The sequence below is a fragment of the Gopherus flavomarginatus genome, chromosome 2, assembly GCF_025201925.1.
Source record: "Gopherus flavomarginatus isolate rGopFla2 chromosome 2, rGopFla2.mat.asm, whole genome shotgun sequence".
Taxonomy (NCBI): Eukaryota; Metazoa; Chordata; order Testudines; family Testudinidae; genus Gopherus; species Gopherus flavomarginatus.
Window position 1 is genome coordinate 160,832,023 of NC_066618.1, and position 143,669 is coordinate 160,975,691.

The 143,669-nt window shown below is 44.0% G+C and overlaps 4 protein-coding genes and 2 long non-coding RNA genes across 12 annotated transcripts in view; 3 read left to right on the plus strand and 3 right to left on the minus strand.

Moving 5' to 3' along the window:
* Positions 1-1,402: 1,402 nt before the first annotated feature.
* On the minus strand, positions 1,403-33,506 carry SLC25A37 (solute carrier family 25 member 37). Of its 5 annotated transcripts, XM_050940222.1 has the most exons (6): positions 33,308-33,404; positions 9,723-9,821; positions 9,099-9,225; positions 8,320-8,548; positions 5,707-5,763; positions 1,403-3,945 (listed from the first exon to the last, which is right to left on the minus strand). In XM_050940222.1, the coding sequence occupies exons 3-6, from the start codon at positions 9,111-9,113 to the stop codon at positions 3,425-3,427; spliced, it is 822 nt and encodes a 273-aa protein (XP_050796179.1). In that variant the 5' UTR covers positions 9,114-9,225; positions 9,723-9,821; positions 33,308-33,404; the 3' UTR covers positions 1,403-3,424. The 5 variants fall into 5 exon arrangements, with proteins under 5 accessions (XP_050796179.1, XP_050796184.1, XP_050796178.1 ...); XM_050940227.1 differs by lacking the exons at positions 9,099-9,225; positions 9,723-9,821 and adding an exon at positions 32,432-32,479 and having other exon boundaries at positions 33,308-33,384; XM_050940221.1 differs by lacking the exons at positions 9,099-9,225; positions 9,723-9,821 and having other exon boundaries at positions 33,308-33,506.
* A 3,644-nt stretch (positions 33,507-37,150) lies between these two features.
* On the minus strand, positions 37,151-42,817 carry LOC127045035 (uncharacterized). Its single transcript, XR_007772603.1, has 3 exons — positions 42,723-42,817; positions 41,977-42,098; positions 37,151-37,268 (listed from the first exon to the last, which is right to left on the minus strand). It is a non-coding gene; the product is annotated as an uncharacterized LOC127045035 (long non-coding RNA).
* Positions 42,818-50,895: 8,078 nt separating this feature from the next.
* LOC127044957 (uncharacterized) lies at positions 50,896-52,685 on the plus strand. Its single transcript, XM_050940291.1, has 2 exons — positions 50,896-51,173; positions 52,104-52,685. Exons 1-2 carry the CDS (start codon positions 50,981-50,983, stop codon positions 52,631-52,633), a joined length of 723 nt encoding a protein of 240 aa, XP_050796248.1. The 5' UTR covers positions 50,896-50,980; the 3' UTR covers positions 52,634-52,685.
* An 11,633-nt stretch (positions 52,686-64,318) lies between these two features.
* Positions 64,319-67,559, minus strand: LOC127045029 (uncharacterized). Its single transcript, XR_007772597.1, has 3 exons — positions 67,266-67,559; positions 66,018-66,085; positions 64,319-65,184 (listed from the first exon to the last, which is right to left on the minus strand). It is a non-coding gene; the product is annotated as an uncharacterized LOC127045029 (long non-coding RNA).
* A 12,695-nt stretch (positions 67,560-80,254) lies between these two features.
* Positions 80,255-100,612, plus strand: ENTPD4 (ectonucleoside triphosphate diphosphohydrolase 4). Of its 3 annotated transcripts, none has more exons than XM_050940013.1 (14): positions 80,255-80,371; positions 83,094-83,204; positions 83,701-83,823; positions 85,742-85,936; positions 87,491-87,696; positions 89,766-89,916; positions 90,006-90,109; positions 91,490-91,549; positions 93,574-93,728; positions 95,514-95,680; positions 97,137-97,461; positions 97,978-98,063; positions 98,914-99,075; positions 99,456-100,612. In XM_050940013.1, the coding sequence occupies exons 3-14, from the start codon at positions 83,816-83,818 to the stop codon at positions 99,682-99,684; spliced, it is 1,848 nt and encodes a 615-aa protein (XP_050795970.1). In that variant the 5' UTR covers positions 80,255-80,371; positions 83,094-83,204; positions 83,701-83,815; the 3' UTR covers positions 99,685-100,612. The 3 variants fall into 3 exon arrangements, with proteins under 3 accessions (XP_050795970.1, XP_050795972.1, XP_050795971.1); XM_050940015.1 differs by having other exon boundaries at positions 93,574-93,704; XM_050940014.1 differs by having other exon boundaries at positions 83,120-83,204.
* Positions 100,613-121,200: 20,588 nt separating this feature from the next.
* The window catches only part of LOXL2 (lysyl oxidase like 2), an 88,450-nt gene continuing 65,981 nt past the window's right edge, over positions 121,201-143,669 (plus strand). Inside the window, exons 1-3 of the mRNA XM_050939955.1 lie at positions 121,201-121,341; positions 136,159-136,603; positions 142,449-142,624. Of these exons, the coding sequence (XP_050795912.1) occupies positions 136,240-136,603; positions 142,449-142,624 (540 nt within the window). The 5' untranslated portion in view covers positions 121,201-121,341; positions 136,159-136,239. The remainder of the gene's footprint in view (positions 121,342-136,158; positions 136,604-142,448; positions 142,625-143,669) is intronic.

The following is a 143,669-nucleotide window of genomic DNA, read 5'->3' on the forward strand; positions in this document are numbered from 1 at the left end:
TGTGATACATGAGCCAGGAGCAAATCCCAGCTCACTCTCACATCACTATATCCTCTCTGCAACAACAGTAGTGAAAATTTTACCAAATAACTGAATAGGTGCAAATCCTCCCTTATTCTGTTGAACAAGATGGTGATACTTGGAAATTTTTAAAGGGGCCTGAAAAGCGACGTACCCACCTCCATTTGAATCTGGACACCCAAGCATCATCAACATCCCCCTCACTACAGAGATTACTTTTTTTGCAGCTGGATGATATGGAGAGGAAAGTCCGTGGACTATAAAGTTTACTTGTTATTATACCATCACTGAAATACTGCTATCTAAATGTTTACTAGTTTCTAAATACCGCACACACTCACCAATGACTTTCAAGTGCTAAGAAATGAGGAATACTTCTTGAATGTTGCTTGTCCATTAAACGGTCACCTATCAAATACATACAAAAAGTCTTCTCATTGAAGTCTGATCTAACCAAGCTTAAAAGCCTTCACGGAAGACTGAGGCCTACATTTCAGAAAGTTTACCTCGCCTGCATTTTGGCTGGTTTGTGTCAAACCAATACCTGATTTGTATTCAGCATATTCTTAACAAGATTCTTCCGTACACTGAGCATGTCCCCAGCTCCACTCACTTTTCATTAAAAGGGATGAGATTTTTTCAAAGTAATCTATCCTTTGAAAACCTCAGGCTAAAAACCCTGCCAAGCTTGCATCTGCTTTCACACCAAGCTCATGGTACAAAGATGAGCATGAAAGTTTTCTAGTGTCAACACCATGCTTACAATAGGCTGAGGTTACAAATTCTGCACTTTGAAAAGCTAAATAAAAATCAAGCTTATTAAAAAAAGGGGGAATAGTTAATTGAATGTAAGGGATAGCAAACAGACATGAAAAGAACGTTTCACAATTCCTTATCATTTGTAAAGAAAAATTTACACAAGTTGCATGTACATTCACTAGAGAAGTATTTCCTGTAGTGATTTACCTTCCCCAAATAAATACTGGTCAACCAAACTTAGTGTAATGCAAGAGTAAGATCACATGAAAGCCACCATACAGAGAAGGACCTGACTGCCAGTTTGTCTCACTCAAGCCTTAATAAAATTCCTCAATTTGATGGTGACTTTTCATTATTAGATAGATACAGACTAAGCTGTACTTGAAATGAAAAACTCCATGTTAAAAAATTAAATGCAAATGTTAGACATGGTAAAGCTTTTTCACCTCATTCAGGTGAGCAGAAAAATGTAAGTCACTGGTACAAGGTGCACAATCAAGACTTAATTTGGGGTTAGAAGAATGCCAACTTCAAATCTAGTCAACTTGAAAAGGTAGCTTCAGGTCCTATATGTTCTCCCAGGTCCTCAGCCAGCTTTTGGATCATAGTTTTCCTTTAAAAAGGGTTCTTCCACATTGTCTGGGTTTTTTTGTATGGGTTTTTCACATAGCAAACAAACAAAAAAAACAGGAGAAACAGCAAAAATGATCTTATTCAAAGTTGTCAAATGCAAAAAACAAGCAAATAGAGAAATACTGTCTGCTGCAGTATCAGTTTTAGGAATGTTTAAATGTTTGTTGTTTGACTAGTAGGTGAACAGTTCTCAGGTAGAATCAACCTTTCCACACTGATTGCCCTTCAAAGGGGATGGGATTATTATTCACTTACATTTCTAAAACCAGAAAAATCCTGCTAGGTTTTTCATTGATTGTAATGTTAGCCACCTAGTCCCAACAGGTGGGCAACTGGCTATTAGTTAATAAATTCAGCATCTATAGTTCAGCAACAAGTTCAGCTTTTGCTCTTTAGACCAACAAAAGCTTTTCAATCTTCTACAATATTACTGCACCTAAAGTAGATAATTTGGACCAAATATTAGACATTTAAAATTCAGACCCTGTATTTGCGACAGTGGTTGGATTAATTTGGGGAGAACAGTCAAAGGTTTTCCTTGCCTCAAACCCAGTACCTCTACTTTGTAAACATTGGATTCAACATCACATTGTAAGAAGAAGAGATATAAAGGCTAAGCGGAGCCATCCACAAACCTAGCTTGCAAAAAAAAAAAAAGCCCACAAAAAAAGAACTGAAGGTCAGATGTGCTTTTTTGAACGCACGGAGATCTTTTCTACAGAAGCACAAAATAAAGCATAGGATTTCATAGCAGCAAACAAAGTCCCCAAAGGACTAAAATCCACTCAACTTTAGGTTTTAGGACACTTCATTTATACATACCAATTGGACAACAAACAGCTGCTGTTTGTTGGCTTTGCTTTACAAAAAGGTTTTGATTCTGCTGTTCTCCTGTTTAAGGTTTCACTTTCCAAGGGCTTATTTTGCACTGTGATTGACAGTTTCCTTGTGGTCAGAATGCAACTCTTACAATTCAAGATGAGTTGTCTTACAGAACTGTAAACCGATACTCTGCTCCTGCACACTTTTATGCACAAGAGTAACGTTCTGCATGTAAGCGAGCATGAGTCCTGCACAGTTACTCATGTGTAAGCAGGAGCGAGGAGTTAGTGGAAAATAAGATTATGAATAAATAAGAGCAATGAAACCTATTCTCTATTAAAACACCACAAAAACGTACCTTTAAAATAAGTTTGCCAAAAATGCTCATCTTTCAAGTACAATCATAAGTCAGCTATGGGAGTAACAATTAAACTAAGGTTTTTCAAGAGCAACCACCGATTTTCGCTGCCCAACTTGAGACCCCTTAAACAGACCATTTTCAGAAGGCATATGCTCAACACTTTCTAAAAGTTGGGCCCTTTTAAGGTGTCAAGTGGATGCCATAAAACTGGAGGAAGCTTATCTATGTACAAATGAAAATCCTGGCCACTGTTTTGGGTTAAATGCTATGATTAAAGCCATTCTGGCTAAACAAAAATAAATGCTTTGGTTCTTACGTGTCATGATGGAAGAATTCAGTTTGTTTGTTTTTTTTAAACAGCTCAACTTCCAGCTGTAATAGTATTAAAACAAAATTCCTACATAGAAAAATAAAGGATAAACATTATCCATCTATTTTATATTATGTCAAATATAAAAGTTTGTTCAGCGACAGGATATTTAATTTCTTTGCTATAAAATATCTCACAATACCATTTTTCCCCCCCGGTGCAGTCTAAGTTTTCTGGTGAAGTGGTAACACTACATCTTAGAGCTTATCCAGAGGAAAAAAAATATCAGTAATTTCACTTCTCTAAAGCTATAAATATTTTTTTTAAAGTCTTCAGATTCTAGCAAAGAGGGTGCCAAATTTCTCCAATGACCACTTAATTCCCCTCGCCCCCAATGACAGAAAAGTGAAATTCAATTGTGAATCCACAAGAAATCTTGCATGTTTCACAACACGAGCGAATCCCTCAGAGTCTATACAAATGTCATCTGAACCTTAGGCTCGCTCTAGTCAAGTCTTTCAATAAGGAGCTCTTTTTTCCAGCTTGTGCTTCGTAAGGAAGTACTTAAAGAATTCATACACTGACCACGCGATGGCAGTCGAAGGCATCTGGTAAATGACACGAGCCTGCACCCCTCGGAAATACCCGGGGATACCACCCAGCTGATAAACTGTCCTGAAAGCATTGGCCATTCCTGAGAGATGCCCACTGATGTTCACCGAACTCAAGGCCATGTTTTCCTGAGTGTTGAGCAACGTCTTGCAGACATCAAGGGGTGTGGTGGCAGCGGCAGCCACAGCTCCCGCGATGGCACCAGAGAGGATGTGCGAGCGGGGGTTGTATTCCCGGCGTGGGTTGATTTGCTCCTGCATGAACTCATATGTGATGAAGTGAATGGCTTGGAAGGGGACGTTCATGGTGAGCTGCGTGGTATAACTCCGGTAGAAGGCACCCAGTCCTTCAGTCCGATGCACTGTCCGTATGCACTCCAGGACTGTTTTGTAGGGGGAGTTGTACATCTGCATCCGCTGCTTCACCACTGATTCAGTAGTGGCCGCGGCAGGTCACGTGGCACCAGATGGAATGGATAGGCAGCCAATGGGATAAAAGATAAACAAGTTAGACAAATTCTTTTGTAATTAACATCCCAACCTTGAGCTATACTCTCAATTCATGTACACTGCAAACCCTCCCTACACCAGTGGGGAGCACCTTAGGTGGATAATGCTGTATATACAAGATACAGATACTTCTAAATCTTTAAATAATACTATAGCTACACACTTCACCCTTTCATAGAGCTTTCCCACACCAGATAGAACTCTCAATTCCTCAGTAAGGCAAGAGATGACGGAGATAAATTATGAGGCTGATCCTGCTTCTTTAGAAGTCAGTTGCAAAACTCACCATAGCACCACCTCTGTTACAGCTATGGAAGCACAATTGTGTTAAGTGACTTGGTCCAAGGCTGTAGAGACTCAGTGGAAGAGCTAGGAGCGCAACTGACAAGCGCTTGGCTTGTGGTCCCATGCTCTAATTAGCCACTATGATGTTGCCTCTTCAAAGAATGTTTTGAACCAACAACAAAGCAGATTGAAAACTAGACATTCCAAACATTTCTATTTTGGGGGGAAGGGTGAAGAAAAAAAGAAAATTTGTGAGTTTTTGCAACAACAACAAATTCTCCAGTTACAATAAATATAGTGAAATCTGATACTATAAATATTTTTCCCTTAAGGAAAAAAGTTTTCCTTAAAGTGTACATTAAGAACCCTCCCATCATTTTCCACAAAGCACTTAGATATCTAACACATGAAGGCCATAGCATACCAAGAAAATACACTTCAGCAGCTGATAAACATGCAATAGTGAATGTTAAGCCACACAGAGTGAAATAAGGAGTGCTGGGACACTTTAGGTAGATAATGTCTGTTTGCTTGCAAATCCAAGAGTGCATTTTGCATGCAACACTACAAGTTATGGGCTCTGGCCAGTAGTTACTCTACAAGTCATCTATTGTGCAGGTGAGAAACTCAAAAGACTCTGGAACTCTGGAGTGACATCATGGCCCCACTGACTCCAACGGAGCTAGAATTTCACCCCAGAAGTCTTCCCATCAGTTTAAAAAGGATGCACAGTGAGGATCACCATGCAGAAACCAACAGGTGTTCTACCCAAGTATATACATAGCGTGCTCAGCACCATAGCATGAGGGCTTTAAATATCAAGTACCATGCTTAGAAAATGAATAATTACCAATAACTTTCTTAGAATTTCCCCAAGATGATATTCTGCCTTCAGAATGGTACCAACCCAGCTAACCCAATGAATGCTGCTCATGGGTATAATTTCCACCTAAGCCTGGATGACATATTTGCAGCACACATTGGTTTTTATTTTTCTGATCTCTGGCTACAGTTTTTTTTAAACTAATAAGAGGCTATAGATTTAGGGAGGCTTTTAAAAACAAAACAAAACACACCAACAACAGCCAGAATGTTTTGCTCTTCAATAGTTGGCTTAGAGAAGCAGATAAAAATGTCAACAGTCAAATGCAGGATCTATTTTATTCCTCAGTATATGTGAGAAGAAAATGTGCTCAGAATCCACGCAACTGAGAAGTTCTATCAATTTCAACTGAAGTGATCAGAGTTTCCTTGCACAAGCTTATCGTAGCCCTTAGCCCACAGTCACTGGAAAAAAGAGTAGTTGTTACATACTACTCAACTGGTGCATTTCCAAGCAGCTTACTTTCTTTCCCCAATACAACTCCACTTCCACATACAGTAAAGGACATTACCTTCAGCTGGATTCATTACTGCATCATGGAGCAATGTGGCCATGCTCCCAGCTATCCCTGCAAAACAGAAGAGTTCCCTTCACAATACAATTCTGGACAGCTTCTGTAGGTTAACCTAGACCAGTGTTAAGTCACAATTCTTGACAGGCAGTGCATAAAGTTATGCAACAGCCTCAGCTCCCACAGTATATTCTCAAATTAACAGTCCTGAGCTCTTCATGGAAACATGAGAAAATCCATCTGTAGAATGGGCTGGAAGGGACATCCGCTACAACTTAATGTCCTTGTGACTGGAGTTGGGTCAATATGATAAGTCACGTAGTCGATCCTGTTTCCCTATGACAGAAGGATGCAGGCTTCGCTTATGCTAGCAAACTACACCATTTAACTAGATCAGTGTAAAAATATCCAAGCTACACTGATATAAGCAAGGTTAACACTGGTTTAAATGTGTTTTTAACCAGGAGTTTGCATCAACTTACCTAGATTGATTTTTAAAAAGTTAACTTAATTTAATGTAATCTCTGGTGTATTTAAGGCCTTACAGATTCCTTAATTAGCACTGGTAGATGAGCTTCACTTCAAGCCTAGCTAGATTTCCAGAGCCTTCCTGAGCCAATTTCTCCATTGCCTGAATGCCTTTTCTAGTCAGTTCTCCTTGTCCTCACTATTTAACTTAAATTTCCACTGCTGCTACTGAAAGCTTGTACAGTTTTGGCAAATAAATGTCAGAAATAAGAGCACATGACTTTAAAGGTGTAGTTAAGGAAAATAAACTTTTAAGTCCCAGCCTATACCTAAGTGTTAATGGCATGGCAATGTCTGTTAAGGGGGGCGGGGGGGGGGGGGGAACAAACAAAAAACCACACTCCTAAAGAACATAGGTATGCCAATAGAACCCTCTAGTGTGGACACAGCTATACCAGTACAGTTTATGATGGTCACGGGAACCTGCATAAGCTATTCTGGTATAAGCATTTTTATACTAATAAGCATCCAAATTAGATGGTTTTGTTAATATAGCTAAATTGGCAAAACCCTCTGTGTAGAGAAGGCCTTTTGTCAAGCAATTTAATGAAAGATCTAGAGCAGATCTGCTCTGCTGCATGAAGTTTAAACAGAAATGACAGATGCAACTGGCAATCAGTGACTGCTTTGAGTACTGCATGGAAACCCAAGAAACCCTATGTCAGCACAGTAAGATCAAAGCCCTGAGTTTTTTAAACTACGAAGGCATTCACCACGCTGCTAGAGTGTTGGGTATTTAAGTGTTACAAGCGTCCGTCACAGCTGAACGTTGGTCCATCTGGAAATGTAACGTTCGACATAGTGTTCAGTTTCAAGACCATCTCAAAATTAATTACATGTTATGACAATAGGTTGGGACTCAAGCTCTCACAGGTTAAGGCCAGGAGGGACTATCATGGTCCTCTAGTCTGACCTGCGTAACAGGCCACAGGGTTTCACCAAGCGATTCCTGCATCCAGTCTGTAACTTCTGATGGAGACAGAGCATTCTTCCCATGGTTTGCAGTGTGGCAGAAATTATTTTTGGTAGAAGGAAGATGACATTCTGGTGGCCAGCAGTACCTCAGCCAGAGACACTGTCTGACAAAGTAAACTGCTGTGCATTAACATGGGAAACTATTATGTTCTGAATACTGCAACTGGGCGGTACTTAAAAAAAATTAAAAAAAACAACAAACACACACGCACACACAAGCATCCCCTTTTAAGAAGTCGCTTCCCATATAAGTTCTAATAAGCCATTTCTGTTTCTCTTACCCAGTAGGAGAAAGATGAAACCCATTCAAAGCAGAAGCTTACAACAGGAAAGCTTGTTTCAAAAAGTCAATCTGTTTTCTATGGGAACGTCTAAACAGCTGAGAGATGTAATTCCGAACTCAGGTATACAGACGTGCCTGTGCCGCTCCAGCTAGTGCACTATAAATTGTGTATGGCTGTGATGGCACAGGTGGCGATTGGGGCTAGCTGAGCAAGTAGGCACTAGAGCCTTGGATGGGGTTGTATTCAGGTGGCTAGCTTGAGTCGCCATCCAAGCCACTGCTACCACACTACTATTTTTGGTGCACTAGCTCAATCAGAGATAGCATGTGTAATGTCAACCTGAGTTGGGAATCTCACCGTCCAGCTGCAGTGCAGATATAACCTATGTTGCAATTCTTGAGTGTTATGTTCGGTGAGCCTTAACACAGCAAAGTCCCACAGTACCAACTAACATTCTCTAGAGACCGGATATTCTGAGCAGCTTAGTGACTACATAAAGCACCAAAGGAAGGGGCCAGCTTTTCGAGAAGAGCTTGGCATGGTGGATGCAGAGCATTTTTGGATGCCTGGCTGTAAATGTCCTAATGGAACCTGCTGACTGCCGAGCACTTGAAAACTTGGAAGTAGGTTTTGCATCTCATATTTCTACACTGCCCTCAAATACATGTACACTTCAAGAGTCTGTGCGAGACCAGGCTGAATGCAACAAATCAAAGCCACTGTCAAGTTCTTCCCAAAGCACCAGAGTAGACAAGGATGCCAGGCCACTTTAAGAGCAGGAAGCAGGCAAGAGACAGGCTATTAATTGCAAACAACTGCAAAATACCATTGGCCAGGTGGCTATTTCCTCCATGGTGAATAATGTCACTTAAAGTCCTTTTCATTTTTTCATAGCAGGCAAAATACATTGCATGGGCAGGGCCAGCCCCCAGCATGGTGACGTTAATTCCTCGTAAAGGCCTCCAGAAGCCTTCAGTGTGAATAATCTTCTTCAGGGCCCCATACACACTCCCATACTGGGCTTTGGGATCTGGCTGCAAACTCTGCATTCGGGTCTGTAAGAAGAGGAAGAGGACTTTAATTAGCGGTCTTCAAAAGCACAAGTTGTAACAATTGTGCTAAAGTGCTGCAAAGCCCCTGTGAGCCAGTGTATGCTTTCCTGGTTAGAGATGTGAACAATTCTGTTCGGCGGAGCTCTGACATCTCCAAAGTGTGCCATATTAATCCTTAGCCTGCAGTACGAAGAAAATCTAAAAACAAATATTCAGCAAGTGCCAAAGACGCGCTCAGTGCCATACAGAAGCTGTGAAGCCCAGTTTAGAAACTCAGAAGGCACACGCTCTAGTCTGCGTCACACAATCCATCACAAACATTTAAAAATTCCAGAAGACATCATGATGCCTTTGCTTATACTAACATCCAGACAAGGACTTCTCTGTTAAGTCCTTAGCAGCTGCAGCTTGTTAAAGAACTGCAGTCCCCGAGGGTAACAGACACACATCTTCCCCATCTCCACCTTTCCTTCCCTCTGTGGTAGGGAACTCAAGCAGGCAGCAGATTTCTTCTGATGAAGGGCACCCAAGAAACAATTTGTGCAATGCATACCAATACTGCAGACATTCCATCGTCATGCCAGCAGGGGCTGCTACAGCCTAAGCCCTTGGGGCTCTTTCACAAAAGAGAAGTGCACCTCTGTTGGCACAGAGCCCAGGAACCAGTCTCTTCCCAAGTTCTAGGACAATGGAACATATTCACTCTATTAGGCCAGCTAGACTATATTGCATTATGTATAAGACTCCATAGTGACCAAGTATTTAAAATATGCTCAGCATGACGAGGTTGGGAGGTTATAATTCAGTGGTCATATAGTCAAAGCATGAACATACAAGTGGGGTGAGTTAGCACACAGCAAGTTTGCCAGTTTCCCCACTAAGGGAGTTCGGGTTGAGCAAGGCATGAAGGATTGAAATGCCTTTAATTTGTTCTCGTTATAACCCATACGCCATTTCGCCATTCCACCTCTCAGCCTGGTTTTACTGATTGTTTGGTCATTTCCTGGCAGATGCTGTTTATCAAGGCAATTAAAACTGATCTAGAGAGTCACGTGTAGCAGAAATTACTGAAAAGTAAATTCTCCAACAGGGTTGGGGAAAACAGAGTTTGTGCAACTCTTTAAGCAGAGTGTGTGTGTGTGTGTGTGTGTGTGTACATATCGTATTGCCTGCTTACCGGAATCTGCAAAAACTTCCATATTTTCCTCTCCTCTTCTGCAGGGTGAGGACTCTCCTACATAAATGCTCACAGAATTATTTCAACCTCTACTTCCACCTACAACAGGACAGAGCGCTTTGTAATTAGGGACAAGCGTGTAACATACCATGCCTCTAAAACACAGTCACATTTTTGTCAGCCCCCAAAAAATGTAATTTGAGAATGTTGTCAAAAGGTGAGGCCACCTGGAAGAAGAGCAAAGAGGCTTTCCATTTTGTAAGCAAGAAAAGTAGATCTCTAGAGAAGCCTAGTTTATCTAGATGAGAAGTGACTGGTAAGCAGTGCTACACAGGCGCAGCAGACAGAACTGTGGCCCTGCAGGATCCATTTTTTCACCACTTAATGAGAAGGTTCTACAGAAGTTCCATGGAAAGTTTATCCACATTTCTAACAGACAGCAGACTTCATATCTCCTTAATCTCACAAGCAGAGTTTTCCAGTGCTTTCCCCTGACAGGCCATTTAATAGGACAAGATACCACGGTGTCTGTTTTGACCAGAGGACACGAGATCTGGATGTTGAGGAACGCCTTTGATTCAGAACACTCAAAGGAAAGTATTATAGCTATAGGGTAAGTGCTTGGCAACTCAATGAAGTCATTATTTAAGCTTTTGAAGAAAAAAAAAAAAAACAGAACACTTTCTCTCACATCCCCAAGACTTTAGGGCCTCAGCTCTGCAAACACTTTAGTATCTGAGGCTGTGTCTACACTGCCAATTGAACAACAAAACTTTTGTCGTTCATGGGTGCTTAAAAAAGCCCCCCCTCCCCCCGAAAGACAAAAGCTTTGTTGTGGCAAGTGGCAGTGTAAGTGTGTAAATGGCTCATTGTTGGCAGGAGCGCTCTCCTGTCAACCCTGCTCGGAGGGGCTGGAAGTATTTTGTTGGCGAAAGTGCCAACAAACAGCGTTTACACTGCCCAACTTTTAGCGACATGGCCATGTCGCTAAAAGCTGTGTGGTGTAGACAAAGCTCGAGTAACTAGGAATAAAACTTTGAAAAGGTGTTATAAAAAAAAAAAAAAAAAAGATTAAATTTGTATTACCCCACCTTTGTCCAGCTCAGCTCTCGTAGACACAGAAGATAACCATTAAAAAGGTCAGAAAAGGTCTAACAGCCTTCATTCACTGTAATACCAAGTAAGTTTATAACTTGCTTTGGTAGATGTAGGGATCTGAAAAGTATTTTAGTGCATTCTGCTTGAGACACAATCAGACCACACAGTATCATCACAGACTAATACTACATCTTCTGTGCTACAAAGACTGCATAAGACATACCCTGATGTGAGCACTCCTGTACTCATTTTAACCTCCCTCCAAATATGAAACTGCTCACTTGCACAAAGCTAGGCCTGATCTGCACCTAAAACTTAGGTCAGCCAACTATGCAGAGGTCAGGGCATGAAAAATTCACCCCTGAGAGACATAATAAAGCCAACCTAGGTCCCAGAATAGATACCTCTAGGTTGATAGATGGAAGAATTCTTCTATCAACCTAGCTACTGCTTCTCGAGGGGGCAGATTGACTATAGTGATGGAAAAAACCCTCAGTCGTGGTAGCAAGTGCCTACACTACAGCAGCATAGCTGCAGGGCTGCATTGTAGCGCTGACAGTAGAGACACAGCCTACCTCACATACGTGTTTGCAAGCTCAGGGCCTTGGACAATACCTGCATTAAGAAATATGGTACTGGTACTGTAAAGTACCAAGGCAATATCTACGATTGGCACAGAAGTGTAACAATATTACATCCATCTTTGAATTCACGGTTTTAAAACACAGCTATTTTACAAGCGAGACTAAACTGAGGCGTAAGAGCTACACTCATCAGGGAATGGTTCATAAGGTCAGAGTAAAGGCGAAGTTGTAGTATTAGTCTGAAAATAGAAGAGTTTCTATTGTACCTAAAGCAGAATGCATTGCAAGTGTACTTACAAGATGCTCATAGCCCTGCAAATCAAGAGGTCAAAGCTTTCCTGCTCAAAATGCATAGATATTAACAGCCTGGAAGCCAGTGATAAGCAGAAAATGATTATTAAAAAAAGTTTCCATCTACTATATCCATTAGATCCAGAAAAAGCAGCTATTAGCATAGACATTTTCAACCACTAAGCACTCCTTTGCCACATTTTACTCCTGGACGTGAATGCTTTACTAATACCTGAGAACATCAGTTTACCTACCTCACAGATGACTCAATGTAAACTGTCCACACTGTCAAAGCAACTGAGTGGGAAAGAAAACCCAGGCATCCCAATTCTCAGTCCCCTACTCTAACCACTAAAGAACACTACTTCAATTCCACTGGCCAGAGCCATCAAGGGCAGTATCAGGGATTATTTAGCAATTTAAATGCATCTCCTGGCCTGGCATTACACCTAGGTACTAAGTGTTAGACTGCATGAGCCAGCTCATGTCCCTGCTTGCCCACATAATACCCAAATCGAATTGCAGGCTGTAAATCTGTTTTTTGCCAACCCTGTACAGTAAACCCAACTTAGACAGAACCACCAATTAAAGAAAGGTACAAGGCACAAGAAGCGAGTTCCCTGCACATTGTTTAAATTTGCATCAACTCCCCCCCTTAAAAAAAACAAAACCCACCACCACCACATACATTTGTTAATGGACAGAGGCTAATTTACACCTTGCAGTTTTAGTCAATGTCCTTCCACAACATTCTCCTTTCTGCACACCATCAAGAAGATGGTGTATCTAAGTATATCTATAGCCCCTAGGGCTGCAGAATCCAAGGCCTGGTCTACACTACGCGTTTAAAATGATTTTAGCAGCGTTAAACCGATTTAACCCTGCACCTGTCCACACAACGAGGCCCTTTATATCGATATAAAGGGCTCTTTAAATCGGTTTCTGTACTCTTCCCCGAGAGGAGTAGCACTGAAATCTGTATTACCATATTGGATTAGGGTTTGTGTGGCCACAAATCAACGGTATTGGCCTCCAGGCGGTATCCCACAGTGCACCATTGTGACCGCTCTGGACAGCGATCTCAACTCAGATGCACTGGTCAGGTAGACAGGAAAAGCCTCGCAAACTTTTGAATTTCATTTCCTTTTTGCCCAGCGTGGAGCTCTGATCAGCACGGGTGGCGATGCAGTCCCAAATCCAAAAGGAGCTCCAGCATGGACCGTACGGGAGATACTGGATCTGACCGCTGTATGGGGAGACAAATCTGTTCTATCAGAGCTCCGTTACAGAAGACGAAATGCAAAGCATTTGAAAAAAATCTCCAGGCTCTGATACAGAGTCCACAGCACAGTGCTGTGTGACAAGCGTAACGGAAAGCCAAAGAACCAAATGGACGCTCATGGAGGGAAGGAGGGGGTAGCGAGGACTCCAGCTATCCCACAGTCCCCAGCATTCTCCGAAAAGTATTTGCATTCTTGGCTGAGCTCCCAATGCCTGTAGAGTCAAACTCATTGTCCAGGGTGGTTCAGGGTATAGCTCGTTAATTTACCCCCCCCTCCCATCCCCATGAAAGAAAAGGGAAAAAAATCGTTTCTTGACCTTTTTATATGTCACTCTATGTCTACTGCATGCTGCTGGTAGACGCGATGCTGCGGCAGTGAACAGCAGTATCCTCTCCCCTCCCCTTCCCGGTGGCAGACGGTACAATATGACTGCTATCCGTCGTCATCATCAGCCCGCGAGTGCTCCCGGCTGGCCTCAGGTGAGGTCGGCCGGGGGCACCTGGGTAAAAATAGGAATGACTCCCAGTCATTCCCAGTCGATGGTACAGAACGGCTGGTAACCGTCTTCATCATAGTAACTGGGGGCTGAGCTCCATCAGCCCCCTCCCTTTCATGTGTAAAGAAAAGATTCTGTCCTGCCTGGACTATCATAGCAGCTGGAGGCTGCCTCCCCCTCATTTTATCTCACTAACAAGTCAGTGTTTCTTATTCCTGCATTCTTTATTACTTCATCACACAAATGGGGGGACACTGCAACAGTAGCCCAGGAGGGTTGGGGGAGCAGGGAAGCAACCGGTTGGGTTGTTGCAGGGGCACCCCCTAGAATGGCATGTAGCTCATCATTTCTGTGGGATCTGATACGGAGCAGCTGTGCTCTCTGGTTCTCTGATACACTGGTTCTCTAGTACACTTGCACCATATTCTAGGCAGGACTGACTATTTTTAGATACCATGAAGGAGGGATTGACTCGGGGAGTCATTCCCATTTTTGTCTTTGCGCCCCCGGCTGACCTCAGCCAGGGGCACCCATGACAGCAGCAGACGGTACAGAATGACTGATAACTGTCATCTCATTGCCAATTTACAATGGCATGGCAGACGGTACAGAACAACTGATAACCGTCTCTGCTATCTTGCAAAGACAAATGAATGCTGCTGTGTAGCGCTGCAGTACCGTCTCTGTTAGCAACATCCAGTAGACATATGGTGACAGTAAAAAAAGCTGAATGGGCTCCATGGTTGCAGTGCTACAGCATCTGCCAGGGCAATCCAGGGAAAAAGGGCGCGAAATGATTGTCTGCCGTTGCTTTCACAGAGGAAGGAATGAGTGACGACATTTGCCCAGACAAATCTCGCGACACTTTTTCCACCATCGTAAATTGGGGTCTCAACCCAGAATTCCAATGAGCGGGGGAGACTGCGGGAACTATGGGATAGCTACCCACAGTGCAACGCTCCAGAAATCGACGCTAGCCTCGGACCATGGACACACCACCGAATTAATGTGCTTTGTGTGGCTGCGTGCACTCGACTTTATACAATCTGTTTTACAAAACCGGTTTATGTAAAATCGGAATAATCTCGTAGTGTAGACATACCTCAAGTGTCTCAATCATTGAAGTGTTTGTCCTCACCATCTCAGCAGACAGGGAAGTGTTAGCCCCATTTTACCGACAGGGAACCAGAGCAGGAAAAAACTAAATGTCTTGTGCAAGGCCGGGCTGAGGCCACAGCAGAGCCAGGAATTAAATCCAGATCTCTCAAGTGCCTTAACCACAAGACTATACTTCCTCCCTGGCCATGTGTCGTCATATGCTCTAAAGCAGTCACACTGAGAACAGACTACCTAATTTAAAAAAAGTCAGAGATTAGGCAGCAAGCCTTTAATGATACTATAAAACACGCCTTTATTATATAAGCCAACACTTCGCACCATGCTCAGTCGAATCCAAAGGTAAAGAAAAAAAGGGCTTACGCATCTAGTTACAAAGCATGTCAGAACTTCCCCTGCTTACTGCAAAAGCATCTAAAATTCAGCTAGCCTTTTGCCCGTTATAAAACAATGGTTACTTTGACCCTCCCTAAGACTCGCTGGGCACAGGAGGGTGCTAATTCTGTCAAGTGGAAAACCTGAATTCCTGAATTAACGCCAAAAAACAGAGGAAGTTCGGCTAAAGTCCAAATAAATAAATAAAAACCTACTACCACCCATAGGTGGTAATTTATGACTCAGGTGCAGGATCATAAACCAAAGCACAGTAAGCGTTACACAAGTTTCCCCTCCCCAGACTGTTTCTGAAGTTTAATCAGGTTCCTTCAACAACCCCATACCAAACTGTATTCACTGCTCTAATTGAAAGCGCTGGGGTTTTTTTTATTTATTTAAAAAGGTGGGGGATGGAGAAATCAAACAAAAAAATCAAAAAGAACAAAGAGTACTTGTGGCACCTTAGACACTAACAAATTTATTTGAGCATAAATGTGTTAGTCTCTAAAGTGCCACAAGTACTCGTTCTTTTTTGCTGATGCAGACTAACACGGCTACCACTCTGGAAAAAAAACAGACAACCTAAAGATTTAATGGGGAAAGTAAAGTAAATTAACCAGTGTCTTAATGAGGCTGGGGGGGGGGGGGAAGGGAGTATCATGATTTCTGTCAAAGAGGCTTCACGCCACCATTGACTTGACACTAGGAATAGCCACCCTCCAGTCTATTTTGGAATCATGTTAGTTGATTTTAAACATCTGCCCTGACAAGTCATAAAAGGCCATCTATGTAAGGGACACTAGGTGCCAGTTGCTCTAATTGTAAACACAGGACTGGGCTCAAGATTCCTGGATTATGCTCCCAAGCTCAACGGGCAACCTTGGGAACGCAATTTTCCCTTCCCTGTGCCTCAGTTTTCAAATACCCATCTTACAATATGTTTAGTTGCCTTTGTAGAGTGCTTTGAGAGCTATTTAAATACAAGTAATAACTATGTTCCAAGAGAAAATTCACAGAATCTAATCTTCTATTTATAGAAATTCTTTAAAAATAATCAAAATTACTATTAAAAAACAAAACAAACAAAAAAACACCTTTCCCTGACGGTTATGCAACCCAAACATTGCTCCATTGGGCTAGCATATTACTGTCACTATCCATGTAATATGACACATTTTCACTTTCTCTTCCTGTCATTTCTTCAGCATCTAAGCAAGTTCAAAAGGAAAGTCAGAAGCCAAGTTGATGAGACTCTCTTTAAAAAAAGTAGTTTTAATGACTAGGGACTTAACAGGCACAGTAATTTATTCAAAATGGCCAATGGCTTTACCCTGCCCCATCTCAGAGTTTTAATTGCTATGATTGTCAGTGCATACGAATGCCACTTGAGGCCCCAGATCCTGCAAACACACGTGCTTAGCTTGACTCAGGCTAGGTCTACGCTTAAATTTCAGCAGTAGTGTCTGTTAGGAGTGTGATTTTTGTGACACTTTTATAGCAGCAAAGCCCTAGTGCAGCCACTTATACCAGGCGGGAAAAAGCACTTTTCCAGCTTATTTTGTTCAGGGAACTGATGCCAGCAAGGGTTCTTTTGCAGGTATAGCTTAAAAACTGTGTCACACTGTTCCATCAACACCAGCAAACCTTTTCTAGTGCAGACCAGGCCTCACATGCAGTCCTGAAAGTTGCCTACTTGGGAAAACCGACCAGAACACCTAATGCAGAATAGACTGTTCCAGAATAGTTTCCCATGTAGACACTATTCCAGAACCAAGGTGATTTTATTGCAGAACAACTATTCTGCTTTGTGAGTGAGTCAATTATTCTAGAATAAAAGTCCATTTAGGGGAGCTATTGTGGAATATTTATTCTGCAATAATTTATTCCACAACAGCTCTTCTGGTCAATTTCCTCATTCAGACACGTCCTCAATAAAGTCAGTGGGAGTAATGACTATTTAAAGTGAAGTATGCACACAAACGTTGCTGGATCAGGGCCTTAGACCACAGCTATTACTGACATCCAGGCTCAGTTGCTTTGATATTCACTGGGCCAGATTTGTTTTATAAATTTTAGATCACTCAAACAATACATCCAGAGTCTTGGCTGAAAACCAGGGAAGCTTGATTAGTTAAACCCCATGCCAAACAAAAGCATGAAAAGACAACTCAGTTTTCAAAGGTAACCAATCATCAGCACTAATGAAAACATGTGACTGCATGCAAAGCACTAAAGGAATTTTGAAATACCTCTGTGCCACACCCTCTGTAGTCTCACAGGTTCACAAGCATGCAGCTCCTGTCCGCTCTTTTTGCACAGGCTAGAACACATTCTTTGTCCAATCCAGAATTTTAAAAGGAATTAATGTTTACTCACGAACAAAACAATGTTATCAGTAAAAAGCAACAGAAAGTCCTGTGCAGGGGCAGCTCCAGGCCCCAGCACGCCAAGCGTATGCTTGGAGCAGCATGCCGTGGGGGGCGCTCTGCCCGTTGCCGAGAGGGCAGCAGACAGGCAGCCCTCGGCGGCATGCCTGCGAAGGATCCGCTGGTCCTGCGGCTTCGGTGGAACCGCAGGACCAGCGGACCCTCCGCAGGCACGCCTGCGGGAGGTTCACTGCAGCCGCGGGACCAGCGACCGGCAGAGCGCCCCCTGCGGCATGCCGCCGTGCTTGGGGCGGCGAAATGTCTAGAGCCGCCCCTGGTCCTGTGGCACTTTTAAGACTAACAGATGTATTGGAGCATAAGCTTTCGTGGGTGAATACCCACTTTGTCAGACGCATGTTATCAGTGATGCTCTGTGTTCTATCCTGTCCAAAGCAGGAAGTGTCAAACAATGCAAAAAAAGTGTATCATTAAAACAGAGCTTGACCCTGTGAGATGCCAAGCACCTTACCTCCTTCTGATTGGTTTATGCTAAGAGCAGCCAGGAATAAGTTTATATGAGATGGACAGTGCACTGGATTAGGACTCTGGAGACCTGGGTTCTATTCTCAGCTCTGCCACTGACCTATTGGGTGATCAAGGGCAAGTTACCTGCCTCTGTGCCTCAGTTTCCCCATTTGCAATGGGGGGAGAATGATACTTATCTTCTTACATAGCTCTTTGTAAGATGCTTTGAGATCTTATGAAGACCTATGCAAGAGCTAGATATTGTTCTTAATGAAGTTTTAATTGCAGTGAACCTAAACAGTTGTTTTCTCTTTAAGTGTCACCTTAACTTGGAAGTCGACATGCAGGCACATACCTGAGAAGTCTTCTTTAATCTGAAAGGAGTTAAGTTTCCCCATCCCACAAAGTGTCCTTCACTGTTTTGGAGCAAAGAGGACTGGCACGTTAATTCACTCTCAGTTTATTTGATTTACAGTAACAGCTGAAGTCTCCAATCACGTTCAGGAATCACTGCGCTAGGTGCTGTACATACAGTAAGCTTCTCTGTGCAGGAGTTCTGTTATAATCTGAAGAGACGAGACAAGGAACGGGAGAAAAGCAGTAGCATCCCCATTTTACAGATGAATAAACTGAGGTACAATGAGATTAAGGATGTGTCTACATAGCAAAAAGAGACCCACAGCAGTGAGTCTAAGAGCTTAAGTCAACTGATTCAGGCTCACACTGCAGGACTTCTTCTGTGACCATACACACAAGTGACTTAGGTTATGTCTACATAGCAAAAACAGCTGGGCAGCTGAGAGTCTCAGAGACTGGGTCAAGGGACAAAGGTTCATCCTGCAGGGCATAAAAAATAGGCATCTAGATGCTCCCACTCGGGCTGGAACCCGAGTTCTAAAAGCTGGTGTGGGAAGAGTCTTTCAACCTAGACTCCAGCCCAAGCAGAAGAAGTCTGCACCGCTATCTTTAGCTCTGCAGTTGCAAGCCCAAGTCAGCTGGCCCAAGCTCTGAGACCCACAGCTGTATGGGTTTTTTTCCCCTCCCTTTGCTGTGTCCATGTAATCTAAGCAACTTGCCAGAGATCACAGAGGAAGCCTATAACAAAGCCAGGGATGTGAGCCCAGGTTCCAGGAGAGCAAGACATGTACTGAACTGTCAAAGCAACCTTGTGCCCTGGTAACTATAATCCTTGTTCCCTCTCTCCTCCTGTCCCCTTCTCCCCCCAAGAACCAGATGTCTACAATCAAGACTTTTAGACCTAAAATTCTTCAGAGTAGGGGCCATATTGGATTTCACACTTGCAGCACCGGATAAGTAATTACTGTTTTGACATCAACTCTGCAGAGCTGTGTGGAAAACAGTTTGCTGTACATTCTTCTGCACTGAGCCTTCCTGTAAGCGCTAAGATACACCTGAACATTCTTCTACATTTAGAAAGCTGCAGTAGTGGCTATATAGTTGCCGACTAATGTACATCTCAGTCATGAGGTTAGGACTCAGAGTGGTGGGGGAGACTAACAGGTGTACATTTCCCTAGCCAAGATGTTTCTTTTTGCATTTTTGCACCTGTCGTGATTTCTTGCAATATTAATTCCTTGTATTAGAGTGATCGGATCCATCCGAAGTGCGCAGTAGCTCAACTAGCAGTACCTCAAGAGACAGGAATTGTGCAGCAGTTATCTTATGCATTCAGAACCTCTCAAATCTAATATGTGGAAACTACCATAAGCTGCAATTTGCATAGGCCACATCTACACCAGGAACTAGGCATTAACAGTGTGCTATACCAGGAAAGCTGCACTTGCACGAGTATAGTTCATGTCTCACACACCCTCCACACACACCCTACGCCTGCACACACTTCCCCCAAGTCAAACAAGCTATTCCAAGAGAAGTGTGGCTTTGTCAATGTAACTGCATCTAATACTAGGGGCTTTTCCAAGCACAGCTGTGTCCGTTAGGGACCACAGCTCTTCCTATCCCTGTCAACACAGCAGCTATGGGTATGGCTACATTTGGAATTTCAAAGCGCTGCCCCGGCAGCGCTGCCCCGGCAGCGCTTTGAAGTGTGAGTGTAGTCAGAGAGGTCTCCCAGTGCTGCATGTAAACCACATCCCTTACGGGTGTAGCGTGCAGCGCTGGGAGCCACGCTCCCAGCGCTGCTGCCCTGATTACACTGACACTTTACAGCACTGTATCTTGCAGCGCTCAGGGGGGTGTTTTTTCACACCCCAGTTGCAGTGCTGTAAAGTGTGAGTGTAGCCAAGGCCTATATCAGCAGAAGTCTGGAGCACAGAGAGACAGCCTCAGACACTGCAACTTGGTGCTGAGGTTGGCTGCTCCACCTTTTCAGATGCCTGTGTGAAGTCAGCAAAAGATTCTTTAAAAACTTCACATCCTTATTACTTAGGTGATCAAGAAAGAGTTTTACTCCTGGCCACTTAAAATAATCCTCATTGCATAAGCAGCAAAAACCTATAGAACAATTAAGATTATCCAGTTAAGCTGGTTTAAGTTTACTTAAAGGATGCAATGCTGAAAACAAGCCACTGAAATCCTTGCAGAAAAAGACACGAACAATGTACATGACTGGCTGGATTATCTAACACCCTTCATGTACCAAGATACATTCAACCTGTTATAAGGACGCACTATATATCCATTTGATGAGTGCATTTAATGCCTGATCCAAAGTTCACTGAAGTCAATGGGAGTCGGATAAATCTCTTAGGCAACACCATACAGTGGTACCCACAATTATTTGTTTGGTCTGGGCAGGCAACTGAAAGAAGACAAATTCAAATTTTTATTTTAATTTCCCTCCCCCCACGCCCCATCCCCAAGAAATTCTAGACATTGCTGATCATTTAAGATCTTTACTCATTTAAGAAAGAGTTTTGAAGTTCTCCTTTGAGCCAGATATGACCTCCCTAGCGCTGTTAGTCAGCATGTGGCTATTACAAGAGATTTGGCTCCTGGACTTCCTACCACATTCTGGATTAGTCCTGCCCTAAGCATTGCATTAGTTCAGTTCCTGTTTCATGACCCAGGCCTTCAAACAAAGGAGGAAGCTTTCATCTGCAATGTAGATTTTATTTAACCCTTTCTGATACTTATGAAAAGCTGCAAAGCAGAGCCATAGTAACTATTTATTAAAGAAAAAAAAAAGGCAATTCAATGCTGCATACACCAGTTTAACCCCCAAGTTTTACTTTCAGGCTAGTTCAGTATTGAATTTCTACTTACTAGCCCCTTCACAAGATTCTTACTCCCTAGCTCAGAGCTACCACTGCTACCCTTTTCAGTCAATATAGGAATAGAGCAGTGGTTCTGAATCTGTGTTGCAAATGCTTCTCAAAGACAGGAAGGTACAGAATCAGGATTGGGAAGGGTAGCAGATAGGAGGATCAGTATACTAGAAGATTTGAGAAACCGTCGTGATACACCAATTTCTTCACTGCGGTCCTCAATTGATGTATGCCATTGCCATGTGCTGATCAAAGCAGCACAGCAGTTTAAGCAGGTGACACATTACAGTAGTGGCTTTTGAGCAGTGGATTCCCTAGTGTGGTCTGCAGAGCACTTTGCACATGGGTCACAAGTTGCCCCCTCATTTCCAATTGAGAAACTGCATTAAAAGAGTTAAAGATACATTATCCTCCTAAAACATGTTCATGAAAACAATTGTTATATCTGTCACTGGAATACTGTTCAGGCACCAGTGGGAAGAGGTGAGGTTCACACGACAAAAAAGTTTGAGAAACTCTAAAGTCATTGTGAGATCTGTGGGAAATCGGATTTACTTTAGCATGTGGAGGAGAGAGGTGCTAGCCAGGAATAGGTAGCGGTGGTAGAGGAATGCGGTGGGGTGGTTACTCTGTGCTATCTTGTCCCTGGGTTATTTGACCTGAGCTGGGGTAAGTAATACCTCTGTTTATTTGTTAGTGTATTTCTTAAAGATTTTCAAGGGGACCAAGAACATTGACAGACACTTCTTGTAGAGCAATAAAAATCCAAACAAGTACGTAATTTTCTACCTAAAAATAACAACAACAACACAGAAGAATCAGAGCTTAATTTACTTCAATAAATTGCATGTCAAATTAAGGACCTCTTAATACAAAGTAAGAGAACTCCAAATAAACACACACACACACACACACTCACTCCTGTCCGGACATTTTGTTAGTTTATAAGGTATTTTCCTGGAAGTTGCACAAAGTTAATCCCTATATTTCACCACTAGCATTACGTAAGTATAAACAGAAATTAATCAGTCTTCTTGTAAGTAATGTTCAGTGAATTTTTTTCAGAAGATGGAAATTTAGCGTCACAACCAACATATTTTATTACAAGCGATCTGCTGGAAAATCTGTCTCTCTAAGGACCTAATCACATTAACCAAGCCATCGGGCTCGTTCACCTGCACTTCTACCAATGTGATATATGCCCCTCTGCCATGTACATTGGCCAAACTGGACAGTCTCTACTCAAAAGAATAAATGGTCACAAATCTGAAATCAGGAAACATAACTTTCAAAAACCAGTGGGAGAACACTTCAACCTCTCTAACTACTCAGTGACAGACCTGAATGTGGCAATTTTGCAACAAAACACACTTCAAAAACAGACTCCAAAGAGAGACTGCTGAACTCGAATTAATATACAAATTAGATACAATTAACTTAGGTTTAAACAGAAACTGGGAATGGCTGGGTCATTACACTAACTGAATCTATTTCCCTATGTTAAGCTCTTCTCACACCTTCTATGGGTTATCTCGATTATCACTTCAAAGGTTAGTTGTTGCTTTTTTTTCCTCCTGCTGATAATAGCTCATCTTAATTGATTGGACTCTTTACAGTTGGTATGCATACTTCCACCTTTTGATGTTCTCGGTATGTATAAATATCTTCTGTGTGTGTTCCATTCTATGCATCCGAAGAAGTGAGCTGTAGCCCACGAAAGCTTATGCTGAAATAAATTTGTTGTTCTCTAAGGTGCCACAAGTACTCTTGTCCTTTTTGTGTCTCTAAGATTATTGCTGTGACTCTGACCATTTCTATTACCAATAGACAGTCACTATAAGTCAAGTTTTTCAACAGTCCAAGACATGGAATACATACTCAGCCAGACTGTAGCCGTGTCAAATGCTCTTAATGTAACCTATCAACTCCAGCCACATGATTTCCTTGGTATAAAATGCCTATACGTACTTGGAAAGCGCCTGCTTTTAACAGGCAACTGTACTAATATACTAGTTTCAATGTCACTGCAGGGGATGAGAAGATCACCCAACATAATCCGTACTAAAGGAAGAGGTTCTCAGAACAAGATGAAAGCTTTGGCTTACCCTGTCAAACATGAACTTTCCCAAACTGTATCAGACCACAGTACTGAGACACAAACTCTTGATTTCTAATTCTAGCTCTGACAGACTTGCTTTGAGGCCTTTGGCAAGCTAATCAAACTCTGTGTCAGTTTCTTCATTGGAGAGAAAGGGATAATGCTTACCCAGTGCACTTGAAAAGTCAGATTCCAAGTGCTTTATTAGTAATATAGTATTACCTAGAGGCCCCCACTGAGACCCAAGATCAATTGCGTTAGGCCACATACAAATACATGGCACCTAATGCTCCCCACCTTAAAAAGAGTTTATGATCAAAGTACACAAGAGAAGGATTATCCTCACTTTATAGACTGCAAAACAGACACCAACAAAGTGACTTGTCCAAGGGCACACAGGGAGTTTATGGCAGAGTCAGGAATTAAACTCAGATCTCCAAAGTCCCAGTGCATTGCCTTAACCACAGAATCACCCTTCCATTTGGTGCTAAGTATAGTACTGGACAGAAGTGTGGCCAGTCTGTGGGGTCAGATGCAGAATGATAGAACAGAGACAGTCGTCTAGTGGATAGAGCACTGAAACAGGACTCAAGAGACCTATTTTTACTCCTGGCTCTGGGTGTCCAGTCTGCTGGGTGTCCTTGCGCAAGTTACTTCCCCTCTTTGGAATGATACAGACCTCCTCCTTTGTAAAAAGCTCCAAGACCTACAGATGGAAGCAATGTTTTACCACCCTGCTCCTACAGAGCACTTTTCATTTTTTGCAGTTTGCTGTAGCGCAGCTGTTGCTACTGAAGTCAGCACAGAACACCTGGCTATCTGAAACAACCTTTACGAGAGGAAGCTTTGAATTAAGCTATTAAAAAGGACACCCTTAGCAATGAAAATTATGATCAGAGATATAACAAGAGTTCATAGCAGCTGGGAACTTCCAGAAAATAGATGGTAGGGAAAGTCCTTGGCATCGTCACTGCTATCATTTCTTCATATATTGTTGCTGAAATGGGCTCCGCTCCTTTCGTTTTACCTGGCACAGGAGCAGCAATGAGACACCAATAAACTCCAGCGAAGTGTCCTGCAGTTTCTTTGTGGCATCATAAACCTTTAGGAAAGAAACTGTACACAGCATCTTGAACTTCCAAATTCTGCTGTACAAGCAAGCATGGTGGCTCAACCTAACACCTAGCTTTTACGTAAAGCTTTTCAAGAGTAGCTCTCAAAGCACTTTATAAGGGAGGTAAGGATCATTATCCCCATTTTAGATGGGGAAACTGAGATACAAAAGGGCTAGCAGCCCAGGGTCACTCAGAGCCAGGAATAGAACCTATGTCTCCTGACCCACCAGTCCAGTGTTCTAGCCACTGGGCAACACTGTCTAAGAGCAGCCTACAGAAACTGAGTTTTGCCATTACACCTGTGCAATCCCAAATGGGATATATGATGGCAGAATCTGGCCATGTAAGTGGTATGGCCTACCTATTTTCTGCCTATTGAGCAACTGCAGCTTCCAACAGTGCTGCAAGAGGGTGAGGATCACAGTTTGTTGCGTTACGCTCCACAAGTGGCTGCACTTCAGTGCTGGGCAAGTGACCTCTACATGTATATAATTTGCCGTGTAACAGATTGGCAATGTCTGACGATGAAAAGGGAACATGCAAATAGAATTAGGTGTATGTGATTAAGAGAGAAATCAAATCGCTTAAAATAAAAAAAATTTTGCTAGAGAAAAAGGGTTTTTTTTGGCAATTCATTGTTGTCAGTTTTCATTCTTAACACACCAGGGTTTGAGAAATGAGATACTAGATAATACTGCCTTCCACTGTAAGCAGAGCACAAAACCAGGAACCTGAATGTCTGAATTCTATTCCCAGCAGTGGCACTGTGAGACTTTGGGCTATTTGCTTATGTTCTGTGCCTCAGTTTCAGTATATACCTTAAAGTGCTTTGAGATCTTCTGATGGAGAGTGCCATCTAAGTGTGAAGTATTACAATCAAGTTGTCACCCCATCCATCAGAGAAAACTTTACACTCTTAGTAATTAGACTGTGAAGCAATTTAGGACTGTCACTCCACTTCACCATGACACAGATCTCAGGCCTGGTCTACACTACGCATTTCTACTGAATTTAGCAGCGTTAAACCGATTTAACCTTGCATCCGTCCACACAACGAAACCCTTTATATCGATATAAAGGGCTCTTAAAACCGATTTCTGTACTCCTCCGCAACAAGCGGAGTTGCGCTGAAATCGGTATTGTCATGTCGGATTAGGGTTAGCGTGGCCGCAAATCGACGGTATTGGCCTCCCGTCAGTATCCCATAGTGCACCATTGTGACCGCTCTGGAAAGCAATCTGAACTCGGATGCACTGGCCAGGTAGACAGGAGAAGCCCTGCGAACTTTTGAATTTCATTTCCTGCTTGCCTAGCATGGAGCACTGATCAGCACAGGTGGCCATACAGCCCCAAATCCAAAAAGAGCTCCAGCATGGACCGTACGGGAGATACTGGATCTGATGGCTGTATGGGGAGACAAATCTGTTCTATCAGAGCTCCGTTCCAGAAGACAAAATGCCAAAGCATTTGAAAAAGTCTCCAGACTGATAGACAGAGGCCACAGCAGGGCAGGGACTCAACACAGTGCTGTGTGACAACCGTAACGGAAAGCCAAAGAATCAAATGGACACTCACGGAGGGAGGGAGGGGGGACTGAGGACTCGAGCTATCCCACAGTTCCTGCAGTCTCCGAAAAGCATTTGCATTCTTGGCTGAGCTCCCAATGCCTGAAGGGTCAAAAACATTGTCACCAGTGGTTCAAGGAATATGTTGTCAATTGACCTCCCCTCCTCCCCTCAAAGAAAAGGGGAAAAAATTGTTTCTTGCCTCTTTTCAACGTCACCGCACGTCTACTGCAGGGGTCGGCAACCTATGGCACGCAAGTCAATTTTTAATGGCACGCAGCTGCCTGCTGGGACTCCGCATGCCATTAAAAATCCTGCCGATGGGGCAAGCCGCGGGGTCCGCAGTCCCGGACCGGAGCGCCAGCCGAGCACAGCAAGCCGTTGACCCCTCCCCTGCCTTCTCCCAGAGCCCTGCCGCCGTGCGTGCAGCACTCTGGGGGCTGGGGCTGCACGCTCCCGCGGGGCAGCGTTTGGCTCCATGGCGAGGTAAAAACGCTCCCTGCTCATCCAGAGCCCTGCTGTTGCGTGCACAATGCTCTGAGGGGCGGCGGCAGGGCTCCAGATGAGTGGGGAGCCTCATAGTAAGGGGGCCGGGGGGGGCTGGGTAAGGGGTGGGGGCAGTCAAGGGACAAGGAGCAGGGTGGGTTGGATAGGGGGTGGGTTCCCGGGGGGGTGGTTAGTGGCGGGGGCTCTGGAAGGGGCAGTCAGGGAGTCGGGGGGGGGTTGGAAGGGGGCACGGGAGTCCCGGGGTCTGTTTGGGGGGTGGATAGGGAGCAAAGAGGGTCCTGGGGGAGCAGTTAGGGTGAGGGGGATCTCCAGAGAGGGTGGTCAGGGGACAAGGAGCTGGGGGGGGGGGGGTTGGATAAATCGGGAGTTCTGGGGGGATTGTCAGGAGGTAGGGGTGTGGAGAGGGGTTGGGGCAGGCAGGGAGCAGGTAGGGGGGTTGTATGGGTCCAGAGTTCTGGGGATCCTGTCAGGGGGCGGGGAGCGATTAGATAGGCACGGGAGTCCAGGGGGTCTATCTGGATGTGGGGGTGTGCATAAGGCTTGGGGCAGTCAGGGGACAGGTAGGGAGTAGGGTCCTAGGGGGGCAGTCAGGGGACAAGGGGCAGAGAGGCTTAGATAGGGGTTGGGGTCCCAGGAGGAGGTAGTCGGGACAAGGAGCGGTGGGAGGTTGAGGGTTTGGGGGAGGGCAGTCACCCAGCCCTCTGCCCTGATGACCCCATACACACACACACACACACACACACACACTCCTCTGCCCTGAGCCCTGTACCACCGAGCTCTCTGTTGACTCCTTCACCCCCACACATACCCAGCCTGCCTACCCTGACACCTGTACCCCCTCACATGCCCCCAGCCCTCTGCCCTGACTCTTGCACCCTCCACATCCCCAGCCCCGCCACATCCCATGCACCCCGCACATCCCAACCCCTACCCTGAGCGCCAAATGGGGGTCACATTCCCACCTGCACCCCTCACACCAAATGGGAGCTGCCCAGGTAAGTGACCCCACACCAAAACCTCCTGCCCCAACCCTGAGTCCCCTCCTTCATTTTAGCTCCTGGCCAGACCCTTCTCCCCCAGCCCTGTGCTCGCTCCACTCCCACCCTCAGCTCTGCGCAGAGAGAGAAAGAGAATGGGCCAGAACCAGGGAGAAGGTAGGTACCTACTGTGCGTGGGCAGGGCCGGGACCCCAGACTGGCAGCGGGCTGAGCGGGTCCGGCAGCCGGGATCCCAGCTGGCAGGATCTGGAGGATGAAACCCCTGAGCAGCAGTGGGCTGAGCCGCTCAGCCCACAACCGGTCTGGGGTCCCTGCTGTCGGCCCCGCACAGCCCGCTGCCCGTCTGGGCTTCTGGCTGCCAGACCCTTCCCAGCTGAAGGTCCCGGCCGCAGGCTCCACTCAGCCCACTGCCGGCCTAGGTGAACAGAACCCTAGACCAGCAGTGGGCTGAGCGGGCTGGGGGCGTACGCAGGGCCGTCCTTAGGCATAGGCAACATAGGCAGCTGCATAGGGCACCTGAAAATTTGGGGCACCACTGGGTCTTAGTGTCCACCCTCTTGTTTTCCTATCCCTGTTTTGACCCTTCCTGCAGGCTCCCACAGATGGCTGCTCTAGCCTAGTGAGTCTTCCTTGGGAGGGAATCTAGTAGTTAAAAGTGAAAAAACCTCCAGCCTGCCAGACCTATGAGCACAACATTGAAACTGTTAAAGAGACATTCAAGGGGTAATAAAGCCATTTAACAGGCATTTGCCAACCCCAAGGTATATACTGACAGGTTTCAGAGTGGTAGTCCTGTTAGTCTGTATCAGCAAAAACAAGGACGAGTCCTTGTGTCACCTCAAAGACTAACAAATTATTTGGGTATAAGCTTTTGTGGACTAGAACCCATTTCATCCGATGTCCATGAAAGCTTATGCCCAAACAAATTTTTATACTGTCAGTTTCTGACTTTACTGACAAAAACAGTTGTGCATTAATGTAATATTTACACAGAACATGTCAGTCTACAGGACCTTAGTTTAAAATTTGCTTTAAAAATATTTCATTAGTGAGCTGGTGAAGATTATAAAATCACATTTCTAAAAAATGCTTGCATAGAGTTTTAGATGCACAATCATCTTTAGCCTTAAATGCGTGGATCTTCAGACATACAGTTTTTTAAATAAATCCTTCAAAAGACCTCCCTTGTCTAAAATACACATTTCAATTACTATAGTTAAAAAAAAAAAAAGGGCTTCCAAGTCTTCCTGTCCTTTCTGTCCATCACTTCACCACCTCTCCCCCCACTGAAGAGAGCCCTTAAAGAGACAACAGTCCTTCCCTTCCAGATAGCTGGACAAAGAGTTTCCCTTTCTTTACTTCTGACTATCCGACGAACTAGTTTTAAAAGAACCCTCCAGCAAAATCAGTACCTTAGTAAGACAAAATCCTTGTTATACCTAAAATCTTTGGAAACATATTTTTTTAAAGTTGGTGAAGTTTCATAACCATGTCTCTTGTTATGATCACACAAAGTGAATTACTGTTCCCTTTTTCTAAAAAGCAATGAACATTGTTATGAACACACTAAACCTCTCTGATTAATTTAAAAGAATGTCTTTGTTTCAGTGAGTTAAATATGTAATAATCTGGAATGCTGGCTTAAGATTTGAGTACATTTAAAATATAAATTCAACTTAGAAATACTGAATAAGAAAATGTAAAACAGAGAAGAGCTGCATCATGTATTCCATTATATGTAATGTTGTATTCAGCAGGACAGCTGACTCACCCTTACTATGAAGTTTTTGCAAATAAATCTCTGACAAACTTCAGGGCATATCAAAAAACCTGTGACTGACATTTTTTATTCCCAAATTTTAGTGCTTTTAATTAGGTACTTTCTTCATGTCCATTCTGCATGAGGGAAAGGGCATGGAAGTCTCTGCGGGGAACTGTGACTCTCCGCCACCATGAGGCAGGCCGGGCATCTCATTATCCTTTGCTGTCAAGTCCCTCCTCCCCCTCCCCCACCAGGCTGTGAGCTTGGGCTGCCATCCGGCACAGGGGCACCAGTTTAATAATACTGCGTAGGGCCCCATAAATCCTAAGGACGGCCCTGGGCGTACGATCAGCATTTTAATTTAATTTTAAATGAAGCTTCTTAAACATTTGAAAACCTTGTTTATTTTACAATACAACACTAGTTTGTTATATTATATATAGACTTGTAGAGAGAGACCTTCTAAAAACCATTAAAATGTATTACCGACACGTGAAACCTTAAATTAGAGTGAATAAATGAAGGCTCGGCACACCACTTCTGAAAGGTTGCCGACCCCTGGCCTACTGGATGCTGCTGGTAGACAGAGTGCTGAAGCGCTAAACAGCAGCATCCTCTCCCCTCCCATCCCCGGTGGCAGACAGTACGGTACAAAATGACTGATAGCCGTCCTCGTCATCATCCTGTGAGTGCTCCTGGCTGGCCTCGGTGAGGTCGGCTGGGGGCACCTGGGCAAAAATGGGAATGTCTCCTGGTCATTCCCTTTTTTAAGCTTTGTGTCCTGGAGATTCAGTCCTGGCAGATGGTGCAATAGGGCTGGTAACCGTTATCATAGCAGCTGGAAGCTGTGATCCTCTTTCCCTCCATCCTTTAATGAGTAATGGAGATGTCCTGCCTGGAATATCATAGCAGCTAAAGGCTGCCTCCCCCTCATTTTTTCTCACTAAAAAGTCAGTGTTTCTTATTCCAGCATTCTTTATTGCTTCATCACACAAATGGGGGGACACTGCCATGGTAGCCCAGGAGGGTTGGGGGAGGAGGGAAGCAACGAGTGGGGTTGTTGCAGTGGCACCCCCTAGAATGGCATGCAGCTCATCATTTCTGCGGGATCTCTGGGGCTCTGATCAGGAGCGGCTGTGCTCTCTGGTTCTCTAGTAGACTTGCCCCATGTTCTAGGCAGGACTGACTATTTTTAGACAAAACATAAAGAAGGTAATGACCCGGGGAGTCACCCGCATTTTTGTCCATGCGCCCCCGGCCGACCTCAGCGAGGCCAGTCAGGAGCACCCATGACAGCAGCAGACGGTACAATATGACTGGTACCCGTCATCGCCAATTTCCAAAGCAGCAGACGGTGCAATAGGGCTGGTAAACGTCTCTGCTACCTTGCAAAGGCAAATGAATGCTGCTGTGTAGCACTGCAGTATGATGTCTGTCAGCAACATCCAGTACACATACAGTGACGGTGAAAAATGGCTAAACGGGCTCCATGGTTACCATGCTAGGGCATCTGCCAGGGCAATCTAGAGAAAAAGGGTGCAAAATGATTGTCTGCCGTTGCTTTCACGGAGGAAGGATTGAGTGATGACATTTACCCAGAATCATCTGCAACACTGTTTTTGCTCCATCATGCATTGTGATCTCAACCCAGAATTCCAATGGGTGGGGGAGACTGCGGGAACTATGGGATAGCTACCCACAGTGCAACGCTCTAGAAAGTGAAGCTAGCCTCGGTACATGGACGCACACCGCCAAATTAATGTGCTTAGTGTGGCAGCGCGCACTCAACTTTATACAATCTGTTTTACAAAACCGGTTTATGTAAAATCAGAATAATCCCGTAGTGTAGACATACCCTCAGTGTATTTAACCTTGCTACAGAGAAGCTCTACTTAAAAGAAAACAGACATTACTTTCATTTACTCCCTCTCCCTACCAATTTCCCAGTAGAGGAAATGCCCTCTTGAATAACACCGGAAAGTCCTGAGTGGTGACGTGCAACTAACCGTGACTTGGCAAAATACAGTAAGCTCATTATACCTGCCTATTGATCATTAGTCCCAGGCCTGTGTTGTAAGCAAACTGAGCCTCCCAATTAAATTTTTTACTTTTGCACTGGACTTGTCTGATGTCATACACAGAGCAGTTGGACACATCTGAGTCTATTTACAACCCACTAATTTCACTGCAGAGTTCTAGGTCACTGCAGAGTTGTCTGGTTTCAGAGGAACACCATATGAAGCTAATCAATTTCACATTTTTTTCCCCACCCAAAAGCCATACACTGGTCCAGCTTTGCAAACCTTCAGCAAACTGGGATTTGCAATGAAATCTGGGGCCAGGAGAATTCTGCCAGCTTTCATTACTCCTGTTTTGTTCCTATTCTTAAGCCTGCCTGCTCCCTAAATCCACTGTGTCAAAATGTTGATGAGGTCTTTGTCATTTACAAATCACACTGTTTGCAGTCTTTATACCTTTTTTGCAGATTTTAAGCTACAGTCTATTTGAGAATGGATATATAATTAAAAAGAAGTCAAGAACAAGTTTTGGAAGTCAAAATAATTACTCCAAGATCCATTCTCTCAGACACCTTTAAAATCTTCCATTCCGTATAGAGGTGTTAATAATAACCTCAGTGTCCTAACATACATGATAACTTCTACTGGAGTAGACTGGAGCACAAACAGGGGGTCTATTTTCCTAACAATATTACTATATTAGCAGCTTGTCAGAAGTCAGCAGCCAGCCTGGATGGGCATATATATGTACAAGTCAGAACTGAATGTATACAACCACAGTGTTAGCTAACAGTTTTATCAGAGAGGACGAGATGGCACTTGGCCACTGAGATCCGTTAATCAAACTCTGCCCTCATGCTGGGCAAAGAGGGTTGCTGCTAGGCTCTATGCACTCATCATTTAAACAAGGATTCTACTCTGGCTCCTTTCTGTTGACCCACCACTTTTGACCCTCACCTGGATCACTCTAACCTGGGCTCCTACGTTAAGCATCCTGGAGAGAGACACTCCTCAGAACCCCTAAACCGAAATCATCAGCTGGTACTACCACCTTCTTTACAAGATTTCTCTGCAAGCAGAGCATGTTAAAATGCCCTTGAAAAGGGATTCAACAGGTTCCAGAGACAGGTTCACAGTTGGTTGCACAACCCAAGTTATTAACATGACACTTGAAAAGGCAAACCAACTCTTCCCTGATGTAAGTGAAGCAGGAACATGACACAATATGGACTTTCACCGCTCCAATGAGCCAAGCTGCACTCACCTGCTCCTCAGACACAGCACTGCGACATCCTTCCCATTATTTGGGCCCCTTCAAAGTCAGTAAGAGAAGAGTAAAATGCAGTTGCAGGATCAACATCCCTTTGCACCTTCTTTCAGGCTGCAGCTGCAGATCATAGCGCAGGAGTTGCAACCCTCCCTTCCTTGCATGCTCTTTTCTAAAGCTCTCACACGTGTTTAGAGCAGCACATACATTAGTCCAAGATACACAGTTCTTCCCAGGCAGGCTGACAGCTTTCTTGAGTTTACTATTAGACGCTGCAGTCACGCCCCAGGCCCACTTCATATTCTATGGCACAGAACCACGAGGGGCCATGATGCCCTATGTGCCCCAGTTTTGCAATAAGACAGAAAGGAAGTGGCGGGGGGGGGGCTGAAAAACTTCTACCTTACCGCAGAATAATACATAGGGAGAAATAACAAACAGATGCCCACCTATTTACAACACAGAAGGGGTTGGGGGGGAGGCACCTCCCTTATGCAAGGACACATAAGAGGAGGAAACACAATGCAGAGGGGAGATGGGGGGGAAGGGCAGCAGCCTCGCGCATTTTCAACTGGAAAGTTGAAAGCACACTTACTCCCCCATAGATGCAACAACCGGCAGGGAAAGGGAGCACTCACACCGAGACAGGAGAAACTGCAATCCACACACAGAGGAAAGAGGGGAATACACTCACCCCAATGCCTGCACTAATACACGTTTCCAGGGACACACACACCCTGTTTGCAACAACGCCGAGAGAAGAGCCACACCATGAGGGCGGGGGAGCAGCAAGCCCCCGCACCAGGGAAGAGCAGCAAGTGGCCCTAGGCCAGCGAGGGGCACCCCCCGCCCGCGCCCTGCAGCGCCGCGCACCTTGACCGAGTCCACGGGGTACATGACCGTGTGCTCCAGGATGCCGGCCACCGCCCCGGCCGTCATGTGGGTGGAGAGGGAGGCGCCGCTGGGCAGGCTCTCGTAGTCCTCGCCCGGGCTCTCGGCCTCCATCCCGGGCAGCGCCGCCGCGGGCCGGCCGCAGCTCAGCTCCATCGGCGCAAACAAACGAGGCGCGAGAGAGTAGGGAGGGGGAGGGGAGATAGTTCACTCACTTCTTAGCGCCGAGCCACGCCCCCAGCTCCTTCCGCCAATGGCAGCCCGGCTTAGAGGCTGAGTTGGGCGCTGATTGGAAAGGGCAGTTCCCCTCCATTCTGATGTCAGCTCCCGGCTGCAATGGCACAAGGAAACCGGGGTGGCTCAGAGGCGCGGCAGCAAATCCCAGGGGAGGGGGCGGGGTCTGTGAGGCAGACTCTCCCCACTCCCCCTCGCCCCTTGGTTGCAGCAGAGTCTGGGTGGAGGCAGTAGGGAAGCAACACGCAGTGGCAAGGGGAAGAACTGGAGGACAGGGATAGGCTAGAACAGGGGTAGGCAACCTATGGCGTGGGTGCCGAAGGTGGCACACGAGCTGATTTTCAGTGGCACTCACTGTGCCTGGGTCCTGGCCACTGATCTGGTGGGGGCTCTGCATCTTATTTAATTTTAAATTAAGCTTTTTAAATATTTTCAAAATCTTATTTACTTTACATACAACAATAGTTTAGTTATAGATTATAGGCTTATAGAAAGAGCCCTTCTAAGAACGTTAAAAGTATTACTGGCACGTGAAACCTTAAATTAGAGTGAATGAAGACTTGGCACACCACTTCTGAAAGGTTGCCAACTCCTGGGCTAGAAGCAGGCTAGTTGCATGCAAGAGCTGAAGAACAAGAGTGGGCTACAAGCAGGAGACCTGCATGTTAGGGTGGCCAAATGTCCTGATTTTATAGGGACAGTCCTGATTTCTGGGTCTTTTTTGTATATAGGCTCTTATTAACCCCCACCCCCTGTCCTGATTTTTCACACTTGCTGTCTGGTCATCCTAGCTGTAATGCATGATCAGGCTCTTCCCTGCAAGAGACTTACATGTTTAGAGACTTCAGGGCATGAGCAAGGGCCTGAAATAGAAGCATCTGCCCTAGGGCAGGTTGCAAACTTTTCCATTGAAACGGTTTTTGGGTGATTGTTTTTTATGACGGAAAATTGAGCTTTCCGCTTCAAGGGATTGTTTTCCCCCATCTGTTTCTCCACTTGTGAGGTACTCCCTTCTCTTGTCATTATATAATGCCTACATCTGTAACTTTCACTCCATGCATCTGAAGAAGTGAGGTCTTTTACCCATGAAAGTTTATGCCCAAATAAATCTGTTAGTCTTTAAGCTGCCACCGGACTCGTTTTTTTTTTTTTAAGTATGTGCTTTTTCTTCCTGTAGAAAATTTTGATAAAATATGTTGGGTTTTGATGTTTTGCTGAAAAGTCTGGGAGAGGCAGGGGGAACTATTTGCCAATCAATTCTAGTCTTCAGTGCATCAGCAGGAGGCCTGAATATATAAGTAATTAATATATTTTGTGTTGTGGTGCAGGACTGAGGAGAAAAGTGGAGATACCACCTAACACAAAATAAACTTCTTAGGAAGGGAAGCCTTCTGGAAGAACAACGTGTGAAAACTATAAATATTTCCTTTAAAAAAAAAAAGATGCTAAGGGACTAGGGGGAGAGGCAGGGAGAAGGACACTTGGCATGTATGCATTTGGCTTCTGCATAAAGCCAAAAAGAGCAGTATTCCATTGAACTTCAACAAAACTGAGTATCTGTGCAAAATTCTCTGCTGTTCTAAATGGGAGCATTTCCACTTACTTCAGTGGAATCTTGCCTAATTACTTAACATACCGTTAATATAAGAATGGCCATCCTGGGTCAGACCAAAGGTCCAACTAGCCCAGTATCCTGTCTTTCAACAGGAGCCAATACCAGGTTTATATGTGGGTTTTATAGTCTTTCCCACTGCATCGGGGAACATTTATAAGGCTAAAGTTACAAGCAATCTGCTACTCTCAGGGTATTCATAGCATTCAGGAACTGAAATGCACAAGAACACTATCTTACACTATTTCATCTTCTAAAGGCCTCCCTAAGCCATGGGGCAGAATGTAAATACTCATATAAACAAATACAAATGCTTGACATACAAATACAGAGCTGGATGATTTAGTGGTCTGGGATTCAGGCTGGCCGGACCCCGGCCCGAGCCACACTTTCAAATCTCTGCAGCATTAACCTAGCAGCTTATCTGAATTCCATGCAGTTTTCTTGACAGGAAGGTTGCCCACAGTGCTGAAGGTAAGAATAATGGCTTGGGCAAAACTTCCCTGGGCAATGCGCCAGGTGACTGTCACCTTCCATCCCAGAAGTGGCTGCACGTCAGCTGTGCATAGTGCCTTGGGATGAAAGTTTCCTTGGTTTTAATGAATGCAGCATTCTTGTGTATATTGAAACCTCTTCGGGGGCCTAATTATGCAGTCCTGACTGTGGCAAAACACCCATTTGATTTCAAGGGTTGTTTTTCTGAATAGAGCCTGCAGCGCTTTGCCCAAGCTGAAGTGATTTCTTTTCACTCCAGGTAAAACTCACCCCAATACAGAGGGCCCACCTCAGGTTGTCCAGACCATTTAAGGCCTTGGTGTATGAATTAAGTGGCTCTGTTGGTTGTGCACAGTCCTTTTGTGCTGGTGTGAGCTTCAGCCTCTAGGCAGTGGTTATATTGCAACCAAGAACTGCAATATTAACATATTAGCAGGGTATTGAAACCATTCATGACTTCTGTTCCACTTTGCTAGAGTTTCCAGTCCACCTCTGTACTTTATCACACTGAAATCTACAGCATCTCTAGTATGGAATTGTATACTGAGCGTGGAATGAGTGCAAATGGCCATGAGTGGGGCAGTCTCTGTAATTCAAGAGTGGAAGCTGAGTTACAATGGTGCAAAACTGGGTAAGTAAGAGGAGAAGCCAAGCCACACATTTAAGTACCACTACTTCCATACCATATTGTATTTTAAAAACCCAAAAGTAAACACGCCAACTCCAGTTTTCTCTTTTCTTCTTCCAGCCATTCCTTGTTCTTCCTCCTCTTTTCTGCTGTATGTCTTCTCTCTTTCTCCTACTTCTTGCCCATCCATTGTCACTCTCTTCTTTTTCAATCCTTTGAGCCCTTCCACAGCTTGATCCTGGTCCAAGTGCTAGAGAGGTCTGATAATCCCATACCAGTAAATCAACCTGGACTAGATTATTATTTATAGAGTATTACACTAGTGCCTAAGGCAGCCAACCAAGATCAGGGTCCCATTAGGCTGGGTCAGTAGTTCTCAGACTTTTGTCCCGGTGACCCCATTCACACAGCAAGCCTCTGAGTGCGACCCCCCTTAGAAATTAAAAACACTTGTTTATATATTTAACACCATTATACATGCTGGATGCAAAGTGGGGTTTGGGGTGGAGCCTGACAGCTTGCAACCCCTCCATGTAATAACTTCATGACCCCTTGAGGGGTCCCAGCCCCCAGTTTGAGAACCCCTGGGCTAGGCACTATTCATACAGGTATGCAATATGTCTCATTAGGCTAAGAGATCACTGCTGCCACACGGAGTTTACATTCTAAAAAGACAAAAGGTGGGAGGGGAAACAGACTTGCTGAAAGTCAGGCTGCAGGCTAGAGGGATGGCACAGATGGAACACAGGTCTTCCAACTCCCTGTCCAGTGCCCCATCCATTAGGCCAAACAAAGATAAACTACTCAGTTTGGAATGGTTGGATGGGTATGAACAGAGCAGACCACGCACCTCAGGAGCAACTGTGGCATTCCTAGGGATTGGAGGATCTACAAGTGCAGTTTGAAGGGAAAGCAGATCAAGCCAGAGACTTCAGAAGAGAACAGCAGCTGTTTTTCCACTGTTTGCAGTGTTCCTGGTTGTGGAGACAGAAAGTACAACATGAGGAGGGAACATTACTAGAACTTGTCTCGTGCTCCGCCCCACCTAGGCTTAGCGAGGAAACTTAGCATGACTTGGTGATTTGCAGAGAATCTTATGTAAACTCCTTAATGTTGAAATTACCATCCCCACCATCAACTGGAAAATTGTAGCATCCTTCTTTCTGCATGCCTCTTCCCTTTCTCTGTAGTGCTTTTTACTGTGGTGTAAGTTGATTGAGCTAGTGGACTTACTCCTGATTTACAGCAGTGTCAATGAAAATTGAATCAGGCACTGTGTGTGTTCTCTCTCTCTCTCATTCTCACACACACACACACACACACCCCAATCCTGTTTTCCTATGCATATTTCAATTACATATACTCCCTTTGCAACACCACAAAATCAATCCAAACCCACTGAGACCATGTGCTGACAACCCTTGGCTACACGCTTGAAAGCTGGAGGCAGAATACTTGGCAAGAGGTTCTCAATTATGAAAGGTGTTCCTTTTGACTTTTTTTTTTTTTTCTGACCCAGCATTGGTCTGACACTTCTGGAGAGGACTTACTTAGGGTAGTCTGGGAGCAGTACAGGAGTGGGGGACTTTCTCTGACCTCTTTTGTGGGTCACACATAATTCAGTGTCTTGCTGTATGTCATGCAGCTAGTTGCGTACTTATATCAAAACAATTTCAATACATGGAAGCCATTGTCACCCTCCTATAAAGGTCTTTGCTGTGTTCTTCAGCCACAGAGAGTGAAGAACGAAAGGATCCCTGTTAAACATGCTTATGAAGATATAAATCACAGAGAAGGTGAAGGAACAGCTTTCAGTTTTGCCACTGAAATCAGAATAAATAAATGTGGCCAATGTTCTCCGAAGTTGCTGCTGATTTTGGGAACCCAGTTTGACCCACGCTGGACCTGATTTTCACAGGTGCTAAGCACCCACTGCTCCACTTAACTGATAGCTGCGAGTGCCCAATGCCTCTGCAAACCAGGCCCAAGGTATCTCAAGTTAGACCCCCAAATATTTTAAGGACCAACATCCGGTGGCCATGTTTGAAAATTTAAGCCTAAACCAAGCCACATTCGAATTACAATTGAGTTAGTTTGAGTCTCAAAGAATGAAACTGAGAAGCATAAATTATTCTAGGTATTTTCTGTCATCACTTTACATTCTGGGAAGTTTACATAACAAAGAGAACTCAGTCACTAAGTTGTGGAGATACCAGGAAAGGAGGAAGCTTTGAAATACCACAGAAGGGAATGTCTTTTCTTGTGCAAAACTGGATTTGAGTTGTGTTGCTAACACCCAAACCCAGATACACACAACCCTCCACTCCCCACTATTAACCTCTTTGCCCCTGAGTTAAATCACAGGGTTATGGTTAGACTGTAAGCTCTTTGAATCAGGGATCATCTTTTTGTTCCTTGTTCGTACAGTGCCTGGCACTATGGGGTCCTGGTCCATAACTGGGGCTTCTAGGCATTACCCAAATACATTACAACAAGATAATGTGTACCACATAAGTGGCTTACTAGTGGGGGAGAAATTAAGCTGATTTTCAGGGTCTGGAGTAGCATCCCTGGGCCAAACCCTCCAGTCCTTGGACAGCATGACGTCCTTAAAAGAATCTGCAAACCAAGTGACTAGGAAGTGGGCTGAGGATTTAGGTGCTTAGTTGTTATTGCAGGGTATGAGTAAAATGTATTGGCAACATGCTTCTACCTCCCTCCCCGTGCACATGTATAGGAGGCATGGACTTATTAGCTATGCCCCTAGCTCACTGCCACTATGCCCGTTCTGTGCCAGTATAAAGCTTGGCACCATGAGGCAAAAAGTATTGCTGGTGCAGCACCTCCATAAACCAATTTGTTCTGCTGCATTATGGGGCTTTCAGGGCCTCCATAATTTCACCCTGAGTGCTCCAGAAACACAGACCGCTTTGATCCAGGTTGAATTTATTTGCTAAAAGGGTCTAAATGTGTGATGTCTCAGCTATCCAAACACCAGAGGCCAGATTCTCTGTCCTGCTCCATCTTCTTTGCATCACTGTGACAGCACAGAGGAAATAGAATCTAATCCTATTTCCCCTGCTGGAGATTCTTCTGACATGGAGTAGGCACAACAACAGGAGCTACCATCCTTGCGGCCTTTGTCATAGGGAACGGAGGGGCATCAGGTACAGGGCGGGGCCATGGTCAGAGTAGACAATCCTCTGGGGACCATTACCAGTTGGCACATGTTAGAGCAACCCCCAGGTTGCTCTAACCTGTTCCAGGACTGGGGTCAGGCACAGAGTCTGACTGGCTTTCTGACAGGTCCCCTTTGTTCCTCCCTTATTCTTCTACACTGGCAGAAACTGTCCCTATGTTTAGAATAGCTAGATTCTATTAAACCACATGTTCAGATCCCAGTTGCTTCAACTTAGACCTTCCAGCCATCCAGGTTATTATGTGTCAAAGCTTTCAGATGAAATCTTGAAAAACAAAGGTGCTCTCTCTGGATATTATGAATCCCCTGACACTTCTATGTCACTGAGAAATGGCTATAACTTAAAAAAATTCTTTAAACAAAACTAAAATAACTTGGCAATTGTTTTATCTTCCTATCAATTTTTTGCTGCATTACAATCCACCATGGAACATGAGATTGTAATAGACTGTTTTTCTCCTATGAGGCTGAACAAAATAGGTGCTGTTTACAGACAATTTTACTTAGTTTCTAAGGTTCAAACAACATTTAAGACCCTGATCCTACAAGAAACTCTGTATGTGTTTATTTTTCATCACATAAGTAGTCCCAAATGAAGTCAATAGAACCTCTTATTTTCACAAAGTTAAACACAGGCATAAGATCCTTTTTTTAAGGCAAAATTAGTCAATGAACAAAACTTGTTGAATTAAAACTCCTTTAAGGAGAACACTTTCATTTATTGCTCCCATTAGTTTATCTCAATTTCTACTCGATAAATGACAGAGTCAATCATAACTAATCTCTTTCCAATTTATTTGGCCTGGCATGACAAGGTGGAGAAATTACAGTGTGTCATTTATCTTAATGAGCCCTTTCTCTCTCAGTCTTACACCTTCTCCCAGAAGAGTAGCTGCATGAACCGATCCAAAATGTATTGTGTTTTCTGTGCAAAAGTTGGTTATAATTTAACCTCAAGCAGTAGATGCAGCAGGAGTCTATTCTGCTGTTGATCAGCCCCACTATCTCTTCTGCTGCACAAGCACAAATGGGGCCTGCTTTGTCAGGAATGTGTATTGGTGCCAGTATACAAGATGGTGTCCAGTTCATCCAGACAAAGATACAAAGGGTGATGATAAATGGACAGAAGACTTTGTCTAGCAATCTTAGAGAGGATTTTAGTGGTCTAAACATCAGGTCTGAAATACCTATGCTCCCTGGAACCATATGCTCATATCCCAGCACAGTTGCCACAGCCTTCATCTGTCTGAAGTTGTGTGGTCAGATTCTCAGTTGATATAAAGCAGGGGTCGGCAACCTTTCAGAAGTGGTGTGCCGAGTCTTCATTTAATCACTCTAATTTAAGGTTTCACGTGCCAGTAATACATTTTAACATTTTTAGAAGGTCTCTTTCTATAAGTCTATAATATATAACTAAACTATTGTTGTATGTAAAGTAAATAAGGTTTTTAATTTTAAATGAAGCTTCTTAAATATTTTAAATTAAAATGCAGAGCCCCCCCGGACCGGTGGCCAGGACCTGGGCAGTGTGAGTGCCACTGAAAATCAGCTTGCCTGCCACCTTCGGCACGTGTGCCATAGGTTGCCTACCCCTGATATAAAGCAACCTGGCTCCATTGACTTCAGTGGAGCTAGAGCAAATGATACCTACTGAAAATCTATCTCCTGCTGTTTACTGTATGAGGTAAGGGTGTCTCCTGGATGACATCTTAAAAACCCGTATTCTGTGCAGCTACTAGCTGATATCAGGGTATTTTTAATAGGGCTTTCCCTGATGTTCTTTGCTAAAATCTCTCCATTAGTGTAGCATGCACTGACTGCTGCCCTCCACCTCATGGGCTGAAGTGATTCCAAACTATCAGACCTTATCTAAGAGTGAGAAAATGAGTTCTGTTCCTGTGGTCCTATTGCTTGTGCCCTTGTGAAGTATGGCTCTGTTCTGAAACTGCCCAAATACATGTGGGACCAAATCATTATTAGTATTTATCTGTAGTATGGCAGTGTCTAGGAGCCCCAGTCAGGGACCAGGACCTCACTGTGCTAGATGCTGTACAAACACAGAAATAGAAGTGTTAATAACCCTTTCTCATAACACAAAAACTAGGGGTCTCTGACTGAAATTAATAGGCAGCTAGTTTAAAACAAAAGGAAGTATTTCTTCCCACAACACACGGTCAATCTGTGGAACTCCTTGCCAGAGCATGTTGTGAAGACCAAGACTATAACAGCGTTCAAAAAAGAACTTGTTAAATTGCTGGAGGACAGGTCCATCAATGGCAATTAGCCAGGAGGGACAGGAATGATGTCCCTTGCCTCTGTTTGCCAGAAGTTGGGAATGAGTGAGAGGGGATGGATCACTTAATGATTACCTGTTCTGTTCATTCCCTCTGGGCCACCTGGCATTGGCCACTGTCAGAAGACAGGACACTGGGCTAGATGGACCTTTGGTCTGACCTTGTATGGCCGTTCTTATGTTCACTTACATCTTTGCTATCCCACTGAAGAATCTGTCCATACTGTGGTTTAGTCAGATCAGAGGTCCTATTCTTAGTATGAAGATGTTTAATCCAATGCCTTTCAGAGGATTCCACGTTCTCTGTGTTGTCTGATTAAAAATAATTAACAACGTAAGAATGAATTAGCATAATGACATGCAGGTATATAATCCCCAGGGCGAATTAGACTATATTTACAAAACATCTTGAAATAACATAGAATCTCATGCAATTTCAGTAAGCAAATTGCTCCTTTTCTTATGAGTGTGAAATATGTTTAAGAGCTTCTTCTTCCAGGTACCTTCACTTCCCTTGGTTTAATAAGTTATTTAGTTGCTCAGATAGAGCCAATAACTTTGAGGTGGTGATGCAAGCCATGCAATCAAAATGGGGGAGGAAAATAGCTCTGGCAGTGTCATAAAGACTTGCCCTGCATCTAATGCAGTCATTTATACCTGTGCAAAGTGAGCATGAAACATTACCAAATTGGAATAATAGTGATTTGCATGAGCATTGCACTAGTGCAAATGACTAAACAACATGCAAGACAGTGATCAGTCAGACCCGTGGGCCTGCAGTGTCACTTATACTAAGGCTACTTTACACCACCAGGGCAATATAACAAGGCCTTTAGATGCATGTAAATGTGACACACTGCCATGCTGATGTAATGTCGCCTTAGTGTAGAGAATCAGGGCAATAATATTGGCCCTTATAAATTCTATTCCACCTACTTGCATTTCATCCACCTACTCAAAATTAAATAGTCTTCTCCTGTCTTGAATGAAACCTCTGTCCAAGAAGGGTGTAATGCATCCTCCAGCATCCCAAGACATCCGCTCAGCCCTTCTCAGCTGATTAGGGAGACTACGTTAGGCTTATCGCAAGTCATATTCTATGAAAAGGAGGTGCGTGAGATACCAGGACCAGCCAAGGGCAGTGCGCACAATAAGATAACGTGGGAGCGTCTGGCTTAGAGCAGGGCAGGAGGACACCCTTCTGAGAACCGAGAACAGTCTTGGTTATCTACAAGATCCAGCAGGATTTTTTTCTTTGTAAGCTACGTACTCTCCAGCCATTCACTAACACACTGTATTGGAGGCTTTCCCTCCTTTTCACAACCAAACTCTCCTCTCAGTTGCATTGTTACAACCTCATTGAAGCAGACAGTGCAGCGTAACTGAGAAGAGGATTTGGACCATTATGTTTAATTGGCATGAGACTAATTGTAAGGCAATCTAGCCTTCAGAAGCATTACATCATCTAATGGCAAGTTACAGGACACATCCTTTGTGTGTATATGTTTTATAGAAGATAATTATATTACATGTCAATGAGTGAAAGACACCCACAGAAGCACTAAGTAAGGTATTGAGGCATTCGCTTCAAAAGGTGGATTCGAACAAATGCACTGCGTGCAGTTTAGGTATGGTCCCAGAGCCTCCAGGATTTAAAGATTCATCTTTAATTAAAGATTACATCATTTGATGAAACCTCCAGGAGTATGTCCAACCAAACTTGGCAGCCCTGCATTTAGGCTATAACACCTTTGAAATCTTAGGTAATTATATAAAGCAGTGAAGCTGAGCTTTGTGTCTGATTCTGATCCCCAAAGCCTCTTCTTGCCAGCCTTGTCCCAGGTTCAGACCATTAAGAAGCAAGGTCAGTAGACAGGATTCTGGGCTGGATGGACCTTTGGTCTGACTCAGTATGGCCGTTCTTATGTTCTAAGGGTTTTCACTCAAGGGCTCCTATTAGTATATTTTGTTCCTTAACACAGCTGGGGCCAGATCCTGTGAGGTGCTGATCTCCGGCAGCCCCCATTGAGTTATACCAGAGATGTATTCGACCTCTTTTTACCAGGTCTGGGTGAAAGATGACTGGTGACGTTTCCAAGCAGTCACGTGATCCTTTTCTTTAGTTTAACCTAATAAAGGTTCATACTCTCTTTGTCTGAACTGCAGGTCTGGACCAAACCCCTACGTGAAGCTCATCAGAAGCCACTAAGCATCACCTGGTTTAAATTGCACAAAGATTGCAAGATCGAGTTGGTTCCTACACCTAAATCCTCCCTATGCTCCCTTTAAACTGCGCTCAGGCTTCCCTGTAAGATGCTTTTGACAAGGCTGTGTTAGGCTTTCAGTTTTTAATGGAACACAAAGCTAGCTGTGATTCACCCAGTTGGAAGCTGAGCTGGGAACATTCTACCTGCCTTTTCTAATGACTAGTTATTATCTGCCCAATAGGCCTCCTCTTCCACGGAGGTCAATTGGGCCCAGATCTTCAAAGACACTTAGGTGCCTAACTCCCAAGGGATTTAGACACCTGAATGTGTTTGAGGATCTGGGCCTAAGAGATTTCAGTGGGAGCTGGACAGCTTTCCAAGAAGTGCTTCTCTCTTCATTTAAACTAAAAAACATGGGTAGCAGCTGAACATTTCCAGGGTCAAAATGGAGTAATGTTCATAAGGTACAACCCCATAGCCTCTGTAGTCTCTGGTACTTCATCTATCAGGAAAGAAAGAAAGTTACCAGCCAGTTATTTATTCTTCTGGTGCAAAGAATCTCCCAAGTAATACAAACTCGTAAGACTTAGTGCTTGCAAGTGCAACTCACTGAGATCAATGAACTTGTATTTGCTAACAGCCAAGTCTGAGGTACACTATAGACTCTTTTTCTCCTTCTCCCCCGACACCTCTAGGTTCTTTTTAAATCCTGCTCCTTCCTCTACATTATGTGCCATGACTACTATGGCTTCCTCCTCTCTGAGCCCCCTGCATCTCCCCTTATCAAAATGCTCCATTTGTGTTCATAGCCCTTCCCACCTCAGCTCTCCTCTTTGAATCCATTCTCTGGCGTCCTCTTTTTTTCAACACTGAACTTCATACCTTCATCTACCTTTGATTCTAACCAAAGTCCTCCGCATGCAGCATCTGACACAGTTGGCAAGGTAAATAACAAACAGGCAATTACAGAAGAAGAAAGACCCTAGGCCAGATCTTGCGAATCTTACTTATGCAATCACTCCTTGCTCATGCTACCAGTTTCCCTTGCTTTTCATGAGTCTGCTCCCAGGAGCAAGGCATACTCATTTGGATAAATCTTGCAGGATCAGGCCTTAGTCCAGGGCCATTTGAGACAAATTTAACTATTATGGCTGATTAACTGGAGAAGAAAAATCAGCAGGGGAGGAAAGTTCACTTGTACAGTCTGTGCCCTATTTCGGTTTCATAATGTTGGCAAATGCCATAAAAACAAACAAAGGCATCTTCTGTTTCTTCAGCACAGCTTAATCCACTAACTCAAATAGCAGCGTAAAATACCTTTGTATTTGTAACCCTTCTCTAAAGTGCTTCCTGCATTCCACAACTTAAGATTGATAACAGAAAAACAGCAATGCAAAACATTAGTTCTCTACAAAGACATAACTGCTGCAGAGAAAAATAGAGTTTTGTCACTCATGTGATTCCCAGGACATGATCCAGATACTGAACTCAGTTACTATAAATCTGGAGTAATTTTGTTGGCTTGACTGACCACTGCATTACTCCAGATTTACCACACAATAATAGGTTTATAGCCTATAAAAAATTCATCACCTAGGTAGTAGGTCTATTACGGAGTAATAGATTTACACCAGAATGCCATGTCTTTGAAATCAATGAACATAAGAACATAAACATGGCCATACTGAGTCAGACCAAAGGTCTATTCAGCCCAGTATTCTGTCTACCGACAGTGACCAATGCCAGGTGTCCCAGTGGGAGTGAACCTAACAGGTAATGATCAAGTGATCTCTCTCCTTCCATCCATCTCCACTTTCTGACAAACAGAGGCTAGGGACACCATTCCTTTCCCATCCTGGCTAATAGCCATTAATGGACTTAACCTCTTTTAATTTATCTAGTTCTCTTTTAAACCCACTTATAGTCCTAGCCCTTCACAACTACCTCAGGCAAGGAGTTCCACAGGTTGACTGTGCGCTGTGTGAAGTAGAACTTCCTTTTATTTGTTTTAAACCTGCTGCCCATTAATTTCATTTGGTGGGCCCTAGTTCTTATATTATGGGAACAAGTAAATAACTTTTCCTTATTCATTTTCTCCACACCACTCATGATTTTATATACCTCTATCATATCCCCCCTTTTCCAAGCTGAAAAGTTACACCAGCACAAAACTGAAGTAACTCAGAGAGAATCAAGTGTTCCTGACTGCTGTAGAGATACTCCACATTTACACCCATGTGTCACGGAGTCAGGGCCCTGCACCCTCCCTTCCTGAGATTCACCATGACTCTCAGCCAGCCAGTAAAATAGAAGGTTTATTAGACAACAGGAACACAGTCCCAAGCAGGGATTGTAGGTACATCCAGGACCCCTCAGCCAGGTCCCTCTAGGGGGAAGGAGCTTAGACCCCAGACTTGAGGTTCCCTGCCTCTTCCCAGCCAGCCCAAAACTGAAAACCCCCCTCCAACCAACTCACTCCCCTCCCCCTGGCTTCTCCTCTTCCTTTGTCCAGTTTCTGGGGCAAAGGTGTCACCTGGCCCCACCCCTCTCCTGGCTCAGGTTACAGGCTCAGGTATTGTCCCTCAAATAAAGTCATCCTCTGCTATCCTATCCCCAATGCGGATGGTCCCAGTAAAACTAGATGACATTCCCAGGTCAATCCACCCCACTCCCTACCGTGTCACACCATGTAACTAAAATCAGAATATGGCCCCCCATGAGTAGAAACCAAAGAGAAAATCTACACAATGCAGCTCCATTAAAGCTATGCAGCAATTGTCAAAGTTAGAATCAGGACTCACAATTTGTCAGACCACTCTGTTTTATTAGCGCAGCGCTCCGCCAATAACACCCAGATAATGTGAGCACCATGCAAGACACAAACTATCTTATTTATATAGATAAAAGGGCAAGCACTTAACAAGAAAACAAAGGAAGCAGAATCTGATAAGTTTACCTGCGCTAGGCATGCATATCTTATTTCCTTACTAACTATTACCGATCCTCTGTTAATGTTTCGCCATTAGCACCCTTGTTTATGCCTAATGTGTCTTTTCCTGGCACCTGTATTTCAACATTTCTTATTTCTGCTTAAAGGTACATAAAACATTTCTTTAATCCATTCTTATTTTTACAATTTAATTCATTCTACTTTCACAATCCCTCCTTTTGGTCAAGCTCACGCCATGACCAAAATTTTACTGGTTCCACAAATCAATCATTCTTTATTTCTTCATCGGTGATATTTAGAATCATCATATTAGCACTCTGGTTTGGGGCAGCTATCTGTGTGGCATGTCTTACACCATTTTGGATGCAACAGGAGATTAACTGAAAGCATACAAAAATCACTAAGGCCACGTCCACACTACGGGGGGGAAATCAATCTTAGATACACAACTTCAGCTACGTGAATAACGTAGCTGAAGTCGAATATCTAAGATCGGATTACTCACCCGTCCACACCGTGCAGGATTGATGTTTGCGGCTCTCCCTGTCGATTCCGGAACTCCGTTGGGGTTGATGGAGTTCCGGAATCGATATAAGCGCCCTCGGGGATCGATATATCGCGTCTAGATTAGACGCGATATATCGATCCCCGAGCAATCGATTTTAACCCGCCGATACGGCGGGTAGTCTGGACGTGGCCCCAGATTCCAAACAGGATAGTTAGGGCTCCCTGAAACAACCAGTTTCCTATGCCAGAGAAATTGAACAGGTTACTTAGCCACTTCCATAAAGAACTCAGCTCTACTTGGGGAAGATATGCAATTTGTTCTAAGTGGCTAGCGCAATCTATTACCTCATTGGTATTGTCAGGTATAAACAGACAACATTGTTTTCCAATGAGAGCACAGGTCCCTCCTTTGGCCGCCAGCACTATGTCCAATGCCTGATGGTTCTGGAGGGCCACCTGTCAGATCGCCCCTGTTTCTTTGGCCAGGGCTCTTAAACTTTCTCTGGTTTTATTTGCCATTATTTTAACTATTGATTGTAACCTTAGGAGCCTTTTTGCTTGGTGTATTGCTCCCCCAAGTGAGATAAAGGAACTGCCAATAGCCTCTTCCCAGGTGTCATTACTGTTCCATATTGTGTTAAACGGACAAGGTCCTCCAGTGAGGTCTGGGGAATTGAGTGGGATAGCCAGGACAGGAACACCAGTTTGAGAGTGGGCTGGGATGTGGCTGCAGACCCAGCATTTAGAAATAATAAGGGTCTGAGCTATCCACACTTGCTGCTGGATAAAAGAATTATCATTGTGGACTCCCCAGACCTTAAGACACCAACAGCCGAGGAACAGGCACCACCAGAGGCGCATGTTGGAGGCAGGGCCCTTCTGGTTCTGACAACCTCAACTGAGGGAACTGCAGTCACAGTTTTATGTCCACCAGGCAGCAGGCGCTAGGCTCACTACTGCTTCTTCTTGGGCCTTGCTTTATGTAGTCGTCTGCTTCCGGCAACCCTTACGAGAGCGTAGATTGTAAAGTATCGCAGGCTGTTCGTCTACGTCTTCTTCTGGAGTCAAAAATTGACTCTGCATGGTCCTGAGGTGATGATTGGTTCACTGGGGGTGGTGCATTCTTACACTGCGAAGCATGTATCCACTCTGAGATGCCAGACAGTTTAACAGCCGTCCCTTGACTCTGGCTGTAACAATGGCCTTCACACCTTATCTTTTCCTGATGCATACATTCCTCATTCACACAAATAGTTTGAGAATACAAACAGTAGTATTTTATATAGAACAAAAAAACATTGCAAATTAAACCTTGCTAAGTTTTACAATTGATAACTAAGACAATTTACATTGAGACCCAGGCCTTCAATGTTTCTCTAATTTACTTAACATAGACACAATAGAGAATCCTGTCTCTTGCTACCTAAATCTTAAAACAAAGAGTTAGAGAGGGCCCAATTTGTAATGCATATGGGAAAACAGAATCTTATAGTCCCAGGGGGTCATTTTTTTCTGCTATTTAAAAAGGGTGGCTAGCAGGATGAAATCAAATTATACTTTAATTCTTATGGGACATTATAAAATCCTGCTCCTACATATCAACCTACATATCCCCCTTTTGACACTAAGATTATTAATCGCCAGTGTCACTTCTTATTTAGTCCACGTAATAGAAAATACTGGGAGGTGATTTGGGCCTGTGGCTTTAGCTTTACATACGTTTGTTTTATCCACCAGCATATTTTAAACATTTCAATTAAACACATACAATTTAAAACCAAAAACAATTAGGGGTAGTTACATTAGTATGCCAGTAGTTGTGGGAGACCATCCAGAAAATATGTTATACCAATGGTAAGCTGTTATGCTTTTCTGCAGTGGCAATTCTTAACATATCCCCATTTGCATGTATAATATGAATAGTCCCGTTTTCCACATTTTTTTTTATTTTTTTTTAGGAATCATGTTACCTTTTTACCTTTTAACAGATGATTTGTAACTGTTTGCCATTCAATGCCAAGATTGATAGAGAACTCAGCTAAATCAGTGCTTACAGTAAGCTGAGACTCTTTTGTTGTTGTTGTTGTTGTGGCAAATAGTAAATGTGATTACTGGTAAACACAGTACTTACATTACATTTACATTTGTCTTCTGGTGGGTTGCTAACACTTTTTAAACACTTTTCCCCAAGAATTAACACATACACATAGCCCATTATACAGTACTTTGGATTATCTGAAAGAGAAAAATAACATTTTTCTATCCCTTTTGGGGTGGCATTGATTAGTACATAAAAGATTCCTTTCCTTTACAAATACCCTTGCTGATTGCAGGCAAAACAGAGGAATTACCCCCATATTTTCTTGTGTGTTTTTTTTCTATAGGCAGGCCAGGTTTTAATGGCTTCTACTTTTTAAGGGTTATGCGGAAATTATTTCACTGTTTAGTTATTAAATTCATGAGGTGGTATACCTCAAGTTTTTCCTCTGATATAGCAGACCAAGTTTGTAATGTTTTTCCTGCTGTGTTAAGCTTTAAGTTTATTCACAGGTAATAGCTGAGAAGCATCATTACCATATTACTTTAAAGGATTTTTCCAAAAATCATACACACTACAAGTTGTTGCAGGGGTACTTACTAACATTAAAGTTATTTTAATGTTCCTTTTATGTAGGCAGTTTGTTTGCTGACCAGGTATGTTCTTTATTTGCAGCTTCTTTTGTGCTGGCAGTTCTCACCTTTCATCAGTTAGGTAATTTGCATCAACACAGGCTTGGCTTTTGGATTCAAAGCCATCAGCAGAGCTCAGGCCATGGCTACACTAGAGAGTTGCAGCGCTGGTGAGGGGGTTACTGCGCTGCAACTTAGGATGTGGCCACACTTGCAAAGCACGGCCAGCGCTGCAACTCCCTGGTTGCAGCGCTGGCTGTACACCCGGTCGAGCCTCGGGTGTAGGGATTCCAGCGCTGGTGATCCAGCGCTGGTCAGCAAGTGTGGATGCCCACCAGCGCTTTTATTGACCTCCGGGGTATAAGGAGGTATCCCAGCATACCTTAGAAGCCTCTCTGGTAATCATGCACACTCCACTGCCCTGGGCTCAGCTGACCCCACCTTTAAATGCCCCGGGAATTTTAAAAATCCCCTTCCTGTTTGCTCAGCCAGGTGTGGAGTGCAATCAATCATTCAATCAATCAGCGACCATGCCTCCACGCCCCAGACGAACCCCAGCATGGAACAATTCCGAGCTGCAGGACCTCATCAGTGTTTGGGGTGAGGAAGCTGTGCAAGCACAGCTGCGCTCCAGCTGGAGAAATTATGATACCTATGGGCAGATATCACAGTCCTTGCTGAGAGGGGCCATGAACGGGACGCGTTGCAGTGCAGGGTCAAAATAAAAGAGCTGAGGAGTGCTTACTGCAAAGCCCGTGAGGGAAATAGGCCGCTCAGGAGCTGCCCCCACAACCTGCCGTTTTTACAAGGAGCTGGATGCCATACTTGGGTGTGACCCCACTGCCAATCCTAGGAGCACGATGGAGAGTTCAGAGCAGGGAGAAGTGGGGGAGAGTGTAGAGGAAGCCGACAGTGAGGCTACTGGCGTGGAGGGAGACACCCCGGAGTCCCAGGAGGCATGCAGCCAGGAGCTCTTCTCAAGCCAGGAGGAGGCTAGCCAGTCGCAGCAGCTGGAAGTTGCTGGTGAGGAAGAAGCTGAGGAGCGTGCTCGGGGTAAGCAGATTTTTATGTTTTGGGAGAGGACAGTTGGGGTTATGGCTGCCTGCATGCATGCCTAAGCGTGGAATAGCCCATTGATTTGCTCTATCACGTCTCTGTAATCTGCCTCGGTAATCTCTTGAAAAGTTGCAGCCAGAGCGTGGGCAATGTGCTTTCGCAAGTTTATAGGGACAGCCACCGTGGTCCTTGTCCCGGTCAGGCTAACTCGTCCAATCCACTGTGCAGCGAGGGGTGGGGGGACCATGGCTGCACACAGGCAAGCTGCATAGGGGCCAGGGCGGAATCCACATTGCTGTAGAAGACCCTCCCTCTCTTCCCAGGTAACACGCAGCAGTGATATATCTGGCAGTAGGAAACCCTGTTGAGAATTTAGGGATACTTGAGTGCAGGGCGCCAGGTTCGCGGTCCCCCCCCCAGCCCTGCGGTGCGTTCCGGTCTCCCCACCCCCTTCCAGCACGTAGCCAGCCCCGTGGTGCGCTCCGGTCTCCCCCTCCTCCTTTCCAGCAGGCAGCCAGCCCCACGGTGCGCTCCGGTCTCTCCCCCTACCTTTCCAGCAGGCAGCCAGACCAGCGGTGCATTTCCCCCCCCTCACCAGCAGGCCGGCAGTTACGCGGACCGCCCCCCCCCCCCCGCCAGCAGCTCGCCACCTTCCTGTTCACTACTGTCCCCTGTGCAGGACACCCGCTACCTCCTGTAACCAGTGCATATAAACCCCAGTGAGCCATCAGTCAGTTCCCTCTCCCAGGTGAAGTCAGGGCAGAAACACTCACCCCATTGCTCGCCATGCCTTCGCTTCCCTGGCCTCTCTGTGTTATGTTAGGTATGTGGGAAGGATGCTACAAAAAGTCTAAAAACTCCTTCACTGTGTGATAATAAACAATGTAGCCTCTGTGTATTACATGTTTCTATCTATGTTTTTTTTAGTGACCTTGACTAATGCAGCCGGATCACCGGCCTCACGTCGCTTGCAGAACTTGAGAAAAAATCCGCGAAAATCAAAAGAAGAATTGATCAAAACAGTTATGATTCACTACAACAGAGAAAGTAGGAAGACGCAGGAATGGAGAGAGAAAATGTATGAGTGGAGGAAAACAGAAAGCAGGAGAAAGGAATTGGCTACCAAAAAAACCTCAAAGCTCCTGATAAGCCTCCTGGCCTGCCAAACTGACTCTTTCGAGTCTCTCGTAGCCATGCAGGCAGATCTGTACCGTGGTAACCCACACCCCTCCCAAAGCTCTCTTTCTTGTTCCCCAGTATTTGCACAAAACACCTTTCTCCAGCAGCCAGTTTCTTATTACCCCCAGCTGCCCCCAACACCTGTACGATCACCTACCAGCCCTGATAACTACAATTCTTACCCTGTGCACTCCACCCCCATTACTCTGCAGCATAGTAATCCTGAAGAGCAGCAGACATTGAACAGTAATCCAAACAGGACATATTCAAACCTCTGAATGTACAGTCCACCACCCTAACCCCCCTGGCCTTTTATGTACTGTACTTTGAATAAAGGATTTTATGACTTTTACAATATGTTTTATTATTGCAGGAAGTGGTAAATATTGTACCCCAGGGTAGAAAGGAGCACAGCAAAGGCACCAAACATTACTGTTGGCTCTCAGCATCAAATTGCTCCCTTAAGGCATCCCTAATCCTTGAAGCCCTTTCCTGGGCCTCTCTAGTAGCTCTGCTCTCTGGCTGTGCAAATTCATCCTCTAGGTGTCGAACCTCGGAGGTCCATTCCTCACTGAATCTTTCACCCTTCCCTTCACAAATATTATGGAGGGTACAGCACGCGGATATAATAGCGGAGATGCTGCTTTCCCCCAAATCTAGCTTCCCATAAAGACACCTCCAGCGCCCTTTCAAACGGCCAAAAGCACACTCCACAGTCATTCTGCACCGGCTCAGCCTGTAGTTGAACCGGTCCTTGCTCCTGTCAAGCTTCCCTGTATGCGGTTTCATGAGCCATGGCATTAAGCGGTAAGCGGGGTCTCCAAGGATCACAGTGGGCATTTCGACGTCCCCTACTGTGATCTTGCGGTCTGGGAAAAAAGTTCCGGCCCTCAGCCTCCTGAACAGGGTACTGTTCCGAAAGATGCGTGCAACATGCACCTTTCCAGGCCATCCTGAGTAAATGTCAGTGAAACGCCCACGGTGATCCACAAGCGCTTGCAGAACCACGGAGAAATACCCCTTGCGATTAACGTACTCTGATGCCAGGTGGGGTGGGGACAGAATAGGAATATGCATCCCATCTATTGCCCCTCCACAGTTAGGGAAACCCATTTGTGCAAAGCCATCCACAATGTCCTGCACGTTCCCCAGAGTCACAGTTCTTCTTAGCAGGGTGCGATTAATGGCTGTGCAAACTTGCATCAGCACCATTCCAACGGTGGACTTTCCCACTCCAAACTGGTTCGCCACCGATCGGTAGCTGTCTGGAGTTGCCAGCTTTCAGATTGCAATAGCCACCCGCTTCTTCACTGGCAGGGCAGCTCTCAATCTCGTGTCCCTGCGCCACAGGGTAGGGGCGAGCTCAGCACACAGTCCCATGAAAGTGGCTTTTTCTCATCCGAAAGTTCTGCAGCCACTGCTCGTCATCCCATGCTTGCAGGACGATGTGATCCCACCACTGAGTGCTGGTTTCCCGAGCTCAAAGGCGCCGTTCCACAGTGCTAAGCATGTCTGTTACTGCCACAAGCAATTGAGTGTCTTGAGCGTCAGGTGTTTCAATATCATCGTCTGACTCCTCACTGTCACTTTGCAGCTGAAGGAATAGCTCCACTGCCATGCGAGATGTGCTGGCAACATTCATCAGCAAGGTCCTCAGCAGCTCAGGCTCCATTTGTAACAGAAATCTCAGAAATCGCGCTGCAGACTCACAATGCCGCCAAACTGCTCGGAATGTGCAGCAAAGCACCACGGGGCGTTGGAACAGGAAGCGGAAAGACCTGCACACTTTCTTCCCCTTCCCACAAGCCACAGCGCCAAAATGGGACGAGGTGCTCTGTGGGATAGCTGCCCACAATGCACCACTCCCAACAGCGCTGCAAGTGCTGCAAATGTGGCCACACTGCAGCGCTGGTAGCTGTCAGTGTGGCCACACTGCAGCGCTGGCCCTACACAGCTGTACGAACACAGCTGTAACTACCAGCGCTGCAAAACTGTAAGTGTAGACATGGCCTCAGAGACTCTGTCTTAACACACAGGGATCTGAAAAAGAAAACACAGCCTATTGCGGCTCTTCTTGAAGCCCTAATAGGATTTTAATTCAGCAGCATGTTTCATTTGCATTTTTTTTTACATCCCTTTCTACAATATACACTGCACAGTCCTAGGGAAAATGCACATTCTTTCTATACTATAACTTTTCAAAAACATTAGTCATATTAATTTTTACATAAGGTGTAACTGTTTGTTTTGTTCTTACAGAGTTTTCATGTACTCTTATCAAAGTGACAGTCTGATTACACAGAGTCATTTTAAGGCTCAGTGTTTTTAACATTGCTTCTTTTTGTTTTGTGCACTTTACCTCTGCTGTTGCTTCAGAGGGTCACTGTTAATTTCTTATTCTTTCATTACAGCTTTTATCTGCTATTGTTACAAAAAAACAAACCAAACAAACAAAAAGACTCCAGAATCTCTACCTATTCTCCTGATTTTGACTGCCCTATTGCAGCCATGACTTGGTCTTTATTAAAAAACATTTTAATTTTTGTAAAGAATCAAGTTACCCCTTAAGGGTTAAATGCTAAATCCCAAAGCCAAACAATACTAATTACCTGTGTCTTGCAAAAAGGTCTGTCAGTTTTGCAACTTTGAATTAAAGAGTCAAATGAATTTTTAGTGGCATTAAAAACAAAAACAAAATCAATTTATCTTACACCTACAGAACAGGAGTTTTACAAAGCAGATATGTTGGTTTAAATTCTTAGAACTTTACATATTTTCACAGACAAATAGATATATACACATTTTCTTTTCCTTAACATTTTTTTACACTGCTTTGTTTTTGCATAGCTGTGTATATATATGGATTATTTATAGGCACTCTTCTGGAAAAGGGCCCATTTTCCCTTCAGAATGGCTGCAAAGAAACCAAGAATTCTCTCTCTTTAACATGGTCCTTTCTAACATTTTCCACAAAGTTTAACTGCTTAATTCTCTTCAGCCTCTGTAGAGTTAACTTTTCATTCTCTTTTCTTAAATCACTCGTTTATGTCCCAAAATGACACCTTTATCACCTCAGATTTCACCATTTTAAGTATTGTTCCAGAGGTTCATGCCTGCACTTACTGCTTTTCTTACGCCTGACACTATTCCCTTAGGGCTTTCAACCTGTTTCTTTATCTGTTGCTTGCCTGCTTGTCTGGGCCCGATCCTGCTTTTTCCAATGAACCGTTTGCGAGTGATATTGTGGTCATTTCACAATTTTGAAAGAAATGTTCAAGGAAAGGGACCAGGAAGGGTGGGGGCTAATTGAGGAGCCCACCCTCCTTGCTGAATTGGTAGTGGAACACTAAAGAATCAGTTTCTGAGGCAGACAACAAAGGGGAACAGAACAAGGGGCTTTTTGTCCTTTTTACAATGAGATGGGAGTATGAAGGGGGTTGGATCGATCCGGGGTTTGGAGAATGGGGTAAAGGGGAGCGCTCAGTCTGGTAGTGGGAGAGGAGGCTTTTAATAAAGCTTTTAACTTATTATTTGAATAATTGAGAGGTGAGTTTTGATTTTGTCCACCTATGATTTGCCTCTTGCCACCACTGCACAAAACAATTAACCTCTCCTAGCCAATTTAGTTTTAGGTTGGCTGAGTTTGTTCTTTAAGACGTCCACTCAGTCTTTGTTCCAAGATTTTAACAGTGGCCACTGAGTTTTGGGATCCCCCTGAGTTAGCCTAGACCATTTTTCCAGAAATTTACAGGAGTCTGGACCCTTTTTTTTTTACAGGAGTCCGGACCCATCCTAAATACATAAAATGAGCTGACGTTCATTTAGGGAACTATCCCGACTTAGACGTCTGGTTACCATACAAGAGGACTTCACACACCAATCACACAAGAAGGAAATTCGGGTTCGTCAGAGCGATGCCCTGTGCAACACACAAAAGGAGCCCACAGGCTACTGCCTCAATCGCCCTTGCTTTCACACCAGGGGGTGCGGTGCGGCTGTGACTGTGCAGATTCCACTCACTCAGACCGCGGGGACAGGAACCCCTTGGTCGGCCTATCCCCGGACGGAGACGGCACCCAGACTCAAACACTCCACAAGAGGACGGATAGACACAGAGATAGGACAGTCCTCAGTCCAGACAAAACACAGAAATAATTACCTGACCAGATTCCTGATGTCAGATCCTGGGATCCCTACCAGAACAGAGTGGGAACCAACAGGTTCGATGGCGTAGACCTCACTGTGGCTGTGCGCCTTTCTGTTCTAGTGGAGGACCGCTCGGGCCAAATGCCCAGGTGCCGACTACCACGGTCATTCTACAAAAACAGTCAGGAATCACACAGCCCCAGTGAAGACGGTTGCCATCTCGGTGGAACCTCCAAATTGTCAAAGTTAGAATCAGGACTCACAATTTGTCAGACCACTCTGTTTTATTAGCGCAGCACTCCGCCAATAACACCCAGATAATGTGAGCACCATGCAAGACACAAACTATCTTATTTATACAGATAAAAGGGCGAGCACTTAACAAGAAAACAAAGGAAGCAGAATCTGATAAGTTTACCTGCGCTAGGCATGCATATCTTATTTCCTTACTAACTATTACCGATCCTCTGTTAATGTTTCGCCATTAGCACCCTTGTTTATGCCTAATGTGTCTTTTCCTGGCACCTGTATTTCAACATTTCTTATTTCTGCTTAAAGGTACATAAAACATTTCTTTAATCCATTCTTATTTTTACAATTTAATTCATTCTACTTTCACACTAGATTCTATACTCATGTAGCCCCCAATGACTTCACATATGTATTGAGGCTAAAAAATGACTAATGGGCATTGTTCCTGAAGTCCCACTGCACATAATCTGAATTAATTTGTCATCATTTAGCACGGTGGATTAATATAACACAGAAAGGTTATATAGAACTGGGTAATTATGCCCACTTTTGTATTTCTCCCTTAACCAAACCTCTTCGTCACCTTGTCTTTCTGATTTGAAGCCCTAAGGAAACACTGGGGAAGATGCAGCTGTCTGAAGTGGTGCCTGTGATTCCAAGGCATATTGCCAGAACAGGGAATGCATGTACAAGTGACTTCTCTGGAATGAATTTGCATTTTGTTGGTTTCTTTCTGCTATGGTCCTCAATTTAGCTCTGTTTACAAGTGTGAGCAGACTTAAATCCATAGAAATCAATGGGCTGGAATGGAGGAGGGAAAAGAATGATCTTGTGTTTTAGGCATTGTATTAGTATTCAGAAAATCTGGGTGCAAATCTGGGACTGCCACAGACTTGCTGTGTGCCCTTTGGCAAGTCACTTCATCTCTCTGTGACTCAGTTCCCCACCTGTTAAAAAGGGGAGGGAGGTAATAAAACAGACTTTCTTCACAAGGGGCATGGTCATTAGTGAGTTGGAGGTGCCTGAATTATCATTACAATAATCAGGACTATGCAAGTATCTTAATTCATAGAACACCTACAACCCAACAAGTTTGGAAGAGTCATAATTGTCCCTTCTGGATTTACAATCTATATTAAGCAAAGAATGTCAGGCGGCAGGGGCAAGTTAGTTTGTGGAGGTGCCCATCTGGTTTTGGAACCAGAGCACAAGGGAGATTAAGAGCAATGCATAAAAATGCGGGAAGAGAGGATAAAACCAATGCTCCGCCTCCACCGCTGTACACTGTCCTCCATATGCTGCCTCCTCCTCCGCGTGTTTCCCTCTAACTCCGACTGGTAAATGGTGACTTTAGATTGATCAGAAAGGGTACTCGCCTACACACAGCTGTGTGTTTCCAGTCCTCAGCTTGTATCTCCCTGCCGCTGTTCAGGCAGCAACCAGATATTCGGGCGGGCGCTGGCAGGATAGAGGATTAGCCATAGATATGTTACAAAGAGATAGGAGCCCACCCATTCTGAACATACCTTGTCTCTCCCATCAGCCTCCTCAAGGGACAATATTTTAACAAGATTGTTTTGTAGATGCAGCTTCTGCTTTAAAACAACAAAGAGTCCTGTGGCACCTTAAAGACTAACAGATGCTTTAAAATAGAAAGTGGAGGGCTGTTCTGTTCAACGTGGGCTGCGCTGAACAGGGGACAGGGATCCAGAAGAATGGTACAGATTAAGTGAAATGCCTGAGACCTGATTCTCCTCACCTTTATTGTGGTAGCAGGGCCGGTGCAACCATTTAGGCGGACTAGGCGGTTGCCTAAGGCGGCAAGATTTGGGGGTGCCAAAAAGCAGAGCCCTCAATTTTTTTTTAAGTGGTTGAGTGGCCTGTTGCTGCTGGGATGAAGAGGGAGTCTGAGCTGCCGGCGGCAGCAGCAGCGGGCAGCTAGGGGTGTCCCCTGGGTCAGTGCGCCTCCGCGGCAGCCGGCAGCCCAGGTGTTCCCCTGGGTCAGCGCGTCGCTGCCAGCAGCCGCCAGCCCAGGGGTTCCTCTGAGTCAGCGCGCTGCCGCCAGCAACCCAGGGGTTCCCCTGGGTCAGCGCATCACTGCCGGCAGCTGGCAGCCCAGGGGTTCCCCTGGGTCAGCGCGCTGCTGGCAGCCCTTGGGTTCCACTGTGCAGTCGCTGCTTCACTTCTCCCACCTCCCAGGCTTGGTGCCAATCAGCTGTTTGGCGACGCAAGCCTGGGAGGAGAATTAGAGCAGGACAGCGTGCTTGGGGAGGATGCGGAGCAGAGGTGAGCTGGGGTGGGGAGGTACTGCAGGGCTCCCCGGGCCAGGGGATGGGGAGCTGCCCCGGGGTGCAAGGAGCTGCCACGGGGGCGGGGGGCACACTGCAGGGCAGGGGGGGCGGGGAGCTGCTGCAGGGCTGGGGTGGCGCAAGGTGGAAGTTTCGCCTAGGGCTCTAAACTTCCTTGCACCTGCCCTGTGTGGTAGAAATCAGCAGTAACTACACTGGAAAACCAGACCCCAACACCCAGATTGTCAAAGGTATTTAGGTGCCTGACTCCCACTCAGGGTTGGCTCTAGCTTTTTCACCGCACCAAGCACAGCAGTCAGCCAGCCAGCCTTCGGCGGTGTGTCTGGAGGAGGTCCGCCGGTTCCACGGCTTCAGCATACCCACCGCTGAATTGCCACCAAATCCGCGGACTGATGGACCTCCAGCAGGCGCGCCGCCGAAGGCTGCTTGACTGCCGCTCTCACAGGGACCGGCAGGGCGCCCCCTTCGCTTGACGCCCCAGGCACGTGCTTGGAGCGCTGGTTCCTGGAACTGCCACTGTTCCCACTGAAATCAATGGAGTGCCTAACTCTGGGTCCAAGTCTTTCTTCTTCTCTTTCCTTACTTTTCTTCTTTCATATGGAACTAGCAACATTTACAAGTTAACAGAAAGGTCCAAAACCCATTTGAGAGCTTTAGGAGATGCAGAGTGCACTTTTCCTAGAACTCCTGGTGATGGAAAGGTGGGACACTTGTTCACAATGTGTTCGGTGGCTTGGAAGTCTCCCCATTCACACTGTGGCAAATCCTTGGTTCTTCATTCATGCAACTGGTGCATGCATCTTCCATGTAACATCCTCAGACGGTCATCCATTGTTTTTGCAAAGCAAGAAACCAGGAGGTTCGACATGAGATAATCTACAAGGTGCTTGCTGTTTACATCAGACCCAGCCCATTGCACTCACCAGCTGTCTTCTGGATTGAAGCTGGATGAAAAAAAGAGCTTCTCTGGCTACGCAGAATGGTCAGTGGGGTTTAAGATGAGCACGAGGCAGGTGAGCAAGGTTGCCATGGAGCGAGAGCTTTTGGTTAGCAAGAGTTTTCTTGTACTCGAGCAACGTAGCCATCTCTTGACAGATGGTTGGAGGAAAGATGTTTGCAAGGACTGGAAGCCAAGGCAGCGGGGCGGACTTCAAGGTGCCAGTTACAAGTCTCCTTGCCATGTTTAGCTGGGTATTGCTGAAGTCCTTGTGCAAGCTTCTTCCCCAAACAGGTGAGCAGTATGTGGCCATGGAATAAACTAAAGCCAGCATTGCGGTTTGTTGCATTCAAGCATCACAACCCTAGCTAGAACCTGCTCGCTTTTGGACGATATTGATTTCCTTATTCTGAGAGGAGGGAGGGGTGCTATGAGGTCCACTCCTTTTCTGCAATAGCAGCTGATCCAAAGCCTATTGAACTCATTGAAAGCAAGCCCTATTATTATTATTATTTATTTGTATTCCTTTAGCACCTAGGAGCCTTAGTCATCGGCCAAGACGTTATCAAGCTAGCCCCAAAGTATTGGAGTGCATTTGGGGCAGTCACAGTTATTGTAATATCACTAACAGCCTGAGTGAGGACCACAAGTTTGAATCCTTATGGCCAAATTCCTCTCTTGGTTACACTGGTGCAAATTTAGAGTAACTCCCCTGCTTTTAAGAATAGGAGTACTTGTGGCATCTTAGAGACTAACAAATTTATTTGAGCGTAAGCTTTCGTGGGCTCAGCCCACGTCATCAGATGCAAAGAATGGAACACACAGTAAGAAGATATTTATACATACTGAGAACATGAAAAGGTGGAAGTACCCATACCAACTGTAAGAGGCTAATTAATTAAGAGAAGCTAAAACTTTTGAAGTGATAATCAAGATGGCCCATTTCGGACAGTTGACATGAAGGTGTGAGCAGGATCGGCACTAGGGGTTTGAGTGCCCTAGGCGGATGGCAATTTCGCCATCCCGCGCGCTGGTCCCACAGCGCTGGTGGAGCTGCCGCAGTGCTGCCTGCGGGAGGTCCACCAGAGCCGTGCGAGCAGCCGACCGTCCGCAGGCACGACTGCAGCAGCTCCACCGGAGCCGCGGACCAGCAGACCCTCCGCAGGCACCACTGCGGCAGCTCCGCCGGAGCCGCCTGCCGCCCCCTCCGGCAAAACGGCGCCCACCAATTATTCTGGCGCCCTAGGCGATTGCCTAGGCTGCCTAAATGGTAGCGCCGGCCCTGGGTGTGAGGATACTTTAACATGGGGAAATAGATTCAATTAGTGTAATGACCGAGCCATTCCCAGTCTTTGTTCAAACCTAAGTTAATGGTATCTCGTCTGCATATTAATTCAAGTTCAGCAGCTTCTTGTTGGAGTCTGTTTTTGAAGCTTTTCTGTTGCAAAATTGCTACCTTATACAGGCAGAACTGAGAACAGAATTTGGTACCTACGGTCAGATTCTCAATTGGTGTATATCAGCATTACTGCTTTGACTTCCATGGAGCGATGTTGATTTACACCAACTGAGGATCTGACTGTGGGAGCTCAGCTGACCTCATTTCTGCCAGAGAGGTTTTACCCCCACAAACAGCATTTCGCAGCTTGAAAATGGAAATAGGATTTTTCTCAACATTTCTCAAAAATTACCCTCTCCAGGAATGATAACCTAGGCAAATTATTTTTTCTCTTCAAGCTAGATCATACCATAGACCATAAATATCAGCTACATCACCTCTCTACTTATCCATTTTCCTCTTTTCTAACCTCTTTCTGGGCCTGCAAGGCTGGTACTCTGCATCTTGTGCAGTATTTTACCCCAGTGCACATGCTCGTATATCACAATGGCTTGGCTTTACACCCAGTTTGCATTGACATAAATGACTGCACAAAGTGTAGGCAATGAAGAAGCAGGCCTTTATCAGCCTCTGCTCCTCTACGTTCTATTTCCTGTTTTTCTGCTATTGCTCTTCCTTAACCTTCAGGTGTCCACTTTAGTAACCCACCCCACAGAAGTAATGAGTAGAGTCAATAATGTGACAAATAATCATCTAGCCGGTTGTATCAATCTCTGTTTATCTTTCTCTTACGTACATAGCATATTATTTCTGTTTGCTAAGATGAGAGGCTGGGAACAATGCCTTACAACTTTGTCTTATGCAGTGTACTTTGTAGCCATGTAGGTCCCAGGATAAATAATAATAATAATAATAATAATAATAATAATAATAATAATAATAATAATAATATTAGAGACAAGATGTGTGAGGACTTAAACAGAGTTCAGAAAGGAAAAATAAGTGATGGTGGTTCTCCCAAGTTCCGCCCATAAGCCAAACTCTTCCTAGTTATGCTACCAAAATGAGACGCTACTCAGCAGATTGTGCAGATCTTCACAATAGGATGGCCGTTCTCCTTTTTTGGATGCTATGATCAGGAATTTAAAATTGGCATTTAAATTGTCATCATTAGGATTCAGACTTAAAGAGCCTTGGAATAAATGTGACATATAAATATAATGGATTTGTAACTGTAAATGTTAGAGGATGGGTAGCCTTGTGGTTCGTGCACTGGACTGGGACTTAGGAGATCTGAGAGCTCTGCCACAGACTCCCTGTGTGACCTAAGACAAGTTACTTCATCTTATGATCCAGTTCCTCATCTACGAAATGGTGATAATAACACTCCTCTTCTCCCACCTTTCATCTGTCTTATCTATTTAGATTGCAAACTCTCAGGACAGGGACCATATCTCAGGATATGTTGTGTTTAGCCTAATCTCTGTTTGACCCCCCCAGGTGCTACTGTAATATAAATAATAATTGAAAATATGCCAACAGATAAAGACTATACGCTCCTTAACGGCAGAGACTATATTTCCTGCTGTGCCTGGAAAGCACTTAGCACATCTGGAGAACCACCATAAAAATAATTTGTCTGTGTCTCTTAGCCGCTAGTGCTTCAGGCTGTCTGCAGACTGAGGCAGATATGGCTGCACTGGTTACACTCAGGCCAGGTTTTAAAAGTTTGCTCCACAACTGTAAGGGCAGGAGACCCTATTTTATTAAATGAAAGTTTAGATTCCAGAGCAGCTACTGCAGCTGCTCACCAAGCTGCAACAAACAGGCCCAATTCGAACCCTGGCCAAGATTTGCTGATAAAGTAAAAGCTTCACTTTGGTTTTCCAACAAATGGGCCCAAAGGAGGTTTTTATCTTTGACTGGTTTGATGGTGACTCTGTTTTTTCCCCACGCAGCCTTAGCTGTTGTTAACACGCACTCTCACTAGTCCTCTAGTCTCTGTACAGGAAGTAAGTGTCCAGGGAATGAGCCCCTGTAAGCTTTTCCCCAGAGAGTTAATGGTTCCGGTAACTGCCTTCCTGTTAGGTTCAGTTAGGAGTCAGCAGCAAAGCAGACATGAGTGGAGGGCTGCTCGATTTGTGGCCTCCGGGGTTGTTGGTGACCCTCAAATTGCTTCCTTTATGTGGCATCTGCCACCCATGCATACTTCTGCCCCCAATCCCATCCCCATTGCCAGCCACACATTGAACCTATCAGTTCCACCCCCACTGCAGCGAGCTGCCAGTTTCACACAAATCTATGCACCTCTGCCTCATCTCTGTTCAGTCTGCAAAAGACAAATAACTGTCACCCCTTTGCCATATACACTACAGAGATGGGCCTGAACCAGGAATCCAGGCCAGCACTTCCTCTTCCTTCCTGATGTGTCCTATAGAATTTAATAGGGATGGAACCAATGTGTTTCTACAGTAATTACTCTGAAAAACCGATAGAATTTAAATACAGGATGCGATTCTTTGAATGGGTTGTTTTAACCATTCTGTAGAACTTTACAGTGGGGATATTCTATAGAATGGCTGAGAAAACCCACAGAAAGGAGCTCATTCTCAATTCAATTCCACAGGACTTTTCTGCAGAGAGATAAACTTTCCCAAAGTTCAGACTGTTCCTGAACTTCACATTTCAGACCCATCCTATAACAGGCCCAGGCTGGAATTATGAATCCTAGAAATACCTATTTTCAGCCCATTTGCATGTGGATCTGGGTCCCGATTTTGTGGACTGTGCCTCTGCTCTAAAATATACAGAAGCCTTGTCTCTGAGCAGTTTGTTGAAGGCAACTGGATTTGTTGTGTGGAAAAAAAAATAAGAAGGGGAGAACAACAAACAAAAGGGACCAGAGATATCACCTTAGTAAAATAGTCTTGGCAGAAGAGATCACTTAATGCTGGTTTATACTGGCAAAAAAGAACAGGAGTACTTGTGGCACCTTAGAGACTAACAAATTTATTTGAGCATAAGCTTTCTTGGGCTAAAACCCACTTCATTGGATGCCTGCAGTGGAAAATACAGTGGGAAGATATATATATACACAGAGAACATGAAACAATGTGTGTTACCCTACACACTACTGTATAACGAGAGTGATCAGTTAAGATGAGCTATTACCAGCAGGAGAGAAAGAAACTTTTTGTAATGGTTTCCACCAGTGCAGCAGTATTTGCAACAAGGTTCACATCACACTGCAGTGATACAAACTGATGCAGCTACACTACTTGCTAAAATTCCTGTACAGACACGAGTAAGTGCAATATTGTAGGAGAGGAAATAAGGTTTATGTTAGTTATAGCGGCACAGCTAGCCAATGTATCTATAACCATCTATATCTAGCACAGCTGTTTGACATCATTACCAGATGACTGAATGAAAGCATGGTCCTTATGCTTTCAAGAGGATCACATGCTGATCATGCCTTTTAAGACTGTGAGATGCAGCCCATCTATAGGTTTGCTCACATCTGTTGAACCAATGAGCCATCACAGCAGAAAGCAACCACTGCTGCGCTAAAGGTTTCATGTCTCTCGTGTCCTAGAAAAGCAAGGACAAGTGTACTAGCTCCAGTCTCCCATGAAGTTCTTCCAGTGTCCTGCCAGTATTTCTGATCCCAAAGTACCCACTTTCTTACTCAGCTGCTAACATCTCTGCTCGCCATATTCGCCTTGGATGAACTCCACCCGTTAGCACGTGATTCTTTATCTGTGCCAACAGGAGGCTCTGAGGGCTGGTTCCAGGCCCACCCTTCTGCTGAAGATAAGAAAACAACTGGCCTCCTTCATAACAGTCCTAACAGAAAGACAAGAAATGAAGAGGCTATGGAGATGAGCTCATCTATCAGCCCTTGAGGTGACTATTAACAATGGAACTCTTTCTATTGACTTCATTGGGCTTTGGATCCAGCCCAGCTGGAAGGCCTGAGGTGCACCGGAAGAGACAGTACAGGGGTGGAGGAAAGTTGGTACTGACACTGCCTGTGCTGCACCCATGCTGGGCAGAAACAGAAGACATCAGGATACCCCAGTGGTCACTGCAGCACGTTCCATCAGCTCTAAACCAAAAGAGTCTGCAGTCTGGTTTTCCATGGGCAGTAATTCTTTCTGTCCTAGAAATCCCCATACCTGTGGGTTAATTGCAGCCTGAGATGTTGCAATTCCATGCAAAGGTCCAATAGCTTTAGAGAAAATGGCTTCCACTGAAAAAGAAACTTCCATAAACCCCTCAATGCCACCTAGCCGGGGGTTACAAGAATATCCTGATCCTGGTATGTCCAATCTGGTTCACCAAAGAATATCATGTGCAGTCTTAAATGAAAACGAGGGCTACGCTTATATCATGGTGCAATGTATATACAGATAGTAGTGAGGAGTTATGTATGCATACTGCTAATATATTCCTAAAGTCTGTATCAAGGCAGAACTGACAATCACGTTTTCTGCTAGACAAAAGGTATTAATCCATCTCTCTTTGTCCGCATATAAATTAAGGTGAGTGCCGCACCCATGAAGACACACCCACTCAAGTAGGGCTTTATAGTGTGGCTACTCATGCCCCAGCTAGGCCAATCTGAGCACTCAGACCCCGTGCTGATTACCCAAGTTAACTGTGCAGTGAAGACATACCTCCTAAGATAAAGTGGTTCTACCAACTGCCTCTGGTCGCGGCCTTGGGAATAGCACACTTGTCATTTCTGAAAGATATTACATTAGAAAATAATTACTTAACACAAGTTACTTAACCAACTAACAGGCTTCCTTGGCCTCTAGCATAAAATGAAAGGAGTTTCTGTGGCTGCCAATTGGTGGATGTCTGCGTAAGACAGTGAGGTAGATAGAGGCTTTATCTGTGCTGCTGAGAAAAGGTGTGTTTTTACCATGGGGTAGCTAGCAGCATTAGCTAGTGGAGATAAGGGACTTTAGTTTTACTGCAAGGTAAACTAGGTGAGGTCACCCCAGGCAGGAGATACAGTACCGGCCTCCTCTAGTTTCCCTCGTGGTGAATCTAATGTGACTTCTCACCAGTATGTTGTTACTGCACGATACCTAATGTGTGTTAGTTACATTATAATAAAAACACCCCTTTTCTTAGCAGAAAAGACACAGCCATAGTGTGTAGGAGAGAGATACTGAGAGCATGTGAGTTAGTATAAGAGAGAGAGAGAGACTGTATGTGTATATATGGGAGAGTAACAGCGAAAGTTAAAAAGAGAGGAAGCATGTAAGAAAACCTGTGGCCTTCAGTACTTTAACCTCACTTCATTGAATCCCTCCATTATCTTTGCAACTCTATCTTGACTTAGAACAATTCCAGTTTAAAAATGTGCCCACCTCAGAGCCACATTCGGTTGTCATAAGGGGCCCAGGCACACCATCCCATTCCTGCACTGTTACATACCAGGCTTGATCCTTTTAAACTGAGCTTCTCAGATGTTTAATACGGCCAAGATTTTCCAAAGGTACGAATGGTTTTGGGTGCCCAACTCGAGGCATGTTGAAGGGGCCTTATTTTCCAAAGCATTTGGATGCTCAGCACTGTCTGAAACTGGGCACCTCAAAATGTGAGTATCCAAAATGTCCAGTCACTTTTGAAAATCTTGCACTGTGATGATAAGTGCAATATAAGTAGGTGATGATAGATTAGATAGGAAACACCTGATACATCTAAGAAAATGCCAATAGCACTGAGCTATCACAATTTCATTTCACTTCATATTGACACTGTTCTGTCATCACTATTGAATGCTGTTCTCAGAACCCAACTATTGCCCTGATTCTGCGATGTGATCTGATGACTACAACGGAGTTCTGTGCAGGCAGAAGGGACACTTGCAGAATAAGGACCTATGGAGTACCCGTTGACAGGTCACTTACGTCAGCTGTTTGTGACAGCAGCTCCAAAATCTGATTTCCTGTGGCCCGTTTCAGTTCCAGGCAGTAGAATGAGCTTACCAATGGGCGCAGTAATGACCTGCAATAGAAGAAGAAATGAAGGGAATTAGGTTAGTGCCAAATATACGTATACACTGCAGTAAAACAAGGCTGGGCAGTGTGAGAAAGGATATAAAGCTTTCAGAAGAAGCACTTGTTAGGGCTGGCTGACAAGACAAGCTAGTTCTGTGGTGAGCATCAAGTCTATTCATGTGAATAGTAGTTGCTTTAATAAAGATTGGCATTATTGCTAAATATAGACCTCATGTCCCCGCTACCTTTTGCCGTCATTCACTCATGTTCAAACTGGGTATAAAACACTAGCACTGGAATAATCGATTACACAAGGTGCAGAGCAATAAAGAGGCAAATCGAGTGAGTGTAAAATGTTACCACTATGATATGCAAGTGGAAAATCTGACCCTCTCGCTTTTTCAACAGAAATTACTTTAGTGATGGAATAGAGAGCCAGATCCTGGTGTGAATTGGCGTCATCTCTATTGACTTCAGTGGAGTTATGCTGATTTACAACAGGTAACTATCTGGACCTGGGTTTTATTTCTGGCTCTGCCACTGACCTTGAACATGTCACTGTCAAGCTCAGTGCCTCAAACTGTGCCTCAGTTTTTCCATCTGTACAATGGAGATAATGATACATATCCACCTTTGTAAAGTACTTTTAGATCAATGGATGAAAACTGCTATAGAAAGGATGAGTAGCTGTAGTGTTGGTCCTCCAAGAAAAACTTAATCCTCGGAGAAGTTACAATATCACCCACTATATAACTTGCTCCTTTTCTGTGCGAAATTTGATTTGGAAGCACTTCCACTCTGAACCTCTGGGGATTTATATAACATTCTCCAAAGCATGATGTCAGGACAGGTCTAAAATAATCCTGTATGCACATTAGTTCACATGCCCACAGTTCATTCCACACCAGGCCATTGTGATATAAGCATGTTGTTCATTCATGAAGATAAATTCCTTCCTGACATACAGAGACAAGATGGGTGAGGTAATATCTTTTCTTGGACGAACTTCTGTTGGTAAGAGAAACAAGCTTTTGAGCTTACAGGGAGCTCTTCCTCAGGTCTGGGAAACTAACTCAGAGTGTCACTGCTAAATACAAGGTTTAGCATAAGGATTAATACATATTTCAAGGGACCATTCAAGGTACACAGCCTCAATACAATATATTTCTTGTGAGCTGTACACAGAGTGGAAGTTTGTTATAAGGCTCAGTTTGGGCACCATCAGAGCTAACTATACACCAAAATGATTTCTGTGGACTAGTATATGCAGGTCCATGACCTTCCCAAATCACATAATGAGCACAGAAACGTAGTGTCCATATTACAATGACTGAGCAAGTTTTATTAGGCATTTTAATGCCCAGGCAAGTCAGTTAAATCATAATTGGTTTGAACTGGCAGTCTCACAAGCTCTGGCATTCTCTGCCTGCAGCTGAGTGCCATTCAAAATTCTTGCCTGACTTTAAAACTTTACAGGGAATCAAAGGAATAGTTTCCCGTCTGATCCTAGCTCCTAACAGCCCCCACTGATCATTCTAATTTAGGAACAAAGGTACAAGAGAGCTGGCTTTTAGAGCATAAAATTTGTCTCATGGAAATGAGTAACTACAGGTGAGGAGAAGCAAAAGCAAATTCAGCTGTAATTTGTACATCAAGGCAACATAATGTCTAGGCATTTTCATGGCATTCCATGCTGCAGACTATACAGCTGATCTCAGCACACCCCTGGGAGCCGTTCCCATCCTCACACTGCAGATGGGGAACCGAGGGGCAGAGTCTCAAACAGGGGACTTGGTGACAAACTCTGTGCATCTGATTCTGTGCTCACTCTACACCTTGGAAAAACTCCACTGAGCTTAGGCCCCAGTCCAGCAAAGCGCTTAAGTGGGTGCTGATCTGTAAGCCCATGATTAAGTCCATCTCTACTCCGCAAAACACCTGACAAAGCATACTGTATGCGTAAAGCTAAGTGCCTTGCTGGAGCTACCTGGTATGAAACCAGTGTAAGGGAGAGAAGAATCAGTCCCTGTATTCGCCCTTTGAGCCAAGTCCTCAGCAAGGTTCAAAATGAATCATGATAAAGTATAATAATTAATAACAAGTGTCTGTATATGAAGAGCCTGAAAACTCCTGGATGCTTACAGCTACATAACTAAACATGTATAATTTAAACAAAAGCAAAGGCCGCATAGTCTCATCAATGAACACCAGAGCTGTAGCCTGATCCAAAAGCCCTTTGAAGTTGGTAGAAAGACTCCTTTTGACCTAAACAGGCTTTGGATTGAGCTTCTCATCCAGGAATTAAAACACACACATCTTTCCCTCAAACCTCCAATACAGTAAAAGACACAAATCCTGAAACAACAGTGAATTGAAAAGGAAATAATCACAGTAATTAAATGAAGCTGTACTTTGTACGGCGAGAGAGTCAGTATGGATGGAAAGGCTAAGGAATGAATGAGTCAGTACATGATAAGATCAATGCAGAAAGTTTGGTATTAGACCCAGTTAATAGAGAGCTCTGGGGTGGGTTTGTGGTTTGCTTTCATGCTTTTTGGTTCACACATTGTCTTATTTTTCATAAAGAGCTGACAACAAATGAGCTTGCTTATAATCAACAAAATGGAATCGAAATAAAATTAAATTGTTTAATGAGTAAAAGTAGGGAGGGGGAACAAATCTGTAACTGAAAGAAAATAATTGTCAAATAAATAGATAAAAAGCCTTAATGTATGCCTGTAAAGGTTACTGGTCTCATTTTAAACAGCACAGCAGATGAGGACCAATGAGAGACCATTATAATGAATAATTATCTGTATTATGCTAACAGTTAGCCCTTTCAAATTCTTGGACAGCTCAGTAAAATGAAAATGGATTTTTACCAAATTTTCCTCCCACAAAAATACACATTTTCAGGTGAAGAAAAGGCATGCAAATTTTTAGGATTAATTATTATATACTAATTGGTATTGTTATCGTTATTCCTAATAATAACATCTCTCTACTGATTTTAAAACAAAGATGCAAACCTAAACATTAAATAGCAACTACATAGACAAGAAAATCCTCCCATCATCCTACACTTCCTTAACAATCTCATCTTCCTCTCATTATCACATCTGTGACCATGAGAAATTCAGCACTGTAGCTATCTCAAGGAAAAACCAATAGTTCTTCTCATAGCTCTGGAAAGGATATATTTCCCAGCAGTGATTAATACAGCCACTTTAAAGCTACACTGCCACTTAGCGGTTACAAAAAGCATTACTTTCTTTCTCTGCATTGTGCTGGGATTGGCTCTGTTTGCATACAGAGATTGTACAGGGATGGAGCAGAGTTGTGTCACTCTTTCCAAGAAATATTCAATGTAAGAAATGCCCCCACATAATTCTGACAAAATGCTGATGACCCGATGGCTTTTTGAAGGGAATATCTCCCCATCTGTCTAAATGTTTACCCCTGGGTAAACTAAAACTGTCTAAATGCAATTGACAACATTCCATTTCATAGTGCAGATACTTGGGACAGATGTTCACATTTGAATGGAAAAGAGAAGCTTAGCCTGTAGGTTGTAGTCCTGGCTGAAACTGACTCTATGTGAGCCATGGCAAGTCACTCCAGCTCTGAGCCTCAGTTTCCCCCTTGTAAATGGGGATAACAACACCTGCCTACATCACAAATAGGTCATGTAGGCCAAAATTCTCAACCTTGCAGGCCTAAATTTGAGCACCTACATCCATATTAAGGCAATGGGCAGGGACTCAGGCCACCTGGGTTCTATTCCTGGTTCTGCTATTGATCTTCTGTGTGACTTTGGATAAGCCACTTCACTCCTTTGTGTCCTTTCTCAATCTTTATCTGTTTTGCCTATTTAGATACAGGAGTGAAAATAACTTAAAGGACCTGAGCGGGGGCATGGCCTCAACTGGAAGAGGCGGGGCCTTTCAAACTGCAGAGGTGGCTGGGAGCCCCAGGACTCAGGGGCGAATTAAAGGGCCGGGGCTCCGGCCGCCGCGGAGCACTGGGCCCTTTAAATCCCTGCCCGAGCCCGGCTGCTGGAGCTCCGGCAGCGCTTTAAAGGGCCCAGGGCTCCCCGCCACAGAAGCTGGTTCAGTCTGGCACAGAGTACTGGCTCTTGCCGGTACGCCATACCGGACTGTACCCGCTTACTTTCACCTCTGTTTAGATCACAAATTCTTTGGAGCAGGCACTGTCTTTTACTATGTGTCTGTGCAGCAGCTAGCACAATGACTCCCCGAGGTTGGTTCGGACCTCTAGGCACTGCAAATAATAATAATAATAATGATAAATAATAATCCAAGTGGTCTCATTTTACAGACAAGCTGGGCATCTGCAGCTCTCATTCAAGTCACCGAGGGCCAAATTTTGTTTCCACTTACACTGATGTAAATTCACAATGACATCAGGAAGTTACGCCCAATTTACATGAGAGAAAGAGCAGGGTTTGGCCTTTACTGTGTAATAGGAGATGGGCCAAAACTGAAACATTTTGTTCACAATCCCCTGAACTGTGGTCTGGTTAAAAAAAAAAAAAAAGAATCCTAGATCCAAAATAGGTCATGTTTTGATTTTGTGAAACTGAAAGCTGATGGCTGACGTTTTGCAGAACTAATGGCTTATTACTGAAATGGAAGTGATACCGAAATATCACCAGAAACTGTTACCAAAATATCGGGTCTGCCTAGCTGAGAGCCAATTAACAGCCTGACAGGGATAAGGAAAAATGCTTTATTCTGCAGAAAAAGGAGAGCCTGTACCTTGTACCTTACACAAATTTCACAAACCTTTTATACACATTCAGACAAAGACCCTTGCATGTTAATACTTGATTGGTAAGTGTAAAATCTCATGCTTCCGTTATCTGGGTAGTACTAACTGGTTTGGAGCACGATCTTCCTGCTTTGAGGCAGAGGAAAAGAGATAGTGCAAAAATTCAAGCTACTGTGTCCATGAGCAGTACTCACCCCCCCTAACTACTGGCCACTTGTAATCTATAAAGGGGGGTCAGCCAGCTTTCACAGAAGGAAACGAGGACCCTTCACCCAAACTCCTCTCCTACTCAGGCAGTGGTGATAAATTGGAGCCTAGGCCCCCTTTTGGTTTAGATCCCGGGATTTGCAAAATTAAAACCTGATTGATGAGGTTATGCACAACGAAAACCCAGACTCCTGGGCCCATCCTTGAATTTAGTCTGTTTGTTTCTAACTGCACAGTAAGGGTTGAGGGCAGAATTATACTACTGTTATAGTTTAAAGCGGCAAGTGAACTTGGACATTTCCTCTCTACCTTTGTTCCAGCAACTATCGTCAGAAAGTTGCTAGTGTCTGTTTTGTAGCTCCTGTGTTAGCAGGTTAATTCATCATGGCATAATACTAGGGTCTGGAATGAAACACAAGTTCTTGGAAGACAGACAAGGCCCCAGGGACAGCTGGGAATAGGATCACCTATACTACCAGAGACCACTAACTGTAACATTTTAGCTAGGTAAACATTGCTGCTGAATCATGTGTCTTTCCTACCAGCATGGATCAGAGAAGAGAAAACCTTACGAGGCTGTTACCTATTTAGCCCCAGACCTTATTTTCCTATGTGCACAGCAAGGGTTAGGAATAGAATTCACCTTTCTTAATGTAAATCAAGGTTTGGTTAGGGAGGTTGTGCTATCTCATGAGATGGGGCTAGGGAACTTGTCACTGAGGCGAGGGTCAGGAGAGGACAGGAAGATAGCCCCTTCCCCAAGTTTATCTGCCACAGTTTGGAATTAGACCAGGCCAGAAGACAATGGAGAACATGGCAAAGTTTGTGTCACCCTCTCTTCTAGTGGCTGTTCCACTGGGGATAATAGTTTACTACTGCTACCACCGAATGGTACTCCTTTAGCTCAGATGGTAGTGTTCAGTGCTGTAGTGCTAAAGCTCCTCAGTGCAAACCCTGCTGCTGAACAATATGGAGGGTTACTGTGTGGCCCACGTGCAAACCCAGTCCACATTGTGGTTTGACTCTTTCACATAAGCAAGGCTGGTGGTAGAGGAGAAAATTGCAAAGTAGCCAACAAAGAGGGGCAGGGCAGGCCAGGCTAAGAAAAAGAAACACAGAATGATGCTGAGGTTGTGATACAGCCATATATGGCAGTTTCTTCCTTAATGTGTCCTAAACTCAGGGCCTCATGTAACCACCATTTCTGAATACATACAAGTTCTTATGAATACTGTAGGTGCTGAATCTGCATTGAAAAGACATTTTCCAGGTGACTGATTGGGAGGAATTTCAGAAACTAATTTTAACAAAGCAGTTCTTACCTGCTAAATCCTTTCTATGAGGTATCACCTTACAAAACCATATATCAACTCACCGTTGCTTGGCACCCAGTGCTGCAGACATACTTGCAATACATTAATGAGCAACAATGCCTACATGCATGAAGGATGTAGAGCCGAGCAGCCACACAGCAGCATGTGGCTCTGTCCCACTTCAAGCGGCAGATTTGAGGGAGACGGGCTTCAACCTTTGGAAAATTCTTTGCAACCACATGGCTTCATACAGGTTATCCCTTCTCTCATACAGAACCTTGGTTAAAAAGCTGCTGTTGCTCCATAGCAAATGGCCTAGCTACACCATGATTTTAAAGGTGGCTATTTAGAAAACAGAGACGGTGTTCAATCTCCAGGTCATTGGTTCAATTCCAGACTATGTCAAGAGTATCCTAAAATTGTTAGCATCTGATGGTTGTTCAGTGGTCTGTCTGAATTGATGGGTCTCATTCTAGTACCCACTGGGTAGGTCTCTCACTATGTATTAGTATATTTACATAGTCCTTCTTGTGGGCAGTCATACCAAGGATAGCAGGCCATGAAGGCAGTCCTATCTTTTCATCAATAAAAGATACATAGTAAGCGCATTGCTGCCCTGTTTTGAATCAGATACATTATGATCTTTAACCCCTGCTATAAACTGTATCTAAGTGGAATTTTTATTATTGTTATTTATTGGTATTACAATAGCACTTAGAGATCTCAGCCCAGAGCAAGCCATATGTGTACTATGTTCTACACATACACACAATCCCTGCCCTGAACAACATAAATCTAAATAGAGGTCTCTCTCTTCTTACGTGCATTTAACATGCGTGAATTCAGCTTTGCGTGGTCGGCAAAAACAAAACAAACAAAAAAAATAACAATGTAATACTGTACTTGTAGCGCGGGCGATTCCACCTGCAATTACACTCAATGGAATTTTGACTATACGCAATTTTCGCTTTACGCGCTGACTGTGGAACGTAACCCCAGCGTAAGATGCGACAGACCTGTAGACAAGATAGAGAAAGGGCTGGAGGGGAAACAGAGGCACAGATGGTGAAATCACTACCCCAAGGTTACAAAATGAATTTTATGGCCAAGCTGAAAATAAAACTAGGTTCTCCCAGTCCAGTGCCCTATCCACTAGATAACACTGTCTCTCTAGTTTTATATATCAATTTCTCACACCCATCTTCATCAGCCAGCATTGCCTCTCAGTCTACAGATGACCCTGTTGGGGAAGACTGTGCACACTGGTAAGGCAGCATGGATTTGTGAATAGGAAAAAACTGGGAAAGAAACAATAAGATGTGTACTACAGGGATACTGTGCCTTTAAGAAATAAATAATGACCTCCAGTGCTGAGCAAGGGGAAGTGAGAAAGCTTCATATTAATTGACCAAGTGTGGAGATTTGCCAAAGTGTCTCGGAGAGGGTAAAAGTGCCAGGATGTCATGTTTAGAGACACCACAATAAAAACAGAGGGAGGTCACTGTGTCAATGTCTTGCTCAGCAAAGATGGAAAAGCAGCTGAGTACACAGCCCTGCCCCAGGCAGTCATGCCAATGGGTAAGAATAGAAATAGTGTTTGACTAAAAACATGATATTCACACATGTCAAGGAAACTTTCACTGCCCCGAAACTGTCAGCACTGGCATGTTTTATGTTGATTGTAAATTTAAAACATATTTAGCAGGTTAATAATGCCTTTCTATAGTGCCTTCCACCTGAGGATCTCAAAGAACATTAATTAAACTCACAAATTCCTTCAGATGTAAGCAAGAGATAGTTAGGGATCCGCCACTGACATGTAGCCACCTCTGAAATAGAACATGATGGCTGTTTGATACAGCACAGTAACACTCTACACAACGTGTTAGTGCAAGAGGTGAAGAAGCCTTTATCAATCTGAAATTGTATAGTGAATTTAGGTTGGCATTTGGCTCGGATTAAATTGCTCTTCAGAGCAAAGACTGTCTTTTGTGTTATGTTTGTACAGTGCCTAGCATAGTGGTGTCCTAAACTATGATTTGGGTAGGCATTCCAGCAATATAATAAATAAAATAATAATTAGTAGCAGGGTTAATATTTAAACACATCCAGAAAGTGCATTGGGATCTTTAATGACCACAACCTAGCTGGATTTTGATTTTGTATTTAAATGGGTTTATACTAGTGCCCAGGGGGATGAAATTGGGCTGATGCCCCAGCCCATTATACAACCATCTGGATAGGTTTAGTCTAGATGCCAGTGCATTATCTACACTGGAACTTCTACTGCTGATACCACTACTGGAGCTGCATCAGTGGAAGCTATAAAAAGAAATCTAGTGTAGATCCATCTTTTGTGAAAGATTCAAAACCCCATATCCTCCAATGAGGGCTGAAAAAGCTTCTACCGCAGTTCTCTGATCTTCCAATGCAGGGGTAGGCAACCTATGGCACGCATGCTGAAGGTGGCACGCAAGTTGATTTTCAGTGGCACTCACATTGCCTAGGTCCTGGCCTCCAATCAGGGGGGCTCTGCATTTTAATTTAATTTTAAATTAAGCTTCTTAAACATTTTAAAAAACTTGTTTACTTTACATACAACAATAGTTTAGTTATATATTATAGACTTATAGAAAGAGACCTTCTAAAAACATTAAAATGTATTGCTGGCACACGAGAACTTAAATCAGAGTGAATAAATGAAGACTCGGTGCACCACTTCTGAAAGGTTGCCGACCTCTGTTCCAATGAGTCCTTCAGCAGAAACAGGGAAGATGAGACTTGATATTCCTGATATATAAAGTAAAAAAAGAAACCAACTGAACCCATAAATCAACTTGTTTAAATAAAGTTCCAGCTAAAATGGTTTCTAGCCCTTTGTGGCCAGTTTTGGAGACACGACCAAATAATGGTCCCAATCCCATCAACATTTATACAAGTGAATTTAATTAGCAGAGACCTGAAATATTGTTGCATGATATATAACCACTGAGTGGGATTACTCACATACATGGAGGTGCCTGTCAGATTGGGACCTATATGAGAACAGTGTTTAAAATAATTTTGTAAACTAGACAGAGCTTTTGTTGACATGTATAATCCCTACCAGAATTTACATTGTATATTGTACATTTCAACATTACTCAGAGGCATGTTTCACACAAAAATTGACCTCAAGTCACTTGTTATCAAAATAAGACAAACAGCATCTCCACTTAGGCACATTTTAAATGTTATGCAAAAATATTTTAGCTCTCTTCTAATTAGCAGGCTCTCCATCCTGGCTGGAAGAGCCCTTGGCATTACCAGTAAATAGATGTGAAGAAAACAGACACACTTTATCAGATCCATTCCAGTCAGGGGTGTGAACATGGGAGGCATGTTTGTAGAAATTTTGGTGGTGCCCAGAACCCGCCCCCCGAACTCCGCTCCCTCAAACTTCGCCTCCACCTGCCTAAGGCTCTGGGCGCGGTTTCAGGTGGGAGGTCTGGGGTGCAGGTCCTGGGCTGGGGATTAGGGTGCAGGAGGGGTGCAGGCTTTGGGAAGGAGTTTGGGTGCTGGATGCAGGCTCTGGGCTGGGGCAAGGGGTGGGTGTGCATGAGGGGGTGAGGGCTGCAGGCTTTGGGACGGAGTTTGGGTGCAGGCTCTGGGCTGGTGGTGGGGGTGTAGGAACGGGTGAGGGGTGCAGGCTCTGGGAGGGAGTTTCGGTGCTGGGTGTAGGCTCTGGGCTGGGGCAGAGGTGGGCATGCAGGAGGGGGGGGGAAGGGTGCAGGCTTTGCGATGGAGTTTGGGTGCAGGCTCGGCTGGAGGTGGGGGTGTAGGAAGGGGGAGGTGGTGCACGCTGGGGCAGAGGATCAGGCTGCAGGGGAATGAGGGTTGGGGCTGAGGATGAGGGGTTCATGATGTGGGGGGTCTCAGAGCTGGGGCAGAGGCTCAGGGTGCAGGGGAATGAGGATTGGGGCTGAGGATGAGGGGTTCGTGCTGCGGGGGGGGCTCAGGGCTGGGGCAGAGGATTAGGGTGCAGGGGGATGAGTGCTCTGGCTGGGGCAGAGGATTAGGGTGCAGGGGGATGAGTGCTCTGGCTGGGGCAGAGGATTAGGGTGCAGGGGGATGAGGGCTCTGGCTGGGGCTGAGGATTCGGGTGCAGGGGGATGAGGGCTCTGGCTGGGGATTGAGGATTAGGGTGCAGGGGAATGAGGGCTCTGTCTGGGGATGAGGATTAGGGTGCAGGGGAATGAGGGCTCTGGCTGGAGATGAGGATTCGGGTGCAGGGGGATGAGGGCTCTGGCTGGGGATGAGGATTAGGGTGCGGGGGGATGAGGGCTCTGTCTGGAGATGAGGATTAGGGTGCAGAGGGATGAGGGCTCTGGCTGGGGATGAGGATTAGGGTGCAGGGGGATGAGGGCTCTGTCTGGAGATGAGGATTACGGTGCAGAGGGATGAGGGCTCTGGCTGGGGATGAGGGGTTTGGGGCGTTGGAGAGGCTCAGGACTAGGCCAGAAAATCAGGGTAAGGGCAACCTGCCTTGCCATTAGCGGATGGCAGGTGCTAGGACCCTGGGGCAGCAGACAGCAGTTCTGCCGGGAGCCGTTCTCTGGCAGCAGGAGCAGACAGGGACGCGGCGGAGGGCGGACGCAGGGGGAGGGATGGAAGGTGGAGGCCGGGACCCGCTCCAGGCAGGGATGTGGCAGGGAGGGGTGGTGGGGGGAGACTCACAGGGGCCGGGGCCTGATCCAGGCAGGGTCAGGGGAGAGACGCAGCTCCAAATATTGCTGGAGCAGGGCCCCCAGCCCTGAATATTGCTGGAGCCCGAGCACCGCAAACATATATAACCTGCCGCCTGTAGGTGTGAACTTTATGCTATTAGCAACTCAGATATCTGTGATGGGTCCAGTGTTAATGGAAAGACTCACTAAAAGGCCTGTTGATCCAGGTAGAGTGGCTGAATCATAGAAGTGTAGGACTGGAAGGGACCTTGAGAGGTCATCTAGTCTAGTCCCCTGCACTTAAGGCCAGAATATGTAATTAGTAGACCATTCCTGATCCTGACAATAAGATTCAGGAGACACTACAGTGGCAATCTTTGTCTTTCAGTGTTCTGTTTCTTGGTTCCATTTTAATGATCTGTTAGTTAGACTCTAGAATACAACAGAGCTGCATCCACTGACATTTCCATGTATGTCTCTTGCATGTGAAATTGTTTAATGTTTTTATCCAAAGGTGGATTTGCAGATAAAGACTAATACCAAGTGTTCATAAAGACTAAGGGTATGTCTACACTTGCAGCTGTACAGCGCTGTGAGTAAAGTGCATTTGTGAGGACAATGCCTTTGTTAAGATCGCATTTAGATTTGTGACTGAAAGGTGCTCCAGTCTGTCAGTCAACATGCAAAACTAAAACAATCAATAGCCAAAGCATTCAAAAGTGTGAGCTGAAACCTGCAAATACATCGCCACAAAAACAACTCTGATGTGGAAGTGTTTGTAGGCTCAGGCCCAAAGCGTGCAGGATGAAATCCTGGCCCTACTAATGTCAATAGCAAAACCCTCACTGACTTCAATGGGGCCAGGATTTTACCTGCAGTGTTCTTCAAAGTGCACAGTCCTCAGCGTGATGGCTGGAGGATCAGGGCTATAAGTGTGCAATGTTTTTATAAGTGTAGTGCCACCCGCCTGCAACATTTGAGGAGTCTTGTGTGATATTTGATGTTTTTTCTTAAAGTCCCAATTCCTGAAGTGGAGTGATTATGTGAAAATCTCAGTTTTCATTTAAAAACACCATAACATTTCTAGCCCCTATGGTTGTACAGAAAAGCTTGAAAATATGATCCAAGTACCAGAATCCAGAAGGTAAATAAAAAGAAGCCCATTTTTTAAAAATCTCACGATTTTAAAACCAATCTCCTGATATTTTTGGGTCCCACCACTGATGATTTTTAAACATTTGGGGTTACCAGTACTGTACGTGTGCAGTGTCCTAGGTGTGAAGTTATAGGACTGATTCCTAAGTATGTAGAACATTTATAAGTAGTGCCAAAGATTTCAGCTATAAATACAGTCGTGGTCAGTTAATGCACATGTAGCTGGAAGAACCTCTATTATTTGTGCAGCAAAATAAACATTGCATTTAAAAGGGGGCTGTGTTAATTTTTAATGTTAATTATGATGGAAATCTGCAATAATTCAATACTCTAGAAAGCTAAATAAATATACATTGGGGAGGTCAATGAACAGCCCCACCTGGCCCAGCATGAACCCCATGTGAGGCCAGGACAGTTAAATATCCACTTAATTATTTGCCTGGATCCCTTACACAGCAGCTGCCCTGCCATAACTAAGCTCCCACTATACCTGACCCTAGCCATGCCCCCAGCCCACTCCTAGCCAGGCTCCCATCATGTCTGGCACTAGCCAGACTCCCATGATGCTTTGCCTTAGCTAGACTCCCATCATGCCTTGTTGCCCTAACCTAGCCCCATCTCAGCCCCGCCCCAGCCTTTAGCCACGCCCCCAGTCCCACGCAAACCAACCTTTAGCCCAGCCCAGTGCCCTCGCCCCCTTTCCCTTAGTTTTTGGGCTGACCGAGAGAAGGTCGGCGTGCCTGCGTCACGTCCGGCGTGCGGGGCCCGGAAGTGGGAATGGTTGAGGTGTCGCTATGCGCCGCGGTGGCGCCGGGGCCGAGCCAAGCCGGAGCGAGACCAGCAGGTACGATGGGCGTTGGGGTTGGGTGGGCCCCGGGGGAGGAGGCTGGAGCGGGGGGGGAGGGAGGAGTTGTCTCGGTTCTCCTCCCTCACCTGAGCGTCGTGCTGGGCTGGGGTCCGATGGCTAGAGCAGGGGCCGGGGGCCGGACGCCTGGGTTCCTTCCATCCCCGGCTTGGGACTCCTGGGTTCTATTCTCGGTTCTAGGGCGGGGCGGGGAGGAGGGAGACTGGGAAGCCGGATTCCTGGGTTCCATCCCTAGGCTGGGGACTCCTGGGTTCTATTTCTGGTTCTAGAAGGTGGGGGGACGACACTGGGAGGCCGGACTCCTGGGTTCTATACTTTGAGGGAGGGGGCTGGGGCTCCTGGGTTCTTTTCCCGGTTCTAGGATGGGATAAGGGGGTTATAGCAGGCGGGAACTAAAAGTCTGGTCTCGAGGGTTCTCATCCTGAGTTTAGGAGGGGAGTGAGGGCTAGGGAATTGCGGAGGGGGGCACTGAGAGCTAAGCCTGCTGAGGTCTGCCCTGATTCTGCTCTGCAGCTCACTATGTGACCAACCTGGGGCCAGTTACTTCCCCTCTCTGTGATGGAGTGAGTGAAGGTTATAATTGTTGCTTGTGAAAATGTTGGAAAGGCCTATATAAGAGCTTGGCACTATTATCCTATTTATTTTGGGCTGGTCTACACTACGGGGGAAGTCAATGTAACTTCCCTCACTGGGAGGTGAAAAGGACACTCTTGTGGAGGTGGAATCATTATGCTGACGGGAGAGCATTTTCCTGTCAGCATAGCATGTTTTCACCAGATGTGCTACAGAGGTGCAGCTGCATTGGGGTAGTGACGCCAAAGTAATGTGGTAGTGTAAACTTGCCCTAAGCAATAGTAATGTTCCTGAGCTACTGTCCTTACCTTACTAATCAAACCATACACTGCACTGTGACTGCACTGCACTATAGGTTTGCACCATGTTACTTTCCTTCAAAGGGAAAACCAAACAAAAAACCCACTATGAATACAGAATTTAAATTCTGTCATCTGGGTCAGTAACGCTTATCTGCCTCCTATTGCTAAAGGCCATGCAGACCTTGAAATATTGATCATTCCAGGCTTCCACAGTATTCATAGATTCATAGACTCTAGGACTGGAAGAGACCTTGAGAGTCCAGTCCCCTACCCTCATGGCAGGACCAAATACTGTCTAGACCATCCCTGATAGACATTTATCCTACTCTTAAATATCTCCAGAGATGGAGATTCCACAACCTCCCTAGGCAGTTTATTCCAATGTTTAACCACCGTGACAGTTAGGAACTTTCTCCTAATGTCCAACCTAAACCTCCCTTGCTGCAGTTTAAGCTCATTGCTTCTTTTTCTATCCTTAGAGGCTAAGATGAACAAGTTTTCTCCCACCTCCTCATGTCACCCTTTTAGATACCTGAAAACTGCTGCTATGTCCCCTCTGTCTTCTCTTTTCCAAACTAAAGGACACTGTTTTACTGACTGCAGCACTAACAGGATTGCCTGTTGCGCTAACTTAACTCTCAAAATGTCTTGTAGCATCTTTGTTTTATAGCATATCTGATAGAATAATTAAGGCTGGCTGGTGTGTCATTTTGTAAATGAGATTTTGAAAAAAAACATTCAAGGCAGTGGTGGTGGTTGTTGCATTTGCTATGTGGATTTTTGAGCTGAAAATGCATCTAGCGATCCAGGCCTCACAACTTCTTTCAAAAATAGTTGTTCCTTACTAGAATATCAGGGTTGGAAGGGACCTCAGGAGGTCATTTAGTCCAACCCCCTGCTCAAAGCAGGACCAATCCTCAGTCATCCCAGCAAGGGCTTTGTCAAGCCTGACCTTAAAAACCTCTAAGAAAGGAGATTCCACTACCTCCCTAGGTAACCCATTCCAGTGCTTCACCACCCTCCTAGTGAGATAGTTTCCTAATATCCAACCTAAACCTCCTCCACTGCAACCTGAGACCATTACTCCTCGTTCTGTCGTCTACTACCACTGAGAACCTAGATCCATCCTCTTTGGAACCCCTTTTCAGGTAGTTGACAGCAGCTATCGAATTCCCCCTCATTCTTCTTTTCTGCAGACTAAATAATCCCAGTTCCCTCAGCCTCTCCTCATAAGTCATGTGCTCCAGCCCCCTAATCATTTTTATTTCTGGTACAGAAACTCCAGTGCTTTTTTTAACTTGTAATCTGGATTTACATAGTCATTGACTGAGATGATAGTTCAAGTAAAAGTGAGCATGTGTGACCATAAATAAGAATCGTACATCCAAAATGATTTTGAAATAGTAACTTTTTAATTATTTAATAAAGGAATATTGCTAATATGAAACCTAGACAAGCTTAAAAAATATAAAGCAAAAGAAGTCAGAAGTAGTCCGGTATTACATATGCCTGATAGTTTCCCTGGCAATTTGTGGTTTCACAATTACATTTACATGATTTTAATGTTTCTTTCCATTGTTGTTGTTTGAAGCCTACACAGATATGAAATTAACTATATGAAAGATGCTGTCAAATAGGAAGGTAAACTGAAAAAGGTGTCTTTTTTTCTTTCCTTCAGTTATGTGATTTTTATCCACTATTGTTAAAAATAACACATCAGAAATTTTTGTAAAGTGGTAGGTTTTCTCTGTTGAAAAGTGTTAACGCTGGTGTCGGTCAAATTCCAATTTAATTATTCAGATTTTGTCTTTAAATTCTCCCTGCAGTTCAAACTTGATTTACTGTTCTTCAGCATCATCCATCCTGAGCTTTTTATATGGTGTTGCTGTGCACTGTTACAGCTGCTGTTCCATCTCATTGGTGGTTGCATTTCAGGGGTAAGTGATCCATACATATAATTCATACAGTATATATTTAGGGCTTCAATCTCACAGTGTGATTTGTGTGGGTATACTCATGCATCCATATGGGATCCCATCAACCGACTGCAGATCCTGTTGCAGTGTTGGGGGTCTATGTTTGTAAAGTGCTTTGGGATTAATTGGAAATAAATCATTTAAGTAAGAATATTAATAAAATGTAGTCTGGATTTATTGCTTTTTTGTTTGTTTGAAATGTTGAAAATTAAAAAAAAAAATCCCCAAGAAGAATACAGTTGGAATTATTTGTATTTGGAGGGCTGGCATCTCTGTTGGTGATTTACTAGAGCTAAAGATAAACTCCTCAGAATGAGGTTCTCTACCAGATATGCTGCAGGGAGTACGTAAAACTAATCTTAATACATGTTTGACTTCATTCGGGCTCAGGAATTACAGGATTGAGGCCTTGGTGACGATATCACTTTTTAACATAACTAAAATCTGTGTTATACAGGAATAGAAGAACAATGGCTCTGGGGAGGATCCATGTGCCTTATAAATCTGGGATGTCTGGATGATACTAGAACACAAGCTAATTTGCCTGGCCACCCTGATCAGCATATCCCAACATGGGAAGGTGAGACTCTTAAACTAATCCTCAATATCAAACAGATAGAGTTGCAATATGATGAATATAGGACTGCAACCCTAGTAATCTTGAACTCCAATCCCAGCTCTGAGGTTTGAGTGCCTCTAAACCTGGGCATCCACTCAACCTCTTTTTTCCCATATTCTGTAGTGGGGACAATACCACCCACCTCACAGAGATGTTGAGGATTAATTGGTTAGTTATTTGGAAACTCTTCTGAAAATGAAAAATGATGAGTCTTGGATCACATTTCTGCTGAAAATGATTATGCAAAGCTAAGAATAAATGCAGAATAGAGGTGTTAGAATTCTAAAGCACTTGCACTGTAACACCATCTTCCAGAGCCCAACAGTTTGAGTTCCATGAAACAATGGTATTAAAGGAAAGTAATTACAGTGGCATTTAATATAGCTCAATTAAAATGCAAATTAGGCTATATCATATTGCCTTTATAGAAATCCATGATACACCCACATCTTGAATACTGCGTGCAGATGTGGTTGCCCCATCTCAAAAAAGCTATATTGGAATTGGAAAAGGTTCAGAAAAGGGCAACAAAAATGATTGGGGTCAACGGCTGTCGTATCAGGAGAGATTAATTAGACTGGGACTTTTCGGCTTGGAAAAAAGACGAAGGGGAGATATGATAGCAGTCTATAAAATCATGACTGGTCTGGAGAAAGTAAATAAGGAAGTGCTATTTACTCCTCCTCGTAACACAAGAACTAGGAGTCACCAAATGAAATTAATAGGCAGCAGGTTTAAAACAAACAAAAGGAGGTATTTTTTCACACAACGCACAGGCAACCTGTGGAGCTCCTTGCCAGAGGCTGTTGTGAAGGCCAGGACCCTAGCAGGGTTCAAAAAAGAACTAGATAAGCTCGTGGAGGATAGGTCCATCAATGGCTATTAGCCAGAATGGGCAGGGATGGTGTCCCTAACCTCTGTTTGCCAGAAGCAGGGAATAGGCAATGGGATGGATCACTTGATGATTATCTGTTCTGTTCATTCCCTCTGGGGCACCTGGCATTGGCCATTGTCGGAAGACAGGACACTGGGCTAGATGGATCTTTGGTGTGACCCAGTAGGGCTGTTCTTATCAAAAAAGGTTTTTACAGTTTGATACTCAAAACTCATTCTGATATGTTTGTGCTAATGAGCTTTATGAAAGAAGCTTTTGTTGTGCAGCTTTTAAAACTTGTTATGCGTGGCTTCTGAAGCAGAACTGAAGAACTGTAAAGTTTGTGTAGTGGATTAGAATACTGCATGTGTCAAACGCTTGCCTAATTGTGAAAATCTGAGAGGGGAAAAATGTTTCCATTTCCTTACTTGTGTGGCTAATACAAAAAGTAATCTGATGTGATAAGTCAGTACTTACTGTCTGTCTTTTGGGTTTTTCATTTTTGCTCTGTTTGTACGGGGAATTAAGGCTGTTTGTTTATTACTCAGTTTCATTACCTAAGTCTCATGTACTATCATAGTGCTGAAGTATTTGGGTTTGCATTTTACAAAGGCAATTATTGTTCACCTCTGTTAACACTGGATGTCATTGAAACATAAGCAAAACCTGAGTTGGAGGCCTATGAGACGTTAAGATTTTGGTAGTTAAAGATGGGGGGAAAAAAGATCTGTTTGACTGAAATTGAAGGATGCATGTTCCAACAGAAAGGTGTTTGTTGGCTGTTAAACTGGTGATACTTCTTTTAGCTTTGAGCATTCAAGGTGTAATCTTGATCCCACTGAGTTTAGTGTAATTTATTAGGAACAGGAGCAGGTTCTTTGTGTGTACCTTTAAAGTTGGAAGTTCATTTAAGTATTTGTTCACATTCTTAATCAGTTTTGGGAAGGCTTAGCGCCCTGCTGTTAGGATGCATTTCAAGCAGTCTTTCTCCTTTATAAATTACAGAATCAGCATCTCCTGTTTGTTTCCTGCTTCCTGGCACTTCAGCATCTCCCCAGTGGGGTGTCCTCGTATACTGAACACCACTTTGCGACAAATTATTGTCATTGGAATACTTGCTGCTGCCATCTCCTTGCTTTATTATTCCCTTGTCATCCGGAATAAATATGGGCGTTCGTACAGGGATAAAAAGTTTCACAGGTGAGGACTAATATAATGTTCAGGACAGGAAATGAACATAACTGAGGAGTTCCAGGTTGATCACTTCAAGCAGTTGAACCAGTGGGTAGTGATTGGATCTCCTGGTGTATACAAAGCCACATGGAAAAATAAATTGACTGAAAGGATTTTATGTAAGATGTTGCTAATTGAAATCAGTCTTGGAATAATCTTTCCTCTCTCCAAACCTTATATATCACTCTTGGGGTAATTTCACATTTGTTGTTTTTTGTAAACACCTTGAAGGCAAAGATGTAAACTCCTAAACAAGCTTATAAGTGCGATCTGAACTTTTTATACACTATATCCTTTTGGTACTCTTACCTTGAGCTTGTTGGACAATTGTATATGTTTATATATCTCTTAAATATACAATGGATGCCACTTAATAACAATCAGGATATTAACTTCCAGGTAATAGCAGTGTTTTGCCAGGAACTGGTCTTGTCCCACTGCCTGTAATGTTAATGGGATTTAGATATTGGTAACAGACATGCGACTTATTGACAATTTTTTCATATGCCGTGCCTGGCTGCAGTCTCAAAAACCTGCCTGCAGCTGGAAAGGGAAGCTGCAGGGGCTTTCCACAGGGAGCGGGAGCTCTGTGGGCCTGAAAGCCTGCATGGTACCTGTCTGTCCTCTCCAGGCTGTGCCCTGCCCTGATACCGGAACCTAGGCTCGGCATGTCCCAGTGCTTCCTTCATTGGCTGCAGGTTTGCAGGACAGCAGCCAGGAAGAAAGTGCAGGGATGTACCAAGCCCCAGCTTCAGGAAAGGTTGCAGGGATGCAGCAAAGGAAGGAAGCACTTGGACATGCCTTCCCTGACTGCAGCCTTACAACCCTCCCTGTTGCTGTCCTGTCCACAGTTTCCTCTCCCAACCATAGGCAGATATGCAGGGCTGCGAGGAGACATATCATGCATGTTGCAGTGCTTCCTCCCGTAGTTGCAGCTCTGCACATCTGTCTTTTGTTTATTGACAACCTTCAGATAATAGCAATTCATTGCTGGCAACAGAGAGATTGCTAATAAGGGGAATCAGCTGTATGTGAATGTCTATATGTGCATAGTTATATTTTTAAATATTTTCACTTGTTTCTCTTTAATGTACCTCTCCTCACTTAAAATTGCTTTTAGTTTATTAACTATTAAACTTTCCAATAATTTAGCATGTTGGATTTGTTCTTATCCCCACATATAAAAAGTGGAAGGAGAAGTGTTGTGTGGCAGGTAACATTTCTGACTGGAAGTCAGAAGTTCCTGGCTTCCACTTCCAGCTCTGCCACCAGCAATTGGATGATTTTGGGCAGTCCTTTCTCTTTTCTGTGCTTCATGTTATCCCTATGTAAGATGAAGATAATGCTTACAAATCTCACAATGTGTTGCGTGCCTTAATGTCTATAAAAAAATTGTGAGGTCCTTTAATAGAAGGCAAAAGTGGTTGATATTTTTTTGTCTGGTGTATCAAATCACATTTGTAATACAAATATGCAAGCAAAACCGTATTCCCGGTAGACTTCAGCTACTTTTGCTTCTAGATACCTTGCTCGAGTGACTGACACTGAAGCTACAGATACCAGCAATCCCTATCTGAACTATGGCATCGTAGTAGACTGTGGCAGCAGTGGGTCTAGGATCTTTGTGTATTGTTGGCCAAGACACAATGGCAACCCGCATGATCTGTTGGACATCAAACAAATGAGGGACAAAAACAGAAAACCAGTGGTTATGAAAATTAAACCAGGTATGAAAACCCCTAATGTTCAGTAATTTTTTCTAAACAGCTAACTATCTAACCCAAAACAATATTCAAGATTTACATTACAAACCCAAGGTTTCATTTTTCAGAAGACAGCTGACTTCTTTTTTTGATTTTTGGAGTCCAGTAGATACAACTGGTTTCTAGGCATAATTGAATAATTAGGTGTATTTACTAAACATCCTTTTATAAGGGCCTCAGAGTAATAAATAGAACAGCGTTGCAGTTTCATGAAATTGCATCTTAATTTAAAAACCATCCGAAAATTAAGCTTTTTGAAATATTGTCATAATGGAGCTTGTTCCCGTCTCCAATCATAAAAATAATCACGCTAGGTTTGCATGAGAAAATAGGGGTTTTAACTTCAAAATCAAAAACCGTTTCCTGCTGCCTAAACGGTCAGTTTAAATACAACCAACCAACCTATGTACATCTTTCAAAACAGTGGCTCTCAAACTTACTGGTGACCCCTTTCACATAGTAAGCCTCTGAGTGCGACCCCTTCTCGTATAAATTAAAAACACTTTTTTAATATATTTAACACCATTATAAATGCTGGAGGCAAAGCAGGATTTTGGGTGGAGGTTGACAGCTCACAACCCCCCCATGTAATAACCTCATGACCTCCTGAGGGGTCCCAACCCACAGTTTGAGAACCCCTGTTTTAAAATCTCTTAGATGCAGTTGTAAATTAAGGAGTAATATATACTTCATATTTAGGCATATCAATAAAGCAGTTTTTGCCACAGATTATTTAAAATTGCTACATATAAAATTTTACATATATTACATACATATATTAATGGCTGGATTGCAGTAGCTTCCCAAAGACCATGAAATGGACAACTGCATTACTGTAGCTCTCCATCGACTTTATCTGTGTTTGGTTTGAAAGGTGCTTTATTCAGCTTTACAGTTACAATGCTGCCAATGTGGAGGTAGGAGGTACCTATAAGCATTACAGGTTGAGTTATCAGTTAAATAACCAGTTCTGCTCAGTTGTAATCGGTTTTGTTTCTGTTATTTTGGTAAACAAGTAGTGGGTTGGTTTTTTCTTAAATGTTTCAGAGACAAATTCATAAAAGCAATAATGAGCTGAAGAATAGATTGTGGCTATTGGTTAGTATTGGAGTCAGACCTGAGTTATCTTCTCACCTCTGCAGTTTACTCACTAGGTGACCTTAAGTCATTTAACTTCTGTACAGAAGTTACCTCCGTTTTTCAGAGTGGGAAATACTTCTCTCTCAGGGTTTATAAGGTTTACTGTTTGCAAAATGCTGTAATGTCGTAGGTGAAATGCAAAGTTATTTTTAATTGATAAATGGAATCTGTCTAAAATTTGAAAGTAGACAATTGGGTAACTGTAACTGGAACAATGTATTTGAATAATTAAAAACTGACTGTTTGGGAACTCTTTAAAATAAGAGTTTAAGCAATCTCCTTTTGAAGTCCAATCCATGTCTTCCTGTTGCATAGTTCTCATGCCATTGTGTGAAAATATCCCTGTGTATGCTGACCATGGAAATGCTGGTGATAGCATAGCTAGCACTGTTATGATCACAGTGAGGATTGGGCGGAACACTTAAGAGTTATATTAATCTTAACTTTAAAAATGAACTGAAACATCTTGAAATGGGAGAAGGGTGAGGTAAACTGCATTTCAGAACTTTAGAAGTCACTCTCTTGTATTGCTCCAGCCAAAAAGAAATTACCATCAATTCTTATGAGGGTGTTTATATAGCATAGATACTTGAGTAGTATTTTGTATTTGGTTTGTGGCTTGCATTGACTGTTAGCTGGAAAATTATTAGTAGAGCAAATCATTTTTTTTTCGTTTTTAAGTAATTCCCTTATACACACTAACTGATTGTGAGCCCTCTTGTGACAAAACTGGTTAGTATTTGCAAATAGCTGACTTATGTATTAAAAAAAAAAAAACAAAAAACTTCAAAGCCTGTGAGTTTGTTTTTTTTAAAAGCAAGTTTGATGCTTTGTGTGAAAGAAGCTTTTACCTTACACTTGGCACTTTGTCATTCATCTGTGTGTTTCTCCAGGCATTTCAGAGTTTGCTAACTCTCCTGAAAGAGTCAGCGATTATATTTCTCCACTTCTGAACTTTGCTGCAGAACACGTGCCCCGTGCAAAACACAAAGAAACTCCTCTCTATATCCTCTGTACTGCAGGGATGAGAATCCTGCCTGAGAGGTGAATAGGTACCTTATTTCTTTCACTGTTTAAAGATCCTAGTGTTCTGAGTAGTTTAACCATTGTTCAAAATGTTGGTAATTTTGCAGCCAGCAGAAGGCAATACTAGAAGATCTGCTCACTGATATTCCTGTACATTTTGATTTTCTGTTTTCGGACTCTCATGCAGAAGTTATTTCAGGGAAACAGGAAGGTAAGTTAATGCTGTATAAGAAAACAGTTTTAAAATATTTTTGTTTCTTTACAGTCCCGTTTTGGTAAGTTCTTGTTATTTCTAGCTGCTTTCTTTGCCAAAATGCCTGGTAAGTTAAGACATCTTATGTCTCAACAGCAACTGTTCTGCATTCTATTCAAAAGCAAAAAATGCCCCAATAATTAATGTAAAATGTCATCTAAAATCAGGAGAAATAACAAATGTCTCCTTATTTAGCTGTCAGGCATATTTGTCCATTTTCTCTTACTTCTGACATCAGCCAGAGTCTGATATAATAGGATTCCAAGGAAGGTTGTGGATTACCTAGGGATGATGTAGGTTTTCTTGGTCCTGCGTCAGTGCGGGGGGCTATACTAGATGACCTCACAAAGTCTCTTCCAGCCCTGTATTTCTATGATTGTATGAAAAAAGTACTCTTTTTAGAAACATACAAGCTCACTGTAGAGAAAGTATACTTGACTATTATTGGCTTATAGATAAGGCTGCATGTTTGTAACAGATTCCTTGACTTCCTGTGACTTCTGCAACAGCTGCTGGTGTGCCTGACCCAGGGGCTCCCTGAGCAGCTCAGGCAGTCCCTGGGCCAGTTGCACCAGCTGCTGCTGGGGCAGTGTCACCCCCAGCAGCAGGAGTTTGGGGGGAGAGGGGCTTAGGGGGGATTGGGGTGCAGGGTGGTGCTTACCTAGGGTGGGCTCCCAGAAGGACTACAGGAACTCCTCTTCCTCAGCTCCTAGCTCTATGTGCTGCCTCTGCCGGCAGGCACTGCCCCCACAGCTCCAATTGGCCGCAGTTCCCAGCCAATGGGAGCTACAGAACCGGGGCTTGAGCCAGAGCAGAGGCAGCAAGCGAAGCTCAGGAACCAAGTAGGGAGCCTCCTGCCACTCCCCCGAGCACTTACAGCACCCGCAGCGCCCCCCTGAGATGTCCCCCTGAGCCGACATCCCCCCAAACCCTCCCAAGTTTTAGTCAGGTATGTAGTATAGTCACGGACAGGTCACGAGCCATGAATTTGTGTTTACTGTCTGTGATCTGTTCGTGACTTTTACTAAAAATACCCGTGACTAAAATGTAGCCTTACTTACAGTTGACAAGATCTTCCCGTTTTATTCTGAATTTTTTTATTTAATTTGCCTTAAAGAATGACCGAATTACTGAATGATTAAACTAATGAGCTAGGATTTTGAGAATTGTTTGAATATTTTAGGTGACAAAAACTGTTAAATTTTGAAGGAATGCTTCAAATTATTAACAAATGAAATGAGTATAAAGATAATTGAGGGAGACTAAACTGTAATAGCTTTTTAAAAAGCTGCCAGATTACCTAACATTTTTACAAACTCTTTTTTTAAATGCTTCTAGGAGTATATGCGTGGATTGGCATCAATTTTGTTTTGGGACGATTTGAACATATTGATGATGGCAAGTATATTAATTATATTTTAGAAGGAACTTCCTTTATATTTTCAACACATGGGGCCTGGAGGCTGGTAAAGTGCCAGATAATTATTTTTTAATGAGTGTCTTCAAATAGCTCCAGTATGCATATTGTACCACATCAGTCACACATTGTGCGAAGAGCAATATCTAAATTTCACGTGACTAGTCTAGTGCAGGGATTGTCAACCTTTCAGAAGTGGTTTGCCGAGTCTTTATTTATTCACTTTAATTTAAGGTTTCACGTGCCGGTAATAAGTTTTAATGTTTTTTAGAAGGTCTCTCTTTATAAGTCTATATATTATGTAATTAAACTATTGTTGTATTGTAAAATAAACAAGGTTTTCAAAATGTTTAAGAAGCTTCTTTTAAAATTAAATTGTTGATCTTGTGCCATTGGCCCGCTCAGGCTGCTGCTGGTCTGGGGTTCTGTTCACTTAGGCCAGCAGCAGGCTGAGCGGGGCCTGTGGCCAGGACCCTGGCTGGCAAGGGTCCAGCAGCCAGAACCCCAGTCAGGCAGTGGGCCATGCGGGGCCAGTGGCTGGGACCCCAGACCACTGCTCAGCCCACTGCTGCTCAGGGGTTCCATCTACCGGCTCCTGCCAGCCGGGATCCTGGCTGTCGGACCCGCTCAGCCCGCTGCCAGTCTGGAATCCTAGCCCTGCCCACATACTGTGGGTACCTACCTTCTCCCTGGTTCTGGCCCATTCTCTTCCTCTCTCTGCACTGAGCTGAGGGCTGGGGGTGAAGAGTCTGGCAAGGAGCTAGAATGAGGGAGGGGGCTCAGGGTTAGAGTAGAAGGTTTGGGTGTGGGGCACTTACCTGGGCAGCTCCCATCTGGTGTGAGGGGTGCAGGTGGGAATGTGGGGGTGTGTGTGCAAGAGCTCCCATTTGGTGCTCAGGGTGGGGATGTGGTGGGTGCAAGAGTCGGGATGTGGGGGCTGGGGGACCTGGGTATGTTAGGGGGGTGCAAGAGTCAGGGCAGAGGGCTGGGGGCATATGAGGGGGGTGCAGGTGTCAGGGCAGGGGAGGGGCTGGATATGTGTGGGGGTGCCAGAGTCAGGGCTGGGATCGTGAGGGAGGTGGTGGTGAAGGAGTCAAGCAGAGGGCTGAGTGTGTGTGAGGTGGATACAGGCTCAGGGCAGAGGACTGGGTGTGCGTGGGGGGGGTGTTGGGCAGAGCCCCCCACCCCATTCCTGCAGCCCCCAACCGGCTCACCCACTCTGGGGCCCCATGGCGCACTGCATGAGCGCAACTAGCACCCCTCGGCGAGAGAGTCCCCTCTGGCTGTGTCTGGAGGAGCCGCTCCGGGCGGCGCATGACCCTGCGGTATGCGAGGTCCTCGCCCCAGGGCTCTCTGGCCACCATGGATTCCCGCTCGCCCGCACCTGCTACACGCTCAGTGCCGCCAGGCTGCAGGGCTCTCCGCTCCTCCCAGCTCACGAACAGAAGTACCAGTCCCTGGCTCGGCCAGCTGCCTCCTCCTGGGGACGCTCAGCAGCCAGCGCTGCTGCTGCCCCTGGCCTCTCCCACCTCCACCATCCCTGCGTTCTGCCGCCGGGAGTTGGGACCAGGTTCTGCAGTGAACCCGCTGCTCCGGCGTGCCGCCAATCCGCCATGGCCAGCTATACCAAGGCATCCCAGGTGAGCGGGCCCCTCCATGCCCCCGGGCAGGTCTCCTTGCCGGGTAAGGGGACGTGGGAGCCCATGGGCAGGCCGTTGAGGCAGCTACTCTCGGCGGGGCACGGGCTCTGCCCCTCATTGACTGTATCTCCTCGGGACTCCGGCAGGCAGCAGCGTGCCACTAAAAATTGGCTCACGTGCCGTCTTTGCATGTGTGCCATAGGTTGCTGTCCTCTGGTCTAGTGATTCATGTTCAGTATTAAAGTTTGTCATTAGCAACACAGCAGTTCAGTGGAAGGTGCTCTTTCTCTTTGAGTTTGATACTGCTTAAGATCCCATCCCAAATGTATTTCTCAGTAGTGCCAGATATCCATTTTGTGTTCCAGAGGATGATGCAGTAGTGGAGGTACATATCCCTACCAGTGAGAACAAGGAAGCCATCGTTCGTAAGAGGACAGTGGGTATTCTTGACATGGGCGGCGTGTCGACCCAGATAGCATATGAAGTCCCAAAAACTGTAAGCTTTGCCTCTTCACAGCAGGTTATTATCTGTACAATTTTCCTTCATTTTTTTTCCCCCCTGTATTTAACACATATCATTGGTTTTTGTTTCATTACATCACATCCCAAAACCAGGCAAGAGAAGACGTGACCACGAGTCCCTCATCAGCTAAGCAATTCATTTGTGTTTTGTTCATTTGAAAAAAAAAAAGTTGATAAAGCATGGTGGAACGTTCATTTGTACAAGTATTTCACTTAATTGGATTTTTCTAAGCAGACTTGTACTTAAGGGTTTTCATGCTAAAAGTTGTGTAGTTCCCGCATGACAAGGAAGCTGTATTTATCTGTCATGTAATTTCCCTTGATAAGCTAGAACATGAGAAATTGATCAAAGTAACGGGTCACTGTATTAAACAAAATGTGTTATGTTCCCGACACAGTATATGTACTGTGGAAAATATGAGAACTAACTTGTTTCTAAATTTCAAATGAAACAATATGACTTATTTTAATCTGAAAAGTATGTATTGATTTTTATGGCAAATCCTGAAGTCTTGAATAAGGCATACTCTCACTGACTTCCTGGGAAATTTGCCAGAGGAGAGACTATATAAGAAACACAGGCTTAGACCTACAATACATTGTTAAAATTAAACAATTTTTATTTAAGCAGTCTGTGAAATTGAATTTTTCCTCGTCTGAACAATTGTATTAGCAAGCACTGCCTCTTCAGATAGAGGGCAGAATTCTCCTCTTAACTCAAAAGATCTACTACAGTATACTTCCCCCTCTCCCTACACACATCTATGGGATATGCCCATATATAGGAAGAGGATACAGGAGTGGAAATCTGATAGGAGACTTCTTTAAAAACTTGGAATTCAATACCATTGTTAGTGGGGGATCATCTTAATCTTTGAAGTACATACCATCTGAGCTCCTTGTTTTATTACAAGTCTTTGACAAAGCACTTGAAGTATAAGAGTTTCAAAAATTAAACAGGGAGAGGAATCTGACAATTTGTGCTATTTAAAAAAAAAATTTTTTCCTCTGAACTAAAGACGAATTTGATAGTACGAGGAGTTGTAAAGAATTGTTTACTAGCGTATAGTTTTATACTATCTGAACCTGTGGCCAGATGTTAGATCTAAAGAGTTTTTGTGATACCGTGGTCCTCCCTCTACCCTCTTGAATGTGTACCAAGAAAATGCCTGTGATGTTTGAGCCTGCTACTGCAGATGCTGGAACCCCCGTGCACCATTACACTGATTCTCTTGGCACCTTCTGCATGAAGGGCTTCTCTTCACTACTGGGGTAAGTCAACTTAAGTTACACTACTCCAGCTATGTGAATAATGTAGCTGGAGTCGACATAGCTTAGGTTGACTTGTCAGGGTGCCTTCACTGCGCTGAGTCAATGGGAGACACTCTCTGGTCGACTTCCCTTACCCTTCTCAGAGAGCTGGAGTCGACTGGAGAGCGCTCTGCCATTGATTTAGTGGGTCTTCACTAGACCCGCTAGATCAGTCCCTGCTACGTCAATTGCAGCAGCTTCAATCTCCTTGTAGTGGAGACCAGCCCAAAGTGTCTTTGGAACTGGTGTTTTCTCTGTAGTTCTTCAGAAATTTTGACAAGCAATACTGGGACATATCTGAGGAGATCTGAGTGAGAGTGGCTGAATGTAGAGTCTCTGAGAAGCTGTGAGAATCTGATCTGAAATGACACTTCAGTGCCTGTAGACCTCTGGTGTTCACAGGCTTGTAGTGACTAGCTTTGCTTTGTATTACAAAAGTCTCTCTAATCTCCTGTCACTTGGGTGCCTGCAGGAAGAAGTAGCCAAAAACTTACTTGCAGAGTTCAATTTGGGCTGTGATGCTCATCAGACCGAGCACGTGTACAGAGTGTATGTAGCGACGTTCCTTGGTTTTGGTGGGAATGCAGCACGGCAGAGATACGAGGACAGTATATTTACCAACACAATGTTTAGAAACAGGTAATTTGCTGTGTGGCTGATTTTCATATAATAAATGCTTAAACTGTCTTGAAAATCCAAGCAAAATGTAGATCCCCAAATGGACGCATCTAAAATTGCTGAGCAGTATACTGTCCCTCTTTAAATACTATTACTACTCATTCCCTAACTTGACTACGCTGGAACCTTGATGGACTGAAATAGGTTTGTGTCCCCACAAATTATAGATGTATGATGTTCAGAGAATGGCTAGCTAAGCAGGACTCAAGTGCTTTAATGCTGCTGCATGGCTTTACTGTCAGCGCTTTGGGACTGTCCAGCTCCAGGGAAGAAAGGGTGGACTGGGAGAACCACCTATGCCTGCTTTGGTGATCCAAAGTGTTCGGTGTTCCCAGGACCTACTATTCTAGCAAATTATTTGGAAGCTCCGTTCTCGGAAACAGTCAGTTTTTATACAAGTGGTGTAAATTACCATTGAGATTGCTGGAGGAGGAATTATTCCGTCAGCCAGAGGAGGGCCTGGGAGCATTTTGAATTTATTTGAATTAGCCCATGTGAGGTGCTCACACTTCACTGAGCCAACCAGTCTGTTCTAGCTGTATAGTTAACTGCAGGTGCCAGATGTCTGACTGGATAAATAGAATAATTGTTTTCTTTTTTGGGCTGGGGGAAAATTCTGACTCACCCTCAAAACAGAAATCTCCTCCAGATCCCACACTGGCTCAATCCTGAGCAGTAATACTCAGACTGAAGCTTGCGAGCCACAAGTAGCTCTTTAATGTGTCTCCTGTGGCTCTTTGCAGCCCATGATATTAAAACACTGTGTGACTTAATTATTAACCAGTCAGGATGCTTTTAACCAATTAAGTTATCAAATTGCACTAAGTTATTAACTTTGCTTATTTTAGTTAATGTGCGCAGTGTCCACAGGGAGGAGTTGCAGTACAGCACCTTGCTGTTGACACCACCTTGATCCAAAATGCGGGGCATTGTAGACTGGGCCTTAGAAGCCATTTTAGCGGTACCTATCCTTTTTTTTGGTGCCAACTTCCAGTTACTGTTTTTATTAAATGTTTCTTTAATTATGCTAATTAAATACTTTTGCATCTGCTAGCCAAGCTGTAACTGGAGTAGAGATGCAGCTATTATTTCTGGTAGCTTCGGGATTGTGAATAAAGCCTGCTCTGCACCATGACATTTTTTAGATGCACTTCATGAAGTTAGTGTAAAACCTTAACAAAAAAATCTGCAGTTGCTTGGATTTTTGTTCTGTCTCCAGGCCAAATGGCTTGTAACTCTGGTAGATTTAGCATAGTGTGCCTGACTTGATGTATTCTGAATGTAAAAGTAAGTGCCAAAATTTGCTCAAGTCAGAATGAGTTGGTGTTCATTCTGTCTGTTTTGATGATACATCTTTGTCCAAAATAGGATTTTAAGCATACAGTGGTTGTTTCAACTGTGCTTAATCTTGTGACAGACTTCTGGGTAAACAGACTGGTATGACTTCTGAGTCTCCCTACCTGGACCCTTGCCTGCCTCTAGAGGTTGAGGATGAAATCCGACAGAATGGACAGACACTGTATGTGCGAGGGACTGGAGATTTTAGTCTGTGTCGTGAAATTATTCAGCCTCTCATGAATAAGACCAATGAAACCCAGACGTCTTTAAATGGCATCTATCAGCCTGCAGTGCACTTCCAGAACAGCGAGTTTTATGGCTTCTCTGAGTTCTTCTACTGTACCGAAGATGTATTGCGTATGGGGGGAGACTACAATGCTGCTAAATTTATTAAAGCTGCAAAGGTAAAGCATTCTTGAGGTATAATCTTCTCAGTGATCCAAAACAGCATCCACTTCTGAGACGGGGGCAATGAAGCTTTTCCTTTGGAATCCAAACTCTTTTACGTATGTAACTGACGGTAGCTCATTGTCTGGCCTCATTAGGGTTTTCTCATGAGAACGATTCACTACTACATAATAGTAGAGGGATTCTAGGGTGAGCAAGTTCCATCCCAGAATTTGAGAGCTGAACTCCAGAAGGGCTGTAGAAAAATCAGGCAGAAGTCTTATACTTTAAAAATGTAACTACAGTCTCTTTCGTTTTTATCTGTCACGCAGCATATGTGCTTAAAATCATGTAAAAAGGGACCAGAACACAAACCAAGTGTGACCCACTAACTTTTTGCCAGCCTTCCTTTGACTTTTATTTTTAAATTACATTTAATGATTTATAAAGCTGCTTATCCATTGGCATAGTATATTTTGCTTAATTCAATATGTGAACAGAGCCTTTTTTTTTTTTTTGTTTATTTCGTTAAGGATTATTGTGCCACTAAGTGGTCTGTCCTGCAGGAACGTTTTGACCATGGTCTTTATGCATCACATGCTGATCTTCATAGATTGAAGTGAGTATTCATGTTTGTACAGCAGAAATCATTCATGCAGAGTTGCCAGAAGAGAAGTGTCCTGCCCAAATGCCTTATTTTAAAACATTGTTATATATGGTGTAGGTGTAGCTGTGTCAGTCCCGGGATATTAGAGAGGCAAGGTGGGTCTCATTTTAAAGAAGCATTGGAAATCTGAATGTGAATTTTATAGATTCCCAGGCCAGAAGGGACCCATTGTGATCAGGTTGAGTGAAGCTTAAGAATTGCATCTGCTATAAGAAAGATTGATCATAAACCAGTATTGCTTTTTAGCGACACAGTAATGCAACTCTATAGGGAACAATCTTGCAATGCATTTTTATTGTTTTATAAAACTTTTAGTGGAATCGGCGGTATCTCGGTATGTCGCTGGTTGGCAGGACCGGTGTTATCTTGCGGTGCAGTTTTGTGATTGGAGCAGGTGACTAGGAATCATGGCTTCCATTTTGCTTTTCAGTCTCGTCCTTGGTGCCATCCCTTCATAAAAGGGGGTGGGGGAGAGGGAGTACCCAACCCCCATTTCCCGTGAGGTCCAGAACAGCTAACCCACATCAGTATTGGATCGGTGGAGAAGAGTGGGCTTAAATAATAAGAGATCGGTTAACCCTTTGTCACCTATGTATACACTAGGTCTTCTCTGTACCTGTCTTAATGTACAAGACCATTGGGCCTGGGGCTGTCTATATTCTTGTCTTAACAGTTGACTCTAAACCCCTCAAAGCAGGGATCTGAATCTGGTGTATATAAGTACTGTGTGACCCGATGGCACTGTATAAGTAGTATAAAAAATGAAAAATCAAATGACCAGCCTTTTCTGCTTGTTCTGTAGGTATCAGTGTTTTAAGTCTGCCTGGATGTATGAAGTGTTCCACAGTGGTTTCTCTTTTCCCATCAACTACAGCAATTTAAAAACTGCTCTGCAGGTTTATGATAAGGAAGTGCAATGGACATTGGGAGCCATCCTTTACCGAACACGATTTTTACCTTTAAGGTACTGCTTGTTTTTGCAAATGGTTAGGTGCAAGGCTTGGATGGAGGGGGTGGCTTGATATGAAAGCAGGTTGCAAACAGGAGCAGAGGAAACATTGCTTCAAGTTTAGCATACAAAACACTTGTAGATAGGGCCTGGGTGCTTATTTTAAACCAAAGCATGTCTAGTAAATATCTCTGTGGATAAACACAAATGCCAGCAAGTCAGCTAGATACCTCTTGTCTTCAGAAAGCTCAACTACAGTAATATTTGCTGTGGCGTGTTTACTGTATGTGCTATCAGTTTTTGTGGTAAGATGATCAAAAGGCCATTTTTTTGCCTCGCTGAAGGATTGAAGTCCTGTTTCCTATTTTGTACATGTTTCCCCCTTTGTTTCTCAGAGACATCCAGCAAGAGAACTTCAGAGGCAATCACTCCCACTGGAGGGGCTTCTCCTTTGTTTACAATCACTACTTGTTCTTCGTCTGTTTTCTGATTGTGCTGCTGTCCATTGTGCTGTATCTGTTGAGGCTGAGACGGATTCACCGGAGAATGCTGCGCAATGGCTCATCCGCTTCTCTCTGGATTGAGGAAGGCCTCCCACCACAGAAGATTCCAGGAGCCTTATGAAATACTAGGATAAAGAGCCTCCTTATTAGACTTTTTAAAGTACAAGCCATTTTTTTTTACCTCAGGGTTTCTCCTTTTTTTGTCTGTCCTCCCCTCCCAAAAGAATCATATGAGGAAACCTCTCCTAGCAGTATTGAACTCAGCAAGAGTTTTGGAAACAACTTAGATTATGGGAAATTGAGGTGAGACTACGCCAAGTGGACTAGAGAATATCTGCCAAAAATGGTTTTTTTAATTAATTAAAAAATGTAAATGCACTTTCATGTTAAAGAGGAGGAGAAGTCAACACTTGATGCCAGTAAATGAATAAATGGAGGCAGCTTATGGTAACAGAATGATTGATTGATTTCTCTTCCTTCAGTAAAATTGTGAAATATCACTTACTAGGATGAGTGGATATAGCTATGCATTTTTTTTTCAAGTCCATGGTTGATATCACTCAACTTCTAAACGCTCAACCTCATAAATCAAGAAAAAGGAAGTGCGGGATTTTTTAGAAGCAGTAAAAACCAGACCTGATAAAATGTGAAAAGCTGACATCTTAAGTGTTGAAATACTGCAATGGAAGAGAAACATCTATTGTGGCTACTGCTGTGTTTATGCAAAACACAACTAAAATCATTGCTTCGTTTAGTCATTACAGGTTTCGCCCTGATGTCTCAGAAGCATAGTTATTATGGCAAAAGTGATTTCTTTTTAATCCTTCATTTCGTGATGGTCCAGAGATGTCCCTGAACTTCTCATAAGCTTGAAAGGACTGGAAAATGCACAGACTTCAGTTAGTCGTAGTGGAACAGACACGTGCACATTGTCTTTGTTTTTGTTCTTTCCTGGTATAACTTACCTGTTAATTTATATTTTATTTAAAACAATATTAGTTTTACTTGAAAGCAAACTTGTTCATGATTAAAAGTGGCATTTATATGAACCTCTCGTTGATGAAAACTTTTTTATCCTATATAAAACCATGCCTGCTCTCGCTTCTAACATGCCTGTTATAAATCACCTGCCATGGTGAGTATAAATGTGTGTATGAAACTTTATGCAAATCTCAATATTGCAATCTTCCCCCCTCATAACTTTTCAAGAGAGCTAACCCCTCCCCCCCCCTTTTTTTTTTAAACTAAGAGCAAACAGATCTGTGGGTGGTTTTTCTTTTTGGTTTTTGTTAAGTTTCAGATCATTCTAGGTTTGTTCTCTGACCAAGTTCTGGCAATTATGTTCTGCCTATCTAAACACTTCGTATGTTTTCACTTCCTGTTTTAAATTGTTGTGGCATGATTGTATATGCTGTTCAAGGGGTTAAGCTCCATCCCAGAAGTTGCTGCACTTCATTGGTGAATGAAGAGTTTCCCCAATCAGTGAGGAGGAAAAATTATTGGGGATGGATCTGTCTTATGCCTGTATCATGGCCACTGTTCAATCTTGTAAACACAGCTTGCTGTTTGATAGGAATTTCCAAATAGATCAAATATCTATCTTCAGAGGCTGTTGTGAGGCATAATTAATGTCAGTAGAGCTCTATAGCTCCCCATATCTTAGAGCTACAGAGATGCGGAGTATTTTACGCTTCAGATCTGACTAGGACATCACTATGTAGCTAACTACTACAATGTGTGCTGCATTTAAAACACTGGCTACTCCAGAAAATAGCAGCTTGCATAGTAAGCATAATGTTTCAATCAGTTTTTAGAACATAGATCAGATCTACAGCAAAAGGCTTCTCAAAGACCACGCTGACCTGATGCAATCTGAATGTTCTGCTAAATTTCCAGAGCTACTTTGTGTGTGCTGACCTAAAGCATGCTGCTACTTTGGAAAAGGAATTGATTAATGGTTGCAATGAGTGTGGGACTGGCTGCTTCTGTATGTTATGGGCCCGATCCTATAAACTTTTACAAGTGTAGTTCTGCTTTTTCCAGTGGGTCTACTTGAATGAGTGAACAGTTCCAGAATTGGGACTCAAGCTTTATAACTGATCACTGTAAGTATTATTGAGGAGATTTTACCTTCTAAAATTAATACCATTTCAATAACAAGTTTTCTTTATATGTAAAAAGCCCAGCTTGTTAGTAGCATTTTACCCTTGTTTCCAGACTTAAACACAGATTTTGAGCTGTACAACTTACAAGGAGTTGAAAGGAGATGGGGGAATGATTTAAGGAGAAGTTAGGCTAAATCCTCATGCAAAAATCTTTCTGGCACTTAAATTCACAAAAAGAGTTTCTCATATCTCTAGCCCGAGGAATTATGCCTTTTTGTATATTGTAGATTATCTACGTAGCACAGACATGGTATCTGACTGAGCACTTCATATTTATTAATAACTTTATTATCACACACCCCCTATGAGGCAGGGAGGAATTATCCCCATTTCACAGATGGAAATCTGAAACACAGAGACTAATGATTTACCTGTGGTCGGAAAGGAAGTCTGGAGCAGAGCAGAGACTAAAACCCATAGCTCCTGAGTCATAGCCCAGATCTTAGCTTGATGACCATCCTGTTTATTCCTCTCAGGCCAAATAATGCTTCTTGCTGTATAGCATCAGGGTATAGGAGGGTTCCAGGTAATTCAAGTGTACACAAAGAGGCAGAAGTTGCCTATCTTTCTAAAAGATGTGCTCTGCTCAACCACAAGATAGGGGCTTGATAGACCTGTGTTTTGGAGGTGGTCCGACTAGATGATTGTAATGGTCTCTTCTGTCTTTTATTCTATTAATATGATTTATGGTTTGTAATTCCTCTCAAATTTCAGCTTGAGAGAGGCCCAAACACAGATTAAGATAGAGTGACCAGAGAGCAAACGTGAAAAATTGGGATGGGACTGGGGGGTAATAGGAGCCTATATAAGAAAATGACCCAAAAATCAGGACTGTCCCTATAAAATCGGGACATCTGGTCACCCTAGATTAAAAGAGCTTGACCATTCTGTTCTGGGGATTTTGTGTTCGACTTGTCAGTGCTGACCTTGATTTAACTTTAAAATCCATGCTTTACAGTGCAAGTCTAGTTTTACCAGTATCTTTTGTAGAAGGTAATGTTGTCGCCATGCCTCTGATTGTGCAGGCATAGCTGTATTTTGATTGCTGGGAGGGTTGGTTTAAAAACTACCACCATAGTTGGATGGATGATTGCCACTTTGAAATGGAATTGTAATGAAGGCTTAAACTGAACCTTTGAGTAAGAACAGATAGCTTTAAAAAAATGGAGTAATACATGACATGAAACTCTGCATTTCACCACCTGAAGTAGAAATGTGCTTTCAATTGTGGTATTTTTCTGATTGCTAGCTAAATGAATACGTAAGATAATATCCCTCCACAGCAGCAAGTGGCTTAATCACTTGCTTCTGATGTCTGGAATGCTAGTAGAAACTCATTGACCTGATAATGGTTATCGGGACGATTACCCGAAAGATTATGACAGAGCTTGTACTTCCTGCTGAGATGCCGAGAACTGAGTGAGCACAAAAGCATGCTTAGGTAAAGGGCTCCCTCCGGATGTGGGTTGAGGTTAGTGGTGAAGTGGGGAGGAAGTTTGCAGTCTGACTGGTATGGGGTATGCCAAGGATCATTTACTGGAAGATATAGAGTGTCTTGCGAAATTCAGCATGCAAAAATATAAAACTCAAGGGGTGACTTTCACTTCTAAAAACAGCAACAAAAAGGTGGAAGGAAGTGTTTCAGGGCCTAAGTATGTTTCCCTTTAAACAGTGCTCTTCTGTGAGGATTTAACCATCTGGTTTTTATCCTCAGCACTTACTTTTACAGATAATTCTCCGGTGGGATTGAGGTTCTGTTCCACTAGATGCTTTTTGTACACACACTTCAAAGAGGGATGGTGCCCTAAAGCTCCAGAAGCTTTGAAAATATGCCATAAATAGCTTTCCCAAGGTCCCACAATTCCTCATCAAGAGAGTAGGGAATGAGTTTGTTGACTCTGCACTAGAACAGTGTTTCTTAACCAGGGGTCTGGGGCCCTCTGGGGCAGGCATGAGCAGGTTTCAGGGGGTCCATCAAGGAGGGCTGGCATTCAACTTCCTGGGGCCCCAGGCAGAAGGCTGAACCCCACTAACCGGGGCTGAAGCCTGGGGGTCCAAACTCCACCACCCAGAGCTGAAGCCAAAGCTTGAGCAAGTTAGCTTCACAGGATCCCTGAGCAACTACACTGCTTGCTATCCGCTAACCCTGGCCCTGACTTTTATATGCAGAAAAACAGGTGGGCTGTGGAGTTTTTATAGCATGCTGGGGGAGATGGACGAGGGACTCAAAAAGAAAAAGGTTGAGGACCCCTGCGCTGGAATGCGTTGTCTCAGCTTCAAAAGTGTGATTCAGTGGTTCAAGCTATGATGAGAATTGGTTGTGCTATTTTAGCACCTTGATTGGTGTCATGGTAATGCCCGCAGGCCCCAATGGGGGATCAGGCCTGTATTGTTCTGGGTGCTGTATGAACAAGTTACACCAGTTGTGGATAATGTACCCTGGAGGGATGGATGGGGGTAAGATAAAGGAAATGGTGAATAGCTCATAGGGCTATATAGGAAAGCAATGTGTTGAATTTGATTGTTCCAGATCATTTTCCAAAACTTCTGGTGAGCCAGGGGTTTTGTGTGGAACTGATGGGATGAATAGGGAAGGTGGGAGGAACAGAGAGATGAAAATGAGTGAAGGGTAGGTGATGGGTATAGCAAAGTGAAGGAGGATTTATTTTATATTATAGCATTGTAGAAAGTTCAACTGTTTATCAAATTTAGTTCAACTTATTACTTTTGTCTCTTTTTTCTTTTTAGCAGAAAGCGGCATTTTCTTGTATCATTAATTGTCAAAAACAAGTGAATCTCTGAGAGAATACTAGGGTATGTTTAATGAAAGCAATTGATCTACTTTTTCAGGTATCCTTTGTTATATGTTTATTTGAAGATTACTTTGTAGTCTAGGACTTTGAACAGGTCTCCTATAGTAACAAAGACAAAGGCTCAAACCAGGGATCAGAAAGATGAAAGCCAGTGGCAGTAATTTTAAAAAAAAAAAAAAGAAAAAAAAAAAGGAATTTTCAGTTGGTCAGTGAGAGTCTCTGGCACCCAGAATGGGTGGATCTGCCTCTCTCCCCTTGAGTCCTGTCCCCAAAGGTGCCAGCAGTGCAGTGACTCTGAGATGCCAGTGGTTCGGGTCTCCTGCATCTTGTGGGAAAGGAAAGTAAGGATGACATAGCAAATGATTGTTCCTTACCACAATGGAAGCACAGCCCTTGAAAGGCTCTGTTTCACTAAAAGCTGCCGAGCTGGGGTTAATTGAAAATTTAAACAGCACATGGCAAAACATTTAAGATCAATCAGGCCTGTGGGCTAAAAACTTCCTCATTAATGTAAATTGTATTGTGCTTAAGAGCTTATTTTGCATCCAAAAGCTCCCTGAATTCAGCTGTTGAGGCTTGATTAAGATGAGCAAGCACTGAGCTGCTACAAATTGTGTTGAACTCCAGGGGAAATGGACATGCTTGGCACCTTTGAAAATCAGACCAGGCGTCCTTCTGATTCAGGAATCCTGCAGGGCTAAAGGAAATCTTGTTAGGTACTCACCTGTCCATTTGTGTGCTGTCAGTGCACAAGAGGGATCAGTTTGCAATGTAGCCCTAGTCTTAGGTAGTCACTAACATAGCTATAAACGGGGGAGTGTATTTCAAGGATCAATAAACTATAGATTCCTCAAATTGCTCCTAGCCTCCTGGTCTCTTGGGCAGGCTTCTGCTACATTAGGGTTTAAAAATCCCTGTTGCTTCATTGATTAAAATCTAGTTATACCTAAAAGAACAGGGAGGGCTGTGGGATATAGTGTTTTAAATCAGAAAGCTTAGCAATACATCCAGTCATTCACGGTGATAGGTTTAGGAGCAAGCAACTAGAAAAGAACCAGGAGTATATTGAACTGCATGCAACAGTTTTTTTTTTTGTGCACAACAAAAGGTCTACTTATTTTCAGCAAGCAGGGAGTTAACCCTTTTGCACAGACCTCACACAGCTGCACAAGATACAGTGAAGAAGCAGGGCTGGGACTGGAGGACAATCAGTTCTCAAATTGCCTACAGAGAACAGCAGTTTTAGTAAGGAGGATGGCTGCCTCAGAAGAGAGCCCCATATTGAGGACCCACAAGAGGTTGTATCCCAACCCTTAGGATCTTTTTGCTATATTTGTCTGAAATACTCCCAAGTCTCAAGAATAAGCCCTTTAGGAAGGAGTCCTGCTGAGGGAGACTCCAGTTGCTGCTTTTTTTTTTTTTTTTTTTGCTGTGGAGCTATCAGATCTGCTATGTGTGCTGACATAGAGTTTGCTTGGGGCACATGCAGTGGAACACCAGTGTAATGCTGTGTACAGGGTAGCTAATGGTTTTGTGGTTTTTTGCAATGAGGTGCACAGTACAGAAGAAGATCTAGAGCAGACTATCAAACTTACCTGATTTACCAGCAGCCTAGAAACAGAAGTTGTGCACGTGCTTTTCCATGAAGAATCATGAGCAGGGCAGAGGGAAGGGAAACCATCAGTTTCATAGGCTCTGCAGTAAAACCATTAAGTATCTACTTCAGCCTCTATATTTGGAAAGAGAATTATACATAGGTTTAAGGCCTCTGGCTTACATTGCTCTTGAGAGGCGTGGAGCTGGGATGCTGACATGAGCAAGCTTAGTTCTTTGGGGATTTTTTAAAAAAATCAACAGCTGGGAGTCCATGCCCAGTCCTGTGTGGAAATGTGAGGATATTTGTTTAATTAGTATGCAGGGTGGGTGCCATCCATACAGTCCATATCTCCAAAGACCAGACAACCTAAGGGCCTATCTACATGGAGAAATTATTCTAGAATAAGCAGGATGAGAATCTAAAGCACAAGAGCTATTCTGGAATAACTCCATGTGTTGAGTTCCAAAAGAACAACCTTCAGGGTGGGGAGCTGTTGCAGAATAACTATTCCAGTCAATTTCCCCATGTAAAAAATTCCTAAGGACCCAATCCCAAAGCGAGTTCTCCACTTGTGGCTCCTAGAAAGCAAGAGTCTCTGTAGCACAGTGGGATGTCTGTATGGAGCTCACTGCAGGACTGGGGCCTAAACAGCCAAAACCCATGCAAAGGCCTCAGTCCTTCAACTGGATCTGTGCTGGTGCGTCTTCATACCGGTGTCGAGTCTCCTGAAGTTCTGACTGTGCAAGGATGAAGAAATGGATGCTGAGTAAAAAGCTAGGTGACTAAAAGGTAATGGTCAGTGAGGATCTTGCTAGGGCCATGATTTTTCTTTGCACTTTTAGCATTTACTGTGCAAGCTCCTTAAAATGCATTCATTCCCCTTTTTATATTAATATTTGTAAATGTGTGTGTGACATTGGTGAGACCATTCTTTTTGCATCGTTTCTATAATTTAGCAGCATTCAGTTTAGCACAAGTCCCTCTTTCTGATCACTTCATATGAACTCATTGCATGTTCTTCTTTGTACAGCGTAGACCAGGGGTTCTCAAACTGGGAGTTGGGACCCCTCAGGGGGTTGTGAGGTTATTACATGGGGGTCGCAAGCTGTCAACCTCCACCCCAAATCCCGCTTTACCTCCAGGATTTATAATGGTGTTAAATATATAAACAAGTGTTTTTAATTTTTTGGAGGGGTCACACTCAAGAGACTTGCTATGTGAAAGAGGTCATCAGTACAAAAGGTTGAGAACCACTAGCATAGATGGCAGAAGGGTGGCTTTCTTCAACTGTTATGACCTCCCCCAAAAGATTTTGGGACATGGGCCCAGATTGCCAAAACTGCTCATCCTCACCCCCAATGGGGGGCCAGAGCTGCAGAAGAGCTTCACTAAGCCCCACAATACGTAATCAGGTTTACAAAAGAGCTTGGGGGTTCTTGAGCCAGTTTGAAAATCTGGCTGTAAATCTCCATGGGAGCAGCTGAGTCCTGAGCACTCTTGCAACTCTGGCTCTTATTCAAATGCCTAAATGGGGAGTTGAGTGCTGGCACATCCAGCCCTGAGTGACTTTGAAAATCTGGCTATGTGATCCTGATTTAATACTTTTATCGGTATAAACTGGATCATCCTCTTTTACTAGTTCTCTTTTCTACTAGAAATAGTTGTTGTGACCCAACCTGAGAGAGAAGGACAAAAGCAATGTGGTTTTGCAGATTGCCTGACCTTTTAAGTCTACAAAAATACACAATCAAAAGAAAAAGGAAAACCATGCTAATCTCTCCCTTCTCCCAACCCCCTGAAAAATATTGTTACCTAGAAACTAGCCCTGAGCAACAATACCTGAGTGAAATGCAACACCTTTAAGAGACTTAGCTATGTTTTCACTTTAGTCCTAACCCTGTGATCAGACTGTGTGGGGACAAAGGCTGTGTTGATCTGTTTGTGTGTGCTTTTATGGTAACAAGGTTTGCTTTCTTTTTCCTACCTCCCCCGTTCACTCTTTCCATTCCCCGGGCCCATTAGGGTTGGTAAGGCATGTGGGAAGAACGCAAAGAAGAGGCGAGGGCATTGCTCTTTGACCTTTGTTGGTGACCTGGCTGGGCAGGTGAGTGACACCTAAGCCTTTAGCTTCATGGCCACTTAAATGTATCACTCATCTCTTCTTTTTGTTGCTGTGTTGGAGAAACATGTGCAAAGCAAACAAGAGATGCAGAAAGGTGCAGCCGTTTTCTTAAATGTCTTCTTAATGGACGAAGTGGTTGGAAGACAAAAGTGGACCCCATTTGAAACATACCTGTGGAGCAGGGAAACATTGAGCTTTTCAAACAACACCATTCATTTTACCCAGATTGAAGGACTGGGGCCTTCAGAATGTGGAAACAAAAGAGCCTTCCTAATTATGCAGGTTTCTCCAGCACTTAGTGAAGGGGACGGTCAATAGCTTTAACCAGCTTGAAGATAAACTTGATCTGGGGCACCCTGTTCCTTCTTGTTTCATTGTTCCTATTATTGTTGCTAGTAAATAATGCATGAAGCTCAGTAAAGGCTGGAGTGTACCCAGCAGTGACTTGCTATATTCCTCTCACTCAAGAACAGTCTTGGGTGCACAACAGTATTCTGCCTCTGTTCTTGAGAGCTTTGTTTTTCTGATCCACTGCCTCAATTTGGAGAGCAACAGATGCTTTCCCACATAGTTGTCCCATTCAGTGTCCAACATTTCCCACCCCAACCCCTGATGGCATCTGTAAGTTGCTGAGGGCAGGGACATTGGCTTAAATTTTCAAAAGTGGCTCATGATTTGGGGTGTCCTGAGTTTTAGGTGACCTAGGTAAGATGCCTTGAAGGCCTTGATTTTCAGGGCGCTTCTCTACAAACCAGGCCTCTTTAGGGCATCCCAAATTAGACACCCAAACCCACCATTTTCTTTCCATTACAGATAACTCAACCAATAAGTGAAACAAAAAGTTCCATTGATGATCTTCTTCGAGTGGAAGGAGAAATTGACAGTTACTGACATGTTAAAAGTGAATCATCTTCCACTTAATTTTGATACTGTCTTACTGCGGATGTGGTGAAACCAGGACAGTTCATTGTCATTCTGTCTCCCTGTTCTTTGTCTGTTGGGAAGAGAAATGGAATATTGAGCCATCGGTCGCAGTAGTGTTAAGAGTTTCTATTACCTGAAAGAGTAAGGATCGATTGCAACCAACTTAGCTGCTCCCACTGTGATACCTGTGACCAGATTTTCAGAAGAGCCCTGCACTCAAGGTGCTGAGCCCTTTTGAAAATGTGTCCACTTATTTAAGTGCTTAAATGTGAGCTAAAATCTTCTGAGTATCTAGTCCCGAGTGTGGGTGCTGAGCATTTTGGAAAGTCTAGTGAACCGAGTGATAGGCTTGAGAGGAAGGATGGTCCAGTTGTTAGAGCAATACCCTAGGACTTTAGAGGCCTTGGTTCATTTCACTCGCCCACCACAGATTTCTTGTGTGACCTTGGACAAGTCACTTAGCCTCTTTGTGCCTCAGTTCCCCATCTGTAAAATGGGGATAGTAGCACTGCCCTATCCCACTGGGGTCTTGGCAGTATAAATACATCACAGCTTGTGAGATGCTCAGATACTAGGGTGACAGAGGCCAAGTAAGTACCATAGATAGGACTTTTAAAACAATTTGCATCCTATAAAGTGGTTTGGTTTCCTTTTTTGTTTATCCCCTCTCTCCCCTGAGCCCCAAATGCACACGTGCTCTTCTCAAAACGAGTGCATCTGTGGGCAGGTGGCCTTCAGAGATGCTGTCATTCAGCTCTGAAGAACCATCCCAAGGTTTGGGATCCCCAGAGGGTTTGCACATGTTGAAAAGATGCTTTATCCAGATTTGGACATGTCCATGCTTGCTGCTATTCCGATGTAGTGAATTGGTCACCTACCTGGCCAAGATAAATGCAGAGTGAAAGACAAACTGGCGACAGGGAGAAAAGGAACGCGTTGATCAGTGTTGAGGGATCAAAAGGATGTCGGTCTTTGGTATCTCTGTGCGTTATCTGCTCTTGTTCTTCACTTGCTTACCGTTGGGTTTTACCTTTTTGTGTTTGTTTGCATTGCTGTAACATTGCTGAGCCATGACCCCATTGTACTAAGTGCCATAGAAACACAGACTATTCCCTTCTAACTATCAAGCATCTTAGTATCACAGGCAGTCCACATGGATGTTAGAAGGGATCTCGAAAGCTCTGAATGCTTTTTGAGGTGGACTGCACCTGTTGGCCCCCGATTCCCTGATAGAATTGGCCTGCAAGATGGAGAATGAACTGAGCCTACGGAAAATAAATTCCACCTTTCTAGGGGCCTGACCTTCTGAGAGGCTGAATACCCTCCATTCGCTGGCCTTGTCTAGAGGAGCCGTTTCTTCTCCAGAGTGCTCTGCGGTTGCTAACACTGGTACAGCTCTGTTGGTGGGAATATTCATGTGAACATAGCGTCAAGGGACAGCAGGCATTTTTACAATAATTTCTTCTAAGTTTGCTCAGCGCAGGTCTAGGTGATATGGTAATAAACTCTCACAACCATTGGTAGTTTGCCTACATCAGTGCTCCCACCAGTGGTGCTGAGCTGTTGTGAGCACTGGTAGGAAATTGGAGGGGGAGAGAAGGCTGATGTAGGCAGCCTTGGTGAGCTCAGTGCAAATTAAGGCTGCTCAGCCCCTCTTTTCCCCCCTGCTCCTGACTTCAATAGGATTTGAGGATGCTTAGCATCTGGCAGGACTGATCCAAAAGCCAGTCTCCCTGCAATGCTCCCCTACATCTTTGTTTCCCACCTGCATCCCTCAGCCCACTTTCACATCAGCATGAGCTCCCTACAGTCTGCTGATGTCATTTCCAAGGAGTGTCTTTCAATCCTTTACCAGGCCTTGAACTAGTTGTTACAAGTTCAGATCTTGCATAAGAGCACAATTAGCAGAGACTCTCCTAGTTTAGGTGTGATCTGTGCTTGTCAGGATGAATCTGCACCAGATTCCTCAGCACACAGGTTTCCATGACTCTTTTTTGGGGTGAGGGGAGAATTTGCATGTCCCAGAACTCGTACATTTATGCTCATCCCATGATGATGGCATTACCCATGCAGCCTGGAATAAAGCCTGTTGTCTCCGAGCCAAATTCAGCAGAGACATAAGCAGTGCTGGAAGTAGCAAGGCAGTGTAACTTACACCAGTTTGGCCTCCTGTAGGTGTCAAACTAATTTAGCAACTTACACACCGAGGGAGGCAGAGAGAGGTTGTGGCAGAACAAGAAATTGACAGGAAGTGTAAGAAAAAGCTGCCACCATAACTTTAGTTCATGCTGCATCATCCAGAATGCTCCTGCATTCAAATTTAACCTTGATGGAACTGGATACAGCTGTACATTGCACCCACAAATTCGAATTTGCAAACTGAGGTTGCACTCCTTTTGTCCCTTGCACCTGATTTTGACCAATGTACACCCAAAGGGCCTAATAGTTCTCCCTCATCAATTCTCACGCTGGTGTAATCGCATTGCCTACAGTGGAATGATCTCTGATTCTTGCTGGAATAGGACAATCAACCCCCAAAAGCAGCTTTAGTCAGTGTTTAAGTCCCTGCTGAATTTGGCCCAGTGGGTGTAAGACAACTTTTAATTTTTGGTTTGTTGTGTTGAAATGTAAAGCTCCACATACAAGAGGATATTATTGCTATACGGAGAACTGTTTCCACCTAGTGGTAATTTGTCTCTTTGCACCACTAGAAGATCTCCATGAAGGGGGTGCTGAATTCCCAAGGAAAAACGTGACTGTAGTGTCTTCACATTTTTTAAAAAACAAAACACATTGCACTCCCAGAGCCTGTTTTGCTAACAAATGACTTTCCAGTCTTCTACCATATAATCCTAATAGCCAAAGGCATCATTCGGTATGGATCAAAGCTTACCTTCCAGAAGCCAGTTTCTGATTTTTTATATAACATATTTTTTGAAACTTAACTTGTGATTTATTTTTTTTAACATTAAAAGTTGACAATACTATATGACATTATTGGTTTTCATGTCCTCTACAGCCACATTGCACTCTTAATATGTTTCTTTTTTTAAATAATTCTGCTGAAGAGATCCTACATGTAGGCCCCTCTCTTGCATCAGTGCTTGCAAGAAAATTTCTCTTCCACCAGCGTTGCCTTGTCTCTGGAAGGCCCCAGAATAAAAAGTCTCCTTTAATGTCTACATGGAGCTCATTTCCTTGATTAAAGGCCACGATACTCCAGAGGCTGTGCCTTTCAAAGGAGTTCCTGTTTTCATCAATGTACAGTGTGTTTTCATAATGCCCATGAGCATACCAGAAGAATCCTGAGTGGGGAGGCTTGGCTCAGACACATACCAAGGTTCTCAAGGAGTGATAAAAGGTTAGGAGTCTTGCAACTGTTGCCTTCAAATCTGTTTCAGAATAACAGTTTTATTGTGTTTTGGTTTTATTATTTGTGCTTATGTGCCCTCTGCATTATGTTTATTGCCATATTTCCCATGGCATGTGGTTTTACTTTATAGCTGATTGCTTTCTGCAATTGATTAATTTGACTGACTGGAAGAATATTACAAATATTGCCGTTGGAAGACCCAATGGCACTTGTGGTTGTGTGCAACTCTTAGACTTTTTTTTTTAATTGAAGTTCAGGGTTTGGCAGAACTTTTGTGATTTTCAAAAATCTTTATTTCCCTGAAATGTAGCCATTGTTTTCCAGTGGAAATTTAATTTTAAAGCAAATCTCTCTCTAACCACTAGAGGCCTGTGCTATGCAAGCAATAAAGGGTGTTTGGAATTAATTCTTCCAGGCTGTTAGGATCACAAGAAGAATACAGCTTTAAAAAACAAAATATTATTAAGGGTAGCACCAAGAGGGCTCAATTGAGATGAGAGCCGCTGTTGCGTAAGGTGCTGTACAAAACATAGTAAGAGAGTCCCTGCTCCGAAGAGCTTATGGGCTAAACAGACAAGACAGTGCAAAAGGAAATATCCCCATTTTATAGATGGGGAAACTGAGGCACAGAGCTGAAGTGACTTGCCCCAAGTCACACAGGCAGTCTGTGGCAGAGCTGGGAATTGAATCTAAATTTCCTGAATGCAGTAGTATAACCATAAGATCATCCTTCCTCTCTAGTACAGCAGCAGCCTAGGACATGTATTTTGCCAAAGCCAATTTGAAGCAGAACCTCAAAAATATTGAGTGTTTTCTTCCCTAAATCTAGAAATCATCACTTTTTTGGAGCAGGTTTAAGATTTTGCAAAATGAGTTCTTCTGTTCCTAAAAGAAGTGCTTCCAGTTAAACTAGGAGATCCTGGGGAGCTGTAGACTATATTAGATGAGACAGAAGTTTTGCACTAAACCTCATGTTACACTGAATTACCTTAATTTGTTAAATTATTGTTTTACAGTGAATGATTTTGGTTGAGAAATGACAATTCTACGTCAAAAACTGTTTCAAGTTCTCCGTGTTGCAAGGTGAGATGGACTCTTTCGCCGACTGTCCACTTTTTTGAAGAGGTCATGGTACTGTCCTATAATTGGGGAATGAGTGGGATTTTCTGAATGCACAACACGTGCAGGACTGGGCCTTGGTTACAGCCAAAGGGCCAAATCCTGTCACCTGTCCTTGGTTCTCAGTGACCTCAGTAGGAGATGAGGATGCTCTGCGCCTTGGATGGCTGAGCCTGAATTTTCAGCAAACTCCTTCCGCATACAAAACCTCACCATTCTTCCATTTTGGGGGAGCAGACTTCGGTTTTCATAACTCATCCCTACCCCTTATTTATCTTTTGAAAGATTGTTCAGGCACAAGCAACAAGATGTCAATGGTTTGTAGGAAAACATGTTGCATTAAGCCTTAAAAATGAAAACAACAACAACAACAAAAAAATGCTATCTAGTTAGGGGTGTGGTTTTACTCTTTCTGTTGCTCAGCTGCAGAATCAGAATAGTGCTTTAATTAAAATCTCTGCACAGCAGCTACAACTTCTAATCCTCTGGGATTTTTCTTTGCTGGGTGGAAGAGTTGTATCTGAACTCTCCAGCATGTTCAGCTTTATGTGTAGTGAAAGAACAAACAGTCTGCTAGAAAACCATTCCCCTTGTGTAGAAAAGACCCATACTACTTAGTAGTGTGTTTAATTCCAAAGTGCCTCACTGTCTATTTGCAGACAGCACTGATGAAATGCAGCCACTTCTGGGATGGAAGGTAACGTTGCACAATATTGGGTGGAAGAGAATATTTGGTCAGGGAGATCAGCTCAAAGCCACCACTACCTTCTTCTGCTAAATTCCTGTTGAATTTTATTGGCATTGGGGTGAAATAAACCATGGTGTCTTCAGTAGGATTTGCTTAGTGCATAGACCATTTAGTGCCTCGCTTCAGAGGTGAATTACTCCTTTATAATAATGACCAATAAAACCATAAGAGGATTCTATTTAAAAAAAAAAAACTTAAAATCAATTTTATTAGAGAATGAGATCCTGTCTCTAGTTTTCTTGAACCATGCTAAGAATTCTAAAGAAGGGATATAGTTCTCAAATTTAAATTTTATAGTATCAGAGGGGTAGCCATGTTAGTCTGGATCTGTAAAAGCAGCAAAGAATCCTGTGGCACCTTATAGACTAACAGACGTTTTGGAGCATGAGCTTTCGTGGGTGAATACCCACTTCTTCAGATGCATGTGGTGGAAATTTCCAGGGGCAGTATATATATATGCTAGCAAGCAAGCTAGAGATAACGAGGTCAGTTCAATCAGGGAGGATGAGGCCCTGTTCTAGCAGTTGAGGTGTGAAAACCAAGAGAGGAGAAACTGGTTCTATAGTTGGCAAGCCATTCACTACAGAACCAGTTTCTCCTCTCTTGGTTTTCACACCTCAACTGCTAGAACAGGGCCTCATCCTCCCTGATTGAACTGACCTCGTTATCTCTAGCTTGCTTGCTAGCATATATATACTGCCCCTGGAAATTTCCACCACATGCATCTGAAGAAGTGGGTATTCACCCACGAAAGCTCATGCTCCAAAACGTCTGTTAGTCTATAAGGTGCCACAGGATTCTTTGCTGCTTCTAAATTTTATAGGCATTCTCTGTAAGGGCCAACTCTCATGACAAGTGCCACGGCCTCTTTAATGCTTCTACAGAGCAGGTAGCTCCTTCTGTTCTTAAGGTATCATCCAAGCAATCTGTGCACAAAGTAACCTTCACAGAGCTCAGTTTATCTGCTTTGTGATATGAGGGGCCAAGTTGACCTACATGAGATTTGAACCTGTGGCTCCAGGGAGTCTAGATAATGAAAACACAGGGTTTAGACTACTAAATCATCCCTCCTGGTGTTGAGAATGAATTGAAGATTGGAGAGGAATGATCAAGGGACCGGCTATCAAAGATAAGAGAACCAATGGTGCATACCTAATTTCTGCAAGCAGAGACCATGACTGCTGATGCAAATCTGGTATTTACTTATCCACGTGGTAAGTTTTGTGTAACAGGGTGTGCATGCGGTTGTGTTTTGTGTTTGCAGTTGCATTGTCCCATCTTTAAAAACTGGGCTTCAAGTGTGTATGCTCTACTATTGTAGGGATCGGTTCTTGGCCCTATACTATTTGACATTTTGATCAATGACCTGGAAGAGAACATAAAACCATTACTGCCAAGGTTTGCAGATGACACATAGATTGGAAGAGTGGTGAATAATGGAGAGGACAGGTCACTGATACGGAGCGATTTGGATCACTTGGTAAACGGGGTGCAAGCAAACACAATGTGTTTGAATATCTCCAAATGTCAAGTCATGCATCTAGGAACAAAGAATGCAGGCCATACTTACAAGATGAGGGACTCTATCCGCAGAAACACTGACTCTGAGAGAGACTTGAGGAGGGGTCAAGGTGGACAATTAGCTGAACATGAGCTCCCAGTGTGACGCTGTTGAGAAAAGGCTAAAGCAATCCTTGGCACTGGTGCAAACACTGATGGAATAATTTGTCCAGTTCTGGTGTCCACAATTCAAGGAAGATATTGCTAAATTGGGGAGGGGTCAGAGAAGAACTATATGAATGATTAAAGGATTAGAAAACCTGCCCTGTAGTGATACACTCAAGGAGCCCAATCTATTTAGTTTAACAAAGAGAAGATGAAGGGGCGACTTGATCACAGCGTATAAATACCTAAATGAAGAACAAAAGTTGGTTAATAAGCTCTTTGATTTAGCAGACAAAGGTGTAACGAGATCCAATGGCTGGAAGTTCGTTTGTTCGTTTTTTGTTTGTTTAATTATAAGTTGAAGCTAGACAAATTGAGGAAATAGGGCACAAATTTTTAACAGTGAGGGTAATTAACAATTGGAACAATTTACCAGGGGTTGTGATGGACCAACCTTCTGGTGGTGATAGATTAAAATAAGACTGCTACATCCGCTTTAGAGCAACCCCGAAGTTTTCACTCTCATTTTGTTTGTCCTTCACTTACCTAACCCCTTCTGTTAGGCAACAGTTGCCCTAGATGGGGTTTAAGGGATGTTAATCCTTGTGCTTCAGGACATAGGCCAATCACTAAGTGATAGGACTAAGGGAGAAACTTCCACTGTGGACAGGTTATTCTGTAAACATCCTTTAGATGGCAACTTACCCCTTTCTCTGAAGCAGCAAGTAGGGATTGCTTTGGGGGAAAGGATATAGGTTTGGATGGACCATAGGCCTGGCAAAGCCAGTGTTCCAAAGAGTTTTGGTGGACCTTGGTTTAGCCACTATAAACAGCCTTTTCTCTGTGACGACTGTTATGATGAAAACAAATTCTAAATAGCATTTCTTTCCTGTAATGAATTGCGTTTTGTTTGAGAGTGACTTCCGTGTTTGTGAGTTGTCTCTGTCTTGGGTCTTAACGAGATACAAAAATTAAAGGTGGAAAGCCCAGCAAGTTAGCACGCGTTCAGCATTTTGCCCTTAAGTGTAGTACTGAGCTCTATCTGAACCATCTCCTTTTAGATAAAAGGCAAGAACTTTCTTAAGCGGGATGCTTACATGGCATTTGCCTCCTATATCCTCACCTGACCTCTTTGTACTTGGGCATGCTGCAAACATTCCTGCTGTGGACAGTCCTATTTCTGTGTGCCTAAGCTAGCAAATGCTCATACATTCCATTCTCTGGCCAATTTAGCTTCACTTTCCTGACAGCATGAAGTAGGTCTGCCATTCAGAGCTTGTGTTGAGACACATTTTTGCTTCGCTGGTCCCGTCTTAGTGAGCTGAGCCCCCACATTGAGCTTTAGACCACGAGGTGGCACTCTAGTCACTGGTGACTCCGAATTGCTGGTTTATATCATCACTATTTTTCATTTCTTGACTACCAGTTCCCAGTGCAGAAGAGAAGAAAATGATCAAGGTGGAAATTGGCAGTATCAGGGGTCCACAGGAGCATAGCTATTCAGCTGTCTTGCTGACATGCCCTTGATTCATGCTGCTCTACTTTCCTTCTTAAACTCTTCTTAACTTTGTCATATCAGGCCAGAGGTTTAACTCTAACTTGGCTTGGTTGTTGGTCTGGTTGCTTGCTCACATTCTGCCTTGCACCAAGAAGGGCTACACTTTAAAAGAAAAGTGTCATGGCTTTTCTTTTATTTAAAAAAAACAAAACACAAATTGCATATGAAAGATGCTCCTTTCTGCAGCACATAACCCTGTATGATGCTGCTGGGTGATCAGTTCAGTGCTGACTATTCAAAAAGAGAGCACTTCTTGCATCAACCTTGGGTTTCTTCAGAGGTCTCCCATCCAAATGCTAACCAGGCCCACCCCTACTTTGCTGAAATGTAATATGATTACAGCATTAGGTGTCCATAACAATATTTGCTGCTCGCTTGATTGCAGGTAAAGGGGTAAAGTTTCTGTGTAATGGTAATAGAATTTAGAATGAGCAGTGAACAGAGCAGCAACCAGTTGGGAAGAGAGTGGGAGAGGAGTGGGCGAGCTCAAAGTACTGACTAAGGTGAAGAGAGATGTCCATTGCACTGAGAAGAATGAGGTCAGCTTGGAGAAGTCTCCATCCACCAGTGGGTGGTGCAGTTTATTATGAGTCTGGTTGTATTCTTCCTAATTATTTACTAGTTTGGTACCATCTGTCTCACTGGCTGCTGGCTCATGCTGCTCATTCCTTAGGGGTCTGTTTTTTCTCAATGCAGCTGAGCCAATTTTGCACTTACCCCACAGAGTTCCTTGAACTCAACATTAAGTGTGAGCAAGAAACCCCCATGTGGGGGGAGTGTTATGAAATACATATTTCATATGTGCAGCTGTATGAGAACACAGAGCTTCCTGGCCCAAGCTATAACCAAGTTACCACTATCTGAGGGCTGCTCTGGTATCCAGGATGTGAAATGAATTGGTGCTGACAGTCCATGTAATAAAACTACCAACTGGGCAGCTGGCACTGTTCATGTTTGTTGTGTTGTGTGTTGCTTTAGCACCCAGAAGCCAAAGTCATGGACCAGGGCCCCATTGTGCTAGAACTCTACCAACACAGAACAAAATGATGGTCCCCAATTTAAATAATTGCTTCCCTTGTTGCTTACTTAACAGAGCAGCAAAGAACCCTGTGGCAGCTTATAGACTAACAGACGTTTTGGAGCTTGAGCTTTCATGGATGAGGAAGTGGGTATGCCTCTGAGGAAGTGGGTATTCACCCACGAAAGCTCATGCTCCAAAACGTCTGTTAGTCTATAAGGTGCCACAGGATTCTTTGCTGCTTTTACAGATCCAGACTAACACGGCTACCCCTCTGATACTTTACTTAACAGAGAGGCCAGGGATCAAATGGGTCGTAGAGACCGAACCCAGCTATTTCCCCTACTGGTGTGAGTTTGAGGCACATTGACCCATCAGTATGGGGAAAACTTCCTTACTGTCATCCATGCTACTTCTCTTTTGTGAGTAAGAATCTGCTTGTAGTGATGGGCAAAATATCAAGATCTAAGCTGACACAGTTTAGTGTTTAAGGAGGCAGCAGTTAATATTAAAATCATTCCAACAGACTTTCCCTGGCTGACTAAAGCTTCGTCATGGAAATGAGCAATATGTTGTCTCTGCTTATGATTGTGCTAAAGAACGTTCAGATGCCTGCTCTAGGATAAGAGACCTAATCAGAGACTGATGATGCTTTGCAGGTTGACCTGAGCCCCCAACAACAGCTGGAATGGATAGTTTAATAATACTCCTGAATATGGATGAGGAACAGACAATTGATTGAGCCGATCACAAGGCCATTGGTGGTATTCCCTGTGTAAGGAATAATGGCCATATCTGGTGTAAATAAATGATGTTTTAGAAATGAAGGGGCTCTGCTAATTGACAAGAAGCCGGGAAATAGCAGAAATCTGATGTAAGAGTCTGTTCTCACACATTTATAGGCTGACTGTTGGAAATGTAATCAGAGGTTTGCGTGAAGCGTTTTAACTTTTCAGAATAAGTGAATGAATTTGGAAATTAATATAGAACCAGGGGGGACTAAACCCTGGGGAATGAGCTGTAGGGAGCAGTTCTGGGTTGGCGGGGGCTGTGCATGTGGAGTGGGATTAGAATGGATTGCCAGCAGGTCTTATAATTCTTTGAGGTCTGATCCAAAGCTACTGAAGTATATGGAAAGTCTCCCACAGACTTAGTGGGTGGTTTGCTCAGGCCCTTAGTTCTCGACTTCTAGTCCTTTTCTGAAGGTCACTCTTTGCAAGTCCTACCTATACCCATTTTGACTGAGGAGTCAGTATTGACTTTCAGTGTGATTTTGAGTTCTTAAACACCCCTAGTCTCCTTTTGAAAATCCCAGTATCAGAGCTGGTCAGAAAACAGGATTTCTGTTCCATGGGATATATTGCTATATCACTTATTTTTGTTGCAATTCAAGACATAATGGTGAAATTTCCCATGGAACGGCAATTCCAAAAGTTTTTGTTTTGAGATGAGGTTGAAAGGGTACAATATAAAATGTTCTATTATAGAAGTCCAAATGAAATCAAATGAAACAAAGTGTTTTAACTTCTTTCCATCAGAAACTTAGATGAAATCAACGTATTCCCACAAAACTTTTTGATTTCAGTGAAACTACATTGATGGAAAACTGTTCCATCACAATTTTTTGACCAGCTCTACCCAATATTAGTCTTCAAAGGCTACAACTGAGAACTGTGCAAATGAGAGAATCTGAATTTAAACCTCTCCAGGGTTCAAGGATCTTGGTATAGCCTGGCCCGAGAGAAGATAGTGGCAACATTTTATATTTTAACACCTCCTCCCCCAACTCTCAAGTGTATTTGGATTCAGTGGCTGAGGCTCTTTCTGAATTCAATCTTTTTAGTGTTCCTGTATCTGCAGTGGTCAGTTTTTTGACGGAGGGGAATTACAGCTTTAATGAGAGCTTAGCTAATCCCCAGGGCATCAGACTTTCTGGAGTAACTGATGATGCAGATCCAGGAGATATATAGCCTGTGAGTACATGCCTCAGATTTGACTACCCTTGCTATGAAAAGGGGTGAAAAACAGCACAGAGCTGGAGGTGCTAGGTAGGGATGGACATAATGCCAAATGGGCTAAAGTGAGATGAGACCTACACAGAAAACAGCCTTGGAGGAGGAATGTTGCAAAACTAAAGCCCTAGAAAGGGAGGTAATTATAACAGATGCTTTGCTGTAAGACCATGTCTTACTATATGTTTGTACAGCACTCAGTACAACGGGACTCTGAACCCCATTGGAGTCTCTGGGCACTACAGCAATATAGCTCTTAAATAATAATACATGCTAGTGATCCCGAATGGTCTGTTCTTTAGGGGCCTCCTGGAAAGCAGATCACATTCCCTGTTCACCTCCTTGGCTGCAAATAATTTCAGTGCAATGCTCAAGGAATGCCACAGCTCTCAGATTACAGCAAAAACCCATGATATCACCCATCAGCCTAGTTGGTGTGTCTGAGCTTGGAGGGGCTGGGCCCTGGGAGGGGTTTGCTTGGATAACTCCAGTGAAATTTGCCAGGAAGAAGCAGCATCAGGATTTCTGCAGCACATTTCCTTGGCTGCAGAGTATTTTTTAAAGCAAAAGGGACCCCTCAAACTGCACACTCAGCTCAGAAGAGCCCCTTTAGTGCCAAGAGAGCAGCAGGAACTGAGGTCACCCCCCACCAAAGCATCTCCAGGTAAGTGCTGTCCTGCTGCATTGCAATCCAAAGAGTGGCATGATTATTACAGAAGTAATGCCAGATTGATTTGTGTGGGTGACTCTTTTTGTTGTTGTTTGACAGCCACCTTAAACCAACCATCTAGCCTCTTTCAGGGCTGAAAGTCAACCTGGCTCCTCACTGCGTTTTGAACATCTTTTATTTATTATAATATAATTTCTCTAACTTCAGTTGGTTATTTAGCATCTACATCTCGAAAGGAGGGCGAGGGGTGGGAGAGACCCAGTAAAACAGATCATCTTGTATTCCTTTGGAAACGTGTTATTTTAAAAAAAAAAAAAAAAAAAAAAAAAGAAAAAGAAAAAAGCTGCAGATTTTTTCTGTCACTTGGCAAAGATGTTTGTGGTCAGGTAAAACTTTCTCCCCTGTTCTCTTACAGGGATGAGTTGGGACTGAACTAATGAAGTGGAAAAGCCGTGTTGCTAAATGCCTGCAAGTTTAGACAGCGTAGATTCTGTAACACTGTTAGCCTGATTGAGTCTAGGAAGCTACAGTCCATGCAATAAACTGTGTAAATGTCACCAAACTTCAGAAGCAGTTTAAATGCTCTTGCCTGAATACATGATTCTCAAAAGGAAACATTTAAAAGCAAATGTTCCCCATCCTGGATGGCATGAAACTTACTGAGATCTATTTTCATAAGAGGAAATTTCTTTCTGTTGTTGTGCTAAGATTGAGTTGAATCTGAGCCAACACTCTGTTCCTTGAAGTGTGGTCCTTGCACGGAACAATTCGTTCTTTAGAGTGACCATTTTATCCCGAGCTCACACAGCAGTCCCAGTAGGATTCAGGATGACTTTCCACTTGTATCATGAGAGAGAATTGTGGAGTGTTACCTAGAGGTGACGCCAGATGCCCGGTTGAATACAAGCTAACAAAGTTTCAGCATTGAAACTTGTGACAACCTCTTTTTGGAATGAATGCTGCTCTTATATGGACCCTGTGCCTAGGGTGTTAAAGAAGCAAACTACTCTTCTCTTTTCATACTAGTGGCTACTACTTAGCTGATACAACAGGTGTCACTGTCTGCAGCGCCAGAGGAGAACCTGAGATCAAATAGTTTGGAGGTGAGCTTAAAGCAATACTTGTCTCAGTTATCTGGGAATATAGGGAGAAAACCAATTAGCAGCACAGGTAGGAATTCGTTCATAAAGACAACATTGGGCTGTTTTCAAACTGCAGCTTGATGGAGACTGAAAATAATTTGCTTTAGGGTTTCCACTCATTGGTTTAATTGCACGCACATTATACCACCCACATAGTGCTGCTTAGGTGGAGGTTAAGGTGCTGTTACAAATCAGACAATGCAAATATTGGCATGAGCTATTGTAACAGTAGAAAATCTAAGCAGAAACCACATCTTTCTGGATAGTATTCTTGCTGGTTGTTGCTGCATAATAACAAATCTCATCTGGGCTCGTTTAGTGTTACCTGAAGAAAAGGGCTTTCTTTTTTAACATTGGCTGTAACATTTGAGACAGTCAGGTGGAGGTAAGTAACAGGATGACTCTTCAAGATCACATACAAGACAGAGAGATCTAACATTGAGCCTTTCCATCATTAGCACTCCTTGGCTACCAGCAAATAAGAGTACATCTGAATGAGGTCTGTAGCCCTGTGCTATGGTCTTGGTCAAATCTGACAAGTTAAACAGAGGTTGTCCAGGTTAGCACTACCAAGGAAATCCAACTGCTGCAGAAAGTTGTCTTAATGATTAGTACGTGGCATTCCATCGATGAGACAATCATGCCCCCCCCACCCATGTTGTTAAATGATCAGTTCTTGCTGCTGTAGGTGCTGTCTTTTGAATGATGAAATAAAACTGATCTCTAGGGCACACGCGGTCATAAGACTTTCCAGGAAACTATTTGTATGTTGTTAACCTCCAGGTTTCCTGTCTGAATTTCATTCCATCCCTAAATTCGCTTTCCAACTTTGTGTTTAATTCATTATTAATTCTTATCCTAAACTTTTTTGCATGGTATCGCTGTACACTGTTAAATAGCTGTCATGTTCAATCCTAGAAATGGCTACTCTTCAGTAGTAGGTGGCATGATTGCACAGTTCATCAGTCTTTTTGTTTGTAAAGCACTTCAGGATGAAAGGTGTGACTGTATAGAAGTGTGAAATGCTCTAGGAATGGGGTGTGTGCCTAGGCACGGTGTATACTGTGAATGTGTGTAAATATACATTGTGAGTGAAATTGATGCCCGGTCTAAGCCCCTTGAAGTCAGAGTTCCACCAAGGATTCATTTAATCCGGCGTTTGAGGATGTAGATAGATATCTATAAATATACAGTGTGCAAATAGTCAATGGCAAAACAAATATGGAATGTAGATTTAAAAATCAGACCAAGTCCCAGACAGAGAACTGTAGTGCATTTTGGAGCGACCGTATACATCATCCCTGTGCATGTGATTTCCAGGATACTATATATCTTTATTCAGTGGTATAATGTATTAGCTGGCTGTTTTATTTCTTCCCTGTGGTTATGCTTATTAAGTGGAGAAACCTCCAGACTAGGATCTTCAAAAGAGAGTTAGGTCCGACTCCCATTGACTTTCAGTGAGACTTAGGCTCCCAACTCCCTTTGGCTTCATGGAAAACCCCAGCCCTCATGCCCATTAATATTAAGGGATGTTCCATCAAAGAGTGAAGAAAGTCCAGAAGTGACATGGGCTAGATATCCGCATAATGGAAAACCAGAAAGATGTATGCATCTCTAAATACCAGGTCACTATTCCAGTTCTGCGACTGCATGTGTTATTGATGGTTCAGGTACTTTAAACCAAATCAGCATTAGGCAGGGATTTTCCTTTTTTTTTAAAATGGCATTTCATATTTCCTAGCATTCCACAAAATCACTGTGTCCATAGCGTGTGTGTGCATGCACACACACGTTCTATTGCAATGAATCCAAGCATGTCAGCTGTTGATTTCATTGTGTTACCCTATTGTAGCCTCTTATTCATAATGAGCAAATCACATGCCATGAAGGAATAGAGTGCTGGACTGGGACTCGAGAGACCTGGGATCTATTCCCAGTTGGCCTGCTGGGTGACTACGGACAAGTCGCTTTCCCATGCTGCGCCTCGGTTTTCCTATCTGTAAAATGGGGATAACGATACTGAACTCTTTTATAACGCACTTTGAGATCTACTGATGAAAACTATGTTAGGCAGTATTATTAATAGACTAAAAACATAAGTTTCATGGTTCAAGTTGCTGCTGCTTCTGTTAAAATGAATAAGGGGTCTGAGCAGATTAATTGTCCTAAAGTTTAAGAAACCATAAGATATTTCTGGAACTTACAATAAATAACTAGAATAACATTAACAGCAAGGAGTCCAGTGGCACCTAAAAGACTAATAGATTTATTTGGGCATAAGCTTTCATGGGTAAAAAACCACTTCTTCAGATAGAACTTACCCATGAAAGCTATGATCAAATAAATCTGTTAGTCTTTAAGGTGCTACTGGATTCCTTGTTGTTTTTGTGGATACAGACTAACATGGCTATCCCCTGATACTGGAATAACGTTGAGTTCAAAAGTTTAGTTCTGCTTAATCATTTTTCAATGTGTATTAGAAGGGTAGCGTATAAGTATCATATCTGTCGCTGGATTTTTTCATACAGTATTTTCCATTTAGTCACCAAAACCTGTGGGATAGCCAAGAACCAGTATTGGCTAGGAGTATGCGAAAGTCAGCCATGCTGTAACACGGAGGCTGTTGCTCTCCATTCGGCTTCAACCTTCATTGCTTAACAAATTGGAGAGGTGAGAAAAATGAAGCTCTGTTGCCAAAATAAAACGCACATTAGAAAGTGCAGGGGTGTGTGTGTGTGTGTGGAGGGGGCTTGATATCTGTCCCTCTGTCCTCAGAACAAAAACTCTTTCTACTTAGCTGTAAAGGAGAATCTTAAAAAAACAAACAAAAAAAACCTGTAAGGGCTAAAACTGAGAGCGAATGTAAGTGACTTTAGTGCAGTGAGAGAGAGAAAGGAGAGAATTTTAGTGCTAACTGATGTCATGGTGCTAAGACTCACATTATTATCTTTCCATACTTCCATCCCACCCTTCAGGCCAAGTACATTACAGGAAACAGAAAACCTTCAGGGATGATTAGGGAATTCAAAATTAATTATTGAAGCTAATAGCCACGATGGTACTGTCAAAATCAACCTGAGCAACTACAGTTCACAGCAGTGCTTCTGTTCCCATACAACTTCTGAGTGAGTTTGAGATCCTGTGCTTCTCACCTGTCCTAGCCCCTTCTTTGGGTTTTTCAGATATGTGAGCTCGGTAACACAAACACTGTGAGAGCCATGGCTATTTGAAGGGCATGCTAGAACAGTGGGAATGTGTGGACCTGTGGAATTTCCCTGGATGGTACAAAGGGGTTCAGTCACTTGACTTCCTTAAATGCTGAGTTGTGTGGCTGAACCTCTGGCTCGTGAAAAATGTAATCTGCATTTTTAGTCACCAGAGCTGCTCTTTGCAGATTTTGAGTCTAAAGCGGGTGAGAGGAAATCCCAGGCTTCTTTCTTCTTTGTTGTGAAAAGTTGTGTGTGTTGAAAACACATTTATCCCTCCAGCTTCTCTTCTGGCAGAGTACTTTGCTCCGTCTTGTTTCTGTGGGTGTTGTTCTCCCCCCCCGCCCGTTGTACATATTTCATTGTCAGTGGCTTTTTTTTTTTTTACCGTTACCTAACATATGAATGTGCAGCTGAGGCCAGAAAGCTTTTTGTAATTTTCCGATCCTATGTTCTTTGCCAAGCTAGATCCTGAGACAAGTCAGATGGTGCTTGTGCCTTAGAACAGCACGATGTCTTTTACCTCATCCCTGCAAAACCCTGATGGAGTACAAGAATCTCTCTATGCCCAAGACTCATCTGTGCTTCACAGTGGATGAGTGGTGTTAGAATTAAATCCTCTTTGCTTTGGAAGATGTTACCAGTTGGGCCTATTAAGTTTGCAGCAGTCTGAGATCCTGGGTTTGCTAAAACAACTATCCAGCAGTCAACTGTTTTCTGTTTTTAATGATAGTTCAGGCAGAACTGAAGCAAATGAAAACCCCCGATGCTGCTTGCTAATATCTGTTGGCTTTTTTTCATATGAACAGTTGCATTCATTTTAGGTGATGACTAGCTGAATATATTATAATACTGACTGAAAGGTTTGCAGACTAGACTGGGCTTGCGGCATCCAACAAACCAGGGCCCAATTCTGTAATGAGCACTACACTTTTATTGTCATAGGCCCTGTCTTGCATCTTTTGAAGCTTGTGGGAGCTTTTACATTGATTTCAGTGGGATCTGGATTGGACGCCATATGAGAGCATGTCTGAGGACATGTTGATTGAGGTGCCCCCAGCCATAGTGGTGTGAACTTGATGGGAATACATAACTTTGATCTCAACCATTATCTTTTTTTAACCAAGCCATAACTATAGATCAAAACTGAATCCAATCCAAGAGGATCCAGTTACAGGTAAATTGCAGGCATGCGGCTTCAAGTAGGAGTTGCCTATGGAAAAATTCCAAATACGGTACTTTGCAGCACTTTACAGCCTATCAGGATGGCATGTAATCTCTTTGGAAATGCTGCATTTGCAAGCCCCATATATTGTTCACCCCATATTGTATCTCAGGGTATGTCTACACTATGGAATTATTCCAATTTTACAGAAACCATTTTTTAAAAAATAGATTGTGTGAAGTCGAGTGCACGCGGCCACACTAAGCACATTAATTCGGTGGTGTGCGTCCATGTACCAATGCTAGTGTCGATTTCCAGAGCATTGCATTATGGGTAGCTATCCCATAGTTCCCACAGTCTCCTCCGCCCCTTGGAATTCTGGGTTGAGATCCCAGTGCCTGATGGGGCAAAAAACATTGTCACTGGTGGTTCTGGGTGCAGCCTCACCCCTCCCTCTGTGAAAGCAGCTGACAATCATTTCGTGCCTTTTTTCCTGGGTGAACTGTGCAAATGCCATAGCACAGCAAGCATGGACCCTGCTCAGCTCAAGACCGCAATCGTGGATGTTGTAAACACCTCGTGCAGTCTATGCTGAACCAGGACCTGCAAAACCAGGCGAGGAGGCTGCTACGGCAGCACGGCAACAAGAGTGATGAGGACATGGGCCCCTGCGCTTTGGAGATCCTGCTGGTAATGGGGCAGGTTCTAGCCATCGAACGCCGATTTTGGGCCCGGGAAACAAGCACAGACTGGTGGGACCGCATAGTTTTGCAGGTTTGGGACGATTCGCAGTGGCTGCGAAACTTTCGCATGCATAAGGGCACTTTCATGGAACTTTGACTTGCTTTCCCCTGCCCTGAAACGCCAGAATACCAAGATGAGAGCAGCCCTCACAGTGGAGAAGCGAGTGGCAATAGCCCTCTGGAAGCTTGCAATGCTAGACAGCTACTGGTCAGTCGGGAATCAATTTGGAGTGGGACAATCTACTGTGGGGTCTGCTGTGATGCAAGTAGCCAAAGCAATCATTAAGCTGCTGCTACAAAAGATAGTGACTCTGGGAAATGTGCAGGTCTTAGTGGATGGCTTTGCTACAATGGGATTCCCTAACTGTGATGGGGCAATGGGTGGAACCCATATCCCTATCTTGGCACCGGAGCACCAGGGCACCCACTACATAAACCGCAAGGGGTACTTTTCCATGGTGCAAGCACTGGTGGATCACAAGGGACGTTTCACCAACATCCACGTGGGATGGCTGGGAAGAGTTCATGATGCTCGCATCTTCAGGAACACTATTCTGTTTAAACGGCTGCAGCAAGGGAATTACTTCCCAGACCAGAAAATAACAGTTGGGGATGTTGAAATGCCTGTAGTTATCCTGGGGGACCCAGCCTATCCCTTGATGCTGTGGCTCATGAAGCCATACACAGGCAGCCTGGACAGTAGTCAGGAGCTGTTCAACTACAGGCTGAGCAAGTGCAGAATGGTGGTAGAATGTGCATTTGGCCGTTTAAAGGCGCGCTGGCGCACATTACTGACTCGCTCAGACCTCAGCCAAATCAATGTTCCCATTGTTATTGCTGCTTGTTGTGTGCTCCACAATCACTTTGAGAGTAAGGAAGAGACCTTTCTGGCGGGGTGGGAGGCTGAGGCAAATCAAATGGCTGCTGATTATGCGCAGCCAGACACAAGGGCGATTAGAAGAGCACACCAGGAAGCAGTGCGCATCAGAGAAGCTTTGAAAACTAGTTTCATCACGGGCCAGGGTACGGTCTGACTGTGTTTTGTTTCCCGTTGGTGAACTCCCCCCCGATTGACTCATTCCTTGTAAGCAACCCACCCTCCCCCTTCGATTACAGCTTGCTTTCTAAGGAAATAAAGTCACTATCATTTAAAAATCTTGTATTCTTTATTAATTCATTATAAAAAGGAGAGAACTGACAAGGTAGCCCAGGTGCGGTTTGGAAGGAGGATAGGAGGGAAGGAAAAGGCCACTAAAAAAATTTCAAAGTAATGACAGCATTTTGGTTGGGCTGTCCACGGGGGTGGAGTGAGCGGGTGCACGAAGCGTTCCTACATGTCTGGGTGAGGAGGATCTGGAACATGGTGAGGGTGCTTACACAGGGGCTGCAGTGGCACTCTGTGATCCTGCTGCTGTTCCTGAAGCTCCACCAGATGTTGGAGGATGTCAGTTGGATCATGCAGCAGTCCCAGCGTTGCATCCTGCCACCGCTGATCTTCCTGCCACCACCTCTCATCTCGAGCATCCCTCCTGTCCTCACGTTGGTCCCTCCTGTCCTCACGTTCACTGGCATCTTTCCTGTAATTTGATACCACGTCCTTCCACTCATTCAGATGAGCTCTTTCATTGCGGGTCACTTCCACGATTTCCGAGAACATTTAGTCTCGTCTTTTTTTTCCGCCGCCTTATCTGAGATAGCTGGGAGGCTTGAAAAATTTGCAGCTGCATGAGGGAGGGGGAAAAAAGGGAGAGAAGTATTTTAAAAAAAGATACATTTTACAGAACAATGCTTATACTCTCACGGTGAACAACACTATTCACCTTACATAGCACATGTGATTTCACTACAAAGGTCGCATTTTGCATCTTAATATTGAGTGCCTGCAGCTCTGGTGTTAGAGATCTCACAGACGCAGGTCCGGGAAGCAGAATTCAGCTTGCATGCCTCCATGGTAAGCCACTGTCTTTCGGCTTCTGCAGCCTTCATATACACAGTATATTGGCCCTCCTTTGCCAAATACCAAGCAAATCCCGTTCAGTGCTATTTCTTTCCTGTTAACATGCAGCAGCAGAAACCGCCCCCCCATCCAGTTCTCTGGGATGATCGCTTTACCCCTCCCCCTAACTGCATGGCTGGTATCATGGAAGATCCCTGCTAGCCAAACGTGAAAAAGCTCTGTGCCAATCCTCCCCTGGCCATCCCCTGCTTGGCTACCTGCAAGGAAGGATTTCTTTTAAGCAACAGGCAAACAGCCCAGTAGGAATGGCCATGTCTGTCCCCTTACTTAAATTCCTGAATTTCAACTAGGTTACCATGAACGATATCACTCTCCTGAGGATAACACAGTGAGATAAAGAACGGATGTTGCTTGAATGCCAGCAATCACCGGGACCATACACAGCTAGGCTTTGTCATGCAGTGATACCAGATTACTTGCTACATGCATGGCGTGTTCAAGTGTCCTACCATGGAGGACAGAATAAGGCTGCCCTGCCCAGAAGCCTTCTGCAAAGGCTTTTGGAGTACCTCCAGGAGAGCTTCATGGAGATGTCCCTGGAGGATTTTCGCTCTATCCCCAGACATGTTAACAGACTTTCCAATAACTGTATTGGCCGCGAATGCATCCCAAGTCCTCAGGGCAAATCAATCATTAAAAAATGCTTGCTTTTAAACCATGTTTTATATTTACAAAGGTACACTCACCAGAGGTCGCTTCCATGGCTTCATTGTCTGGGCTAGTGGCTTGGAGGGCTGGGAGGGTAATTCCGTCTGGGTGAGAAAAAGCTCCTGGCTGTTGGGGAGAACGGAGTGCTGTGTGCTCTCTGCAGGCTCGTCCTCATCTTCCCTGTCCACAGAATCCTCAGCCATGGCTGAGATTACCACCCCCACCTTGGAATCCACGGACAGGGGTGGGGAACTGGTGGTGGACCTCTCTAGAATTGCATGCAGCTCAGCATAGAAGCGGCATGTTTTCAGCCCTGCCCCGGACCTTCTGTTTGTTTCTTTGGTTTTCTGGTAGGCTTGTCTGAGCTCCTTAACTTTCACATGGCACTGTACTGAGTCCCTGGTGTGGTCTCTCTCCATCATAGTCTTGGAAATTTTTTCAAATGTTTTTTCATTTCATTTTTTGGAACGGAGTTCTGTTAGCATGGAATCCTCTCCCCATGTAGCGATCAGATCCAGTACCTCCCGTGCGGTCCATGCTGGAGCTCTTTTTCGATTCTCAGGAGACTGCATTGTTACCTGTGCTGATGAGCTCTCCACGCTGACCAAACAGGAAATGAAATTCAAAAGTTCACGGGGCTTTTCATATCTACCTGGCCAGTGCATCCGAGTTCAGATTGCTGTCCAGAGCGGTCACAATTGTGCACTGTGGGATACCACCCAGAGGCCAATACCGTCCATTTGCGGCCACACTAACCCTAATCTGACATTGCAATACCAATTTCAGCACTGCTCCTCTCGTCGGGGAGGAGTACAGAAACCGATTTAAAGAGCCCTTTATATCGATATAAAGGGCCTCGTTGTGTGGACGGGTGCAGGGTTAAATCGGTTTAACACTGCTAAATTTGGTTTAAACGCATAGTGTAGACGAGGCCACGGATTAACATTGCTATAAGGTTCATCTCTGCTGGAGTACTCCCTCCTGCATTACTTGTGTCACAGAGTCACCGGGCGATGCTCTGGAACAGCTCCCCACAAAGCCAGTCAGGACTTTGGGGAGCCTCCTCTCCCTTGGAGCAGACTTGTTCAGGGTAAGAAGCTCACATGTCTTCACCTCCTGGGTCTCTCCTTGGAGCATTAAGCATCCTCTGCCCCTCCGTGCGCTTCCCACTGCGAGCCCACCCAGGCGGGATCCTGGGGAAGCCACAGGGTCCTGCACCCCCATTTTGCAGTCAGACATGACTCTCAGCCAGCCAGTAAAACAGAGGTTTATTCAATGACAGGAACAGGGTCTAAAACGGAGCTTGTAGGTACCACGACCGGGTCCATTCTGGGGGTCAGTGAGCCAGACCCCCACATCTGCCCTCAGCCAGCTCCAGACTAACAACCCCTTCCAGCCCCTCCTCTCTGCTCAGCTCCTTTCCCGGGCCAGGAGGTCATCTGATCTCTTTGTCTCCAACACCTTCAGTTGGCACCTTTGCAGGAGAGGGGCCCAGGCCATCAGTTGCTAGGAGACAGAGTGTCAGGCATTTAGGTGCACTGGCCCTTGCTCTGCAAGATACTTAAGAACTGCCATGGGGACACTGAAGCACCAACACAGTATTCAGAGAAAATAATAACATTCCCAGTTCGTCACAACTTGCAAGTATCTATCTCTCATAAGCAAGCTATACCTCTAAGCACCTTCTTGAAAAGCTGGTGATGCACCATTGTATGTGCTCTGTGTTGCCTTAGGTAGGGCAAGAATTATGGGTCATTAAACTTCCATCGACTGTACGCATTTTCACTTGCCCATTGCACCGTGGTTTTTATAAGGCAGGAGATGGGGTAGGGATACTGAGATCTCAGAAGGGAGAATTAAAGAGCTCTGTTGAAATCACCAGTTTTTTTATTGAGGCCTCACTACTTCTGTGGGCAAGCTGCTTGAACGTACAATTGCACAATGTTGCACATTCTAGAATCCTTGGGCTGTAGTATTTTTTGTTCTCCTTATAGCACACTGAATTGGTAAATCAGGTTCTCCAGACCAGCAAGATGCGGCTTTTCTACTTGTGGCTTTCCCATAGTTGCACCAACACGTAGAAAATTGTTTAAATGGGTCTAAATCCAGGCCTTTAAGTAATCACACAGGTCTCTGACGTGTAATGGACTTAATGATCTGTTGAGAAAACATGATTTACTTCAGGTCACATTAATAACTGACATGAGCACTGAGCTCAGCTAAGTTACTTCTTTAGCTGAAGTGGTAGGGGCCTGTGCTGAGGGTCTCTGGTTCAATCCCTGCTAGTGACCTTGATGGCTGTCTGTGTATATTGTGGCACTTTAAAAAGGTTCTTGGGGCCTGATCTTGAAAGCCTAGGAGTAGTGTTTCCTCTCACAATTTGTCCCATTGACTTCAATAGGATTTCTCAAGTGCATAATAGTTTCAATGAGTGGTCCCTTAGTCCCAATGCAGGCTGGGAATGATTTGAGGGTCAACACAGGCTTATGTGCTGCAGGACCCACTTCTGCTCCCATTCAAGTGATATTGATTTCCTTGAACAGCAGGGTTTATCCCTGCATATCTCGGACTTAAAACTTCCCACTAACTTTCCTTGTGTGTGGATGTGTCATTACTGAGATGATAAATGACATCATTTATAGATAAAAGTATCTTTCCACTGTTGTATTCTGTTTTGGTAACATTCCTCTCTTTACTATAGGATGTATTAATGTGCTTGGGGAATGTTTTTTCTGTAAGGAGTCGGGGCACTGAATATAGAACACAATGTGTACAATTTAATGTGGTACCTTCTTGGGCTGGTGAATGGCAGCTGTTCCCTAATCCCTGTTGTGAAATAACCCAGCCAATAGCAATCAGAATGTCTGCTGTTCCTTCTCTTTGAATGTACACACTATTGCATGCAAGCCGAATGGAGCATCACTGACACCCTTAGTACAAAGGGACTCAAATTTCCTTTAAAGTGACTATTGAAATAATTGATTTTTTTTTTGACTCCAGAGGAAAAGATGGTGTTTGTGCAGCAAGGAGATGATGATATTTCTGGTCATGTTTGAGTTGCTCTATTGTTCATATGAACAACTTTTAAAAAGGGATTTTTGTTAACAGCTAATGAGCAGGGCTTCATGGAGGCAAACAGTATATTTGCTTCACCTGCTGAATTCTCTCAAGGAATTAAAGACATGACGTGATTGTGAGGAAAAATAGTTGTATGTTTCCTTCCATCCCTTTTCATGACTGATAAAACCCCAGTCCTGATAAGGCCTGAATCAGTGTCTTATGGGATCAAATCTTAAGTCATGAGTTAATGAGACAGAGAAGAGTCTTCTGGTTTAAAGCACAGGAGAAGAAGTCCAGAGATCTGGATTCTTTTCCAAGCTCTTCCACCGACTTCTTGGGCAAATTAATGTTCTGTGCTTGTTTCCCCTGAATGGGGAAACCTAGCTACCTCACATGGGGGTGAGGCTTAAATCATTAATGTGTCTTGAGATCTTTAGAGGGAGATCAGAGTGCTTAAGAGAGAGTGATTTGACAAAGTACAAAGGTATTAAATAGTGCTGGCACAAGTGGAGCATCTTATGAAATAGAGGGAGATTTTCAGTTGCCTGGGGAATTTAAAATGCTCCATTCCCACTGAGATTCAGGGGAGTCCCAATTCTTTTGATGGCTTTGCAAATCTCAGCTATAGCATTGGATGAGCCTTTTGCTGTAAATATTTTCCTCAATAGGATGTTTTTGGTGGCTTCAGAAGATGCAGCCATAAGTCTGTGTACTGTGCTCTTAACTTACCTAATTCAGATGGTTGCCATTTGTTCCTTTTAAATGTTCTTGTCCTGGACCTATCACTGAGCTAGCCAACTGCCTAAGTGGACTTTAGGCACTAAGATTTGCCTTATTGGATCATGTCAGCATGTGGGCTGTGGTAGCTGTTTACACCAGATGTTTTGGCAGGAGCCAAGAACACAAACCAAACTCATAATTCACCTGGCCATCCAGTGCTGTCCCAACATAACTCTGCTGAAAGCAGTGGATATGTGCTGGGAGTGATTTATGCAGCATCTGGTCCCCATGAGCCTTTTGTATATGCAAAAAAGGCACATTTAAGTTCGGTCAGAACGCGTATTTCACTCTACTTTTTTTTGGCAAACCCCCTTAATGAATTGCCAGAAGAAAAGAAAAGTCACATGCTTGAGGTGTTGTCCTCGGACTCCAGAATCTGGGTTCTACCCCCAGCTCTGCCACAGACACCACTTGTGATTGTGGGCAAGTTGCTTTTCTCTCTGTGCCTCAGTTCCTGATCTGTGAAATGGGGATAATGCTTCCTGACCTCATGGGGTGTTTGTGAGGTGTATAGTTACCACAGTGATGAATCCCGTACGACAGCCTAGAAATCAATCTTAGCCCAATGAAGTTCATGGGAATCCATGATGATAACAAGATCAAGATTTGGCCCAAACCCAGCACTTTGTAGCACTCTATTCCCCCTAGTTTCCCCAAACCAGTTTAGTTTGAACCATAGTTTATGACCCCACTGTGCCATTGATGAATAGGGATGTTTCAAATGCACTCACCTTTGTTACTTGCATTTGGTTCAGAGAAAGAGAGAGAGACTTTGCATCCAAAGGTCTCGGAGCACTTTACAAAAGGAGAGTCCGTATCACATCCCCATTTACTTAAGGGGAAACTGAGGTGGAAGTGACTTGCCTCTGATCTACTTAGCAGTGCGGTGGCAGAACTGGGAATAGGACCAAGTTTCCTGACTTCTGGTCCAGTAGATCACGCAGCCTCCTTCAGCCGCTTGGAAGGCTACTTTATCCATGTTTCCCTGTGTCCGTGTCTCTGTCACTTTTTGGGGTAGCACAGACCTAGCACATACTGACTGATATTCTATTCTAGACATGTGTATTGGTGACTTTCCTTCCCTGTGTTTTAGCTGCTGCCAGGGAACAATACTGCTTTGGGGAGTTGGGGAGCTTTTTCCCACTGCTTTCTGGCATTGCTTCATTTGGAAACTATTCAGCCTCTAACCTACACGTGTACTCTCTGACTGCTCCATGTGCTGGTTGCATGAATGACAATGTGGAATATCTGAGGGCTGGGACAGGAAATGAACTGACATTCAGTTCAGCACCACGTCTGGCTCAAGTTTCTTAACCAGAAAATAACTCCTCCTACCTTTAAGTGAACAGTTTCTGAACCTTCACTCACTGCAAGTGTGTAGAAGTAGTTTAACCGCTGGACTTCTATCTAGTTGACTTAGGGCTGGAGTTCAGCTATAACATTACCAAGAGGCCAGAAAACGTCAGACAAATCTACATTAAAAATGATTCCTGTGCATGGTCACATACAGTAATTCTGCGTAGATGAAGCCAGACATGCAGTAATGGAAATATGTCGTATGTCATAATATTGGGAACCAGGAAAACTCAAATTGCAATGTAAATCTCTCCATTCTTGACCACATTCTTTTATTTCCTTTCCTCTCTATTTTTCCACCATTTAAAGGATGAATTTGGCTTTTTATTAATTGTGCATTTGATCAGATGGCCACAGAATTAAAATGGTGAAACTCTCTCTTGTTCGGTCAGACTGTTGACTAGGTTAGTCTGCTTTAGTCATTATACATGATAAAGAATTGTTTTCAGATTAGAGCTGGCTGGAGAATAGGAATTCTTTGTTGCACACCATGTTGAGGTTTTGATGTTTGTCTCCGCTGCCCTGCAGAACAAACCCAAGACCTTTTGATTTCTGAAATGTTTCACTAAAACACCAGGAGGGGGCAACTTGGACATATCCTTCCATTGGTCAGGTCCCTTTGTTTGAGAGAAAAATAAGTCCCCATTGTTGTCATGTTTTACCTCTCACACAGATTTTTCTTTCTTTTCAGCCAATCCACGCAGCATCCTACCTGCACTGAACAGCAGCTGCTAAAGAGAGGAGCTGGCTCTGAGAACCCCAGGGGCCGAAAATGGGAAGATGCCTGAGTTTCAACCGTAACCACTGGTTTATCGGGCTGTTCTTCTTCAGCTGTCTGAGCCATTTGGGCCTTGCCCAGTATGAGCACTGGCCCTACTATTCCGGCTACCCTGAGCAACCCCCTCCAGAATACCACGCCCCCCAGCAGCCAGCCAACGTCCCCAAGATTCAGCTGCGGCTGGCCGGGCAGAAGCGGAAGCACAACGAGGGGCGGGTGGAAGTGTTCTACAGCGGGGAGTGGGGCACAGTGTGCGACGACGACTTCTCCATCCACGCCGCTAACGTGGTGTGCAAAGAGCTGGGGTATGTGGAGGCTGTGTCCTGGGTGTCAAGCTCCAAGTATGGAAAAGGAGAAGGTAAAGTTGCCCGGTTTCCACGGCCCACCTTTGTGTTTACGTTCACTCTGCTTTCCTTGATCCCCTGTGTGTGCCCACACCATGGTGGGGTTTCCAGTGGCAAATGATTGAAACAAAATAAATGCAAGATCTTGTCTACATGAACACTTAGTTCATGGCAAGCTGGGGTGTACATCTCCTCTGCGCTAGCCTGTAGCGCACTCCAGTATCCGGGTGGACCCTGCTGCTGTGCCCTAACAGTTCTCTTGTGTGCTTTAATCTGCTCCTGTTTCAAAGCGGAGTAGATCGACGCACACTACAGAGCTTTTAGTGCGTGGTAGCAGGGTCCACATGGACACTTGGCACATGGTAGGCTACTGTGGGGTTGATTTACATCCCATCTAGCCACAAATTAAGTGTCAGTGTAGGCAGGTCTGAGTTGAGTTTAGTGCTATTGAGAGGGGCCCGATTGAGCCAACTGGAGATTAAAGCCCTTGATGTTTCAACACAACAGACTGAGGATGTGGCTCAGCGCTGGCCTAGAGGGGGCCACCTCTTGGAGAAGAGGAATTGACTCAGACCCCATTCCCAGGCTACCACTGCTGGTGCTAATGGAACTGAGATTTAGGGTACCCAGAAATTTCAGATTGGGAGAGGCTGGGTGGAAGTCTTGTGATTAAAGCTTGGGACTGGAGTGCAAGAGATGTGGGTTTGATTTCTGGCTGTTAGAGGCCTCCCCTCTGTGACGTTTCAAGGTAGCTTGTGAAGATAGGGGGCAGGGCTCAGCAGGCCTGGGGCTAACTTCTGATTTATAGCTTATGTTCCCCAAAGCTCATGCTTCACGGTTTTGGCCAGCCACCTACAGGGGTCAGGAAGGGATATTTTCCCCTAAGTCTATTCAGGGGTCGTGGTTATCGTTGATCTCCTTTCTCTGTAGTAAGATGAGTGGCCGTGGCTGGAGATGGGACACTGGACAGGGTGGGTCAGGACACTGAGCATTCTCTCTCAGCAGCTTGGCTGGTTGGTTCTTGCTCACCTGCTCAGAGTCTAACTGATTGCCATAGGTAAGGTTGGGAAGGAATTGTCCCCCAGTTCAGTTTGGCAGTGACCTTGAGGGGGAAGAGGGGTTGCCTCCCTCTGCGGTGTGTGGGTGCCAGTCACTTGCCAGGGTTCTTGGGGCATCTCTCACTTAACCATTTCCCTGCCATTGCGGGGGTCTTAGGCATTGGTGCACCTTGGTTCCCTAATATTGTCTACCTGTGGCACATCATAGTCTAGTCTCCCGGGGGTCTCAGTTTATTTGGTGTAATTTCAGTTGTCAGGTTTAGTGTGGAGGAGTTGGGTGGTGTCTGTGGCCTGTGATATTTGGGAGATCAGATGATATGATCTGGTGGTCTACGAGTGTACGACCTTCTTCAAGACACTTAATCTGTGTCTCTTGTTTCCTCATCTATGGAATGGGGATAATAGTTCTTCTATCTTCCCACCCTGTGTCTTGACTCTTCAGATTATAAGGGACTGTCTATTACTGGTAGGAAGCGGGTGGCAGACTGAAATTTTGCAGAAGCAGCAGTTCATCTTGAGTGGCTTCTGGAGTAGCCTGTGAGACCCCCAGCCAGCATTTTTAATTATGTAATTAAACACACTTTTTATAGTAATCATTCAGGAAACTAACATACTAGCTCTGGCGGGGGAAGAGTTCTCATCAGGCCGAACCTTACGTGAAACTGTCTGTCTGTTTTTTCTCCTCCTTGATATTGCCTATAGATGGCTTGGATGTAAAGTGGACTGTTACAGACGAGACATCAACCCAATCGCACTTCAGTTTGGGGCTTCCAAATATGCCTTGAATTAAGATGTAGGAAGGCAAATATTGGTTTGTTATATGTAGGAATTGATTATTAAAAGCATATTTGGGGTTTAGTAGTTCCATAAGCCTCAATAACTGTATGTTTGTCTTATCTACCATAAGTAAATATTTGCCTACTGAATATTTTATAATTGGTAGCTTGAAGCATAAAGCCAGGTTCACGCTAGATGTAACTCTATTCACTCCCTGCAGTTACACTGGGGATGAATTTGGTCCATAGTTTAACACCATTCTTTAACGCTCACACCTATAAAATTACCCATAAAAAGCAAGCAGAGCTTAAAATTGACTTGAGAGAAATTTGAGACCTCAAATGTTGTCCCACATTGTGGATCTTGGCTCCCACGGTACAGCAGGAGATTTCCAAGGGAGAGGCCATGACATTTTAAACAAAAATTACCCTGATTCACTTAAAGTGAGTGCTCTTTCTCTGCGTGCCGCAGGGAGCCCAAGCCTGGCGTTGGGATTCACCAGGGCAATTTCTGCATTGCTGTGAGGTAGGGGTAGGGGTGGATCTGAGCGTGACTTGGTCTGGAAGAGAGGAGGAGCATGGTTGTGGGATCCAGGATATGGTGAATCAACCAGCCAAATGCAGTAAAGCAGCTGCATTTGTGCAATGCACAGCGCATGCCCACTCCAGTCTCTGGCGGGCGGCTAGTGCACTTATTCCTGTAGCCTTAAGTTCCTGTCTCTTATCACTTGTGGATCAGGGTCTGTCTACATTGCAATGTGAGCCTGGGTTGTTAGAACTCCAGTTATCAGATCCTGGGTTTGTTAGGCTTTGGCATGAGCATTTACATCATTCCTAACCCCTGGCTAGGAGTTGTTGAAGCCTGGGTCCCAACCTGGGGTTATGGTGTCATGTGGGCCTGAGTCCAACCAATCATATCCCAGACTTCCTAGTGCCCACCCAAAATGTAGCCACTGTAGCCCTTTGTTCATGATGCAGGGGGGGAAACTTGACTGTCCACCAAACTTGACTGTCCAGAGGACAAAGAACATCCACCTGTTGGATGCTTCTGGCAGACTCCTAGAGCATGTGTCTGTTGTTGTGGCTGCATCTACACTGAAGACACGGGGCTTGAATCCTGGATCCCAGCTTGACTGAGGCTTGGCCTCTCCACCCCCACAAGGTCCTGGAACCCTGGGTCAGCGCGATTGTGTGTAGATGGAAGGCGGTTAGGCATGAGCCTGAGTTCGAACCTTGGGCTTACATGCACTGCAATCAAACATCCACAGCAGCCCTGTGTCATCTGACTCAGGCTCATTGGGCTATAAAATTGCTGTTGGGGTTGGGCTGGAGCCTGAACATCTGCGCTGCAATTTTATAGGCCCATAAGTCCAAGTGAGCTGACACGAGCCAGCCACAGGTGTTTGGTTGTGGTGTAATCACACCCTCTGAAGCTACGGCGAAGGGGGATATATAGGAGACAGAGGAGGGAATGCAGCAGTTTCAGAGGCTACCCTGGTATTTTCAGTAGCAGCCTCAAAACTGGAAGAGGAGGAGATTCCTTCCATGTGACCACCGTGAGAGCTTGCACTCTGCCATGGCCATTCACATAGTCTTGGCACAGGGCCTGGGGAAACAGTTGATATCCCTCATATGGAACATGGTAGCACTGATGCCTAGGAGGTCTTATACATCTCACTTTTAAAGGTGTCAGAATGGATTGTTACAGCTGGTGGGGGGGAATCTTTCTTTCTGATTCCCCAAATGTGGGACACTCCCTGTGGTCTGACACATGGGCTAAGCATGCAGAGCTTGATTTTTATTTCAGAGGGCCTCAGCACCCCTTGAAGTCCCAAGGGGCTGTAAATGCTCAGTGCTTCTGAGAATCAGCCCCTTAAAGATTCCAGGGATGGGCACTATGCAGAGCCCAGAGTGGGGCCGGTAGACTTCATGTGACGCTGTTTTTTATTTATTTTTTTTTTTCACCCTCATCAGCTACTGCAGGGAGAGTGTGGCCATGGTGTTGAGATGGGGGTTGTGATTTTAGGTGTCCAACTTGTTGATGCCTTAAGGAAGGCCACATTTTTCAGAAAGTCGTGGCTCGGAGCTGTCTGAGAGTCAGGCCTTGTTAAGGTGTTTCAAGTTGGCACCTGGAATTCCAGGCCTCCCAAGTCATTAGGCACCCACTGAAATTTGGGCCAAAATACACATTTAAAAAATGACCCTGTCAAGGTTTTTCCCCACTCTGAACTTTAGGGTACAGATGTGGGGACCTGCATGGACACTTCTAAGCCTAATTACTAGCTTAGCTCTGGTATACTGCCACCACCCAGAATTCCAGTGTCTGGGGCACTCTCTGTTCCCCCAAAACTTCGTCCCCTCCCTCGGTTGCCTTGAGGGACTTCACCAATTCCCTGGTGAACACATATCCAAACCCCTTGGATCTTAAAACAAGGAGAAATTTACCATCCCCCTCCTCTCCACCCACCAATCCCTGGTGAGTCCAGATCCAATCCCCTTGGATCTTAAAACAAGGAAAAATCAATCAGGTTCTTAAAAAGAAAGCTTTTAATTAAAGAAAGAAAAGGTAAAAAGTATCTCTGTAAAATCAGGATGGAAAATGCTTTACAAGGTAAACAGATTCCTGTAGACCAGAGGGACCCCCCTCTAACCTTAGGTTCAAAGTTACAGCAAACAGAGGTAAAATCCTTCCAGCAAAAAGAAACATTTTCAAGTTGAGGAAACAAAAGTAAGACTAACATGCCTTGCCTGGCTAATTACTTACAAGTTTGAAACATGAGAGACTGATTCAGAAAGATTTGGAGAGCCTGGATGTACGTCTGGTCCCTCTTAGTCCCAAGAGCGAACAACAACAACACAAAGAGCACAAACAAAGACTTCCCTCCACCAAGATTTGAAAGTATCTTGTCCCCCTATTGGTCCTCTGGTCAGGTGTCAGCCAAGTTTACTAAGCTTCTTAACCCTTTACAGGTAAAAGAGACATTAACCCTTAACTATCTGTTTATGACAGACCCAATTCAATCAAAACTCAGAGTTCTCTCCAAATGGAAGTTTAATCAGGATTTGACATATTAGAGAGGATGCAAGAAGCCCTGGATGAAGACAACTGATTCATGGCATGTGCAATTGGAAGCCATGCTCTAATCAGCTGAGCCGAGAAGACCTACTGACACCAGACGCTCTGAAGTGGCCGTCATCAGGGGAAGCTAGCTTTTACCACAAGGAAGTTTGATTAAAATCACTTTTGCCTGCCTTTCCTTTTATGTGCTGATGCAAATGGCGGAGGGGATGGTATGCAAGAAAAATGGGTTTTGTTCCACATTGCGAAACAGGACTATCTGCAGCAGGACACGGTGCCTCGTGTACACTCATTACGGTGGGACTCAGATACAATGTGCAAAGTGCAGAACTCTCTGAGCACAGCATCAGTGTGGTTTCATGTATTTATCTGAAACAACTACGCTATATGCTTCATGTTTTAAATTAAGCTTTTTCAATACCTAAGTTGGGGAAGATTTTGAAAATTTGACTTGATTTTTGGATTCCCAACTTGAGACACATTAAAAGGAGCTGATTTTCAGAGGGTGGGTGCTCAGCACTGTCAGAAAACTAGGCCCCTGTAAGATGTCTCTGCTTGGGGGGGCCCCCCAACTCATTAGTCAATTTGGGAATTCTTGGCTTGTGTATCTTAATGCAGGAGTGGTTGCTATTGGACATTGAAGAACCGATCCTCAAAATTGATATAGCTCCATTAACTTCAATGGAGCGATGCTGATTTACACCAGCTCAGGATCTAACTCTAAACGTGTACCTTATTCAACTTAACCATTATGTTTCTGGTTTATAAATACCTTAAATCTTAAGTAAAGATTTTAGACCTGCCTTTGACAGGATTTACTGTGGGGAACACACGCTTAGCAGAACTGGTATGTCAGGCTCATTTTAGATCAATTAGTGAATCTAGGTTTACCAACTCTGCGATTTGCTCACTGATGTCTCAAGCCTTTCAATTCTTTCCTCTTCAGGCAAAATCTGGATGGACAATGTCCACTGTACTGGTAAAGAGGTGACACTGGCAGCATGTACCACAAACGGCTGGGGCGTCACAGACTGCAAACACACAGAAGACGTGGGAGTCGTTTGCAGTGAAAAGAGGATCCCTGGCTTCAAGTTTGACAAGCCGTTTCTCAACCAAATAGAGGTAAATGCACTTATAACTTGAAGGAACTGATCCAATGCCCAATGGAAATCTTCCCACAGTGTTTGGATCAGGTGCTATATCTGCCTATTATTGCGAATCAAATCAGAAAGACACAACATATGTGATACAGTCCTTGTAATTAGATGAATTCTTTATTTGTTAAAAGCTATGAATTATTGGGTGCCATTTTCTATAGTTGTGATTTGGCTTCTCTTTGGGGTCTTATGGTCACATTTGGGTACAACAGAGGTGTCCATGGACATGAGCAGATTCCAAGAGTTGTGGGTTTGAGTGGATTGACTTATAAGGCAATATTTAAAGAGCTCTTTGTGCTGCTTGGCTAAAGGATGATGAAAGAAGGGCTGTAATAACTCTGCAGAGTGTCTGAAGGAGTTGAGGATTAATGTTAGGAGTACTGGGAGGAAATTTAACGAGTGTAGGCAGGACATCCGGAAAAAATTCTTAACTGGGAGGTTAGGCTATTAGGCCGTAGAATAGTTTCCCATGGGAAATGGTGAAAGCTCTGTTGCGTGAGTCATTTTTTAAAACTAGACTTGACAGACTCCTTGAGAATAAACTGCCAGGAAGAATCCTGTAGTGGAAAGAGGATGAGCTAGGTGAGCAAATAATTCTGTCCACCTTGGATTTTGAGTGTCTTCAGGTTGCAAACGACTAGTGATGACTCAGTGCAAAGTTGCTCTCTTTACAGTGCTGTAGTGTTTTAATACGCAAATACAGGGATCACCCTTCATCATCATTTGCCAGCAGATCCCATCCAATTACCACAGTTATATCCTAGCCTAGGTATAAGGGGGAATCTGTGGTATATGAGACACCACAGAGTGGTTTCTGTGGCTAAGTCCTGATTTGGCTGGGGACACATTTTACAGCCTGAAACAATACTGGATATGGGGTGTTTTTTAAGGCACTTCTAAAACAAGGTTCTTCAAAGGACTGTTTGCTGTAGAATAACTAGTAATAACCTTTTAACATTTGGTTCCTACAGATTGCTCCATTGGAGGATGGTAAATATAATGCAGCTGGT

Excerpts from the sequence above, each read along its gene's own strand:
- SLC25A37 (XM_050940221.1), bottom strand. The coding sequence starts at position 33,481 with ATGGAGCTGAGCTGCGGCCGGCCCGCGGCGGCGCTGCCCGGGATGGAG. Across the intron at positions 8,549-33,307 it reads ACCCCGTGGACTCGGTCAAG|ACCCGAATGCAGAGTTTGCA; the intron begins GTGCGCGGCGCT and ends CTCTTCTTACAG. Across the intron at positions 5,764-8,319 it reads AAATAGCCACCTGGCCAATG|GGATAGCTGGGAGCATGGCC; the intron begins GTATTTTGCAGT and ends TCTGTTTTGCAG.
- ENTPD4 (XM_050940013.1), top strand. Across the intron at positions 85,937-87,490 it reads AGGGATAAAAAGTTTCACAG|ATACCTTGCTCGAGTGACTG; the intron begins GTGAGGACTAAT and ends TTTTGCTTCTAG. Across the intron at positions 91,550-93,573 it reads ATTTGAACATATTGATGATG|AGGATGATGCAGTAGTGGAG; the intron begins GCAAGTATATTA and ends TTTGTGTTCCAG.
- LOC127044957 (XM_050940291.1), top strand. The coding sequence starts at position 50,981 with ATGGAGAGTTCAGAGCAGGGAGAAGTGGGGGAGAGTGTAGAGGAAGCC. Across the intron at positions 51,174-52,103 it reads AGCTGAGGAGCGTGCTCGGG|TGACCTTGACTAATGCAGCC; the intron begins GTAAGCAGATTT and ends TGTTTTTTTTAG.